Genomic DNA, 109,367 nt, shown 5'->3' with positions numbered 1-109,367 from the left:
AGGCAAGCACTCTACCACTGAGCTACAAACCCCAGCCCCCAAGTCTTTAAAGAGATTTGAGAATCCACGTTTATGTAAAATTTACCAATTTTATTCAAAAATCCTGTTTTAAAATATTGTTGTGGTATACTTCATTGTTGTTCTGAATTTTTCTCTGTCCCTATAATAGAATTGCACATCCACTCATTTGGGGCAGAGTACAGCTTCTTAGTCTACTAAGGGCTTGTCTATGTGTTGTGTTCCATGTCTTATCAGAGCTTTAAATGTTAACTGTTTTATGTACATACATGAATACACCACAGTGAATCTCACCATTATGTGCATCCACAAGACACCAATTTTTAAAAAATGTATCATAAACTAGCAGGAAAAAATCAGTAGAGTAGAAGGATGGGAACAGGGAGAAGGATTCTTTTTAAAAAAATATAATAAACTAGCAGAAAAAATGAGTAGAGTAGAAGGATGGGAACAGGGGGAGGGAGGAAGGAAGGGGAAAGGGAAGTACTGGGAACTAAATTATACTCCATGCTTTTATAATTATGTCAAAATGAATTCTATTGTCATGTATAACTAAATGGAAAAAATAGAAACTAAAAAAAAAAAAAGGAGAAGAAGAATCTCTACTCAAAAAAAAAAAAAAAAAAAAAAAAAAAACGTGCCTCTGGTAACCTCCAATCCCAAAATTAGAAATTTGTGGAGTATTCCTGAACACTGTTTGGACAGAAGAATCACCCCAGCTGGCCTGCAAACATATGAGCATGAAAACTAAATGTTTGTTATAAGCCACCAAGATTTCTGGGGTTTTATATCCCAGGACAACATGATTTGCTGGGCCAGAGTACTGAAGGACATCCTGTTTGTAGAGGGCACTAGAATAATGTTGGCTGTGCCAGCATTCCTTATCTCAGGATGCTGCATTCCCAACACATTCTTCACTTTTCCTTGGTAACTACAGGCAAAAAAAGTGGGAAGAACTGGATTGGTCAAAGGACAGTGGAGAACAGACTTGCATGAAGGGCATTCACAGTGAGTGCATTTTAATTTAATTTCCCTGTTCCTATTTTGTAATACTGAACAATTCAACCATCTCAGTAAAAAAAAAAAAAGTAAAAAGTAAATTAAAAATAAACTGGTTTTTGACTCAATAATAACTGTATTTTATGTCAAATATCTTTTTCAAAAAAATAGGAGACTCTTGCCCAGAGTTATTGCAGGCAGGTCATCCTAAGAAGGATGATTAATTATCACTAGAATAGCTTCAGTTTCTGGACACTATTCCATACATAAACCCTACAAAATTAGCACCCTTGAAGGAACTTTTGAAAATGCTCCTCTTCACCACGGTTAACTCTGTTGAGCATTCTGAGACAAACAGGAATAATCGCATTTAACAGCAAGTTGACAATAATTCAAAGCTGTTTGTCAAGGTATGGATCCAGCCTAGGTGTCCATCAACATGAGTGGAGTTATATTCAGCCATAAAAAGTGAAATTATGTCATTTGCAAAAAAAAGGGGGGGTAGAATTTAAGAGCATTATATTTAGTGAAATAAGCCAAAGTCAGAAAGTCAAGTGTTATGTGTTTTTTTTTTTTTCTTATATGTGGAAGCTAAAGAGAAAAAAAAAGCAAGTGGCGGGTGGGGGAATCTCATGAAATTAGAAGGAAGATCAGTAGAGTAGAGGAAGAGGAAGGTCGAGGGGGAGGGAAGAGGAAAGGAAAAGGGGAATTCCTGGGAAAATAAACTGATAAATTATGCTCATGTAGGAATGCATCACAATGAATTCCCATTTTGTATAATTATAAAGCAGCAATAAAAATTAATTTTAAAAAACTAAGTTGGATTCAATCCTAAACTCAGACAATTAAAAATGTTATGCATAAAGAAGTTTATTTCTCTCTCTAGAGGTTTTGTTTTATGTCCTGGTTGGTGCATAAATTCGAAAATTTGAATCTTCTATCATATTTTCAACCATTTGTCAGCAATGGTCAGGAATAAATCACTACCATCTCCATATTCCAGTCCACAGGAATGTGCTGGAAAGCAAAGATCAGGTTCCTTTCTTTCTGAAGATATGACCCAGAATCTGTACATAGAACTGCTACTCACATCCTACTGGCCAGAGGGTTGACTCCTTGGTGGTAAAGAAGACTTAGTGGAAAATATAGTTTTTATGGAAATGTTGCTACCCTGCTCACCCTCCAATTTCTATAGAAGGAGAGGCTATGTAATTAACATGAAGACCATTCACAGTCTCTGTAACATGCATATAAAGAGGAAACATTTTGACAAGTTTTTAAGCATCAATTCTGCTTTGGTCAGAGTATGTGTTTTCATAAGTAAATCTGTCTCTATGTATTCTTTTATAAAAATATTAATAAACTACTTTCCCTCCTTACTTCCACCAAATAGATATTTTAAAAAGATAAAGATAAATTTAAAACAGGACCATAATTTTAGTCTAACAGAAATGGCCAGAAGATTTAATCTAATCTAGTCTTTTTCTTTCTTACCAATAAATTGACATTGGGAAAATTTAACTTGAAGTAAAAAGGTGTAAATTTAACAAATTATACTCATCCAGGTGAACTGTACTTATTCATGGAGTGGTTCTGGGTTACCTATTTACTGAAGGACAGCCATAGTCAAAGGATTTTGCAAGCATAAGGAATTCAAATACATAGTAAAACATGCTTGGCCCCGATCTTCATGGCTTTAATCACACAATCACAAAACAGAAACATGGTTACAAATGCAAGCTAGTGCCCTGAAGTTATTATGCCCATTGCCTGAGAGCCACCAGGAGATGGGGACAGGAAGACACATAGCTATGAGAGAACACGAGCTTTCTCTTTTGTACTCAAAAACCCACTGCAGTTCTCTGTGTGTCTTTTGTGCTGTGAGGGGAGATGCCCAAAGTTCAAACCATCTGGAAAGGTAACACATTAACTTCTGGCCTCTTAGGAGTGAGGTATCAACAATAGTAATTAACTTTTATTTTCTACCAAGAAAATAAGTATGATATATGTAAAACAGAAAACAGTTCAGGGATGCATTTGTCCCAAATCATACTCTCTGCTTGTCCCATAGAAGTCTGATTGGGTTGCCAACATAAGAATCATCTTCATTAAAATCATCCCAATAGTCAGTACACTGTAGAAATTGATGAAGATGCTGGGAAAGTACCATCGTTGTTCCAGAATGCTGGCTCTAAATAAAAAGGAGCAAGTTTTCTGTTGCAGCAGCGTGAGGCACAAACTAAAGTAGTATCTCTGTATTATATATTAGCCAGGATTTTTTTTTCTAGATAACTAGTTCTAGCGTCTCTGGTTGTACAATAATATTTTTAAGTTTTGTTATGATTTTGTGTCTCATTCTTACAATGTCCTGTTCAATGGCACCTGCCTCCTGCACTGGTCAACCCTTTCTGCTCTGTTTTCTCTTCCAAGACTCCCATGGACTCCAGGGTGACATTAGGTCATCTCTCATCTTGGCCATTAAGCCACAGAAGTACCCTGCTCCAGCCATCCTCCTCAGTGTGCAACAAAATAACAAAATTTAAACACCCAATAATTTCATCTTCCAATATACATTGAGTACTTGCTGACTTCAATAAGAAAAGAGGGAAGGGAAGGAATTATTCCTCAAGTCAGGAAAATTTGGACAAGCTGTCAGCCCTGGGAGAGCTTTGGTCTGCTCAACAGTAAACGTAGTTTAAAATGACTGAGCTTTACCATGTGGGTTTTGATGAGAGGAAGTACATGAAAAAGTGTTGGAGAGGAGAACATACACTAAATAAGCCAAAAGCATGAGGATCAGGATTTGCCTGAATACAATGGATGGGGATGTTTAAAAGGCACCGAGAAACTTGCTGTCCTCATGGCTTCAGTGTTCCCCAAATCTCAACATCATCCAGCTCATCTTACCTAAAACTTACACTTACCATTGTTCCTTTAGATTGGGATGTATGTCCCCAAAGTCTCCATGAAAAACAGATCTAGTGTTAGTAACAACTAGACCTTGAAGGTCGACACAGAAAGTAGTTTGATTATTGATGGGATAGGACACAGCATGGGCAAATTTGGACTGAGCTGAGAAAAATCAAGTTGGGCTGAACTGCTGTGTGTTTGGTAGGACACAAGGACAGACATCAGATTAGTCCCAAAATGTGGTGAGCCGTTTCTGCGGACTGTGGTCGCCATTACAAGATGGCGCTGGCTCCGCTGTGGTCTGTAACAAACAACTCCTTATTTGGGAGAGTTGGCGCATGGTTTTTTAACACCCTATGAGAAAGCTCCACGTGGCAGCTTCGCATTGGGGCTTGAGATGCTTTATTAAGGCTGGGAGAGGCATCCGAGAGGAAGAAGAAGAAATATCAAGGACCTGAATAAACGGCTGAAAGAAGATTCCTGTTGTTGCGTCTTCCTTGCGGGCAAGGGGGTCGCGACAAGTGGTGCCGAAACCCGGGAACCAGAACTTTCAGACGTCAGGGGTGGTGCACCGGATAGTCCCAGGTAAGTGGGACCCGCGACCAAAGCGGGGATAGTCCCAGTAAGTGGGATCCGCGACCAAAGCGGGGTCAGCTCCTCTACAAAGAAAGAGAGAGCCTCATATTTTATTGCAGCTGCAATGTGTACTTTCACTTTTGTTTTCTGTGTTTCTTTTGTCGTTTGTGTCTTTTGTTTTCTGTGTTTCTTTTGTTGTTGTGTCATGGGTGCCGCATCTTCAAGTCCGCTTCTCCTGGCCCTAGATGGCCTGTTACGTTCCAAGGGCCTGGAAGTGAAGCATCGTACTTTACAGAGATTTTTACAGAAGATAGATATTGCTGCACCGTGGTTTGCATTTTCGGGCAGCCTTACCATACCTAGTTGGGATAAATTAGGCAAAGATCTTGACTTTGCTTCTGAGCAGGGCATATTAGAGGGCGGGGTGATACCCCTTTGGAGAATAGTCCGTAGTTGCCTCACAGAGGACAGATGTCATGACGCACTTACTAAAGGACAGGAAGTTCTAGAACAATTACATGAGGAGAAATCAGAGACGGCAGGAAGTGAGGTATCTCGGGAGGATGGAAGTGTGCGGAGCGTGAAACAGGGGAAGAGGCGATTGTATCCAGATCTCAGTGCGCTGCGCACACCTCCATGTGAAAGTGGGTCAGAGGAAGAGGAGAATGAGGAGGAGGAGCTTGGGAGGCTGTCTCGCCAGCTAGGGAGTTTAGCTGTAGGAGAAGGGAGCAAAGATAAGCAGGGGCTCAAGAAATGTGATCCTCCGGATCCACCGCCGTATGGTGGGGGTGTTTCGGGGAGAGCTTTCCATGCTCAAACATGGAAGGCTGTTCACGCTGAGATGGGTCTTGCTTATCCAGTTTTTCAGGACGATAATAGGGGAAGATTCCATGAGCCTTTAGATTTTAAAATTGTGAAGACCCTGGCGGAGTCTGTGCGCACTTATGGGGTGGATGCCGCCTTCACACTAACTCAGGTGGAGAGTCTGTCTAGATACTGTATGACTCCCTCTGATTGGGCTAGCCTTGTTCGGGCTTGTGTTTCCCCAGGTAAATATTTGGACTGGAGAACATTTGTGTTAGAGGGCTGCCTCTGCTCTCCTCTGTTCCTCAAGGCTGGCACATTATTGTTATTGACATTAAAGACTGTTTCTTTTCTATTCCTTTGCATCCTAAAGACTCGCAGCGTTTTGCCTTCACCCTTCCATCGTGTAACCACGAGGAACCAGATCAAAGGTTTGAGTGGGTAGTGTTGCCGCAGGGAATGGCTAATAGTCCCACGATGTGTCAGATGTATGTGGGGAAGACACTCGCACCTCTCAGACAAAAGTATTCCTCCATCAAGATCATTCATTATATGGATGATGTATTATTGGCTGCTAAATTAGAGCAGACAATTCATGAGGCCTATAAAGACCTAGTGAAGTTGTTAGCTCAATATGGACTGCATATTGCACCTGAAAAGGTTCAAACAGGGGATTCTATTAAGTATTTGGGAGCAACAATTGGGTGTGACAAATTACGACCACAAAAAATCACCATACGAACTCAGGATCTCCAAACTCTAAATGATTATCAAAAACTGCTGGGAGATATTAATTGGATACGAGGATATTTACATATTTCTAATGTTATGCTACAGCCTTTGTATGCTACTCTTAGGGGTGATCCAGATCTTACTTCCCCTCGTAGCCTCACTAAAGAGGCTAGAGCGGCCCTTATGACAGTAGAAGAAGCTATACAACATGCTACTTTATGCAGGCTCCAGAGTGATAAACCTTTCCAATTATGTGTGCTTGCCACTATGCGGCAGCCTACTGTTGAGCGTGCTCATCGCACCTTAAAGGAAACTTTACAAAAACAAAAGGGGGGAATAGGAGCTGAACATACTCCTAAAGAACGCCTGTCCTTAGCTCTCTTTACCATTAATTTTTTGAATTTGGATATTCACGGTCGCTCTGCGGCCGATAGACATGTGTCCCCTCAGCCCTCTGTGATTGGCTATGTTAAGTGGAAAGATGTTCTTACGGGCCAATGGAACGGCCCCGACCCCGTGCTGACATGGGCACGAGGATCTGTATGTGTTTTTTCCCAGGATCGCACGGAACCATTGTGGGTCCCTGAACGCCTGACAAGAAGAGTCTTGACGCCAGCTACTCAGCAACAAGAAATACCACAGCAACCCCGTGATGAGGATCTTCATTCTGCTGAGTGCTCTGGCTCTGGTGCTGGTGCCGATGACATGGACGACACCAATGCAGTGGTGGGCAGCGGCACGGGCTTGGCCAATGCCGATGCCGGTTCATGATTTAATGATTCCAGGAATGCCTCCCGTATCATTGGCGAATATTTGGCCGGAAATTGGTCCAGATAAAGCTATGATCATACAAGCTCTTGCAGCTTTAGAAAATGGCATCTCATCTCAAGTCTGGCTTGCGCAGATTAAACAGTAAATCTTTGACATGGTCGTTGCACCCCAAGTTTTATGAACATTGCACTGGGATCGACATGTCTTTCTTTGTTATTCTCTTAGTGTTGGAAAGCCCTTGCACTCTGCCGGCTTTACTGCCATTGCACGCAGATGGGTTTCCACACTAGTGCTTTTCTATTGCCTTAAGACCCGTGCCTTTCTTTTAGGGTGTTGCCAACTTGTTTGTCGTCGTATTTCTATACAGCCACAGTTCAGCCTCAGCCATCCCCCTTCGTCCACCATCATCACGATACAGGATGCGAGGCAAGGCACTGCACTTGAGTGATCCTTGGAGTGGACCTCAAGGAGAGCATGTCCTATTGCATGCGGGTTAGACGCGTCCACGCCCCGTCCCACGAAAAAAGGCGTCGGCTGATATGGCCTCAGATCTGGGGAAGGGCCCTCCTTGGGGCTGAGCCATACTATGCAGCCACTTCTGCACAGTGGGATAGGACCTCTACTCTCGCCTGTATTGTTTTTGGAAAACAAAAGGGGGAACTGTGGTGAGCCGTTTCTGCGGACTGTGGTCGCCATTACAAGATGGCGCTGGCTCCGCTGTGGTCTGTAACAACTCCTTATTTGGGAGAGTTGGCGCATGGTTTTTTAACACCCTATGAGAAAGCTCCACGTGGCAGCTTCGCATTGGGGCTTGAGATGCTTTATTAAGGCTGGGAGAGGCATCCGAGAGGAAGAAGAAGAAATATCAAGGACCTGAATAAACGGCTGAAAGAAGATTCCTGTTGTTGCGTCTTCCTTGCGGGCAAGGGGGTCGCGACACCAAAAGGGAATTTCACTTCAAGTACTATACAGAGAATTCTGCTTAACCACTTGACTCAAATCTAGACCACAAGGACCCAGCCTGATGGTGACAATGAATCAGCTCTCTCTCAATGTCCCTTTTATCACATCCTCTGTTAAGTTTTGTTTTCCTCCTTTGGGACATGTGAACAGAAACATGTTATAGGTGTGTAGGAGGGTTAGACATCAAAATAATGAAATGAGCAAAAGACAGTGTCTGAAATACAGTGTGCACCCAATAAGTGAGTTCCATGGAAGTTTATCATGTACAGTTTTGATTAGGGATGCAAAAGGAAGAGATGTCGCAGAGAGGATGACAGCATTTAATTCTGCCCCTGGTAGGATCTTTCCACTCTTCTTTGGGAACTCCAGAGCCTAGACATTTCATGTAGTTTCTGTAATCAAAGGCAAATACAAAACAGAAGCAAGGGATCCTAAGAATTTAGGGAGGGGGTGTCAAAAATCAAAAGGCAATGAAGCATTCAAGCATGGAAGAACACAGACCTTCAGGGCTGTGCTTGATGGAAGGACTCAGATAAAGCAGACTGCATGCTGCAGAAGATTCACTGACAACAAGTGAAAAGAGATAAAACAGGATGTCTCATCCAGGAATTGCTCCCAACCTCTCCATGAGTGAGAATTACTTAAGAAGGAAGAGTTAAAAGAAGCAAGATTAGGCAAGGCAGATGAGACTAGAAAGCATGCACCCAGCTCTGTTGATGGAGATCAAAGCTTCCATCAGATTTAATTTGCACTTCGGTGTACTGAGAGAAATCAAAGCTGTAGTCCTAAAACTATCCTTAATACTTAGTAAATTCTTGGGAGACACACAAAACAAATACTAGAGAGAAAGAAAATGTTCTGATTTTCAAAAGGGAGGAGGAAACTTAATGCTAAATAACATTAATTTGATACAACAGAAAATGGAGAATTGGTAAATATAAGTTTAGTAAACACTTGGAAAAGAAAGATGTGATGACAGAGAGTCTAAACCTCCCTCTGAACCGCACCCCCCCACACACAAGCATCCTTTATTGACACAGTTCTTACACTCATCAGGAGTACCATAAACAGCATGATTTTACTTCAATGAGCACTTGACAAAAACTCTCACAACACAGAAGTTGAGAGAATTATGATAGATATGAACAGGAAGGAAATTTTGTAGAATAATTGTATATCAATTCTCAAATAGGTGGTTCATCAATGTCACCTTGAAGGAATAATCTAGGGTTCAACTTTAGATTTCAGTTCCTGCTTGATTTTCCTTGCTTCTGTCTGTCCCGTCTCAAGGGCTCATTTCCCAAACTCTCCCTATATGTACCCTCAAACCAGCCAAACTTTCCCAAGCTAATCTTGATGGAACAGAACATACATCAAAAAAAAAAAATGTTAATTGCTGGAGTTCAGTACTCTAGCCACAATTCCTTGATGGGGCAGGGAGGGGGGATTATTTTACTGACTCGCCTATCCACCAGGGTCTTCAAAGCCAATTAGAATGAGGATCTAATGAGCCAGACTGGATTACAGTGGCCCAGGTGTGAGCCTCCGCAACCCTGCGTTGATCCATTGGTTGTCATCCCGCCCCTTTCCTTCTAGTAGCTAGTTTGCCCTCTGGGCTGGTGTTGAGGGAGGCTCACCATTTCCCACTGGGTTGCTCTGGGACTGGCTCTGCTCCTTACACACTGGCTCCTCCTCCCAATTGACAGGGCTTTTATTTCCAATGTCCTCCATAGGTGTGACTTGTCCCCATATCTGTCTGTCATTTGAAATACAGGATCTTCTTTTGTAAATGTAAGCTTACCTTCTTGGTTCCCTTAAAGATGTTTATTCTCCTACTCAATAAACACAACTCTGGATTCCTGATATTCTCTCTCTACTGGTTGACCCAGTGTTACCAATTCCTAAATATTCCTATCACAGGGAACACTCTCTAAGTTATAAACTTTTTAAATTATTCAAAACAGTTTATTTTCAATTTATTTATTTGACAAATATTTATTGAGTACCTACTACATGCCTAAAATTTATCTAGAAAATAAACATTGAGAAAAAAAAGTAAATTTACTTTATTCAGTGAAGAAATGGGTGTGTGTGTGTGTGTGTGTGTGTGTGTGTGTATCAGTTGAGCTTTTTATAAAACTAGGAGGAATAATCAATAAGAAGACGAATGTCAAAATGCAATAGATTAAGCCAAAACAAATAAGACTAAATATAACAGAGCAATATATTTTTTCTATTTTTTAGTTATTTTTATGGGCCAGTAAATAGTTTTTCATCAATTAATTAAGGTATAAAATTGTATTGTATATTTATATAAAATATACAAAATTATATTATTTATATATATACATGTATATATACATATATATACATATATGTGTGTGTGTGTGAAATAAGCAACATATCCGTCACCTTACATCCTTAAACCATTTTTTGTAGTGAAACCTTAAGAGCCATATCTGAGCAATTTTCAAACATGTAATTCATCATTACTAACTCTATTCACCATGTTTACATTAGGTCTCCAGAACTCATTCACCTAATAAAAACTTTGTACCCTTTCATTAGCATCCCTCCCACACCAACCATCATAACCACCATTTTAAAATATATTTTTTATCCTAATTAACTAATTATACATATTTATGAGGTACTTGTGACATTTTAATACATACATGCAATGTGTAATGCTCAAATAAGTGTAATTAATATTTACATCTCTTTTTCATTTCTTTCTTTGCAGCTTTCAAGCTTCTGTCTTCTAGTTCTTCACATATATATATATTACTGACTCTCCTATCCACCAGGGTGTGTGTGTGTGTGTGTGTGTATATATATATATATATATAATAGGTTTCCATAAACTATAGTCACCCCACTTAATAGACCTGTAACTAGTATGGTGATTGAATCAGAAATAAAAAACCTTCTAGCAAAGAAAATCTGACAGGCTGGCTTGGTGCCTCTACCCACAGGAGCCTGCGTGATGCCTGGGTGTGTAGTGTCCATTCTGAAGCCTGGGTCTGCTGTAGCAGGCCTGTCTCCTATCCATGGAACCTGGGTCCACAGAGGCTGTTCTGTACCTTGGGTCCATAGGGGACAGCCTGAAGTGGGTGGGCCTGGTACCTGCAGCCCCTGGTGCTGACCTGGCATTGGAGCAGACCTAAAGACTGGGTCCACAAATACTGGCTCAGACCTTGGGGCCCCAGATGCCAGTGGAGCACTCAGTTTCACTTTATGCTTTGGTCCACAGCAGTCTTAAGGAGTCAAATTACTCTTCTTTCCCTCAGCAGAAGCTATCTTTCTCTGCACTGTGCTGCCAGGGCTTGGGAAAAGGCTTACGTAGGCAATGTGTAACTTTCCTTTCTGTGCCCTTAGTTTTTCTTAGTTCTAAATTATACCCACATGCTGTTATCTCTCATCTGAATTTCTTAGCTATTATTATTTTTCTGCATGGATAGTTTTTATTTTTATTTTAAAAATGTTTTTTATTAGTGCATTATAGTTATATATAACATTGGAGTTCCTTTTAACATCATCACACATACATGGGTATCATTTACTCCACATCAGACCCCAGTGTTTCCTCTTTCCATCTTCTCCTCCTTTCTCCTCTTCTATTGGTCTTCCTTCTCCTCTGACAGGGGATTGATAACAGAACATACAAAGAACTCAAAAACTTAATACCAAAATACAAGAGAAGCCCAATCAATTAATGGGCAAAAGAACAGAAACTTCTCAAAATAAGAAATACAATTGACCAATAAATATATGAAACAAATTTCAACATCCCTAGCACTCAAGGTAATGCAAATCAAAACTAAGTTGAGATTTCATCTCACTCCAGTGAGAATGGCAATCACCAAGAATATATACAACAACAAATGCTGGCAAGGATGTGGATGAAAAGATATACATTGTTGGTGGGACTACAAATTAGTACAACCACTCTGGAAAGCAGTATGGCGATTCCTCAAAAAACTAGGGATGGAGCGACCACATGACCCAGCTATCCCACTCCTTGGTATTTATCCAAGAGAAGTAAAATCAGCATACCACAGTGATACATGCACATAATTTTTTTTTTAAATTTGACAATGAATTTTTATTTTTTTTATTTGGGGGGGGGGCTACAAGAAGGTGATTTTTGTTGGTTGTTCAAAACATTACATAGTTCTTGACATATCATATTTCACACTTTGATTCAAGTGGGTTATGAACTCCCATTTTTACCCCGTATACAGATTGCAGCATCACATCAGTTACACTTCCACTGATTTACATATTGCCATACTAGTGTCTGTTGTATTCGGCTGCCTTTCCTATTCTCTACTATCCCCCCTTCCCTCCCCTCCCATCTTCTCTCTCTACCCCATCTACTGTAATTCATTTCTCCCCCTTGTTTTTTTTCCCTTTGCCCTCACTTCCTCTTGTATGTAATTTTGTATAACCATGAGGGTCTCCTTCCATTTCCATGCAATTTCCCTTCTCTTTCCTTTTCCCTCCCACCTCTCACCCCTGTTTAATGTTAATCTTCTTCTCATGCCTTGGATATGGGGGCGATCTGGCTGAGACATCTGTCACCACATCGATCGCCAGGGTTGATTCGGCTGATCTGGCTGGCTAGGCGGGTGTCCCCTTCCTCCCTCACCGCTCCACGTGCGTCCCTCCCGAAACTGCGTGCTCGGTCGAAGAGGATGACCTTCCCCCATAGAGGAGGACCTTTCTTCCGTCAAGGGTATACAAGTAGCTGCGCTCCCCTGCTAGAACCTCCAAACAAGCTCTCAAGGCACATAATTGTTTATAGCAGCATAGTTCACAATAACCAAGTTTTGGAAAAAGCCCAGGAGCCCATCAACAGATGAATGAATAATGTGGTACACATATACAATGAGGTTCTGCTTAGCCATAAAGAAGAATGACGTTATGGCATTTGCTAATAAATGGATGGAACTGGTGAACATCATACAAAGTGAAATAAGTCAGACTCAGTAAATCAAGGGTCAAATGTTTTTCTTTCATGTGTGGAAGGTAGAGTAAAATAGGGAAAAAATGAATGAAATTGACCAAATCAGGCTACATACATATATAAATATACTATAGTGGATTCCTGTTTTATGTAGATCTATAAAGCACCAATTTTTTAAAAAAACTATAGATAATTTTTCAAGTTGATGTTTCTGCAAGGGGATGAGCACCAGGTTCTGTTCTACCATATTGCTGACCTCACATAGCTACTTTTTAAAAAAAAAATTTAAATTAAACTCTTCTTCATTTAATATAAATTGAAGAAGATCTGACATGCTTGTAGTTCATATAAAAAAGATCTGTTAGTTAATGTGAGCATTGAAATCGGAAAGCCATATTACGGAAGGAATTATTAAGAGATCATCTGGAGACTTTTGCCTAGAAAATATAAAATGTTTGAATTGTAGAATGATTCTGGAAATCTTTGCAAATATCTTATGTACTGCCAAATGGAAGAGAAAATGGAATGTTCCTAGTACAAAGGACAGAATTATGGCCAAAGACAGGAATTCTAAAACCAAAAAAAAAAAAAAAAAATGGCTCCTAAAGTTGGACTTTTCAGTTCTTTTAGTTTTGTCAAAATGGACTAGTCTTCCTGTGTAAAAGTGGTGAAGTCCCTGTCCTGGAAGGGAGTCAGCAGAAGCTAAGTCACCACCTGCTAAGAACAGGAGCTTGCGGGGGGGGGGGAGTCTACAATAGCAAAGAGGCCACTTTGTCCCTCAATCTAATACCCTTCCCCAATATTAAAATTTAGTCATCTCTGTATACCTTAGTCCTCATGTCAATGAAAGATATTTGCCACTCATTAGAAAGATATTTAGACAAACCTGATGGCTTCCCCACAGTGGAGAAAGCAGTACCCAACAGCAGTCAGCACAAATTGAGATGAAACAGCCCTTGTGGGGATTGCTAACTCAGTAGATGAAGTAAAACTGTCTAAATTTGAGAGCACATATGGTATTCATTTAATAAATTTTGAAAGTGACATTTCTTCACAGGCAAGGAAAATATTTTTAAGTGCCAACTTCAAAACCACAAATCTGTCTAAACACTATTACTTATGATACTTTGCCTATTTATAATGAAAGTGTGGTGCACATATATTTTTTAAAGGAATTTCCCCTTAGAATGCATTACTAAGATAGTTTATAGCTAAATTATGCAGTGTTGATGTCTTTAACCTTATTTTCTATTCTTTCCTTTTTTTTACTTGCTTAATTTATTCCACCAAAATGTACAAATCTGATCCAAATAGCACAAGGAGATTATTTCAATTTTATTGACTGATTAAGAGATAGGAGAACTACTCCACTTTTTAGATAAAAATCAAATTAATAAAATCTGAATTAATATCTATATGTTAAATGATCTTTAAGAGACATATCAACTAATTCTAATGAACAGGCCATAACTGGGTGTTATTCAATTATAATGATGCTAGGAAATTGAGCTGAGACTGGGTATTTGATGATATTAAGAAAGTCTTGATAATTATTGAAGTATAATAATAATATTATGATTGCTTGCTTTTTTACAATCTTTTTTTTTTACCTCTAAAACATACTTATCTACTAAAAATTCAAACTTTAAAAATATAGGCATTTTTAAGCATCTTTCCCAAAGTATATCAATTCTTAGGACTAGTTATTTTTTTTCTTTTCTTGAATTTCTTTTTAATTTTTTTAAATATTTTTTTCTAATTAGTTATACAATAGAGCGCTTGTCTAACACAGGCAGGACCCAGGTTCAATCCTCAGCACCACATAAAAATAAAAGCATTGTGTTGTGTCCATCTACACCTAAAAAATAAATATTAAAAAAAGAAGTGTTTCTGGATTAAAAAAAAATCCCAAATGGAAATGCAAATCAATACAAAGGAATGAAGATCACCAGAAGTGACAAAGATATTAGTAAATACAAAACATTTTTATTTTCTTAACATAGTCAATAGATGATTAAATAAAGGAAAGACAAAAATATATTTGGAGGCTAGTATGTGCAGAAATACAAAGTGTATGACAATAACACACTGACCAAAAAGGTAAAATAAAGGTATACTATCGTAATGTTTCATACCATAGATAGATAGATAGATAGATATCATATTATTTGATGGAAGACTGTGATATATTTAAAGAATATGTTCTAAATGCTAAAGCAACAATTTACAAACACCTTTAGCGAATAATCAAACAAATGAGATGAAAATGGAATGATACAACAAATTTTTAAAGGTGGAAAGAAAAAAAGCAAATGAAAGGGCTGGGGGTGTGGCTCAGTAGAAGAGCAATGGATTCAATCCTCATCCACATTAAAAAAAATACAAAAATAATAAAGATATTTTTTTAAAAACCATATGAGACAAATATAAAACAAATAGTACAAAGTATGTGAGGTTGATTGTAACCCAAACCTACAATAATTATCACATAAATGTAAACAATTTCAACATCTCCACCAAATGAGCTAGATCATTGGATTGGATGTTATATCTATGAGAAATATACTACAAGGCAAAGATATAAATAGGAAAAAATATAAGAAAATAGTTATATTTCACTAATCTAATCAAAACAGAGTTGACATGTCATGTTCATGGCAGACAAAGTAAAATTCAGAGCAAATAGTGTTACTAATAATACATGGTAATTTCATAACAAGAGGTCAATGTATCTAAAGGATATGATGATCTTAAATGTTTATGTATCCACTAACAAAATTTGAAAACATATTAAGTAAAAAATAATAGAAATATAAGGAGACATATATAAATCCATAACTACAAAGATTCCAATACTCTCTTTCAATACTTTCTCTCAATAATTGATAGAAAAGTATTAAAGAAATAGTAGGAAAGCATACATAAAATCAGTAAGGATGTGAAAACATTATCAGACAATTTGACTAAATTGGTACTTCTAGAATATAACATTCAGCAATAGCAGCATACACAGTCTTTGGTTAAGATAGACTATGATCTGCACTGTAAAATAAGCACTGATACATTAAAATAATTATGAATAGAGAAAGCATGTTTTCTGATCACAATGTAATTACATTAGAAATAACAGAAAGATACCCAGGAGATTTCCAAATATTTGAAAATTTAGTAATATCCTTCAACCAACCCATAAGTCAAAGAAAAAAATCAAAAAGAAAATTAATATTTGAAACTAAGTAAAAATAAAATATAATTTATCCAGTTTTGTCAGATGTAGCTAAAGCACTGTGTAGATAGAAATTTATTATATAAGAAAAAGTCTAAAACTGGTGACTTTATCTCCCACCTTAAGAAATCAGGAAAAAGAACAAACTCAACCCAAATATCCAGAAGAAAAGAAAGTAAAAATAAAGATCAGAGAAAATATTGGTGAAAGAGAAAACAGAAAAATAGTCAATGAAACTAAAACTGTTTTTTTTAGATCAGTTAAAATGAATAAACTCTAACCAAACTGATCTAGAATTAAAGGCAGCAAAATGTATTGATACCATGAGGTAAAAATCACTACAGACTCAACAGACATTTTAAAATACTAACATTATAAACAACTTTATGTAAATAAAGTCAACAACTCTGATGAAATGAATATTTTCCCTGAAAAAAACAAAATGGAAAATCTCATGCAAATGGGATACTCTAAATAGTACTATATATGTTAAAGTAATTGCATTTCTTTAAAAATCTGTCTCTGTGCCTCTTTCTCTCTCTCTCTCTCTCTCTCTCTCTCTCTCTCTCTCTCTCTCTCTCTCTCTCTTCTCTCTCTCTCTCTCTCTCTCTCTCATACACACACACATACACACACATGTTCAGGCTCTCTGGTGAATTCTATTAAACATTTAAGAAAGAACTTGTACCAATTGTAAATAATCTCTTTCAGAAAATTGAGGGGCTTAGTCTAGGAATCCAAATTGGTTTAATGCTCAAAAGCCAATCAATATAACTCACAATGTTACAGACTAATAAGAGAAGTAACAAAATATTCTCAATAGTTGCTCAAAAAAAAATTACTTGAGAAAGCCAACATCCATTTCTAAGGAAAACTCTTAAAAAACTAGGAATGTAAAGAGAACTTTCTTACCATAATAAAGACCACCTATGAAAACCATACAGCTGATATCCTAACTAGAGACAAAAGACTGAACGCTTTCCCCCACCAGATCTGGAACAAAGTACTATGGATGGCTTTTACAAGGGTCCCCAAAGGCTCATAAATTGAAGTCTTAGTCCCCAGCATGTGTTGCTACTCAGAGGTATGGAAACCTTTAGGAAGTATAGGGTTAGTGGGAAGAAGTTAGGTCATAGGGGTGTGCCCTTGAAGGGGTCCGGGATCCTGGACCCTTTTCTCTCTTTGCTCCACAGACATCCCGGTGAACAGGCCTCATCCACCAGGTACTCCTGCTATGATATGCTATGCTACCACAAGCCCAATGCAATAGAACCAAGCAACCATGAGCTGAAACCTTTGAAACCATGAGCCAAATAAACCTTTTCCTTTATTAAGTAATCTCGGGCTTTTTGTCACAGTTACAGAAAGCTAACTAATACAAAGTACGAATTTTTTCCTCTTGGTATTTCTATTTAACATTGTACTAGAATTCTGACTAATGCAATAAATGGAAAAAAAGAAAAACAAGGATCCAGCAGGGAAAGAAGTAAAAATATGTTTGTTTGTTCTTAAAACTGTCAACTAAATGAGTTTATCAAGGCTGCAGGACATAAAATCAATATTTTAAAATCAGTTTATAGTACACCCATAGGATAGCAATGAACAATTGCAATTGAGATTTTAAAAATATTTTTGAAGCTGGGCATAGTGTTGCGTGTCTGTGATCCCAGTGGCTGGGAAGCTGAGGCAGGAGGATCGCGAGTTCAAAGCCAGCCTCAGCCAAAACAAGGCACAGCCAAAGCAAACCACTCAGTGTCTCTAATAAAACACAAAATAGGGCTGGGGATGTGGCTTAGTGGTTGAGTGCCTTTGAGTTCAATCCCCAGTACCCAAAAAAATTTAAAAAAAATTGTAATAATACTAAAATTCTAAATGATTTCAGGATAAATTTGACAAAACCTATGTAAAGCCTGTATATTAAAATCTACCGAACATTGCTGAGAAAAGCTAAAGGAAAACTAGATAAATATACTACTCTACATTCAAGATACCTTGCTTGTAGATTGGAAGATTCAATATTATTAAGATGTTAATTCTTTCCAAACTAATCCAGAAATTTAATGCAATTTCAATCAAAATCTCAGTATGCTTTTCTTTTCTTTGTTTCCTATCCTATTTGGTAGAAAATGGCCAAATGATTCTAAATTTGGTGTAGAAATGCAAAGACCATAGAAAAAATAGAACAACTTTGAAAAAGTTCAAAGTTATAGGAGTTACACTAAGTTTATTTCAAGATTTTTAAAGCTATTGAGGCAATTGGGTATTGGTTTAAAGACAGAAATAGATCAATGAAAAAGAAAAGTCCAGAAATCGGCCCAAGATATACACAATTGATTTTTTTGTGGAGTTGTATAGACAACTCAATGAAGAAGAGAACATTTTTTTTTCAGCAAACAGTTTTGAAACAACCAGATATTCACATGAGAAAGAGAAAAAAAAAAACTCTCTTAATTAGAATAAGATGTACTCCATGTTTGTTTAAATATGTCAAAATATACTATACTGTCATGTATAACTAAAAAGAACAAATAAAAAAAGAATCTCAATCCATACCTTATTCATATTAAAATAAATAAACATAACATGCATATAAATGTAAATCCTAAAATTATAAAACCTGTAGAGGAAAACAGCAAAAAAAAATCCATGATCTTTGGGGAATCAAAGGTTTCTTAGAAGGGACACTAAAAATACCATCCATAGAAGAAAGAATAAATCAGAATTCATAAAAATCTAAGATTATCTACTCTTCAGGTGACATATAAGAGAATAAAAAGACAAGCCAAAAACGGAGAACAAATATTTGTAAAACCATATTTGTTAAGGAATTTATATACAGAATACATAAGAACTTTTAAAATACAAGAAAATTAACCCAATAAAAATGGGCAATGATTTGAATGAGTGTTTCACACAAGAAAAGTAAACAGGTGAAAAAAAAATACCAACATCACTGGTCACTAGGGAAGGATAAATTAAAGCCACCTTGAGATATCACTTCAGAGCCACATAAATGACAAAAACTAACCATACTGAAAGTATCACAGATTGACAAAATCTGGAACAACTGAAATTCTCATGCATTTTCAGTGGGAATCTAAAATGTAACCACCACTTTTAGAAACACTTTGTCAGTTTCTGAAAAATTAAACAAATGTTCACAGTATGACGTAGCCAATCCAGTCATTGGTACTTACTCAAGAGAAAGGAAAACATATGAACACAGAAAGATTTGTACCCAAATGTTCACAGCAGCTTCATGAGTAACAGCACAAAGCTGTAAACAATCTAAACGTTTACCAACAGCTAAACAGACAAAAGAAATCATACCATATTCATATATTAGAAGATCCAGTGATAAAAGTAATGAACTGTCATTACATATGAATAAAACCCCAAATAATTATGCTGACCATATGAAACCAAAAGGGTACATTCCTTGTTGATAAATTTACATAAAATTCTAGAAATTGTGGTTGCCTAGGGACAAAGACACAGGTGTATGGAGAGGAACAGGAGGTTTGGATTACAAATGAGCACAGGATAATTTCGGAGTGATGGGTATGTTTATTATCTTAATTATGGTGGTAGTTTCATGGGTGCGGGCTTAGGCACCCTTCAGCAGATGAATGGATAAAGAAAATGTGGTACGTATTCACAATGGAGCATTACTCAGCCACAAAGAACAACTTCATGGTATTTGCCAATAAATGGATTGAATTAGAGACTATCATGCTAAGTTGAAATAAGCCAGTCCCAAAAAGTTAAAAGTCAAATATTTTCTCTGATATGTAGAAGCTAATCCACAATAAGGGGGAGGGATTTAAAAAAAGAATAAAAGAAAGATTAGTGGAGTATACAAAGGGAAATGAAGGGAAGGGAGGAGAGATGGGATAGGGAAAGACAGTGAAATGAATCTTAACTTTCCTATGTACATATATGAATATGCCAGTGAATCTCACTATCATGTATATCTTCAAGATGATAATTAAAAAAAAAATAATAATAGCAGAAAGATCAGTAGAGGAAAGGGAAAGTGGAGATACTAGGGACTATTAGAACAAATTATATTCTATGCTTATATAATGTCAAAATGAATCCTATTGTCATGCATAAATAAAAAGAACCAATAAAAATGCTTATCAAATTAAAATATGTATAATTTATTGCATGCTTATTGCAATAAACATACACCCCCTTTTTTATAAAAAATAATTGCAGTGTATGTGTATTTTGAGCAAAATACTCCCAAGAGAACTCCCATAACCTTTTCAGACCACATGTCATTTTATTAATTTGTGATAATTCTCCCCACTAACATGATGCTTTTGGTCTGCTATGTGTGATTACAAATGCTGGCAACAGCAAAGGATTCTCACAAAGTTATTTGCCCTTATACTTGACAATCACTAGAGAATTGAGTGAGGTTTGTGAAGAGAATGGTTCTCTTTGTTAAGATATTTCAGGAAGCCCCCTTGTTTAGAGTTAATTTTGTTTTCAGTCACATACTTTAGTTGCAAACAGCAAAGGAACCAATCAGAATATTTGTTTTTGAAGGACTAGTACAATGTTAAGAAGCAATGAGGGACAACCAATAAAAAAAAGAAGGAAAAAAAAAAGAAGCAGTGAGGAATTAAAGACCATTATTTTACAAAATACAACACAAAAGAGAAATGCCTAAGAAGTAGTTGATAATTGAATAATTTGCAATCAATTAGCTTGATTAAATCATGAATATGATTATTTCACAATTCTGGAAGAACACTTTCTCTTAACATCAGAAACAATAAGCTTAAGACTTTAATAAGCAGAATATTGTTGGATTGATATGGTCTCAGTCTGTTTTTCAGTTGCTAAGAGTATGAAAGCAAGAAAAGCAGCAGCAAAATAGCAGGTAACAATAATAACTTAATGCTGATCTGATGAAATTGCATCTTTTCTTTGCATTATTAATTTTATCTATACAATTATCCATTTTATTGATGATGCAACTGAGGCGTAGGTGGATTAAGCCACTCCTTGTAAATGTCTCTAATATTTATTAATGGGTGCATCTACTTTCCTGCCTTAGTAAGCACAGCATGCTGAAATGGGCCCCAGCTTTATCTTCTTGAGCTTTTGTCTTCATCTTTGTGCACCACAGAAGCAAACAAAAAGTTATAGATAACAATGTGAGTTCCAGCCCAGAAAGTTAAATTGTGTTTCACAATCCTGGATCCACATTATGGTTTTGAGATTTGCCTTGTAAATTTATTACTTAAAATTTTATCTGACAGTTCACTATCACTTCTTAGTTAAAATGTCTTGGACACTTTCACTTAATAAGTTGTTTTTATAAAACTCACTAATCATGTTTAGGGATCTCAAAGTCTCCAAGTGCAACATGAGAATATCCCTATTTTTTATGACTTCTTTACAGGACATTGACACAACAAAAAAAAATAGTATTTGTCATCCTATAAAAGTAATAAAAAGCAACAAAGACAGGTTTGTTTCTTTTCAAATAAATGACAAGTTTTTTTTCTTTTTCTAAATACAGAAAAATCACTGAAAGGCAATGAAACTGTTCTTAAAAATATTCTACTCATGACTTTTTTTTCTAAAATTTATTTATTTGGGCAATTATAAAACCCAATCATTCATTATGAAAAGTTGAGATAAACAAAAGTATCCAAATAATTTAGTTGCCATTAAAGATAGGCTCCTCAGTCAAAAACTGGTGTTTCACTTCTCACCAACATAACCCTGGAGGGGAGCATGGCAAAAGGTGAATGACAGTTAAAACCCTGTTGTAAAAGCTCTGGCCAAGGTCAAATGATCCCTACAAAGCAGAAATCCAACACCCAGAAGGCCAAGTTGCTAGACAAGGTCTTCTAAGGTAAAGGGCCCCCAAATTACAAAGATGGACTGGATTCTTCTCCTTTAACCTGTAGACCACAAAGTTAGATATGCCTACTATGAAAGGCTCTGAGAAATAATCTGCTTCTAACATGCTTCTTCATCTGCATGAATTATCTATTGCTTGAGAATGAAAACATCAAATAAATCATCCACAAGTTCCAGAATGAATAAATACTTAAGGTCTTTCTGGACATGTAAGAGGGAGGCTCCTTTAAAACCAGGTTGTTGATGTTAAAATGCTCAAATGACATACAGAAAAGTAACTACTATTTGCATATGTTTCAGATTAGTAATTCATGGTTAATAGCTCTTGAGGATTTTAAATAAAGAAATATGAATGGAAGCTCAATCACTGGTATGGACTTTGAGCTGTATGTACCACCCTTACCTCACTGTCCACAGAGATGACTGCCTTGCCTCAGTCCCTAGGGAGTTCTGCAGTCTCCTCTCCCTGTATGGTTGGCTGCTGCTGCTACTAATGCAGCAAGAAAGATATGGGGAAGAGTATAACTTCCCTTTACCAAATTTGTAATGCAAAACTTCATTTACAACATAATTGCTTTGGAATTAGAAACAACATTATTAATGGTTTGAAATTACTAAGAAGTGAAAATAAAGTTGCTTAACACAGGAAGTGGTCCTTTGGCCAGCTAACTCAATACCCTCATTTTTTGCAACCTGGTTGATTTTTTTCCCCAGAGTAATAAATACAACTACTGTAAGGCAGAACCTAGATAAGATTCAAGTTTATGAAATTCAGGTCTCCTGCTGTTTCTTCTCTTTCTTTTTATTTTATACATTAATCCTGCTCTGAGTGGAAGAAAATTATTTTGAACATACATTTTGTCGCAAAAACCGAATACTGTATATTTGCAATAAAAACAATCAAACACTCTAAATATTGGAAAATTTAAATAGAAAAAAAATCAAGAAAATTGTATTATTTACTCAGCATGAGTAAATCTTCTATTTAGGAAAGGAGGCAGCTGAGTTTCTCTGAGTGCTCTGAAGAGGACTCATTTCTGTTTCCGAGGACCAACTCCAATGCCACCCTGTGCTTGGTGGACAGAAGTCACAATTCCTTTGTGCTCTGTGTTTGCGCCTCTGTTAACACTCTCAACCTTGGCTTACTGTTCAGTTTGTTGTGTTGATGGACTGGCGGATTCACTGACTATGATATGCTCAAAAGTCTCTACCATGGGGCTTCTTGCCTAACAAGTCATCAAATAACTGGGTTGAATTCAACTAAACTGTATGATACTGGAAATTTTTTTTTAATTTTTTTAAGATGTTGATGGACCTTTATTTTTTTTCATTTATTTATATGCAGTGCTGAGAATTGAACCCCAGTGCCTCACACATGCTAGGCAAGCACTCTACCACTGAGCCCCAACCCCAGCCCTTAGACATTATTCTGATATTGTTTGTTTTTGTTTACTATCAGTTCAAAGATAAAGAAGGAGAAAAATTAAAAACAAAAACAACAGGACAGAAAAGAGAGACCTAGTTACAGAAAAGCAGAGGAGAAGACAAGAGAGAGAGGAAAGAGAAGAGGTAGGAAAGGATAAAAAAAAAAAATAAAAGAAACACAGGGAAATTGAGGTATATTTGCCTCTATATAAAACTGTTGTGTAATATTCCTTGTCCTTTCATATGCCAAAACACAAGTGATTGTGTTTAACCTCTTGAAACTGACGAAAAGTAAAGCACCAGCTAATTTGACTTTTTAAATTGTTTTATAATAACTAACACCTCATTTGAAGAATAAAAGAATTGATGTCAAAAGTTTAAATTAATTGTGTTCTACAATTAAAAGCTTTTACATTAAAACCACAAAATATAAATTTCTATGATTTCCATGTTTATATGCGTATATTCTCTCCTAGCTTTATATTTTACTTCAATTGCTTTTTGTTGTTGTTGTTGTTTCACGTTCTTGTCTGCTAACACTTCATTTGGGAACCTAGTGCTCCTTGGATTAAGTGGAAACATTTGACAAATTGCACAGAAAGGAAAGAGTTATCACATGTCTGAGGAGACGCTGAGGTTCCTCAGCAGGCTGAATTTGGTCTTCTTCAAAATAAAATATCTGGAAACAATACTGAATTAGTTAGCATGTTCCATCCAATTAGATTTGAGAATCACTGCTTAGCAAGCTTCCACAGGCTTGAAGAAATCAAACCTGCATTGTGTAAGCGGGGTGTAAAGAGAAGAAGAGGGAATGATGGAAAGACACAACAAACAGACCTCCTAAAATGAAATAAAATGAAAGCAAATGAGCTGTTTTGAGGATTTGGTTGTTGTTGTTGTTGTTTTAATCTATCTGAATTTGCTTTATCTTTAGTTAAAGGATGTGTTTTTATTGTCCTGATGAAAACATTACAAAGTTAATATAAATCAATCATCCCCTGACTTTACCAATTTTTAAAAAATCAAGAAAACCTTTATGTAAGGGATGCAGAAAATCATATTTTGAATTCACAAAAAATAAAAAAGAAGAAAATGTTTATAACAATGACCTAAACAGCTAATTTCTCAACTTTGTTACATATTGTTCTTTATGATTTTAAAAGCACATCATTTCTAATGTTATCTTTCCTTATGAGGCAAAAGGCTGCCACTAATCACCCCACTACCTCTCTGACTCACCAGTTCTCAGCCCCTTCTTCCACTGTGAATTAGTCAGGAGAAGCAGCTGCTATTCTTGTCAACCACCAAGAACACTCTCAGTTAACTGTTAAGTTTTCACTCATCCATTCATGGATGACTGGGCCAGGATCTTGGCCAGTGCTTCTCAGACTTCAGTGAACCTTAGAATCACCAAGGGTACTCATTAAAAATACAGAACCCTGACCCTTCATTCTAACTTACCAGGTCTGAGGTGGGGCCTGAAAATCGACATTTTAAGTAAGGACACCAGGTGAATCCTATGACAAGGCACTTGTGGACCACAGTTTGAGAAAAGTGATACTTTCAAAGCAAAGAAAGTTTTCAATCACTGGCCTGGTGAAGACCTAACTATCTGCCTATGAGTTGTGATTGAGTTGTGAGCCAAAACTTGACCTTTGAATCTGAAGTAAGGTACGTTAATGAAGGGAAGATAGAGAAGAAACCGCTAAGAATTATCATGAGCCCTGTCCTCATCCCTTTTGCAACGGCCCTATGGATTGTTAGTACCTCTTTCCCATTCTCTCTCTCATATGCCATATTAACACACAGGCTGCACATTTACCAGAGATTGTGATCCTATAGATTTAGAGTTAAGGGGCATTAGGACCAGATTTAAGTCAATGCTAGTCAAGTTCAAAGTCTGATAGCCAAAAGGTCTGAATTAAAAATGAATTGAAGCCAAACAGAGATAATGGAGTCAGAGAAAAAGCCTGATCAAGACAGGAAAAAGCATTGGGAAGAAGGCTTGGCTTTGCCACAGTGTCAGTTGGACATTCCATTCAACTGCCCCTGACAGGCATTCCGGTCCATTGGGCATGCCCAGTTTGTGTGACTGACTTTCACCAAACAGAATAATCAGCAGCCTCATCTCAAGGCTTTACCAACATCAGGCCAGTAAAGTGACTACTGAAAACCATTCCCAAATTTGTGCTCAATGGACCCAAGTTTGGGGAGAGGAACTCCTCTGGTCTATAACAATGGTTTGAATCCTAGTCTCTAATTTCTTCCTTCTCAAATACTCTGGTCTCCACCAAATGGACAATATTCGGTGAGATGCGGCCATTTTGTTGGTCAGCAGGAGCTCAAAAGCAAGACAATGTCATAGTTGTAGAGTACAGCATCAGCTTCCTCAACAGCAAACCCATCGCTGGAAGCTCCCAGATCACTGTGCCAGTCAAGTGGAGAAGGGACTTTCATTTAGGGAACCTTATGTGAACCTTAGATGAGAAACTTGCTGACCTGCTTCTTTGATTTTTCAGCCTTACTATTTCTGATACTTAGGTGCTGTCTCTTAGAAACCCTAAAATAGCCAAGACATAACTCACGGCATGGAGGAATCCTCAGGTAAGCACCATCAGGTCCCAGAGAGTTGGGGCTCTGCTGTGTACTGTGTGTCTTGTGCACATGTTGAGTCTAGCAGAGGGTGTGTCATTATGGGATTTTATGAAATGTTTTGCCAAAGTAAGATTATTTCCCGCTACTCTCCCTTTATATAAAAATTTTTTAAAATGCTAATTGTGAAGGACCAATGATAGACTGGAAACTTGAGACATAACTGTTTTACCTGTTGTAAAACTTTCTATGCTCTAAGGACATAGCTCAGTTGGAAGAGTGCTTCCCCTGGGTTCAATCCCCAGCACCACAAAAAAAAAAAAAAAAAAAAAAATAGCCCACTTGAGAAGAGTGGCTACATATCAAAGAAAGGCAGTCTCTTGTTTAATTTTAAATGTTAGAAGAATCCTGTAGAATTGTTTTCCTCCAATTTATAAGTATGGATGTCTTTCTGCTTTGCCAAAAATGCTGTATTAATAGGCTGTGTTGTTTGATTTGGAGATTCAAAAGAAATCTCCATCCCCAAAATCATTCCTCCTACCAAACCCACCATGTGGCCTGAAATTGCTCAATTCTTTTGATTCCAAATTTTTATTATTATACTTTTCTAGAGTGATATATATATATATTATATATATATATAATATATATATATATATTAATATATATATATATATATATATTCCTGCAAAGTGCAAATCAAAACACTTAGGTCTTTATCAGAGAAATCAAGGTCTCAGCAACATGGCACAAAAAAAAAAAAGGACCTGGCAGGCACAAGAGAGTAGAGAGATATTGAGAAGAGAGTATAGGGGGTAGGAGGAGATGGACAGGAGAGGTGTTGAAAGAGTGTGAAATGAAGAGCTCAAGTCATGAGAAGTGGATTCAACTCATTGAATCTTACAGCTGAGCTTGGCTAGAGAACATGTGTAGGATGATGGCCACTTGACTACAGGGATAAATAGGAATCTATCATTTTTTATGCCCCCCTCTCCATTGAATTCAGGTTTCAAAACTATTACTGCTCTGATAATTTCAAATGTATCAGGAATGTGAAATATGAATACGATATAATTTCTATCAAGGAAGAGAGAAAGAATGGGTGGAGACAGAACAAATTAATTTTCTGTGGCTACTGCAAAGTAACTAACAGAGAGCATCTTGATACATATTTTAATTCTTTTTTTCTGTGCATTTTAGAGATTTTTGGTGATATTAATCTCACTCTTGGGATGCTGAACAAGGAGGATAATATTAGTAAGGTAGGACAAATAGGGAATAAAATCTTTCACCATTTTTAGTACCATTGTTGCAACATTTCATATATATTCTTTTTTGCCTCAACTGCCTTATTTTTTTTCTGGCTTCTGACGTGGTGTTAGATTTTTCAAAAATGCAGTTGCAATAACAGAAGTCATTATAACGCTGAAACAATTATAGTTAGCATTTTAAGAACCAGGGCACTTAGCAATCATTTAGCATTTCAAGAATATATCCACTTCTAGAAACTAGCAAATGATGCCCTTGTTCATAACCTTATATAGGTAGGTGTGGAATGTGGTGGATGTCAAATTTGCAATCGTGTGGGTTAAAGACTCCTCCTTCATAATTTTAGGGTTCCTAGGAAAATCCACAAAGAGCTCCTATACTCATCTCTAATGAAATTTCACAACTGGAAAATTTTCCTGAGAATTGAAGGCTATTCAGACTTCAACAACCAAAATAACAATACTACCCTTCAATGGACACTTATATAGAAAGTAAAGGGCTAGATGTTTTCAACACAATGGTGCATTATATAATAATTACTTCTCACAACAACTTCTTAAATATTGCTACTTCCATTTGACAACTAAGAAAAATAAGACAGAGAAGTTACATGACTTTCCCAGAAAAGAACAAAACACAAGCCCATCTCACTCCATCAAAATGCTCCTAATAACTAGTCAGTGTTGCTCCCTGGAAAAGGCAATACCTATACCTTTATCTCTTAATTCAGCAGTTCTAACCCCTGACTGTGTATTAGAATCCCTTAGAAAATTTTATAAAAATACGGATTGCCAAACCTCATCACAGGGATTCTGATTTGACCAATCTGTGAAGATCCTAGACATTTAAAGCTCACAGAAACTTATGCTAGCATATAGGTATGGTTGAAAATCATTATATTAATCTCTTAGTAGGAATTAATTTTCCCATAAAGCACTATTTCTCAAATATTTGGGAGCATGTGGGAAATGGTCTCTGGACCCCTTAAGTACTGAGGAAGAAATTCCAGAGAAGGCATCAGAGAATAACAAATGCTTACAATTTATTTTTATATTGTGTCAAGTTAAGGAATTGATTCAGCCAGCATGACAAACAGGTCACAGTGCCAGCTAAGAGTCAGGTTCCAAGGGCAGCGATACCATCTAATACTAACCACACTTATGCTTTCTGTCACTCAATTTTCTCATTCATAAAAAGGTCTATTAGTGGCATCTAACACAGAGGCTCACTGTGAACAGTCCAAAGAGATGCTCCAGATAAAGGGCCTGGCCCAGTTCCAGGAACACAGTGAGGGCCCCCACAGTGGAGACCTTTCCAAGAGAACAGGCCTGCAGAAAGCAGAACACATTCATGGAGCAAATGATGAGACAGTCTCTGAAAGTACTTAAAGGAAGAAAGCAAAGCCAAAGCAGAGCGTATTCTTAGTCTTCTAAGGCTCAGCCCTTAAAAATAGTGCAAAGGGACCTGTTTCACACCTCAGATATGGGTGCAGCAGCTGGAGGTGTGCAATTGATACTGTTGGAGATGTGAGCACACCAGCCTCTCCTTCATGTAGCCACCTGAGAGATTTAGAGGCACTCACACACAAGCATCTGGCCAAGCCATGTAATTTCTAAGGCTACAGCTTCGTCCAAAAAGGATTCACCCTTCTCTTAGCAAAGGCATGAATAAAACAAGAACTTATAACTTTCCCTTTTTTCACTTTATACATTTTTATTTGCTTTAATTCGTTATATATAATAGTAGAATGCATTTATGCACTTTGATATATCATAAATAAAGGGGTATAATTTCTCATTTTTTTGATTGTACATGTTATAGAATCACATCGGTCATGCAGTCATATGTGTAAATAAGGTAATAATGTCTGTTTCATTCTACTATCCTTCCTCTCCCCATCTCCCCTCCCCTCCCTTCACTCCCCTCTACCTAAAGTAACTCTCCCTTTTGATCCAGTTTCATGGCATAAAAACCTCTTTGGGAAATACAGTGTGCTTCCTTATACACTCCCTGTAATTAAGAGTAGTAATTAGGGTGTCAGGCATTTCCATCACCCTGGGACCTCTACAACAGTGACTTTCAAAAGACTCTAATATATCAAGCAACCTGTCCCTGCCTTCAGTTAGATCTTGCCATAGGGATGTAACAAGTTCAAATCAATTTTAGAATTAGTTTTGTTCTACCTGTAAACTTTTGACCCCTAAAGATTCATGTCATGTTTGGGAAGCCCAAATTAAGATATTTAAAATCCACTGTGTAGTAAAAATATATTGCCTACTTTAATTGTGTTATTTATTTGAACTTCATCCAATTCCTTTATTTTTACAATCCAAATACTCCTTATATATTCACAGGAAGACATTTACAGTCATCTCACGTCTATTATTCAGAATTCAGACATCTTGGATGATGCAATTGTCCAACGGTTGATTTATTACACTTCTAAGGACATGAGAGATGACCATGTAAGTTTGGTTCTTATTGGTGAAATCAGCATAGGGCTAGCAACAGGGTCTTCAAGTCACCCAAGAGCATCTGTGTGGATGGCAGAATCTTTTTCTACATCTCTGCTCGAACCACAAATGACTTTTCCTTCTTTTACATGGATACTTGAATACAGTTCCCATGCCCATTATTCATCCTTTCACAGTTGAGGAAACAGAGGGAAATCTGAGAAAGACTTTAGAGATAACATCATCCAGACTCCATTTAGATAGGGAATTTTATGCTGACATGTTTTTTTAAAAGTAACACAACTATCTGTTGACTAAATAAGAAACTAGAAATCAGTTTTCTTGGTCCCCTTATGATTTTTTATCTCTTTATGTGCCTCCTTGTCTGGGACTGTATGATCTTTTCTTGATTTCAACCCATTAATTCATTATACTCCACATCGTGAGCTCCTTGATGCTTTTAAGAGAACATTTTTTAGTATCTTGTCTTGATCTTTTTATTTTCCTCAGCCGGAGGATTGACCAAATTTACCTAGTTCACCATCAACAAAAGCAGAATGTTTCCAATATCAAAGACAATTAGGTCAGAAGATAATGAAACCAACCCTCTCAACTCCTAGCCCATTCCTTTCACCATTACTTTTGAACACAATAATTCTTATTATTTAAGTATAAAACATAAATCCTATGTTCACAGTACATGATCAATTAGCAAGAAAACATCTACTGACCTCAGGTTTACAAGAACCCTATTAAAACCATTTTTTAAAAAATACATTAAAGTTACATCTTCTTTCCCAGCAAGTAACATCTATCTGAGAGTCTTTTACGATAGATTTGTAATTAATAGCCTGTTCTCCCTCTATACCAGATCTAGGGAAAATCACAATATTATGTAGGCTATTTTTCTCTGCAGACTTTGATCTTCCTCTAGCTGTTATTATTTTTCTTTTCCTTCTCAGAATCTCAGAGAAATCAGAATGCTAGCTGGTGAGGTTTTGGTGTCTCTAGCTGCACATGATTTCAACTCTGTGATGTATGAAGTCCAGAGTAACTTCAGGATTCTAGAGCTCCCAGACGAATTCGTTGTGCTCTCCCTGGCTGAACTGGCAACCAGATATGGTATAAAGAGAATATTTGATACACTTTAACTAGGAAACAACCACCTCTGAACAATTGTCTAAAACCCAGTAGTTTCAGAAAATGGCAGAAAGGAGAGCATCTCTGCCTACTATAGAGAATTGACAGGGACATAAGTGTGGCTATTTATGAATGTTTGTGAGCCTGCCCACCAGCCATTAGTCCAGAATGCAGTGAATTTGATCTGACTCCCATCCTCAACTTTCCCTTCACTTGGCTTTGCTTTTGCAGAAGTATATTTGCCAAAAGGCATATTCTGAAAACTGATGAACACTTGTAAAGATTCCTACCATTAGTTTTTACACTACTTAGTTTAACAGATATTATTGAGCAACCCATTAAATTTGCTGGGCTTTGGGAATACAGGGAAGGTTGGGTGGGAGATATTGATATTAATAAAACAATTATCCAAATAAACAATAGCCACTGGACAACAGGTACATGTAGTTGTATATGCAGTACCTTCTTTTGGGGTACTAACTAAGCCTGGCATTCACAGGGGGAAGGAGGGGATGAAGGAGAAAATCTCCTTCCTGAACCTCACCTGCCTCCTCCTTGCAGCTTTGACATGCTTGTTGCTGATGCAAGAAGTCACAGAGCCCCCATGTGAGAAAATGAGTCATGCCTTTCTTCTCTCACCTCCTTCACTGCAGTGTCCCAAAGTATTCCCTTCATGATGATGACCTTGCTCACCATGCAGACTATGCTCAGGCTGGCCCAGGATGAAAGTATGAAGCAAACTTTCTGTATCGGTGGGTATACCTGTGATTTCCTTTTTGTTTCAGATGAACTACAACCAGTCTTTACCAACTGAACACAAGTCTTATTTTCCCTTCTACTCTTTTGTCTTTTCTAATACTAATGGGTGCCATTTATTGAGTGCCTCCCATTGTGGAAGGCCCTTCTGCAGCCAGTTCTCTCAGTCCTCACGACAATTCTGCAACATCATCAATGGTATCATCGTCCCATTGTGCAGATGAGAACTTTAAGATCATGAAAATTAATCAGTTTTCCTAAGGCATACTCAGTGACATGTACAGGTGGCATTCAACCTGAGTCTTCATGACCACCCAGACTCATTCGTATACTGTTCTGTACAGCCTCCTCTTCTCCTAGCATCCTTCTTCAATCACATTTCCTCTACAATGATCATGAGTGCTCACCAGCTCTTGGCAGAAATTTCGACCATACACTCTTATAGTGCCCTGTATATTTATTGGTATATATATATATATATATTTTGGTATATGTATTTTTTATTTTATATACATATAAAATGACTTCATCTGCAGACTAGAATTGATGGGTTATCTAGAATGCATATTCACCTTTGATATATAGTGCCAAAGAGTTTTCCAAAGTGTTTATACCAATTCAACTCTCACCAGTAGTAAGTAAGAATACCAGCTACACCTCAGACCAATCAATCTTTGGCGTTGACTATATTATATAATATCAGTTCTGTATGGTGTGTTGTCATGTCTCATACTATTTCAATTTGTATTTTACTAACTTGACTGAACACTTTTTATATGTTTATTTTGTGCAGTTGTCAGATTGCATATAAACTATAATATGTTTGTTAAACATCATAGTTCTTCCCTTTCTTATATTTTTCTCTGTGGTTATATTTTTATTCTGTTTAACTTGCACTTATACTTTCTTAAGTTGGCTGCAAAATGGTCCCTTGAGTTGAAGTGGATTCCCTTTTTTTTCTATCTGTTGTCTTGAATTCTGGACTTGTATTATAAATCCCCATTTGGAATACAGAAGTTCTTTGACTTATGATGGGGTTATGTCCTGATAAACTAAAATGGAAAGTACAAGTTGAAAATGCACTGACTATGCCTATTCTATGTGGATTTTTTAAAAAATGCAGCCCTTGAGAAGTTCAGCAAGGCCATTTACAAGTATGTCAACCACTGGAAAGACTTCCCCTATCCCAGATTGGATGCCAACCGACTGTCTGACAAAATCTTCATGCTTTTCCGGTACATAATGGAAAAATGGGCCCCCATGGCCTCCCATGCACAAGTGAGTGGAGCCTCTGAGGGGGCCAAGATGGATTTCCCTCTTGGTTGATTTCAATCTAGGTTTAAGTTGTATCCTATTTAGGTTGCTCTGTGGTAAAATATAAAAAGTCAAATACTTGGCTACCTTCTCTAGTTCTGTTTCTTTTCTAAACTTTAACCTATTAAGATATTTTTTTTAACATCATAGTGTAGTTGAATCATTATCAAGCATAGAACTTTTTGAAACTCCTCTTTCTTTGTAACATGGGAATTGAGCTCTGGTTTGTTTTTTGTTTGTTTGTTTGTTTGTTTTTTTGGACACTATTGCACTATTGGGATTTTTTTTAGGTTTATCAGATCTTTCATTGTTTCCATCTGTTTCAAATCACCATTTAGTCATTCTTTCATCTAGTATTTATTGAATCCCCATGGCATGCCAGTTAATATTCCAGTGAGGATATATCAAGGATTAAACAGACCCAAACAAATGCTCTTGTGAAACTGATATTTTAAAGTATAAAGAGAAGAAATGAGTAAAATAGAGAGAATGTGAGCTGTCTCACATCTTATATATCATAACTCACATTTGAGCTGAGTTACTAACTGGGAAAACAACAGGCTGCAGAAATATCCAGTGTCTATGAACATCATGATTAAATAAAATAATATCTAAACAATGTATCAGGCTGTGTCAAAATACCAGAATGCCCTATAGAGAATAGATTACAAAGTGCATTCACATATATAATCCCATCTTTTATCTTGCTAAATTGTTATAATTTTTTAAGTAAGCTAAATTATATTGAATTTAGGTCCCTCTATTGTTATATTATTAAAAAGTTTGATACTGAGCTACATTTTGAGTTCAGTTTCTTTTCTATGCTTTAAGTTATAAGAGCATTTACTTTTTTTAACAACCTGCATTGGTTAAGTCAGTAGCAGACATGAAACTTTTCAAATATTCTGTAGAAACCTTTTCTTGAAGGCATCTGCAAAACAGGGTCCATTTGATGGCCATTCCCTTTGCTTCCCATAGGAAGAGCCAGGCAAATAAAGAAGAGGGTACACAAAGTGATAAGGGAACACAGGGGGAAGACACTTGTCTCCCCTGGTGAAGCATAGCATTGGAACTGAGCCTTGCAGCCCACGAGGTTAACCACCACAGGGAATGTACATTCCCCCAAGAGGGAATGGAGCCCTTCAAAGGAAAGGCTGCAGATGGGGAAAGATGCCTACTTCGGTGAGAACAGAAAGGGAGCTGGAGGGAAGACAGGAGATCCAAGGCAGAAAGAAATGAAACCAGAAAGGTGGTCCAGCCACATTGTGAAAAGACTGACATGTTACACAGGAACGGGGACTTTTTTCAAGAAATGAGAAACATTTAAGTTTTTTAAATCAAGGATTAGAATATTAGGGGTAAAAATCATTGTAATGTCAGTGTTGAAGACAGATTCAGAATAGGGATGAATTAAGGCAAGGTCATACATGGTAAAAGGATCAGTTAATGTAGTGTCTGTGGTCTTGATGAATGAAGTCAGACTCTGAAGAAGACACCTAGTGTGTTTCCTAGATTTCTGGGGTCAGTGGTCTTGGTGCCATGAATTTAGATAAGGGAAATGGGAGGAAGAACAAATCTGGGACAGTAAAACATGGATTAATGTAGACATTCCAACTTGAATGTCTCTGGTTCATTGAAGTGGAGATATTAGTAAGTTAGGGGATATTCAGGTTGGAATTAAAAAGGAAAAACAAAAACTGGTTGCATAGATATTAGTGTCATTGTTTCAGATAGAGCTATACGAGGAAAGTATGGAGAGTGGAAAGTGCCAAAAAATAGACTTCTAGGGGAAAGCAAAGGAAGGACAGGAATTTGAGGATTGTACTGGAGGAGTAGGAGAACAAAGTAAGTTGAAATCTTAGAAACAAAGAAAGAAAAAAATTTTAAGAAGAATAAAGATCTACAGAGCCCATCATTAGAGTGCTCAATCAAGAAAAGTCTTGAAAAGTACCTGTTGCATAGAAATGCTTGGTAGAAGAGCCACCACCTACCTGATGCAATCTTTTGTATACAGGATTGAACCCAGGGGAACTTAACCACTGAGCCACATACCCAGCTCATATTTATTTATTTATAGATGGGATCTCATTAAGTTACTTAGGGTCTCATTGTTGCTGAGGATGGCTCTAAACTTGCAATCGTCTTGCCTCAGCCTTCCAATTGCTGGAATTACAGTCATGCACCACCATGCCCAGCTTGATCCTGTCTTGAATAGAATAAATGGTCATTGATTTGAGCTGGTCTGCTTTGCAATAAAATTCAGCCAAAACAAAAAAAAATCATCATATAGAAAAAGTAGACTATAGAACTATATAGTTAGTTAAGAATTGTATATAACAAATTAAAATTTTAAAAAATAAATTTTAAAAAAAGAAGCTAAACAGCTTAAGGGAAGCGGAGAAAATAAAAAAATAAATAGAAGTGAAAGATTAAAAAACAAAAAAGAATGCTGTTTCACAATGAAAACTCTGAGAAAGAAATCAGGAAGTCAATATCATTCAGAATGCCTCAAAAACATAAAGTACGTACCTAGGAGTAAACCTAACCAAAGAAGTGAAAAATTTCTACAGTGGAAATGGTAAAATACTGAAGAAAGAAATCAAAGTAGGTCTTAGAAGATGGAAAGATCTCCCATTTTATAGATTAGCAGAAATATCATTGCTACAGTGGCCATACTACCAAAGTAATCTACAGATTCAATGAAACACTCATTAAAATATCAATAACATTATTCACAAAACTAAAAAAAAATTCTGAAGTTTATTTGGAACCATAACATCCCAAATAGCCAAAGCAATCCTTAGCAAAAAAAAAAAAAAAAAAAGAAGAAGAAGAATGCTGAAAGCATCACAATTCCTGGATTTCAAAATATACTGCAGAACCATAGTAACAAAAACAGCATGGAATTGGCATAAAAATAGGCACAGCCAATGGAATAAAATGGACAATCCAGAAATAAACTCTCACATATACAGCAATATGATTCTTGACAAAGATGTCCAAACCTTGTGTTGGAAAAAAGATAGCCTCTTCAACAAGTGATGTTGGGGAAAGTGAAAATCCATCCTTAGTAGGTTGAAACTAGATCCCCATTTCTCATCCTGTACAAAAATTAATGAAAATGGATCAAAAACCTAACATAAGATCTGAAACTGCAAGGCCATTAGAGGAAAGCATAGGAAAAAACACCTTAAGATACAAGCACAGGCAACAACTTCCTGACTTGAACTCAAGAAATAGTTCAGGAAATAAAGGCAAGAATTGACAAATACAATTACATCAAATTTAAAAGGTTCTGCACAACAAAGGAAACAATCAACAAAGTGAAGAGACAGACTACAGAGTAGGAGAGAACCTTCATTTGTTATTTATCTGACGGAGAGTTAATATCCAGAATACACAAAGGACAAAAAACATCAAAAGAACTCTAATCCAGTTTAAAAGCAGTCTGAACAGACACTTCTCAAAAGAAGTACAAATAGACAATAATAATATGGGGGGAAATGCTTAACATCTTTAGCCATCAGGGAAATGCAAATCAAAACTATAATGACAGCAATCTGTATACGGGGTAAAAATGGGAGTTCATAACCCACTTGAATCAATCTGTGAAATATGGTATATTAAGAACTATGTAATGTTTTGAACAACCAACAATAAAATAATTTAAAAAAAACTATACTGAGAGTCCACCTCACCGCAGTCAGCAAGGCTATTATCGAAAGAAAAAAAAAATGCTGGAAATAATATGGAGAAAAAGGAATCCTTAGACAAAGTATATAACCACTATGGGAAAAAAAGGTACAGAGGTTTCTCACAAAAACTAAAACTAGAACTACCATACAATTCAGCTATACCACTCCAGGGTATACACCCCCCAAAATGAAACCAGCACACTAAAGAGATACCTGCATACCTATCTTTATTGTGGCACTATTTACAATATTAACATTTCATACTCAGCCTAGGTGCTCATCAAAGGTGAATGAATTTTTTTAAAATATAGTAGACATTTATGATAGAATGTTGTTCAGTCCTAAAGAATGAAATCATTTCATTTGCAGGAAAATGGATGGAACTGGAGGTCATCATGCTAAATGAAATAAACCAGACACAGAAAGACAAGTAGCATGTTTTCAGTATATGTGGAAAATTAAAAGAAGAAGAAAGAAGAAAGAAGAAAGGAGAAGAAGAAGAAGAAAAGAAAGAAAGAAAGAAAATATGACCTGAAAGTAGAAGAGGAACTATCAAGGACTGGAGAGGATGGGGAGGGAAGAGGGAGTAGTGGGGAAGTGGGATATGATTAAATGCCATATGTGTATGTATGGAAATGTCACAGTGAAATCCACTGATTTGTACAATTAATAGGAGTTAACATTTATAATAAAAATTTTAAAAAATGGTGTAAGGAATTTTAATTAAAATATATAAAAAGGAAAGAATAGGTAAAAATTTTTTAAAAACATATTAAACCAGACAAAGACACATCAAGGAAAGAAAACTTCAGACCAATATCCTTAATGAACATAGATGCAAAAATTCCTAATAAAATCCTGGCAAATCCCATGCAAAAACACATTTAAAAGATAGGGAAATCAACTGGTTTCATCCCACGGATGCAGGGTTGGTTCATACAGCAATCAATTAATGGAATTCATCACATGAATAGGCTTCAAGAAAAGAATCATGTGTTATCTCAATAGGTGTAGAAAGAGCGTGTGACAAAATACAGCATCCATTCATGTTTAAAACACTAGAAAAAAATAGGGATAGAAGAAATAACCCAAGTCCAACATCATTCTAACCAGAGACAAAATGAAAGCATTCTCACTAAAAAGAGGAACAAGACAGGGATGCCCTCTTTCACTATTTCTATTCAACTTAGTCTTGAAACTCTAGCCAGAGCAATTAGACAGATAAAAGAAATTAAAGGAGTGTGAATAGGAAAAGAAGAACTCCAACTATCATTATTTGCCAACAACATAATCCTATATTTATAAAATACAAAAATATTACACTCAAAACTTCTGGAACTAATAAATGAATTTAGCAAAGTAACAGGATATAAAATCAACACCCAGATATCAAATGCATTACTATACATCAGTGATGAATCCACTGAACGAGAAATTAGGAAAACTATCCCATTCACAATAGCCTCAAAAAAAACAAAATATTGGGGAATCTATCAAAAGGAGTAAAGGACCTCTGCAATGAAAACAACAGAACACTAAAGAAAGAAATTCAGGAAGACCTTAGAATATGGAAAGACCTCCCATGTTCTTGGATAGGCAGAAAGAATCAATACTATCAAAATGATGATATACTGAAAGCACTATACAGATTCAATGCAATCCCCCTAAAAATTCCAATGACGTTCTTTATAGATATAGAAAAAGTGGTCATGAAATTCATCTGAAAAAATAAGAGGCCAATAAGGGTCAAAGCAATCCTGAGGGAGCAAAGTGAAGCAGAAGGTATCACAATACCAGACTTCAAATTATACTACAGAACAATAACAACAACAGCCTGATACTGACACCAAAACAGACAAGAAGATCAATGGAACAGAATGCAAGGCACAGAGACAAACCCACAAAAACAGTTACTTCATACTAGACAAAGGTACCAAAAACATATATTGGAGAAACAATAGCCTCCTCAACAAATGGTGCTGCAAAAACTGGAAATCCATATGAGGCAGAATGAAATTTTAACCCCTATCTCTCACCTTGCATGAAACTCAACTCAAAGTGGATCAAAGACCTAGAAATTACACCAGAAACCCTGCAAATACTGCAAAAAAAAATGTAGGGCCAACTCTTCACTATGTTGGATTAGGAAATGACTTTCTCAATGACTCCTAAATCACAAGGAATAAAGTTAATAATCAATAAACTGGAATTCATCAAACTAAAAAGCTTCTTCACAGTAAAGAAACCAATCAAGAATGTGAAAAGAGGGCCTACAGAATGGGAGAAAATCTTTGTCATCTGCACCTCAGATAGGACATTAATTTCCAGGATATATAAAGAGCTCAAAAAAAAAACCAAAAAAGAAAAAAATAAATAAATGGGCTAAGGAATGGAACAGACACTTCACAGAAGAAGAAATACAAATGGTCAACAAATATATGAAAAAAATGTTCAACACACATAGCAATTAGAAAAATGCAAATTAAAACTACACTGAGATTTCATCACACTCCATTCAGAATGGGCATTATTAAGAAAACAAATAACAATAAACGTTGACAAGGATGTTGGGGGAAATGTACACTAAAAAAATTTTTGGTGAGACTGCAAATTGGTGCAACTACTCTGGAAAGCAGTATGGCAATTCCTCAAAAAACTAGAAGTGGAAACACCATTTGATCCAGGTATTCTAATTCTTAGTACATATCCAAAGGATTTAAAATCAGCATACGACAGTGGCATAGCTACATTAATGTTGATAACAACTCAATTCATATTTGCTAAGCTATGGAACCAACCTAGGTACCCTTAAACAGGTGAATGAATAAAGAAAATGTGGTATTTATATGCAATGGAATATCACTCATCATCCATAAATGAGAATGAAATTTTGGCATTTGCCAGTAAATAGATGGGACTGGAGACTATCATGCAAAGTCAAATAAGCCAACACCAAAAAAACCAAAGGTTGAACATTCTCTCTAATATTGGATGCTAACTCATAACAAAGGAGGCAGGGAAGGGGAATTAAAGAAGTTAATTGGATTAGATAAAGGGAAATGAAGGGAAGGGACAGGGGGATAGAAAAGGAAAGTGGAACAAATCCATAATAATTTTCCTATGTACATATATGAATATAACATTGAATTCCACCATCGTGTGCATTCTCAAGAATAGGGTCCTAATTAGAATAAGATTATTCCATGTGTGCATAGTTTTATCAAAATGAATTCTACTGTCATGCATAACTAAAAAGAAACAAAAATTTTTAAAAATTTTTTAAAATAATATATGCCAAACCATGTCATATATAGCTATTGTGGCTACTGTTTTCTTTTTCCAAATATTTGTGATATCTAAATTTTTATAATCAAAATTTATTACATTTATAGGTTGTACTGTGGAAGTTGTTCATTTTCATAGTCAAATGGAGAGGAAAGCATAGTGGAGAAGTGAATGGGAGGTGGGAAGTGAAGATAGCACATGTATCGAACTTCTTCAAAAAGTTTTATTCCAAGACAGGGAGAGAGAGGGGGAACTGGGTAGAGCTAACAGTAGTGGGTCAAGGTGATGTGCAGTCACTAAATATTTCTTAAAAGAAGGAAATTTTCAATTCATTAATATATCAAAGAAAGTGACTTAGAGATTCAACAAATAGGAAGAAGGGCAAGTATTACAATGAGTATCAATGTAGATACAGATGCAAATATAAATACTGCTCTGCCTCATGCAGTGGCCTTCACCAGAGCATTTTTTAAAAGATTTTTACAGAACCTCTTCTTGCCTGAAAGCATCAAGTAAAAATTACTGGGATCCCCTAAAGCTCCTTATACCCAGTAAGTATATAAATACTATAATCATGTATTAGAAATGGTATATTTTGCTCTTTCTACAGATTTTGGCCATAGTAAAGGTCCATGGCCCCACTGTGAGCCTGCTGCTACACCGAGAAGACTTCTGTGAATTTGCCCTAAACCAGGTACACTGGCTCCTGAACCAGTATAAAGACCAAGAGATTGATTTCCACATCACTCAGGTAAGAGCCACACCTTAAAGGAACTGAATCAGAATCAATCTACAACCCTTCTGAGGACATTGAGTCTCAAAGGACCGATGGAACTTAAAGACCTGTTTGGCAGCTGAACTTAAATATTTGGTAAATGGGAGGTGGAGATAGGTTGTCTTAGCTAGTGATGGTAACTCCACGAAGGGACTGAAAATTTTCATTCCAAATACTGAGGCACTGAACAAGGTGAAGGGAGCCTGAATCACTGAAGAAAACCTGTAACTGTGGGAAGGTTATGGGGTTGTTCTCCTCACAAATTTTACCTATTTGCATTCCATGTCCTGGGTCTCTGCATCTCTGGTGGATTCCGCCTAACCTGTATACTCTTCCATTTTAGAGTATAAAAGAGATACTGGCTGCAGCAGTCATGTATGACATTGTCTTTCCCAGAAACTTGAGAAAATCCATCTTTATCAATTTACTTCACCAGGTAAGATGACCATGCTGTCAACTCTGTTTGGTTTTAACTGGTTTTCTCTTTTTCACTTCTATCACCTGATTTTTTCTTTCCTCCCCATTCAGTTCTGCAGAATTCCAGAGCCTTCTGCAAAGGAAAATGAAATTGAAGCTTCAAACTGTTTCCTCATTCTAGGTAGGATCCTGCATCCTGATGGGCATTAAAAAAAATGTCCCCAGGTGACCAAAACAACAATGGTAAGAGGGTGTGCAAATCGTCACTTTAGTTATCACCACATATAACACACACAAAATGTTTCTTCAGCTCACAGTATTCTGTGCCTTCCCCTCTCCCATAAGCTTCCAGGAGGGATGGTATAGGTAAGGTGGCAGGGTTCTGGGAATAGAGAATTTTCAGCTCTCAGTCCATAGAAGTCCCTGGGAAACTAGGAAGAGTTGCTAACCCTAAGAATAGAAAATTGGCTATTTTTTTCTTGGTATTTCAGATGATGAGAAACTGTCAAGTCCAAAGTCACCCCTTTTCACCTTTGGCCATCTTATTGTGTTCAAGCCTCTTTAGCCCTCAATCTTTCTCTCTTTTTTTTTTTTTTAAGAGAGAGGAGAGGGGGAGAGAGAGAGAGAGAGAAAGAGAGAATTTATTTATTTTTTATTTTAGTTCTCGGCGGACACAACATCTTTGTTGGTATGTGGTGCTGAGGTTCAAACCCGGGCCGCACGCATGCCAGGCGAGCGCGCTACCGCTTGAGCCACATCCCCAGCCCCCCTCAATCTTTCTCTACCTCCTCATTCTCCTTTTTCTTCTTGCCCTTATGGCACCGTCATAGCCCCTTCATCACCTGGTTGGAATGATTGCCACAGAAGAAATCAAGTCCCCAGGTCAGGATGCAAAACTCTGCACCAGCTCAGCTCCTGGGGATGAAGCACAGCATCCGTCTAAAGCCTCCCACATCTCCATTCTCCATCCAAAATGTCACCACACTGACTTCATTGTATACCTTTCTATTATGTTCTACTTTTCTTGTGACAAACCCCTCTGTCTCTATACATTCCTCCTCGGCCTAATTAGCTAATTTATTTCCTCTCTGACAATTTCTGAAACAAACTGCTCTCCTCCAGCCAGGCATTTCCTCAACTTTGCCTGCTTCAATGCCTGCAGTCCTCTAGCTTCACATCTGGCAAAACATCACTCCCGTCTGCCTCCATTTCCATTACCTCCATCTGGCCAAAACTGTGTCTCTTCTCCTCTTCTTCTAAGGACACCAGTCATGCTGAACCAGGACCCACTCTAAGGACCCTCTATTAACATGATTATATCTGCAAAGATCTTAATTTCCAAATAAGGCCATGTTCACAGGTATTAACATAAGTGAACCCACTAGATATAGAAAGTTCTTAGCAACCAAACTGCTTAAGTAATTCTGAAATACGAAGCATGGACATCATATAATCAAATTACAAACTGAAGAGTGACTTTGACAATCCTTCTTCCCATGCAGAAGCATTTACCTGAGATGAAAATGAGTTCTTATGACCCCAGTATTTCTTAAACCTGCAGCCCATTCCAATGCAGCAGACCTGATGGAATTTTTTGATGAACAAATAAGAAGTAACAATGAAGTTATTCGAATAGGAGTCTTGACTTTGTTAAAATCAATCATCAGTGCTGAGGGTAAGCATTAGGGACAATACAGAGTGGTTTATTTCATACCAAGAAGCAAACTAATGCCTATGCATCCCATTAATTCTATCCTAAGTTATCTGTAAAACATCATATGCACATTAAACTCTGCCTTCTCAGTCTTAAACTGTCCATTACTTTTAAACAGACATTTTCAGTTGCCTCTCTTCTTTCATGATACTTTGGATACATTCTGTTGAAATAGATGAGTAGATTTTTCAAATCAAATTTCAAATTTAGAAGATCCAGCAAGTAGATTAAGGAAATCAATTACAGACAGCAGGTAGGCAGGAGGAATGTACAATTCCCTACATGTTAGTACATTTAAAATAGAGAGTAATTTAATGAATTACCACATTTCATTAATTCCAAAAAGCATTCAGTATTTTCATAATATTGAATGAATCTTTCATTTTAAAACATCTTTAGTTAACCACTATTTTTTTCTTTTTTTGGTGCAATATAAAATAACAGTGCATCATAAAATTGATGATACCTGTGATTCAATAAAATGAGAATTCATTTTTGCACAACATAATATAGATTTTTTTAAAAAATTACAGTTAGAACTATACTAAAGAATCAGCATATCAGAAAACATAATGTAGTCTTACAAAATTCAGAGCCGATCCACCAGGAATGACATATTGAATCCCTGATGGAAGCGAACACTTCAAACAAGATGAAACAAATGTCGTAGGAAGTAAAGAAAGACACAGACTCTTTAAAGAGTTAGGAAAGAAAAGGGTAGGAAATAATTTAATAACATGTTAAAGACAAAAGACAATCATGTACCATAAATCTAGTAGATTTTCATCAACCGTAAAAACACTGTACTCCTACTGGATCTGACCTCACAATCTTTCTTTTTCTTCCAGAACCCAGGTTGAGGGATCATATCATTTCAGTTGAAAGAACAGTCAAAGTTGTCATGGGTGACCCCAATACAAAAGTAAGAGAATTAATAGAAACTTTTACTTTGTTATTGGTAGTTATAGGAGTAGATGAAATAACACTAATTTTTTAAGAACCAACTGTGAGACTGCTTTAAGAAGAGATCAATGATCAATTTCATTTTTAAAATAACTCAATCCCAAAAAGATAAACTCCATGAAGGTAAAACCCTAAGAGGCCTTTCAATGGACTCTCACCCAGAGCAGCACTATGTCAATGCTCTTCAGATGTTTAAAAATAAATGTTAATTATAAAGATAATGTGTTTCCTCCTCCCTCCCCCCAAAAAACCCTGAATCTTGTTCTTAGCTTATATATCCTATTTTCCATCCAGAGAGCACTGAGAACAAGTCTTGCACACCATAGATTGCTCAATATTTCCTGATTATTTGACTATAGTAGTAAAGTCAGAAAATAGAGAACTTGTGCTGGGAGAAATCAAGAAAATTAGCAGTTATTGTAGTCTTTGTATGAAACCTACACCTTGAGAACAAACTCTTTGCAGAAGGGGAGAAAGAAGAGGAGAAAAACCTTCTAAAAGGCTTTGGACTTCAATGGATATTTTGTTATTTAAAATAACAAAAACTTTGCAATACATAATAATGGAGTAAAATATGAGCATGCAAAAATATATATCACTCCATTATGTATACATATACATTTATTTATATATTTATATGTGTGTGTATGTGTGTGTGTGTGTGTGTGTGCGTGTTCCAGTAATGAACCAAGCCAAGAGAAGAACTATGAAAGTAGTTTGGAATAGAATAAAAAAGTATGGATACATTCAAAGGCCAGTTCCCTAGGCAAATAAAAAAAGAAGATGGATCTTTTTTGCTTTACTATGTAGAGTAATTCTGTGTCTTCATACTTTGACCATCAAGCAGCCCTGCTTTTCTGTTAAAAATTAGTTTTTACTTCCCACCCTGCAATAAATGGCCCATTCACTCAAGGATTGGGTCTTCAGGTTTCTGTCCTCCAGGGAAGCAATCAAATAAATGAATTTAAACCAAATATTGCTAAAAAATATTATAATGCAAATTTATAATCTCTCCCTCTAATTCTGAAGGCTAGATATATTTCAGAATTCAAAATTTTTTAGATTATAGAAAGACATTATTGTAATAGCAACCCAAAATCTAAATCAATGGGTATTTCTGCAATACAATGTACACATATCCACACTACACATAAGACTACAAACAGCTTTAAAAGAGATTAATATGGATTTTGCCACTAAATGATTTTTTAAAAAAAAATTCCAGTTTTCAGGGTTCTTTGGATTTTAGAATTGTGAATAAACAATTGAGGGCCTGTAATTCAATCTACAATACTCTTCATTGAGTATATTTAAAGTGAGGCAGTGTTTCAGCCCCAAGTTTCCAACATTTTACAATAAAGGATATGTCTTTGGGATCTGGGGAAAAATATTTAGGTTGAAGAGAGCATTTCCAGTGACTCTGTAGACTGTTTCCTACTCCATTTATTTATTGTAAATATAGCTCATTTTATATTCTCTTTTGAAAAGGTTCCCACCTTTGAATGACTCACAATGGTTATAAGATAAGGTACATCTCCATTCTTCTAAATATACTAAAGTATTGCTATTGCCTTGTTCCTACTCTAGGTGAGGAAATCCACCCTTCTTCTCATCCAAACCATGTGTGATAAATGCTATATTGAAGCTCGGGAAGGATGGCCCTTGATTGATTATGTCTTCTCCCAGTTTGCAAAGTCTAACAAGAAACTGGTATGAGGGGTCTTCAGTTTTGAGTGTCACGCTGAAGCCTGGGATTTAAAAAAAAAAAAATTACTGGGCTCTATTAAATAACTGATTTCAAAGTTATATTTCATTGTGATTTTTCGGTAATTTTTACCGGCCTCTGGATTCTCAGCTCCCTTTCACTCCTGTCAACAAGTAAAAGGGAGGTTAAATCACAGCTTCCTCTGAGGAGACAACCAGCATCTTTAATTTTGAGAATGGGGTTGGTGTGGAGAGGCACAGAGAGAGTGGATTGTTTTTAAGAAAACAAGAGACACTGATACTAAATGCACTAATGTTCTAGTCCATTTGGTCAGCTAATGCAAAAATGACATAGACTGTGTGGCTTGTGAACCTTTATTCCTCACAGTTCTGCATGATGAAAAATCCAAGATTCAATGTCTGGTGAGGGCTTGCTTCTTCACAGACGGTGCCTTATCCCTAAGTCCACACATAGGATAGCCACCTAGCCCACCAAGACTCCTTTCACATGACCATCAGTTTCAAACACAAAGCCTCTGCCCTCATGACCTAATCAGCTTCCAAGTGCCACTCCTCCTAATACCATCACCATGAGCATTAATATTTCAACACATGAATTTTGGGGAAACGCAACCATTCAGACCATAACAACAGGGCTCAACTTTCTGTAGATGAAAATTGTGTGTAAGTCAAGGCAAAGTGGTATACACCTGTTATCCCAGTGTCTCTGGAAACTGAGGCAGGAGAATCACAAGTTCAAAGCCAGCCTCAGCAACTTAACATGGCCCTAAGCAACTTAGCAAGACCCTGCCTCAAAATAAAAAAAATTAAAAAAGGCTGGGAATGTGGCTCAGTGGTTAAGTGCTCCTGAGTTCAATCCCTGGTACAAAAAAAAATGAGATATATCAGCAATTTTAGGAAGAAATCACAACTGAAATTGCAATCTACTCCACCAGGAAGCAGTGCTTTAAAAATTTTTGCCCCAGAGAAAATGAAAAAGAACTGACTGGGGGTGGGGATATCCCCTGCTCAAAGATCCTCACAATTTTTACTTTTCTATTTTATCCAGGGGTGTATTTTCCAACCCATTCCTCCAAGGGGCCCTTTCAAATAGGGATTAGATGTTGGAGACAATATCACCAGGATCCAGAGCTCCTTGAGTGACAACATCCCCATTCCAGAAACTGAAAACACATCTACATAAGGTTACAAGGACCAACTTTAGGGCTTATTGTCACCTGTTTCATCTTTATTAAAGGAAAAAACAGTGAAATCTAATTCCCATGAGGAAGAAATTGGGGAGAAATCTGTTCAAGAAACAAGTCTCAAGGTCCTTAAAAACCTGGATCCACTCGTCTTTGGAATGCCCCAGGTAAGTGTTCCTTCGTCAACAGCTACAGTTACTTCAACCACCTGCCCAAAGCTCTGCCCTCCTAGGATGAAAGGGGTTTGTGTCATCAGCTTTTTGATGCTTTGATAGAGGATGTACATTGTTATGTTCAGCACATAGAGTTTCCTAAAAAATCAGAAGTTGAATAAATCAATTTAATAATTAAGGTAACTAATAATAGCTACATATATCTGAATAGTACAGCACAGTTTTATAAGTGCATATATATTCTCTTCTCCCCAAACCTACCTAGAAATAGTATTGAGTAGTGAATGGGAGCTATGATGCAATAGACACTAAACTTTCCTGATTCATCTGGGAAGATGGTAAGTCACCCATGCTGAAACCTTACCAAATACCTAATTAATCTGCACCTAGGGGGAGGAGTCTTGGAATCAACATTTTCCTTAAGCAAAATAGCCTGAGAAAGGATTTTCATGGCCAGAAGTACATAGCCCATCCAAGGAGACAATTAACAGACCACCCGATTTAAGTGGATCATAGGCTTCATGTATGTTGGTGCGTGATTTGAGTTATCTGGGACATTCATTTAAAATGCAGATCCTGGCCACATGCCAGATGTGCTGAATCAGTATATCTGAACATGGGGCCCATGAGTCTGCAATCAAATCCATTCCAATATTTCTAATGCATCCTAAGATTGAAACTTTTGACTCCACAAATAAAGGCTGTCCCAGACTCTAAAGGTCCTGGAAAGCCAAACTCCTACCTTGTGTTTTGTTTAACAAACCAATGAAAATTTTAATCAAAAGCCTAAGCACTGCAAATAATAGTTGTAGGAAACTAATGGACCAAGATACAGGTAGTCTAAGCAAAGAGACTTTGTAACAGACCAGCCACAACTCACAGCATTGTAACTGTAGGAATTGGAACTGCAGCAGCATTGTAACAGAAGGAATGAAACACAGAAGGGCAGGAAAGATTTTACAATGAAAATGACAACTTGGTGATAAAATACAGATGATGTTTTGAACAATAAAGTAAAAATAAAAATAAAAATACAGATGACAAGGAAGAAAGAAGAGTCCAAGTTGACACCAAGGTCTCCATTAGACAAGAGAGATTTCCTGGGTAGGGGAATGGGGCATGAAGCACAGTATTTATACAAACTATAGCAATTCAGGACCTTCAGAGCAGAAAGATGAGAGCCTGAAACACTAAGAATATCCTATCCTCTCCCAGGGGTTCTTAATTGAAGCAGCCTGGGGAAATATGTGGGGCATTTTCAGTTGTCACACTGATGACAGGAACTTGGTGAAGGGGACCCTGGGACATTAGACTTCCTGTGGTACCTGCAACCATCCCTGACAATGAGTAATTGTCCTGCCCCAAATTCCAGGAAGAACCATTGAGCAACACTTACTACAACTAGCACCTGAAAATAAAAGGGATTTTACCTAACTTATTTCATTTTGACCTGTCCTGAACCACAAGATTTTAACCAATGAAAGTTTCTGAGTCAGAAAGAAACCTCAGTGAGGCTTAGGAAGAAGTCATAGAAAAGAATAAGTGACCCTTTCATCTTGCCCCGTGTGTTCCACAGGTACTATGGCCAAGAATCCTGACTTTTGTGGTGCCTGAAGAATACACAGGAACCCTGGACTACCTGTTCAACATCATCCGAATTCTGATCATGGCAGAAGAGAGGAAGAAGAATAATATGAAGGAGTCATCGGCACTCGTCGTCTCTACAGGAGCTGGTTTGTACATTCAGAAACAAAGCCAAGTTTTGCTATTAGGAGAGACTCATTTCCAGAAAGTCTTCTGTGCTCTGATCTTCCACCCAACCCCAGTCTGAATTTCTCTGGCCCCTACAGTGATGATTGAAAATTGCTTTCTCTTTCTAGTGAACCTTCCTTCACCACAGCAGCTACTGGCCAGACTTCTGGTGAGTGAGTTAAAAAGACGAATTTCAGTTGCTGTGGATAATTCAGTTCAAAATACAATGCTAATAAAAATTGCGTAAACATTGGGCATGGTGGTACATACCTATAATTTCAGCTATTCATGAAGTTGAGGCAGGAAGATGGATCACAAGCTCAAAGCCAGCCTTGGCAAACATAGTGAGACCCTTTCTCAACAACAAATTACATACATACTCAAAAAAAAAAAAAAACCACTAACATGATCTCAGTAACAAAATTTCTACTATACTAAAGACATGTGGTATATGCAACTACTGGCAAGATTGTTTCCTCACTTTGAAATATTTCTCAAACTTTATGACTTTATAATACTCACAGACTGAATCTCATCCAGAAGTACCATCAAACAAATCCCACACCATTTGTATGGACTTCCCTTCGATCTTTTTGGCCACATATGTATCATTTACTCAAGCATGTTTCCATATGCATTCATTTATTTAATAAATAGATAGATCTGAGTATTGATTATTTCCATTTATCTTTTCTTCTCCCTTTTTATTTATTTATTGTGTGTGTGTGTGTGTGTGTGTGTGTGTGTGTGTGTGTGGCTTCCATATATTTTTTCACCTTTATTATCATCAGGGGGAAAAAATGGGAGGATTGTCTAAATATTATCTTTGCTGTAGAATAAGTAAGGACTGTGATGATTTGTTAAGTGATTATCCAATTTAGGAATCAAGGGAATCTGGAACCAAAAAAAAGGAAAAGGTAGGTGAACCTTTTAAATACCTCTAAAATTGATGAATACTTATCTCTTTCATCCTTCAGGTAATATCTGTGCTTGCCAGTCTAGGTTCAATACGTGGAGCTGGTGCAATAGGACTTTTGAAGATACTGCCTGAGATAATTCACCCCAAATTGGTAGACTTATGGAAAACACTAGTACCTGAGCTCCTGAAGCCTCTGGAAGGTACTTGGATAGAGTCTTTACTAAGGAGATGGGAACACAAAAAAAAATGGTGCACCATTTCTCTGTGTGAAGCTGTTGTTGCTCATTTTAGGCTACAACTCTGAGCTTAGCATGCAAGTTAGACAACAATCTATGTATTTTTCCTTAATTCCTTGTGTTTTATTTCTCTACCAATGCTCATACTGTGAGAGGACCTGGTGGGGCACACGATTTGCAGGAAGGCTTACTTTTGCCCTGACCTTTTTCTTATATCTAGACAAATCCTGTTTTGATATTCTTCTAAAAAGTCATTATCCATTCACATTCGAGTATCAAAATATGGTGATTTCAGTAATTACTGCTGAAATTAGAAAAAAAAAACCTAGATTTGTTTAAGGGATTAAATATGCACTCTTCACCTAACAAGTACTTTAAAGTTGCAAAAAATGTAAATTTCATCACAGAGCAGGAAGAAAGCCTGAAATGGAGTTCCAGCATCAACTGGGGGACTGATGGGGGAGAATTTGAGACAAGTTTGTTTGCAGTTATTGCTTCAATTTTTATTTCTAGGAAACAATGCTAGAGTGCTGTGGGAACTTATGCTGCTTCAGGTAAGGGTGGCTTCTAGGTGAATTGTTAAAGATGAATGAGGAAATAAACTCTAGCTACCCCTCTTTTTACATCATTCTTTTTAGTTATACATGACAGTAGAATCCATTTTTACGTAATTGTGAAAACATGGAATATGTCTTGTTCCAGTTCAGCCCTCCGCCCCATACCTCCCCTTTTCCTTCCCTCTCCCATCTTCTGTTACCTTTCCTCTACTAATCTTTCTGCCATTTAACCATAGCATTTTTTAAATTAATTTCTTGTGGATGTACCTGATGCTTAGATCCACTGTGGTATATTATATATTAACATAGGATAAAGTTACATCTACCCCTTTTAACAACTAGATTAACAACAAAAGAAATTTTCTTTCTCTGTTAGGAAGCCTTCATAGCAGTTCATTGTCTTCCTCCTATCTTCAGTATAGGTCTAGTCTTCTTTTTCCAAAGCTGTATGCCTGTGCCTTCTTCCCCTCATCTTCTAAGTCTGTTTAATTTCTTTCCTTTAAGGAACCCATTGGATGCTCTCCTATTAAAAAATAATGCATATAAGCATTTTCACTGGCTTTGACATTGTGTCTTTTTCTAACCTTGAAGTGGAAAAATACAGGAGAAATCATATATTTTAGAAATTGCATGGATTTTGTCCTCCAAAAAGACAAAAACAAAAATAAAAAAATGTCTTTTTATGTGTTGTTGAATGAAATACCAAGGGTTCAGAGGACCGATTGTAACCCTGGCTCAAACAATTGGTGAATCCAGAAGTATTTACTTTACCACTGGGGAAGTTGGCAGAGATGTGCCTGTACATTTAATTGGTTATTAAGTGCATTTAATTTCTTATTCTAAAGATCTCCCTCATGGATTTTTTTTTATTTTTTTATATATAATAAGCCAAACTCACATTGACAAAATGAAGTTTTTCCAAATCTATCAAAATTTGAAAAACGTTAGCTTCAACTTAAATTTCACATTGGGTTAGTTTCTACTTTGAGTCATTCAGAAGTTTTTGTTGAAGGGAAAAATAAGGAAGGCACTAACGTAGAGTTATTTCCATATTTTTGTGTATTTTGTTCTTAAAGAGAATTCAGAACATATCAGAAAATGCTTTTTAAATAAAGAGGAAAAGTTCTCAAGTCACCAGTTATTTTATAGGAAAAGGTCCCATTTAATACACCTTTATTCTTTTAAAAGATAAGGCAACAAAAAAGTACCAACAAAGCACATAAAACCATCACACTCATCTCTCACTTCCACTTCCTACAACAGCTGCTCAAAGAATCTTTATGGAAAATCAATGACACCGCCTGGACCATCCAGTTGAGTCGGGATTTCAACCAGCAAATGGACAGTTACAGCAACACCTCCATTGAGAAGGTTGGTGTTTCAGCTGAGGGACCTAAGTAGGTACCTTATGATCCAAAATGCTTCTCAAGCTCCATCTTGTTTTTACTGCAATCAAAATGAGGGAGGAATGATTAGAAAAAGCAGTTCCCTCCTTTTAAGGCCATTTACCTCTCTTCACCTCAATTTTGGCTGAAATGTGCTCACAGGGTAACACCTATCTGCAAGAAAGACTGGGACAAGATAGATATGTGCCTAAGAGTTCAGGGTACTCTTCTAGAAGGGAAAAAAAGAGTGGCAGTCTCTCCCACATTGGTGGCTTCATGTCAGTTTATGTACTGGTTTCCATTATGCCAGTCTTGTGGGGTTTGCTGCCCAAAATGAGCCACTACATTAACAAAAGCTTAGAGGTAAGAAAATGCTCAAAAGACAGTTTTTCCATCCCTATGTCTCCAAATGACCTCTATGTAACCCTCCACCTTGTAGCCTTCCATTCTGTTTTTTTAAAAAAATATTGATGCATTATAATTATGCATAATAGTGGGATTCATTATAATATATTTATACATGCACATAATATCATTTGATCAATTTTATTCCCCATTACTTCCCCCCTCTCTCTTCTCTTGCCTCTCCCTTCTTTTCCTTTACTGTTAACCCTTCATTATCATAAGATCTATTTTTTCTTTATAGCGTTCACATGTGAGAGAAAACATTTGACCCTTGACTTTCTCAGTCTGGCTTATTTCACTTAGCAAAATGTTCTCCAGTTGCAATCATTTTCCTGCCAATGACATAATGTCCTTCTTCTTTATTGGCATCCTTCCATTTTAAGTGCAGATCATATCCAGTGTCTGCTTCTTGCTCCTCATGTAGCCCATGAGAAACTGTTTTATTTCTCTGGATCCTCAGCATACTCATCTTTAAAATAGGAACAGCCCTATGAGGGTTGTAGTGTCATGAGGATTCAGTAGGTAACATATAGAAAGTTCCTGGTGAAGTGCCTGGAACAGGTAAGGGTGTGCTTAATATAAAAGCTGATCATGGTCATTATTATGTTAAATCAGTCATAATTTTATTTTCCTGAAAAAAAACATTTCTTAAAATTCTTCAGTTCCAATAATAAGTATTTTTCCTACAAATTATTCATTATTAAACTTCAACTCTCCTATGTGATTTTTGAAATTCCCCTCACTGATCAACTCTCTAATTTGGTACGGAGTATTGATTCTCCAAATTGGTCTACCAAGCCTGCAGACACATTAAAAAGATTTTGTAAGCAATGTTCCATCTTCTTGTTACAGATTTGCCCTGTGCACCTAAGGTCATACATTCATCCAGTAGTTTCCAGACTTACAAGATTACTCCAGAATAATGGTGGAGTACAGGTGGGCAGAGCAATTTTTGCAATGAGATGTCTAGATAGCCTTCAGCCCTATGCTGAACAAGAGTAAAGTAAGAGTGTACCAGTTAGCTTTTGCTGCATAAGAAGCTACTCTTAGTGGCTTAAAACAACAGCTACCTATTCAGTTCATAATTTTGCAGTTGAAAACTTTGAGATGGTCTACGCAAGGCTCAACTGGCCGGTCTTCTAATCTTAATTAGGCTCAAGGAGGTTGCCTGGAGGTGCTGGTCTCAGTTAGGACAGTTGATTCTGTTCCTGTGGTCTCATTGTCCAGCAGGACAGGTGAGGCTGGCCTTCATGGGAGTGACAACAGAAACTTTGCAGAGTCTCTTTGAGATATAGGTTCAGGAGTGTCACAGTCATTTTTGTCACATTCTGTTGGTAACAAACAAGATTCACACAAGGATCAGGAAAACAAAATCCTTTCATGAGCGGTTGCAACACCCATAGTAAGAAGACATGGCATGGATAGAGGCAGAGCAGAAACATTGTAGCTGTTTTTGAAGTCTACCACCTTTTCTTCCAATGCTGGGTTCCTGATATTTTTAGACTCATCTCTAAATTCCAGTGTGGGAATATATTATACATTTGGCCAAAACCAGCAGAGAAGCAACTTTTCTCTTCATCATGTCAGTGTTTTTCCGTAGCACAAGACTTTCCCAGGTTTTTTCCAGTCCTTCCCCCAAGATGAAGTTAAATAGACCCTAAAAACTTTGTCCCTAGTTGGGCGCAATGGCACACACCTGTAATTCCAGTGACTTGGGAAACTGAGAAAGGAGGATCACAAGTTTGAGGCCAGCCTCAGCAACTTAGCAAGGCCCTGTCTCAAAATAAAGGAAAGAAAATGAAATAAAAATGGCTGGGGGTGTAGTTCAGTGGTAAAGCACCCCTGGGTTAAATCCTCAGTATAAAAAAACAAAAAAAAAAACAAAAAAGTTTGTCCTTGTCTGATGTTTACTTCTGTGTTGTACACAGTTTTCCTCATTCTAATTCTATTATCACAGGAGAGCCTTTTTCCTGGATAACCAGGAACGAAGTGGGTGGTACCTAAACAGATTCTCATCTGGTAGTTGAGAGTGCAGCAACAGTTTCACCTGTTTTTAATAGCTATGCCCCCTCTTGTCCCAGGTCAGACTGGTCTACACAGTTTCTACTGAACACATTAATTTCCCTCCACCTGTTTCTACCAAACTTTCTCCCTGTTCTATAGATTCCCCTCTGATTAATGATGACCATGATAGCTATAATCCTGCAAGTCTTGCAAAGTCCTTGAAGTATACCAGCAACTGGCCAGTTTTCTCCCCTGCACTTGATAAGATGGAGATTCTACACAAAGAGATGCTCATTTAATGTGATATAGTCATAAGTTATTTGAAACTTAGAAAACAAATCAAAGCCAACTTTGAAATAACCCTTTTTTCATTGTACATGTTTATCCAATGAGCATATGTGAAGTGCTCTATTATTACCAGGAATTGTACATTGGAAATAATGCATAAGACACTTGGTTGCCAAGAACCCAAATTTGAGCACAGAACTAAAGAAGAATATTTTTAAAATTCTAATAGAGAGTGAAAGGCATTATAATGGTGGTGCCCAAGGTGTAGAGTAATCAGAAGAGCATCAGTGGAAGACAGACCTGGGGCAAAGAAACACCTTCAAGAAGAGATAGCACCTGAGGTGCATGGCTGTTAAGCAGTGGTTAAGTCACCCCAATTTCTTTCCTTTGGATGACAATTTCCATTCCTTCCATTTTTCATCAACCTGGCCTTCTAACCTTTACACTCCTGTTGTTCTCCTTTTGTTTTTCAGAAATTTCTTTGGAAAGCCTTGGGGACCACCTTAGCATCCTGCCAAGATACGGACTTTGTAAGCTCACAGATTAAGGACTTTTTGATTGCTCCCAGCCAACTGGGGGACCAAAGACAGGTGGGACCCCTTGCTTTTGCTTTTGATTTCTTCTTTTGGTGATGACTGCTAATCCTATCTAGAAAACCTGGAACAGCTCTGGTGATATGTCTTAACCAGAACTATCCAGGAATACTTCAAATAATCCAACAGAATTTTCTTTTTGAAAAATGAAGTTTCCCAGTGTAACTATTAATACTTCATTTTTTTAGCCACGTTTGTAGAAATATTGAAAACTGAGCTTCAGACATCCTTACTGAACAAGAGCATCTTTGATATATTTTGATGTTGGCTTCATAATTTAGAGCACAATTTGACAGTAAGCTTATGACCATTGGTTTTCAATCTAGAGAGAATGTGAGTGTAACCCAGAGAGCTTTTACTCAGTACTTTTACTTACTCCCTACCTAGTTTTGGCTAAGGAACATATGTACCTGTGGAGAAGGAGAGGATTGTATGAAAAACAAGCAAACAAAAAACTCCCCAGGCTAACAGAGACCACTAGTATAAAATCTTGTCATGTGTTGTGTGATATCTCCTCTCAGCAATTATGAGATATCTGGGGTCCTTTCTCCCACATTCATTAGGAGAAACCACTATACTTTAATGAACTTTTGAGACTGCCTCCTTATTACCATTATTTCTTTTTTTCCTTATCGTTTATTGCTCTGGCACAATTTCTAACACCTTTCCCCCCATCTCAGGTGCCCTTTTTAGCTCTGCTTTCACTGTAGAAAACAAAGTGTTCTTTTAGATGTAAGCATGCAATAAGGCTCTCATTTAAGGTCAGAGCATTGCACAAACTTTTCGAGACACACTGTGGCATCCATTTGAGTTTCTCAGATACACTGTTCACTTAATTTCAAGTTCCTTCTTGAGTCTCCCTCGCTCAAGTTGCTTAGGAAATGACATTGGGTGAATAAAGTGTTAACAAGTGAGTTTCTCAATCTCACTAAGCCCAACTGACCTTTTTAAAAAAATAAAATCACCACATTTTTCTTCCCTTTTTTTTACACTTTTATTAGTTCATTATAGTTTTACATAATAGTTGGGTCCGTCTTGACATAATTATAAAGGCATGAAATTTAACTTGCTCCGAGATTTCAGTCCCCAGTGCCTCCTCCTTTGCTCCCCACTTCTCTACCCCATTCCCCTTCCTCCACTCAATTGGTCTTCTGTTTATTTATCTATTGATTTTTATTGGTATTTTATAGATAAACATTAAGGTGGAATTCACTGTGGTATATGTATGCATGCACATAGCATAATTTTGTCAAATCGTTCTGCGTTTCCTCTGCTTTTCTGTTTCTCTTCCCTCCCCCTCAGTCTCCTTCTTCTACTCCACTGATCTTCCCTCTATTCTTATAATGTCTAATATCCACTCCCAATGCTTTCTTACTTTATTTTGCTCTAGCTTCTGCATATAAGAGAAAATGTTCAACCCTTAATTTCCTGAGTCTGGCTTGTTTCACATAGCATATGAGTTTCTCCATTTTCATCTATTTACTGGCAAATGCCATAATTTCATTCTTCTTTATGGGCTGAGTTAAACTCCTTTGTATATAGACCACATTTTCTTAATTCATTCATCTGTCGAAGGGCACCTAGTCTGGTTCCATAAATTGGTGACTGTGAATTGTGCTGCTATAAACACTGATGTGGCTGTGTCACTATAATATCATGATTTTAGTTCTTTTGGGTAAATTCCAAGGAGGGACAGAACTAGGTCATATGGTGGTTCTATTCCATGTGTCTTGAGGAATCTCCATACTGCTTTCCAGAGTGATGCTACTAATTTGCAGTCCCACCAACAATGTATAAATGTACTTTTTCTTCCACATCCTTGTCAGCATTTATTATTATTTGTATTCTTGATTATTGACATCTTGAATGCAGTTAGAGGAAGTCTCAATGTATTTTTTATTTGCATTTCCCTGATTGTTGGGGAAGTTGAACTTTTTTTATATATTTGTTGGTCATTTGTGTTTCTTCTTTTGAAAAGCATCATCTGTTCAGTTCTTTTGCCCACTTATTGAGTTACATTTTTTTCCATGCAGAGGTTTTTGAGTTCTTTATATATTCTGGATATTAATTCTGTCACAGGAGTAGCTGGCAAAGATTTTCTCTCATTCTGTAAATTCTCTCTTCATGTTCTTAATCTTCTCTTACTGTGAAGAAGTTTTCCATTTGATATCATCCCAGGGCTAGCTCTAGCTCAGCGGTTCCTTCGACAGAAAACTTAAAATCATCCCATTTGTTTATTCTTGGTTTAATTTCATGAGCTTTAAGGACGGGTCTTGTTGAAGAAGTCAGTGGCTGCACCAATATGTTGGAGTGTTGAACCTGTGTTTTCTTCTAGCACCCAACTGTCTTTTAATCTCCTAAGCATGACCCTGTCTATAACATAATGGCAGAGCTCTAATTCCGGCATGGGAATAAATAATTCAAATCTTGGCTGTGCAACGTACTCTCTGTATGACTCAAGTTCCTCCGATATAAGTTGGAAACAGAACCTACCTCAAAGTTCATATTCAGGTACGGTGCTTTAGTGAGAAGTTGTGAGTGAAGGGAAATTTTGAGATTGGAATTGCCTCTTGAAGGAACTGGGGAGAAAAACTTGACTGAGAAGTTGGGGTATTCTGTGTTAATGTGGGGGATCAGATGGGGTTGAAACCAGAAAATTCCACCAGCTTTCTCAGAGCTATTGTTTGTATTCCAGTCACACCAGCAGACTAGGTGCTGGGGAAACAGGAGAGTCGGTTAATTCAGGGCTTGGGTTTTGCCAAAAATAAGAATATCACAGAATCTTAAAAGTTGGGGAAAGAGACAAGAAATTAGGAAGATGAGTTGGAAAAGGAAAAAAAACACTGAGTATTCAAATTATTTCTGTATGCTGACAACATGATCATATATTTAGAAAATCAAAAAACTCCACCAAAAGATCGAGCTCATAAATGAATTCAGCAGTAGCAGGACACAAGATCAATACCCATAATTAATCACATTCCTATATTCCAATGATGAATCTGCCAAAAACATAAATTAAGAAAACTATTGCACTCAGGATAGCCCAAAAAAATAAAAATAAAAAACTTCAGAATCAATCTAACAAAAGAGGTGAAGGACCTCCACAACAAAAACAAGAGAACATTAAAGAAAGAAATGAAGAAGAACTTGGAAGATGGAAAGACCTCCCATGTTCTTGGATAGGCAGAGTTAATTCTATCAAAGTGGCCATACTACCAAAAGCACTATTCAGATTCAGTGAAATTCCCATCAAAACTCTAATGACATTCTTCTCAGAACTAGAAAATGCAATTCTGAAATTCATTTGGAAAAAGACTCAGGAATATCCCAAAGCAATTTTTATCAAGGAGAGTAAAGCAGGAGGCATCACAATACCAGACCTCAAAGTATACTAAAGAGCTATAGTAACAAAAAGAACATGGTACTGGCACAAAAACAGGCATGAAAACCAATGGAATAGAACAGAAGAGACACAAACCCATAGTTTGCCATCACTTCATAGTTATTTCATACTAGACAAAGGTGCCAATGATATATAAAATATAGCCTTTTTAAACAAGGAAAACTGAAAATCCATATGTAGTAGAATGAAATTTAACCCCTATATCTTGCCTTTGATCCAACTCAAAGTAGATCAAAGACCTAGGAATTGGGGTGGAAATCCTGCAACTGCTATAAGAAAATATAGACTTAACACTCCAACATGTCAGCACAGGAAATGACTTCCTCAACAAGACTCCTAAAGCACAAGAAATAAAATCAGAAATCAATAGGAGGGGTTACATCAAATTCAAAGTTTATTCACAGCAAAGGAAATAATCAAGACCATGAAGAGAGAGCCTATAGAACGGGGAAAATCTTTGCCACCTGCTCCTCAGATAATATCTAGAATATAAAAAGAACTCAAAAAGCTTAACACACACACACAAAAAAAAATTTAAACCAGTCCATAAGTAAGCAGAAGAACTAAATTGACATTTCTCAAAAGAGGAAATACAAAGGATCAACAAATATATGAGAAAATGTTCAATATATCTAGCAACCAGGACAATGCAAATTAAAACTACACTGAGATTTCATCTCACTTCAGAATGGCAATTATCAAAAATAAACAATAAATATTGGTGAGGATGTTGGGGAAAAGATATACTCAGAAATATTTTGTGGGACTACAAATTAGTATCACCACTCTGGAAAGCTGTATGAAGATTCCTCAAGAAAATAAAAATGGAACACCATTTAACCTAGTTATCCCACTCCTTGGAATATACCCAAAGGACTTAAAATCAACATATTATGGTAATGCAGCCACATCAATGTTTATAGCAGCTCAATTCTCAATAGCTAAGTTATGGAACCAACCTAGGTGCCCTTCAACAGATGAATGAAGAAAGAAAATGTGAAATAAATAGATAGATAGATAGATAGATAGATATAGATAGATAGATATAACAGAATATTACTCAGTCATAAAGAAGAATGGCATTATGTTACTTGCTGGTAAATAGATGAAATTGGAGACTGTCATGTTAAGTGAAATAAGCCAGTCCCAAAAAATCAAAGGTCAAATGTTTTCTCTTATATGCAGAAGACTATCCAGAATATGGGGGGGGGTGCAGTCATAAAAAATAGAAGATGGGTAGAGTAGATGAAAGGGATTGAAGGGGTGGGATAAGGAAAGAACATTGGAATGAATCTGACCTAACTTTCCTATGTACATATACAAATATACAACAGTGAATGTCACCATCATGTACATCTACAAGACACTAATTTTAAAATTTTTTTAATATTTATTCTTAAGTTTTAGGTGAACACAATATCTTTATTTTACATTTATGTGGTGCTGAGGATCAAACCCAGTGCCTCGTGCATGCTGGGCAAGCACTCTACCACTGAGCCACAACCCCAGCCCACTAATTAATACTCATACTCAGTGGTAGAGTATGCATGAGGCACTGGGTTCAATCCCCCCCAGCACACATTTTTTAAAAAAATAAATAAACAAAATTATAAAAAAAACTATTCATAAAAAAATCCTCTGCTATCCATGAACATTCATACATGTGGATGTAACCAAAATAAAAGTGATCATATATCAAGACAATGGGGGAAAATGGTCAATATCCACCATTCATATGTTACCTGATTAAGCACTCATAAATATTATATAATACAAATATCATTGCTTCAATTTTTTCCAAAGATTATATTGTTATTTTTCAAAAATTTAAATAGGTTTATTCTTTTTTATTATAAAAATAATGCATCCTAGTATACCATATTTTAACAATATAGAAAGATATATTAAGTAAAACCTACCTCTTGAATATAGCCACTGTTAATATTTTGGTGGTATCTTTCATGAGTTTGTGTATGTCTTACACATGAGATTCTATGAAAGTGGGATCATCTCATACAACACTTTTTATAGCTTCTAAAAACTAATACAGAGTGGATGTTTTTTAGTCAGTTAAAAAATGCATTACTGCAATTTAAAGATACAAAAATATTATGAGCAGGGTAGTCAACTTTCACAAAGTCACACCATCTCATAAGGAAGACCAGGAATATTAATCTGAGCTTCTTTAACTTAAAACTCATATTCCATCTATTATAGCACATTATTGTTAATAAAAAGGCAAATAATCTGTTTTACTTATATATTTTCTATGTTTAAAAAAAATGAGCATTGTGGGATGAGAGTACAAATAAGATCAGAGAGAGGTTTATATCTTAGACTATGACCAAGGGACAAAGGGTAGTCAGTCCCCAGGACTTCAAAGGGTTCCCAGCACCTCCTGCTGGGAGCTGTGTGGCCTGGTGTCTGAAGCCAAGAACAGCTATTTGAGCCCTTGTTGGCAACAGTCTAACCTATGGATTCTCATTGTAAGTCAAGTGGGGTTAAGTAACCAAATGAAATATAACAGCATTCATGAACACGTTGCAGTAGGATGAGACCACAGGATTCATGCACTATGGTGAAATCCGCCTTGGCCTGGAGACATGGGGAGAGGGGAATACAACCATAGAGTGCCATACAGGAGCTCACAGCTCTCCAGAAATTCACTGTTCAAGATGTAAGAACATTTCAGCCACAAAGTGATCCTTTAAAAATGTCCGTCAACATAGTTAGTAAAAATGTATTGCGTATTTCAAAATATCTAAAAAATAGATTTTAAATCAGCCTGATTTTATCATTCCACAAAGTATATATGTATCAAAATGTATTATACCCAGTATGAATATATGCACTAATTATTTTTAACTTTAAAAACCTTAAATTTAAAAAAAAGAATAAATACATTTTAAAAAATCAGTCAGCTCAAACCTCTATTGGCTTTCCATCTAAAGTTACAACTCCAAAATCTTGAAATCATTGAGAGTCACCTAAAAAGACCTCCTAGAACAAAATCCCATCTGCCCTATCTTACACAGATTTCCTCCATGATTGTTCACTCTGCCCTCTTCAGTGGTCCTCGGGACCTTTGCACTTACATTCTGTTTGAATCTCTCCTTCTCAGGTAGTTCAGTAACTCATCCTCTTACTTATTCCAGGGTTTTGCTTGATGCCACCCTGTTCAGGAGCACCTCTCCAACTACCCTATTTACATTGCAAACATCCCCCAACCCTCACTAGCCATTTTCCAGCTTTTCTTATCTCTGTAGCACTTTCCACCACCTGACAGCTCCCTGAATCTATGTGTTTGCTCACTTCCTCTTTGCGTCTCCGTCCTTCCTCTCAGGTCTGCATCCGCGGGGACAGAGTTTGGTGCATTCTGTTCACCGCTGTATCCCCCAAAACCGGAAACGTGTCTGCCACGTGATGGGCGGGTACTCAACACATACCTGTTGAATGAATGCCTCATTAACCTCAAAATCTCACGCCTTTTCTGATTTCAGGGAATAACATCTATTTTAGGATACTGTGCCGAGAACCACTTGGACATTGTTTTAAAAGTTCTTAAAACATTCCAGGAGCAGGAAAAGTTTTTCATGAATCGATGTAAGGTAAATACACTATTCATGGCTGAAGCTTTTGGTCACTAACAAGGGAAAACAATACTGGTTTCCTCAATGAATATCCTTTTTCCATATTATCCCATCTCCTATCCCCAGGTCCTTATTCTACACCCAAATTACGTAAGCCCAGGCCCTGCTGGACGGTCAGCTAAGGAACACGTCTGCTCCACTTTCCTGTCGCTCGTGCTTGCTGGGAAGGTCCTGCATTTGTCCTGCTACCAGCTCCCCAGGCCTCCAGCACAACTCCCATTATGTGTGCTCTGCTTCCCCTGAAGGGAAAAAGCCTCGCTCAGTCACCTCTACCACCCCGCTCAGTCACCTCTACCACCCCGAGAGTCCCATGGTAGTCCTGCCTGTTTACATTTGTACAAGCAAGACTACATCAGTTTTAGACTCACTTTAATCATCTCAGTCCAGTTTCTTAGCCCTGAAAGTGATCCACAGGATTAGAAAAAAAAAATGAGAGAAAAAGAAACTCTTTAGGTCCTTTTTTTTTTTTTTTTAATCAAATGTCTCCATTTTCTGGTCTGCAGTATATTTTTTCTGGGAAAAAGAAACTGACCAAAACTGATGTCATTGTGATCTACGGAGCTGTGGCCCTCCATGCTCCCAAGGAGCAGCTTCTCACCAGGTTGAATCAAGACTTCCTGGCCCAAATCCTGTTTCTCTATGGCCAGTGTTCTCAGGTAACACTCATCACAGCTCCTAAATCTTACAGCTCTTGGAAATGTTCAAGTTCAAAGAATAGAAGCCCCCCCCCCCCCGCCAAAAAAAAAAAAAGTTAGATCAGGCATGTTTGGGAGGCAAAAATACATGCAAACAGAAAGATTTATTATGAAGAAGGGTCGGGTGATGTTGGCTTCCCAAGGCCTTGTTCAGTATATGTCCTACCCCTCCAGTGATGTCTGCCCAGATCAGCTACATCCATGTTGAGCTCAGTCTTGTTTAAACTTAAAATAATTACTCCTTTACCACTTTAGGGCAGCTGGTTTATAACTTTCCTATAATAGTTCTCAGAAGTGTGACCCAATGGTAGTTGTTTAATCTCTTATATGATAATATTTAGAAATTACTCAAAATAGTGTATCATGAACTCATGAACAGTTAAGTGCCGCAGGTGTATTCTTTTTCTTTGGTTTGGTTTGGTTGGTACCAGAGGTTGAACCCAGGGGCTCTGAACCGCTGAGCCATATCCCCAGCCCACCCACCCACACATCCACACATGTATTCTTCTTCTTTTTTTTTTTTTTTTTTTTTTTTTTGTATTGGGAATTGAACCCAGGGGCACTTATCCACTGAGCCATATCCCAAACCCTTTTTACTTTTTTTATTTAGAGACAGGATCTCACTAAGTTACTTTGGGTCTCACTAAGTTGCTGGGGTTGGCTTTGAATTCACAATCCTCTTGCCTCAGCTTTCTGAGCCACCAAGATTACAGGAGTGCACCACCACACCCATCCACATATGTATTCTTTTTTTTTTTTTTTTTTAGAGAGAGAGAGAGAGAGAATTTTTAATATTTATTTTTTAGTTCTCGGCGGACACAACATCTTTGTTGGTATGTGGTGCTGAGGATCGAACCTGGGCCGCACGCATGCCAGGCGAGCGCGCTACCGCTTGAGCCACATCCCCAGCCCCACATATGTATTCTTAAGTGAATAAATTATGTTATTCACCAAGCTACCAGGTTCATCTCATGTTGTACTGTCTTCCCCCTCCACATTCATCCCAGCCACAGTGACCCTTCTTGATGTCTTTCAAACATGACAAGGATGTTCGCCTCAGAGCCACTGAACTGAATTGGAATTCATCTGATCATTTCTGCCCCTGCCCCCTACAAAACACTGTCTTTGTTTCTTTAATAAACTGCTTTTTGCACATTGTCAATTCAAAACTCTTTTGCTGACAAATATCAGGTTGGCTACCTAACAATCCCCTAGGGATGAAGTTTTAAATATAGACTTCCAGAATAGTTTTCCAGGGAGGCTAATCAAATAGATCCCAGAAGCATCTAGAAATCTATAGGCTTACAAGGCTTATGAGAGGCTGTGATCTAGAGGCAGGTGTGGGGAGCTCTCATTGATCAGGTGCACATCCACCTCCCTCCTTAGGTTGCCAGCACCTTGATGTCAGGGTCTGTACCTCATCCCCCTTCATCCCCTCCTCTGTGTTTTCATGAACCACGTTTGATTCATATGCACTCTTGATTTTTCCTCACAAGTTTATCTGATAAGAGTAGACTTGTGGGGAGCTCATAAAACATGGATAGCAGCAGAAGTCCATGGAAGCATGTGGAGCAGTGGTCCCCACACTTCAATTGCATGAGAATTGTATGGCGAGCCTGGAGATAGGATGCCTAAGCCAGTCTTTAGGGATGGATCAACACACTCCTCCAGAGCGGATTCTGATGCCCCAAAAACTAATAAGCAATGATGAGATACATAATAAAAGATGTTTTATGTTACATTAATTATTAACTTATTAACCAATCATTGAGAAAACTTATTACAAAAGTGGAGATAAAGGTGACTATATATTTATAGAGCACAAGAAATTCTGCTATCATGCAACATAATGCACAGATAACAGGAAAAACTGGGATTTGGGGAAAGTGGAATTGAGGAACAATATTCAAAATCTGTAAATAGAGACACATTTCCCCACATTTTTTGGTGCATTATAGTTGTACATACTGATGGGATCTGTTGTTACATATTCATACATGCACACAAATAGAACAATATAATTTGGCCAATGTCACCCCCCAGCATTGCCCACTCCCTCCCAATCTCTCACTTCTTGGTTCCTTTCTTCTACTGATCTCCCTTTGATTTTTAGGAGATCCACCCCCAACTTTGTTTTCCTTTTTCCTCTCTAGCTTCCACATATGAGAGAAAATATAAGATCCTTAATCTTCTGAGTCTGGCTTATTTTATTTAACATGATGATATCCAGTTCCATCCATTTTCATGCAAATGTCATAATTTCATTTTTATCTATTGCTGAATAAAACTCCCTTGTGCATAGACACCACATTTTCTTTATCTATCCATCCATTGATGGACATCTAGGCTGGTTCCATAGTTTGGCTATTGTGAATTGTGCTGCTATAAACATGGTTGTGCATGTATCACTGTAGTAAGATGACTTTAATTCTTCAGGGTAAAACCCAAGAAGTGGTATAGCTGGGTCATATGGTGGTGCCATGCCTAGTCTTTTAGGGAGCTAGAGCCACATTTTAAGATAGGACAGATACCCACTTAAAATTTGTTTTTAATTAGAATACAAAAAAAATGACACTTTATCTTGAAACACCTGAAGCCAGTTGCAAATATTGACTTATGAAACAACGGAGGCCTATCTGAAGTGCAATGAGGTTGCCACACCAGATTTGGATGGGGGAGACTCTTTGCACACAGCAAACTGAGGTAGCTGGTAGGGGTCCACACTGTGGGCACCTTTGTGCTTTGGGTGTTCTCGCAGGGCTCAGTTCAGCTGTGCAACTGCACACAAGCAAACACAAAATTGGCATGTGCTAAAAGTATCTGTCAATCTTGTTGGAACATTTTTTTTTTCAATAGAAACCTGCAGTAAGTCTGAGTATACTCTTTGTTCTAGATTTAGCTGCCCTGTGACTTCTCGTCTTCTAACTCTTCACTGAACTTTCCTCCAAAAGGTTTTACCCTTTGTCCTGACCACATTCAGTTAGGGCCTCTTTAAACTGATTGTGAAGCCTGAACACCAAAGGTTGGAGTCTTTGTCTTGCCTCTTTTAGCTTACTCTTGACTAGCCTGCCCATGTGCAAGGTCTCACTTCATAAATGTGAGGGAAGTGAACAGCCCCCCACACCTGCCTTGGAAAGACTCTACTTGCTGCTGTCTCTCAGGATGGTGGGTAGCTCCTTTTGGGTTGGGGGTGTCTCTGACCACTGTTTACTGATTATCTGCTTTTGCTTTTAATTTATCAGGTTCTGGGCATGACTGTGATGAATAAGGTATGAGATGCTTGATAGATCAATCAATCACACTCCCTTGAAGTATACCAAGCATAGATGTCCTCTAGATTTAATTCCAGTGGAAAGGATCCTGATGTGTAACTGATTCATTCAGTTCTTGAGCCAGGATCCATAAGCTTAATCCAGAACTGGATAAGGTGTTGTATTCTGGTTTGAGGTTGTTTGCAAGTTGATTTGTAAACTTGAACAGTGTTTTCCAAACTTTGGATTGTGACCCAGCAGTCAAATTAATAGTTCATAACAGCAAAAAAAAAAAAAATTAATGGAATAAAATAAAAGATAAAGCAGAATTTCTTGCATATAGCAATAGCAAGTATCATTCAACTTTTCAGTTATATATTACTTATGTTTTACACAAGTTCTAGGTAGAATGGTAAACACTTTTCTACCATGGTTTATGATCAAAAAAAAATCTGAAAACCACTGCTTTAGAGAAACTTCAATCTATGGCAAATAATAAAGAAAAGATATTGGCCTTTCTTTTTTTCTTTTTTTTTTTTTTTTTGAGTTGTAGATGGACAAAATACCTTTATTTCATTTATTTATTTTTATGTGGTACTGAGGATTGAACCAAGTGCCTCGCATGCTAGGCAAGTGCTCTACCACTGAGCCCCAGCCCCAGCCTTTGCTTAACTTCCCTGCAACTTAGATCCCAGGCTGGGATAGAGATGTCAAAGGGAACAAAGATTCCTGCCTGGGCACTTATTTCAACCCTGAGGCACATGTTCACAGATGCAGCTGTAGTACCTAAGACCTCAGCTTACACTGTCTTTTTTTTTTTTTTTTTTTTTGCTTTAGGACATAGATCTGCAAATGAGTTTCACCAGAAGCATCACTGAGATAGGCATTGCTGTCCAAGATGCTGAGGATAAGCAGTTCCAGTTCTCCTACAAAGAGATGCTGATCGGTTACATGCTGGTGAGAGTGTGAAAAAGGAAGGAGGAAGCCCCCAAGTGTTCCATTTAAAAATGGGTGAAACTCACCAGTGCCATGTAACAGGTTTTTGCTCTTTCTGCTCCAGAGCACCAAGGGCCCAATGAGGATGGCACTGTGTCTGGGAACTCCCCCTGATCCTTTCTGAAACATTTCACTTCCTTGTTTGTGTTTCAGGACTTCATCAGGGATGAGCCCCTGGACTCCTTAGCTAGCCCCATTCGTTGGAAAGCCTTAATTGCCATCAGGTACCTAAGGTAGAGAATGTTTTGTTATTCTCATGGAAAAAGGATTTCTTTCTCCCCACTACTCCTGATCCTGCACACCCTCCCCCAAATGAACATAATTCCTTAAGGGGGCTTTAAAACAGAAGCTTTTTCTCTTTCCAAAGCATTACCAAACCGGCAGAGAGATTGATCATTTGATGAATGACAAGGACAAAGAGTTACTCAGAGGAATCGGATTTATTGTTATATGAGAATGAAATCTCTGTGTAAAAGGAAATTTCTCTTCCTACATCTTTGTCTGCAGACAAATTTTAATCTTCCCATTAAAATCTCGTGAAAGTCCTCATCACATTCTAGTTGGTTAACAGCAATAAACCTGAAGAAGAAATAATTTTAATCAAGTCTTTAAAGACATATTTCCCACTGTAGTAAGATAAATTCAAAGTCATTGTTAAAATTAGGAAGCTATAGAAAAAACTAATTAATAGTAAAGATAGCTTATAGCCCCCTACTCTCAACATTTTGACATGCTTCCTTCAAATCTTTGTTTCTAGTCTTCCATTTTTATTACATAATTGAGATGCTACTCTACCTGTGGTTTTTTATCTTGCTTTTTCTCACTTCATGTTATGTAGTCCCATTTTGTTATTCATTCTTCACAAATAACATTTTTTATTTTAACATATACAACATAAAATATATCATCTAAGTCATCCTTAGGGGAACAGTTCCATAATGTTAGGTACACTCACAGTGTTGTGCTCTTAACCTCAAGAGCTTCTTAAGAACTGAAACTCTATATCCATTGAACAATAGCTCCTCATTTTCTCCTCCCCTCAGTCACTGGAAACCACTAGTATTCTGTCTCTGGGAATCTGTGTACTCTAGCACCTCATACAAGTGAAATCATACAGTATTTGTCAAGTGACTGGCTTATTTCATTTAGCACAATATCTTCAAGATTCATCCAGGCTATAGTACACATCAGAATTTTATTTATTTTTTAATGCTGAGATATATATAGATATAGATGTGAGATATAGATATATATCTGACATATCTTTATCCATTCATCTTTTGATAAGTACTTGGGTTGCTTCTATATTTTACCTACAGTGAATAATGCTGTTATGAATATGGGTGTGCACATATCTCTTCAAGATGCTATTTTCATTTCTTTTGGGCATATGCCCAGGAGTGGAATTGCTAGATCGCATGGTAATTCTATTTTTTATTTTTGGCAGAACCACCATAGTGATTTCCATGGCAGTGGCATTATTTTATATTCCCACCAACAGGGTTTAAGAGTTCAAATTTTTCCACATCTTCATCAACACTTGATATTTTCTGGTGTCTTTAATAGTTGCCATCTATGAATGGATAAAGAAATGTGGTACATATACACAGTGGAATATTACTCAGCCATAAAGAAAAATGAAATTATGGCATTTGCCAGTAAATGAATGGAACTGGAGAATATCATGCAAATTGAAATAAGCCAATCCCAAATGTTCTCTCTGATTCATGAATACTAACCCAAAACAAGGGAAGCTGGGGAGGGAAATAATAGAAATCTATTTGATTAAATAAAGGAAAGGGAAGGGGGATGGGGAATAGAAAAGACAGTAAAATTAATCAGTCATAACTTGTATTTTATACACAACCAGGGCAACTCCACAACTGTACAACCACAAGAGTGAGATTCTAAGTAAATAATTTATACTCTATATATGCATATTCTGCCAAAATATATTCTATTGTCATGTAGAATTAAAAAGAACAAATTTAAAAAATTATAGTTGTCATCCTAATGGGTATGAAGTAGTACTTCATTGTGAACTGCTACATTTCCCTACTGATTTGTGATACTGAGTATCATTTCATGGACTTTTTGGCCATTTGTATATCTTCTTTAGAGAAATGTCTATCCATTTCCTTTACTCATTTTTAAAATCAAATTGTTTTGTTACTGTGGAGTTACTGGAGTTCTTTATAGATTCTAGAAATTAACCCCTTATAAGATAAACAGTTTGCAAATGTTTTCTCCCATTACATAGGTCATATTTTCACTCTGTGTGTCCTTTGGTGCCAGAACTTTTTGCATTTGATGTAGTCTAAAAAGCATCTACACCACAATAAAGCAATCAACAGCATATAAAGGCAACTGTGGAATGGGAAAAAATATTTGCAAACCATATATCTGAGAAGGATTTAATTTCCAAAATTCAAAAGGAACTCACACAACTTAATAGCAAGAAAACATAACCCAGCGTAAAAAGATGCATTAAAAAAATCTTAACAGACGTTTCTCCAAAGAAGAAATAAAAATGTCCAAGAGTTATATGTAAACATGCTCAGTATCACTAATCATCAGGGAAATGCTATTCAAAACCTCTAAATCACCTCACACCCACTAGGATAGTTATTAAGAGGATAAGAGATAATAGTGTGGATAAGGATGTGGAGAAAAGGGAACCCTTGTACATTGTTGGTGAAAGTCTATATTAGTATAGCTATGAGGGAAAACAGTATGGAAGTCTCTCAAGAAGTTAAAAACAGAATTAGCAATATCTCTTCTGAATATATCCCCAAAGGAAATGAAATCCCCACCTTGTAAAGACATACAACTCCTATGTTCATTGCAGCATCATTCATTACAGCTATAATACAAAGACAACCAAAGTGGCCATTGACAGGTGAATGGGTAAAACAAACTGTGGGGAGTATATGCAATAGAATATTATTTATCTTTTAAAATGAGGATATTTTGCCACTTGTCACAACATGCATAAGTCTGGAGGACATTGTGCTTAGTAAAATAACCAGATATAGAAAGAAAAATAATTCAGAGTCTCACTTAAATGTGGAATATAAAGAAAAAAGTCAAATATCCAAATATAGAGAATAAAACAATGATTAACAGGGGCAGGTGAAGTGGAAAGAAATGGGAAGACGTAGGTCAAAAAGTACAAAGTAGCAAACATGTAGGATGAATAAGTCCAAGGATGCAATGTACAGCATTAGCAAATACACTAATAAGCATGCTATTTTGTACTAAGGGTTTTTGCTTGTAAGATTATAACTGCACTTTCCACAGGGCAGGAAGGGGTAATGTATGCAATGATAGATGTGTCAATGTGTTTCTCTCCAGTAACCGTTTTAATTTAGATCTCATAACACCATGTTGTATTCCTTAAATATATGCAATAGAATATAAATATTGCAATAAAGAGAAAAATATTATCTTTTCCCCTATTGAATGGTCTTGGTATCCTTGTCAAAAATCATTTAACCATATATATGAGGGTTTATTTTTGGACTCTGTATTCTATTCTATTGATCTATATTTTTATCTTTTTGCCAGTACCATACTATTTGGATTACTGTGGCTTTATAATAAGTTTTGAAATCTGTAAGTGTAAGAATTCCAATTTCAGTCCTTTTCAAGACTATGTTGTCTATGTAGGTTCCCTTAAGATTCCATATTAATTTTAGAATGGATTTTTCTATTGCTGAAAAAAATGTTCTTGGTATTTGGATAGTAATTACAATTAAATATGTATGTTTAATCTTAACAATACTAAGATCTAATTCTAACTCTCTTTGTTAAATATTCTAGTTCATGAACACAAGATATTTTTTTTCACTTATTGTGTCTTCTTTAATTTCTTAGAAAAATGTGTTGTGGTTTTCCTTGGTTTAGTCTATTCCTGAGTAGCTTATTCTTTTTCATGCTCTTATAAATGGAATTACTAATTTTCTTTTTGTATCATTAATCATCAGTGTATAGAAATGAACTGTTTTTTATCTTGATTTTTGTATACTACAACTTTGAGAACTCATGTATTCTAATCTTTAGGATTTTCTACATATAAGATTCTGGTATCCATGAACAAAGAACATTTTATTTCTTCCTTTCCAATTTGGATGCCTTTTACTTCTTTTTCGTGACGGCTCTGCAGAACATCCAGTATTATGTCAAATAGAAGTGGAAAAATAACATCTTTGTCTTGGTCCTGATCTTACAGGGAAATTCTTTCGTCTTTCATCACTGAGTGTGATATTGACTACAGACATTTGATATGTGGCATTTATTATGGTGAAGTAACAAACATCATTTTGTTTTGTTTTAGGGGATACCAGTGATTGAACTCAGAGACATTCACCCACTCTGCCACATCCCCAGCCCTATTTTGCATTTTATTTAGAGACAGGGTCTCACTGAGATGTTTAGTGCCTTGCTTTTGCTAAGGCTGGCTTTGAACTTGCGATCCTCCTGCCTCAGCCTCCCAAGCCACTGGGATTAAAGGTGCATGCCACCACGCCCAGCAACAAACATCATTTTAATGGCTGCCTAATAGTTTGTTGTATAACTATGCCTCATCTTACTCAATTTTCTATTCCTATTATATTTAATTGCTTCTTATTTTAAAAACTTTTATATTTTGATAAATACCTTTGTGTAAAAACTGTGATCAGAACATCTAAGTATAATAGTTGATGATTTTTTTCCTCAATAAATAATAAATATCACTGAGTGGCATCCATGTCAATCAGTTATTGAGTAAGAATCTTTAAAAAACAATGAAAAAGAAAATATGGCTCTGCCCTAAAGGAGTTTTTGCCTACTGGGGAGAATAGATGCAAAAATCATCCACATAATTTTCCAAAATGTAAAAAGAGGCAAGATAAGGGTAAGCCCAAAATACATCTTAACAAAGATGAGGAAGATTTGTAGAAATTTCAAACAAGTAAATCTTGAAGATGAATTAAGAATAAACTAGGCTCTAGAGCAGTGTAGTCAAGTGGAAATATAATGCAAGTTACTATATGACATTTAAAATTACGTAGTAAAAATTTTTAAAAGGCAACAAGTTAAAAAAAATTAAAAAGAAAATAACAAGTTAATTTTAATAATATATATTTTCATTTAATCCAATATATTAGTATATTATAGTTATATGTATATAATTTATATTACATAATATATTTGGTATCTATAAGTATAATGAATACACTAGATTAAATATTTTTAAAAATCTCCATTACCCTTCATTCTAAATCTTCAAAATCCAGTGTGCTTCACACTGATACCACAGGTTAATTCTGACTAGTCACTACTCAGGCGTCCAATGACCATAGGTGACTCGTAGCTACCCTCACTTAGAGCAGCTGCAGAACCTGAAAACTAATCTCCAATGCAAAAAGCAAATCAGTGGTTGTCTGGGCCCAAGGTCAGGAAAAGATGTACTGCAAAGGGGCACAAAAAAAACCTGAGAGACAACAGAAATGTTCTATAAAAATTGTGGTGGTTTTTTATGGGTAATCTCTGTAAATTTATTAAATTGTATACCTTAAATGGATGCAGATTTCTCACATTACCTCAGGGATGATTTTTTTTTAAAAAACACAGTTAGTCCATAAAGAAGAAAAGAATCTAAATGGAGTTTCCCGGTTAGTACTGACTCTCACTGCTCTCTGAAAGAACTTTTTCACACAGCCCTGACAGCATCATCATTTTTTATTTCTTCGCTAACTTGGTAACTGGCAAGTGGTATCTTCTTGCTTAATTTACATTTATTCAATAACAAATACGTTTTAATGTTTGTTGTACATTTTTCACATTTTCCCAAGTTGTGTCAGGTTTTGTGTTTTATCCTTACGATGTCTACAGTAAACAGAAAGAAGGAAAGTGGGTTCCAGTTCCTTTGTTCACTTTTGCACGATTGCAGTCTGATGCTATGAAATCAGTCTCTCCCTGTTCCCATCACCACTTCCTTCAGCATCCCAAGATCTCAGACAATGTGGCCCATTTGATTGACAGGTCTTGAGAACTCCCCTGGGTAGGTTCCACTGGTCATAAGATCCATTCCTCCACATGGTTCTCATTTCAGTAAACTGAAACCTCAGCTCTCAATAAACGACCACCTTAATATTCTTGAGGAGAATATCCGGAAGCTGCTTCCCCTACCGCCTCTAGAAAAGCTCAGAAACGAGGGCGAGACGGACACGGACAAGGAGCACATCAACGTATGTGGCAGTGAGGACTGAGTAGAACGAACATCTCACTTAGGACTTCGCTTTCTCCCCGAAGCCTGAGACTCACACGCTCACATTTGATTTCAGTTTCTCTACGAACGATCCATGGATGCTCTGGGAAAACTTCTGAAGTCCATGATATGGGATAATGTGGATGCAGAAAACTGCCAAGAAATGTTCAATGTGAGTAGGACCACCACTCACACTGATGTCCCTCCTCCCTGATCTGTCCCCGAGGGTGCCACCAAGCTACCTCATCTTCACAGGAAAGTGCTGCCTGACCCACCTTCCCCACAAGGGAGGGTCAGCCTTCTTAAGAAATTTTTATGGGGATATGGGAGCCTTGTTATGGAAGAGGAAGAAGGACAGGGACAGCGAGGGAGAGGGAGAGAAGGAGGTCCAATGAATATGAAGAAAACTAAGGAAAGGACATTTATTCTTTGACCAACAGCTTCTCCGAATGTGGCTTGTTTCACAGAAAGAGTGGGAAAGAGAAAGAGCCTTCCAGATCATGGCAAAAGTGCTGACAAATGATATTGAGGCAAGTAATCCCCTAGAAACAAACAGATTTCATTGCTTGCCAATCACAGGGATTTCTGAGGCCTCTTGAATCCAAAGCTCCTACCTGATGGTTTTGGAGTCCCAAAATGGAAGGCTTTCCAGAGGACCACGGAGATGGCCTCCTGAGTCCAGAGAGAGGGAAACACCCTAGAGGTAGGCTGACCAGCTGTCTCTTCCTGGGCTTGCTCGGCTCCTCCTCTCCATGTGCCTCCTAGGAAAAGGTTTATGCTTCGATTTGATTCTAAAGATCTGCAGAGAGAAGATAAGGGACTTGGGAGTCAATGTGGGAATGCCCAGGGTTATCATCAGCCTCCCCATCACACGGGGCGCTTCCTTTGTCCTGCAGGCACCAGAGAACTTCAAAATCGGTTCGCTTCTGGGGCTCCTGGCTCCTCACTCCTGTGACACCCTGCCCACCATCCGCCAGGCAGCCACGAGTTCCATGATTGGCCTGTTCTGTGTAAAAGGTGAGGGAAAGGTGGGAAACCTAGAGATGGGGAGATGATGATAACCTTTCATTCTCAGTTTTCCTCTTTGTGTACCTATGTCTCCCTCCTGCTGAGATTGAAACAAGTCATATTTTCCCTCTGGTTTTTATTTGTTTGGATTTTTTTGTTATGTGTTTTGCTTTGGGAGGGGTCGTTTGTTTGTCTTACTTCTTATTTTTTAAGATAACACTGGAGCATTACAAAGATCTAAAGTAGGCACAATGTTTTGGAAGTCTCCTATTTAAATTACTGAGCTGTTAGGCATATTAGCAATGCTTTCTCTAACATAATTCTTTTCAGGAGAAACTTGCACTATTATGATGGTGCTAAGTTACTTTCAGAATTCTCTGAGAATTCTTTGGAGGCTTGTGAGCTTACAGATCCACATTTCCTCTTGCTCTGCAACTATATGAGAGTAACTGTCAATATCAGAAAATACAAGGAATTGAAAAACTTCTGTCTCAGGCTGAAACCAGTAACCAGGGTCCTCTATTGAAGGCTAAATCAGCAGATGTTTCACCAGGGACAACTCTGCATGGTGTGTGTCCAGTTCATGTAGACCAGTTGTCCCTGGGAACACTTGGTCCAGGTTTAATGCCACCTCATTCCCATGTTCACTGGTTGTTTTTGGATTAAAAATAAATAGTATGTTTTAAAAAACTTACTGAGTGCTTTTCCATGTGTTAAGTACTGTTCTGATGCTGGTGACATGGAGATGTTACAATTCCAAGAGTCACCTAAGAAAAATGTATAGGGGTTGTTGGGGAGGGGGATTGCTCAGTGGCAGAGCACTTGCTTAGCATGAGCAAGGCCCTGAGTTCAATCTCCAGCACCACAAAAGAAACTGTGTTAAAGCCAAATGGTGGGATTTAGTTGGGGGTAGGTGAATAAGGTTGGCAGTCAGTTCAAAAGAAAAATAAAAAATCTATTTGTCAGAGTTGGAGTAGATCTGAAAATCCCTTAGGATATGGGGAGATAATTTGTTAGGGATGTATGATTTTGCCACACCAAAAAAAAAATAAGAAAGTGCTAAGGCACCATTCCAGTAAGAGAAGAACTATGCCAGGAAAGGAACTCAAAGGAAGAAAAGAATTTTAAGTCTGTTATTTTTCTACCTGTTCTTTAACATCCTGAAACACAAAACTCCAGTCCTCAAAGTGTTTGTTGCTAAGAATTCCATACTTATTAATTAACCTAACTCTTTTTCCTTGGTTGACCCAATTAGCAAGGCAGAGGGAGAGAAGGGACATGTGCTATTAAATACCTACCAAGTAACTATTGTGATGCTAAATTAAATACCTGTGAATACTCATGGATGGTACATCAGTTCTAAGATAAGGGAAGTTTACCAGTCACTTGGACCATTGAAAGTGTAGCTGGGCCTTGAGCTCAGGTGTGTCTGACTCTTGTGTTCTATTGGGCGAGGCTGCCCTCCACAGGGTGGTTCCAGTGTCAGTCTCCACAATTAATATGCATTCAAATCCAACCAGAGAATCATTATTGTTTAGGTCTCCACTTGTAAATTAATATCAACAATCACTTAGGCAGTTACTGATATAAATTTCTTATTATAATTGTTACCTTTTATTTTCCCCCAAGGTAGCTCACTGAAGAATGGAACACCAGAAAAAATAGCAATATAGCAGAAGTGTTAGAGCCTAAACATTTGCTTCAAACAGAACAGGGTTTAAATTCTGACTCTGCAGTTGTTACTCACTGTGTGACCTTGGGCAAATGACTTCAAATCTGCAAAATATAGGGACAAGAACAAAGGAGTTTACCTCAGATGACCTTTCTGAGTGATAAATCATTGCATGCAGAGTAAATAACATGGTGCTTACATGTAGAAACTACTCAGGATATGTTTGCCCTTAAGTTCACCATCTCATCAGACGACCTAATGTGTGTCTAAGGAATCCAGCAGTGAGTTAGTATCACATCACCAGCTCATTCAACTTTTGTAAGGTCTTTGAACTCATGAATTTTCCCCTTTGTTCCCTTTAGGTATTCAAATGGAAGTGGAAAGACTGCAGGATTTGCAGCAAGGACTGGAATGTGAGGACCTGCAGGTCCAGATAAAGATTTCTGCTAAAATAGCTAAGGTAACAAATATGGGAGATTGGCCAAAGCATACAAAGATGATCCTGAGTTAATTTCCAAATGTGTAAGCAATGAACTGCACATCGTGAAGGAAGCAGGAGTTTAGACTTTCGAGCTAAATGAAAGACCTGTTGTCCTGTCATTTATTGACTTTGGGTACGTGTGCCTACTTAACAGCTGCTACTGGTTGTGTCACGGTGTGAGAAATTTCATAAACTAAGGAGACTTTCCCAGTGTGGGATACAGTGGTGGGGAGTGGAAGGAGCAAGGGCTTTGTTTAGGAGTCAGTTGAATGCACTCTATGCACTGCTTGATGTTAAAAGTTTATTTTTGCTGGGTGTAGTGGTACACGCCTATAATCCCAGTGGCTCAGGAGGCTGAGGCAGGAGGATCTCAAGTTCAAGGCCAGCCTCAGCAACATAGCAAGCCCTTGAGCAACTCAGTGAGACCCTGGATGTAAATAAAATATTTTTAAAAAGGGCTGGGGATGTGGCTCAGTGGTTAAGTGCCTCTGGGTTTGATCCCTGGTACCAAAAAAAAAAAAAAAGCGGGGGGCGGGGGCTGTGGTGTGGTGTGTGCGGGGGGGGGGGGGGGGGGCGGTTACTCTTCTTCAAACTAACAAACAAGTAAAAAGAAAGAAAGAAGATAGCTTACTTCACAGTTATAGTGAGGATTTGCCAATCAGTTCAGTCATTCATTCAATCATGCACTCATCCACCTACTATCTCCTAAGCACCTTGCATATGCCAGGCTGTATTCTAGGTTCTAAAGGTAGAAGACAACAAAATTCCTGCCTTCATCAAGATTGCATCCCAGTAACGGAAGTCTGAAAAATAAATGTAATGTCAGGTCATGACAACTAAGAAAAATAAAGGCAAGTGAAGAAATAGGGAATAGAGGAGAAATGAACCTTTAGAGAAATCCATTCTGAAGGAGAGCACCACAGAGATGCCTAGGAAATAGCCCTTTGTGAAAGACACAGCTAGGGGCACAGCAAGTACAAAGGCTCTGAGGTGGAGAAAGAAGTAAGCAGTGAACCTCAGAGTTAGCTAAGGGCTTGTTGAGGAAATTTCAGGGCCCTATTAAGGATAATGGTTTGTACCCCTGTTGAAATCAAAAGCCAATCGATGACTTTGAGCAGTACATACATTTGTGCCTGGTGTGGAATATGCAGGCTTCACAGATTTATATGTGCATCTCAGAAATTTTTTCCACAGATGACAATCAAGTATCCAATAAAATCTGTATCTTATATAATATACTTAGAGAGGGAAGTGAAATAGCCCAAGGATAGGATGCATTTTCCTGATTTGCAATGGCCTCTATGGCCTAATAGTGATTCTAAGAAAAGATCATATTTTTATTTCCCAAAGGGTCACATTGGCTGCTTTGGGGGAACTAGAATCTAGCATCTGAAGAACTTCACTAAGAACAAAATTAGTGAAGTCTGTCTGGAGGAGATGACAAGGGTCCAGGTGTTTGATGAGGTAGCTTGAATCAAGGTGGCCGCAGAAGAAATAATGAGAAACTGAAAAGAAGAGGGGAGAGAAGTTAGGAGGCTTCATAGGATAGAAGCAGTAGGGTAGTCCTTTGAGCTTGGAACCATGATCACCCAGGAAATGGCTGTCATTCATGGGAAGGAGCTCATTTGGTCTCAATGGACCATCACCAGACCATGCATGGGGGCTGTCCACTGTGGCTAGGTGAGCTCTCATGTCTGCAAAGCATTACCACCTGACTTGGTTAACAGCCCAGAAATGTTCCTGGAACTCATTGGCACTGCCAGCTTTTGTCTGCCTGCCCAATCTCTTTTCATCAACACAAGTACACAAGTGTCACACTCATATTCACATATTGCTATCAACTATTCCATGTAGTTCTTGTCTCTAGAGACCAAAATTACCAAGTTTTATTTTCTTGAACTTTTATTGACTGTTCTTTTTTTTCTTTTTTTATAGTTTGCAGTACTTTTTTATTATTTTTTTATGTTTCATATAGTTTTCTATTTTTTATTGGTTGTTCAAAACATTACAAAGCTCTTGACATATCATATTTCATACGTTTGATTCAGGTGGGTTATGAAGTCCCATTTTTTACCCCCGTATAGAGATTGCAGAATCACATCGGTTACACATCCACGTTTTTACATAGTGCCATACTAGTGACTGTTGTATTTTGCTGCCTTTCCTATCCTCTACTTATCCCCCTCCCCTCCCCTCCCATCTTCTCTCTCTACCCCATCTACTGTAATTCATTTCTCCCCCTTGTTTTTTTTTTTCCCTTTCCTCTCACTTCCTCTTATATGTAATTTTGTATAACCCTGAGGGTCTCCTTCCATTTCCATGCAATTTCCCTTCTCTCTCCCTTTCCCTCCCACCTCTCGTCCCTGTTTAATGTTAATCATTTTCTCATGCTCTTCCTCCCTGCTCTGTTCTTAGTTGCTCTCCTTATTGACTGTTCTTACTATTGAAGCATAGAAAACCAAAAAAAAAAAAAAAAAAACCAGGGTCCAAAATAATCCATATTCCATAAGGATACTTTCAGCTACCTGAGTACTCAACGTTGTACTTACTATATGTAGGTAGGTTCTACCAAATTCTCAAGGCTTAGTTATTCTTGAACAGACTCAAGACATGTTTACATGATACATGAAATGTATGTGAAAGTGCTTTACAATATAAAAATTGCTGAACAAATATGCATTATTTTTCCCTCATGCAGTATTGCTATCACTTTAGGTTTGGAGAGGAAATTGCCTTAGCAAGCTTGAAATCCAATAAATATGAAATGATAAAAAGGCAAGCCCAGAGAAAATTTGCTTAGAGATAAAAGGTCATGCCAATAACTTATTTGAGTATTTTCTCTAGTTTCAATGGCCTCAGTCATGTGCTGTTTGGAAATCCCAGTGGTTGCTAACATCCTTAAATAAATAACATGCTGTAAGTGTCCATACATAAAATGAGGTGTTTGGTGACATGAGTCTTTCTGGGTACATTCTCAGATTGCCTGCAAATTCATTCCAAGTGAAGAAATCCTGATGTTCTTGGAGGAGACCCTCGATGGTCTGGAAAGCCTGGATCCCTCGTGTACAAAGGCCTGCGGCATATGGATGATCACCACCCTCAGGGAGCACGGAGCCACGCTGGAAGATCAGGTGAACTGACCACCGACTGTACAACTGAGCAGAACTCTGCTACTCTTGAAATGCCAAACAGGCCACATCTCCTCAGACTGTCCTGGGTGGGCAGCAGGCAAGATTATGTGCACAGCCTCAGAAGGCCTCAGCACAAAGCCAAGTTGTGTGTTAACAGGACTCCTGTTGAGTCCTGCCTCGGTTGCTTCTCTGGTCTTTGATCATAAAAACTTTCGAAACTGCCCCATTTTAACCAGAGGTTGTGCCTCTGAATCAGCGCCATTCAGATTGCGGAAAACGAGGTTGTTGGATCTGCTAGAATAACAACAGTCAAGTAGATACCCTTGAACTTCTCATTCCACTGCTACTCCTCCCACTTTCCATTTGTACACCATGGGGTGCACTATCTGGTAAGCAGGGCTGCCCGTGGGTTAGAGAAAAGCCCTCAATCTTTCCTCCCAACTGAAGAGTTAAGAGAAGGAACAGAATTTAAATTCAAGAAGCTTGATTAAGAGCTACAAATAGAGATTCTTCTGCCCTCTCTCCTGATGTCAGACACAGAATACAAATTACTCAAAGATTAACGTGTAAGAAAGAAACTTTTAACTAAATGAACACATCTCAAGGAAAAGGGGAGAAAGAAGTCCTTGCCCACCCCCGTATGCCAGAGTGAATTACTCTAGATTTTAAAATTTTTCGAAAGCATGGCTTTTGTGCATTAGAAATTACCCCTGTGCCAATTACTTTCCAATAAGTCACTTTTAAAAAAGTGTTTAGTTAGTACTTGGCACCATGGCACACACTAGTAAACCCAGCAACTCAGGGGGCTGAGGCAGGAGGATTGCAAGTTTAAGGCCAGCCTCAGACACTCGGTGAGACCCTGTCTCAAAATAAAAAATAAAAAGGCCTGAGAATGTGGATCAGTGGTTGAGAGCCCCTAGGTTCCATCCCCAGTATCAACTTCTCCAAACATGGGGCTTTTCTACCATGCTAGTAGACAGGAGAGACTAGAAGTTGATAAATAGGAAATGTCTGTGTGTTTGTACTTAGCTTAAGGAATTGTTCAAAGAATATTTAAAGGCTTCCAACAGGGAATTAAATCCTCTTCAAGTATCACAACTTCAGTGATACTGAAGTGATAATTATATCTAAGGGATATTTATGATTAAGGAATAAGGAGAAAGTGTGATGTTTAAAATAAATTTTTAATTTAAAATGTGTATACAAAATAAGAGAGAGAAATTTTTAAGAGAAGAAAAGTTATTTGACCTAGACACATGCCCTTGTCCATATCAAAAAATCCAAATGTATGATATCTTTCCCTATTGTCTTCAGATTAACATCAGAATTCAGTGAAGTGGCCGTCAGTGCCCTCTGAGATCTGCCTGGCTGTATCTCTTCTATCAGGGCATCTGCCCTTCATGCCCCATCATCCTCTCAGTTCTCTGAACTGCATCATTGTCTTTTTTCCAGAAATTCTTGTTGGCATTTTCTCATGTTCATGCTTTCCTGCTGTTTTTGTTATGGACTTTCTTTTTTAGAGCAGTTTTAGTTTCAGTAGAAAAACTGGGCAGAGGGCTGCCATAGTCCCCTCCTTTTTCCACACATCCTCAGTCTCCCCCACTATCAACAGCCACCTCCAGAGTAGTACATTTGTTGTCCTCCCTGAACCTACATTGGCTCATCAATATCACTCAAAGCCCATAGAGTTTGTGACTCTAAGGTTTCAGGAACTGCATTCTACGTTGTGCCCATCCCAGGGATTTTGACACGTGTATAATGACATGTACCTACCATGATAATATCCACAGAATAATTTTCCTGCCCTTAAAATCCTCTGTGCTTTGTCCGTCTTCATGTTTTCTTATTTTACATCCCTGTTTTTTCTGACCGGATGCCCTCCCTCACCATCTCCACCTTGCCCTTTGAAATTACTACAGTTCCTTTAAGACGCAGACCAAAGTCTCTTCCAGCATGACTCAGTTGCTTTTCAATTTCCTTATCATTTCTATGCACCGTTTGTATACCATCTGCCTTGTGTCACCTGGAGAACATTCCTTTGGGGAGCCCACTGATAGCCTTTATTAGATCACTGGCTCATTTTGCAGGAGGCTGCATCTTTTTCATCTTTGGTATATCACCCACAGTGCCCAACACAGTACCTGGCATAATACTCTCTTTCACTGACTGCTGCCTAAATTGAACTAAGAATAAACTCCCAATTCACCAGTAATTTTCTTGAGTAATAAGCCATGCATAGAATCAATTCTTGTTTTAAACATTATTTATAATTCATCAACCACCCAACCACAATGTGCTGAGGTACCTTCCCTGGGCCATTGAATGTAGAGTGAAAAAAAGGTGACATAATGTTTTATTTGGCTTCCTTATAGCTACTGGAGATCCTGGGCATAATTTACCACCACATGCCAATCCTCAGACAAAAGGAGGAAAGTTTTCAATTTATACTAGAAGCCATCTCCCAGATAGCCAGCTTTCACATGGATGCCGTTGTTGTCAACCTTTTACAGAAGCCTCTGCCCTTCGACAGGTAGATTCTCATTGAACTGGTACTTTCTCCCAGGAAAAGCTACCCTGCAAGGCCTTGGGGAAGGATTTACTGTTTGAGAGAAAGATAGCAAAGATTGAAAACAAAGGTTGGACAATTTAAAAATTGGTATTTGAATCACAAGTAATGTTTTTTTCAAGTGTTTTTTTATTGAATGGTACTGAGATTTAAAATACACACACTCACGCGTGCGCGCACACACACACACACACGCACACACTGTAACTCATGAAAATCAAATGGAGGGGGGGGCAGAAGGCGGGGAAAGAGGAATGAGTGCTGAGGAGTGACATTGGCCAAATTATATTGTTATCATGTGTACATGTATGGATATGTAATAATAAATCCCATCATTATGTACAACTATAATGCACCAATAAAAATGTGGAAAGAATTATAATTTCAAAATATATCATAGAAATAAGTGATATTAAAAGGTGAATATTCTCTCCTTTCTTGTTGGCTAGGATGCACCTATGTGAGAGGTTACCATCTTAATGGACATTAACAATCCTTGGTAATCCAAGGCCAGAATGATAGATTGTTAAATAAAATATCTTTAGTATCCCTTGACATGCAGCTTCTTAATCTGTCCTTGAAATTGTAATTAAGAATAATGTGGTTGGAGAGAGTCAGATGGAAAAGCTCACAAGGAGTTGCGTCTTATCTTTCAACCTCCTACCTTAACACCCTAGGGACACAAAGACATTGTGGAAGGCCTTAGCTGAAAACCCAGCCTCCACTGGCAAAGTCATTCGAGTCTTAATAGAGAAACTGGAGATGGGATTAGAAGATGATGTCGCTGGGAAAGAAGTGATTTCTGTGAGTCCAACATTGCATCACCTGCCTGGGACCATTCCCTACTCCATGATCTGTTCCCACCAGGAACCTGGTTCTGTGGCTTTAGTCGTACTTCTCATAGGCTAACTTTAAACTCTACCCTAGTTCGTATTAGACAAATACGGCAGTCATTTTGTCTGTGGCTGATCATTTGGGGAAGCACAGTTCTCACCTGCCCCAGAGCAAATCTATGCATCTATATTTCCAAATTAGTCCTCAAGAAAACCAAAGCACCTTTTGGTTTTTGAAAAACTCCAATGATGATAGACATGATGTTCTCAAGGCAGTCCCAAGAGAGAAACATTTACAGATAAATAAGCCCCCCTTTCCTCTGTTTTATCCTGAGGATTGTCAACTTGGAAAACAATCATTGGGGGAGAAAACAAACTTGAAGATCAGCCCCCAGAGAAAAGATGGTCTTGCAGAAGAGAATGCCATCTGACTGACTTGCTTTGTCCCCTCAGGTGGCCTGTGCTATATATGAAGTGATCTCAGTGGGAACCCCTGTCACCGGCTTGTACCCAGAGCTGTTCACTCTCCTCCTGAAACTGGTCAGCTGCACGCTCGGCCAGAAGATGCCCACTTCTTTCATGAGCCACAGGAGGCGCGTGATGCAGCCTGGGGAACGGCAGCAGATGCCAGACCCCTGCAGGTAAATGGCCTGGCAGGGAGAATGTTTCAGGGCTGTCTTCCACAGGCAGAGTCCTAAAGAGGGGCTATGAAAGCCAGGCTCTGCACCTGTCGGCAGGGCATCCAATATTGTTAAGAAATGAGGTCCTACTGTCCTGAGGCTATGATAGCAGGCCCTGCAGTTCCTTTTCCCTGACCTAGTACCCACTGTGGCTGCCCAAAATGGGCACATGGGGAATAATGGCTATGCCTTCTTTCCTAAAGGGCCCACTCTGCTCATTTGGTTTCCTTTATCAAGATCTTTCCAGGAAAGCTGGAATTCTGTGATATTAAGACCAGTAGGGAAAGAAGGAAAACACAAATAAATGCCATGTTTCATCAAATCTAGACTTCAGCAACTGAAAAAAACAACATTATTTTGTGTACCATTGAGAAAGGAGAAAAAAATATCAACTAAGCCATAAGTCAATGCTTTCTTACATACATTTTTTTCTTCTTATATACACTTATTTTCCTCCAAATTTATTGTGTTTTTCTATAATGAGATTAAAAAAAAAAGTCTTCATTTCCCTTTTCCCAAGTGTTGTGATTCAAAAAGACAGGTCTTAACTGTACACTAATCTTCATCTCTTCAATGTCATGTATGCTGACTTAGTTTCATATGTAAATATTTATTATTAGTTTAGCTTTCCTCAGGGATTTATACATTGATATGTACACTGATAGACACAAGCTTTCTTTGTCCTCATCTTACCACTTGACAATACAACTTTAAATGTGTCACATATAAATGCTTCCTTGGTCAAGGTCATTTGCAAGGGCAAGTCGGTTTCTGAAGAAATCTTGTTTGGTGGATAAAGGATCCCCCCAAGGGATTCTTATTATTAGTTTTTCCTTATATTGGGATCCACTGGACTTCTTTTTAAAGAGCTTGCAGAAGGAGGTACAAAATCCCCCTTTCTGGTCTTTTGATCTCTGAAAGATATTTGTTCACGTTCTCTTTCTTCCTTCGGACAGAATCGGATGGCGTCTTCCAAATGCATCTCTTCCAGATAGGTCTGTTTTTTGCTTTGGGGGATTTCTGTTGGGGGAAGGTCTGAGGAGCACCACAGGAGACTGTGGTGCCAACAGCCCGGCCATGCAGCTGCCACTTATATTTTTAAATTTTTGTTTTACACTTATCAAAAGAGCTCTTCGAATGGAAGTTCAGTAGATTAGACAAAGGGGAACAAAGGAAGGCAGAGGGGACATGAATAGGAAAGAGAGTGGAATGAATCTTAACTTTCCGATATACATATATAAATATACCACAGTGAATCTCCACGTTATGTACAACCACAAGACTGGGATCCTAACTAGAATAAGATGTACTGTCGTGTATAACTAAAAAGAAAAAAAATGCAAACAAACAAAAAAAAAAACAAAAACAAAAACCAATTGTTTGGTAAATCAACTTTTATCTAAATGATAATTTGACCATTTGTGTCACATATATCATGAATATCAAAATATAATTCATAAACTAAAAAATGAGTTCATCAAGGATTACTAGGCATGAGATTTTCAACCTATATAACATCACTGTTTCCTTTGCCTTTTGCATAAGTTTTCATTCCAATGTCAAATCATAGTGCAACTTTTGTAAAGGTGTTTTAAAAGGCATGTAGACTCAATTCATGCAGTTACAATAACACGTGCAACTTGACTAAAATGAAAACAATATCAAGAGCTACACCTGAATCCAACCACATACATGTGAATGCACAAACCATAGTTACCACGTCACAACCACTGTCTAGCCGACAGTAACTGTGTACCATACCATCCATCCTGTGCAAGATGCATCCTGATCTCACAGAGGCTACTTTAGAATCAGTGAAATAGGGTATTTTTCACCTTCCATTCTCAGGATTTTTTGTTTTCATTTTTTCTTGTAGAAGGTTGACAAGATTTGGTGGCAATATTTACTAGCCCATATCATCTGGACGTCTCCTTTGATCCCAAGAATAAAGTATGAGAGCAGAGCTGCCTGTTTTTCTCTTGCACAACATCCATAAATCCAGGGTTGTCAGAGCATTATGTGGAGCGGGAAGAGTGGCTTTGGGATTTCACAATTTCCTGTTTGGGACTGACTTACTTTTGTGATGCCTACTGTCTCCTTTAGGCTCTCAACTACAACTCTGAAATGTTTACAAGCACAAGCCATGAAAGAAGGCCTTGCAAAAGAATCTGACGAGGGGGACAATTTGTGGACCCTCCTTTGCAGTCTTGATAGCCATCACATAGGCGTATGTGCACTGGCCAGGTAATGTACATTGTCTAGAACCAGATGCAAAAGAGAAAACCAAAAGAAAAGAATAGAGGTGCAATACAGGCAACTTCACTGAGAACAACTGGCTCACATAGAATGTATGATCAAAGAAGAACACAGGAAAGAAAGAGCAAGAGATGGTAGGATCAGCCCCAAACTCCTCACTCCCCTCAAGAAAAGGGGAGAAAATTCAAGTGAACAACTTCAGACAAATGACATTTAAACTGGATAGTTGAATGGGCTATTTTAAAATTTAAGGCTTGGTGATCTTTCATCAGGTATTCTTTTTTTAGATAATTTGCCTGAGGAACAAGTAGGCTAAGATTTCCTCCATTGTTTAGAGAAAAATAAAAAAGATTCTTCTAAAATTTGCATTTCCCAGGAGCATGCTGGTGTGGCAGCGTGGAGTCATCCTGGACATCATGGAGCAACTCTTCCCATCCCTTACCTCCTCCTCAGAGAACTACCGAATAACCGGCACAGCTTTCTTCTCTGAGGCAAGAGAGAGCACCCATCAAAGCATGCTCAGTGGTCTCTTGGGGCACTTCTTTCAGGGTCTAGTGCTCAGCAAGAGCTGAAACCATAGAATGGGGACCTTCAAGGGGAACTCCAGTAGCAGAGGAAATAGCTCCTGCCAGAGATACCTAAGCAGGGAGCAAAAGAGGAAGAACACTCCCTCAAACACACCCTGCCCTCTGTCTTCAGAAATAAACCTTCCAGGGCAAAGAAGGGAGGGAACTAAACCTGGGAGGGAGAAAACAAAAAGTAACCAACAATCATAACATTACTGACTCTTCCAACTCTGGCAGGAAGACTGTTCCCAACACTCCAACGAAAAAACATCATCAGTAATCCCTGTTTTCCCTGCCCCGTTTTCCCACTGAGACTGGGAAAATCCTCTTATTCGGGTATCCTGGTTCTCATGACCACATAACCTTGGCCTGTGGGCTGTCATAGCTGGAGCTTATCCTCTACAAAACCGGCTAGCTCACCCAAAAGCTTTCTTCTCTACTACACAGCAGTGAGGCCCTTTCTTTGTAGTTAGGATGCATCTGGCACCCTCTTGAAAGGGAGGTCAGACCCTAACTAAAGGGGAGGAGTGTGTTGATTTCAGCTCATGAAGGAGCCAAGCCTTTGGAAGCTGGGGAATCTACGAGATGTGCTGATCTTGATGGATCAGAGTGCCTGGGATTCCAATGCCACTCTGAGGCAAATGGCCATCCGAGGGCTCGGTAACACAGCATGTGGGGCTCCTTATAAGGTAAGAGGTGTTCACGGGGAAAATACATCACTTAAGTAGTTTTTAAATAATTATTTACTAACCCACACCTGGTAGTTGCTTAGAAATTAATCAAAAATCCCAATATATTACTGAAGTGTAGTGGCTCTTGGGTTCAAGTACGTGTGACCCTAACAGAATTTCAGTCTCCTTGCCTGGGAACTCCTACAGTCTTCCAGATACACATAGAGGAATTTTTGAGATTAAGAGACTTTATTTCAAAATAGGTGAAGAAGCATAAGCAGATAATGTTAGAATCTATCATCAGAGGCCTGTATCACCTGGCTCGCACTGAAGTTGTCTGTGAAAGCTTGAAGGCTCTCAAAAAGGTCCTGGAGATACTTACAGACAGAGACGTGAGCTTCTATTTCAAGGAAATAGTGCTGCAAACAAGAACCTTCTTTGAAGATGTAAGTGAGCTTGCTCAGGAATCTTCCTTCCCCAGGAGTGAGTAAGCAGAAAAAGCATTCACATACTGCTTGTAGAAGATGGCAGTGTTCTACCAATATTCCTTGGTCAGCCCAGAGGTCACCTGCCAACAATTCTCATATAGTACGATGACTTGCTTAGTCTCTGTCCCCCTGAGGGTGCTCCCTGGCCTGGGAATCGTGACTGATGTAAGCAGGGTGAGCTAGAATTGTTGGGGAAAGAAAGCCCTGGAGAGGACCCTCAAATAACGGGAAACAGCAAACTAGATTCCCAGCTTCTTTAAAAGGAAGGATCAGCTGGAGCCCCACTTGCTCCTGTAATTTATGCACTCACCAAGACTCCCCTTCTTTGCTCTCCTTCCTTCCCTATTTCATCCCCACTCCCCAGGCTTGCTTCCAGTCCTCACCTCCCAAAGAAATTACTTGAGCCTAAATGCTCACTTCAAGGTTGGCTTTGTGGGGAACTCCGTGCAAAACTAGGCCTTGAATAAAGATGATGTTGCTCTGACACTGTCTTTTCCACTTCCAAAATGCAAAGTCTCATTTTATTCAGGAGTCAGTGAGCTACAGCCCACAGACCAATCCCAGGCCACAGCCTGCTTTTGTCAATGAAGTTTTACGGGAACACAGCCACACTGATTCCATGTGGTCTGTGGCTGCCTTCACCCTCCACCAGCAGAGTTGATTAGCTGTTATTACAAAGAGCACATGGCCCACAAATGATTACTCGTTTGGCTTTTTGAGAGAAAGTTTGCCAACTCCCAATGTAGTTCACAGCCTTAACTTCCAAAAGGATGAATCAGCAATCCCACACAGGGAAGGTCCATTTTTTACACCTTCCAGAAAACTACAGTTTATTATTTATTTTTGGTTTATTCACACCATCAATGGAAAAATCATACATATTCATAACAAATTAGATCAATTATTTTGTGATCTATACCTGCTTCACCTTGCTCTGTTGTCTGACGGCAAGCTGCTGGTTGCCTCCTGCAGTGCATTTTCATTAACATTAAGACTTTATTAAATTACTTATTTACCTTCCAGTCTCCAGGTTGAAAAGTCTTCGTTTCCTTCATTATTTATCATAAACCTAATTTTTCTGCTCATTAAATATTTTATAAGCCTGTGTCGGAGTCAGATCTCCAAATGAGGCCTGAGAAGTATTGAATACCATTTGAAGAAAAATTACCTCTCAAGTCCAACCTTTTCCTATTTATTTGCTTCAATTTTTTAAAAAAAATCTTTCTCTTTCTTCCTCTCTGGCAATTTATTAACCATGCATCTGTAGATTCTAATCTTCCATATATGCCCACAGTCAATCATTCTCAAGTTGTTTTTTTTTTTTTTATTTTTGCAATTTCCCCGATTTATATGCTAGTCTAAACCTAATCTTCGAAAGGAGCTTTCTGGTTTTTTTTGTTGTTGTTGTTCCCAGCCAGTTTCTATAATTTACCAATATCACGTTCAATTGTCAAATTGTCCTCAAAAGTGCTTTAGTGTCTTCTCTAAAAATAGCTATCATTCTTTTTTTCATTCCACAAATTACTGAATGCAACCTTTAACAAAGGACTGAAGTTACCCCTGGGGGGCCCACATGTTGGGTTTCCTGGGGTTGCTGTTGAACTAATAATACTTTTCTTGAATCTGGGCCTACAGTAAATCCCAAGTCTACCTAACATCTTGTGGTTCCTATAAAGTTTCTCAGTGCTACTGCAGGAGAAAAAAAAAATCTAAATTTTAGCTGGTTGTTAGATTCCATCTTTCTCATTCCTAATAGCCATCAATACCATCATATTTGCATAAAAGTAAAGTTTGACAAAACTTAGGTCTTAGTTATGACATACAATTTATTCTCCAGTAGTGTTCTTTCAGTATATTTAGCGCTGTACTTTTCTACAGATTAAGCCTACAACTCTGTAATCCCTTAGTGCGGTCTCTCTTTCTAAGTATATAAATACTTCCTGGTAATTCTCAAAACATGACGATGCTTCAGTGCAATGGTAGAACCAAACTCGTGGTTTCCTCCCCATGCTTTGGTCCCTTCCTGCTATCATTTCCCACATGTCATCCTGAGTCATCACTTTACTCTCTGTGAATCCATTTTTTTTTAACAGAAAAGCAAACACGTTGAATTTGACAGATAGTTCCTACTATCTCTCCTGACACCCTAAAATGTTTTTGCCAATTCTTTCTTCTGCTTTCTCATCATCCTATCTTTATTGATGTTACAAAATTCCAAAGTTGGTTTTGGGGGTTTTGTTTTTGTTTTTTTTTTTTTCCTTTTTTTAAATAAATGACTCTTTACCTTTTGGTACTCTGTTTTGATTTTCTCCATTTTTCTACAAAGAGATGTTTTAAAAATACACTTTGGCCTTATTCCTAATATATTTTAAAATGTTTCTATTTTCATGTCCATTGCACAGGTGTGCTTTTTTAGTTATTCTGATCTTTCCCTAATGAGTCATTTTTATTTTTTTGGATGATCTACATCATCTTCCTTTTCATGTTTATTGTTTAGATATTATTTAGATAAATAATTTTATGCTACTCAGGCCTACTTTTCCCTTTTATCCCTCTGTGTTCTTGAGTATTTTAAAGGAGGTTTCTAGGCCTGGGGGCAGTGTAGGGGTTGTCCAGAAAACTCATCTCACTTTATTTTCTTTCATTGCTGTAACATATGAAATAGTAGGAGGCTTCCCTGCTCCATAATCTTACCCTTTGTTTTTTTTTGAAATCATTTCCTACCCTCCTGGACAACAAAGCAGTCAAGGTTCATAACTTCACAAACTCAAAGAGTAGGTCCAGGCACTTGTTTGTTTAACTGAGACCCAAGGCCCAAATTACTGAGTATTTGGCACCTTGAAGGGGAGTACTGGACCTGGGAAAATTTAGATTAGAGTTCCCATATCCCTAGGATAATGTTATGTACTTGAGATAACTGATGTAAACTGCATAAGCAGGAATCCTCTCGGACCTCTGCAGACAGCACTCCTGTTTAATCGTTCCTGTCGTCACACTTTCTCCCACTACCTACTCAAAGACAAAAATCGAGTCTCTAGTTCCATAGCATCACCTAAACTCCAGGCCCTTAGTTTTTTAAACTCTTGCATTACAAGGAGAGAAAGAGGAGAATACACAGGGGTGGTGGCAATAGTGTGCCTAGTGCCTAAGTTCCAGCCTTCCTTTGCTGAAGTGGAACAGGTCGGGGAGGTTACCAAAGAGGTCCAGGAGGGACTGGCCTGTGAGAAGGTAACATTTGTTACCACAGGAGCAAGATGATGTGAGACTGACTTCCGTCTTGTTATTTGAGGATCTGGCATCCCTAACAGGAAGAAGGTGGAAGATTTTTTTTGCTGAAGAAATAAAAAAGAGCATGATTTCATTCCTTCTCCACCTCTGGGACCCCAATCCCAAGATTGGAGCTGTAAGTGTCCCTCCACAGACACCCAGACCTCCCCTCTCCCCAGGGCTGAGAAGCACCAGTAAGCCTGGTCTAGTGGGACTAGAAGCCATATCTGAAGTCACCCTACCCCCACAAAGGTGAACCTGAAAACTGCTTCTCCAATTCTGGGTACATTCTTACAACATGTTCCCAAGTTTCCTCCTCCATCCTTGAAACTGGGAAAATACCAGGGAGACTGTACACCCTCCAAACCACACTGACTTACACTGTTCCTTTCCAAACACTAGTCAGCACTTCTTCCCTGTAAGAAGAGGGCTCTGGCCTTATGGACTGTGACACAGAACACTGTTTTCCAGGCTTGCCGTAATGTCTTGGTCATCTGCATCCCCTTCCTGGGCCTTCAGGAGCTCTATGGGGTATTAGACCATCTCCTTGATCAGGATCTGCTAAGGGCCAGGGATTTCTATAGACAATTCTGTGTGAAACTGGTGAGTGTACAGTAAATGCTTCCTTGAAAATGGCAGAACAAGAGTCTAGACAAGTCCCAGAGGGGGAACCTAAAACAACAGCAAGGAATCTCTGGCCAGCGCCACCACTGTTCTGAAAGGATCACAGTGTTTCTTGATATCCCCCCAACATTCCCCCCAGCTCAAGTCCTGAGTAGGATCTGTTCTAGGTTCACGAGACTCACGTCCGTTGATTAGTTCCTTCATCCCCAGTGCCTTCTGATAAAATTGAGATCAAAGTACCCACAAGACAATCTTCAATCCATTAACAAATCAATGACTAGCTGTGGGCATGTCCACTGGCCTTTAGGGTTCCCTTCTGAGGGCCTGCAAGATGCAGAATGTAATAAATTGTCCTTTTCCAGTTGCTCTTTTTGTAATACACATCTCATCTAGGCAAAGAAAAACCAAGAAATTCTGTGGATCCTTCACACACACTCATTCACCTTCTTCAGCAGCAACTGGGAGATGATCAGAAGTGCAGCCATCAAGCTCACAGGTGAGCTCACATCCACGTTGCCCTCTCAGATGTGTCTATTCTCCCTATCCAGTTTTCTCTTGGACTAAGTATTAAGCTACCCCAGCATAAACACTGTTATTACTGGTATGACAATTTTTAGCAAGGCTGAGAATAAAGTCATTTTATGTCTTGCAACAACTTCCTTCAAAGGAATTTGCTTTCTGTTGCAAATGAAAACCTATCACCTCTTCTGGTTTGCCAATCCTGAGCTCTCCTCCCATCAGACTCTTCTCCCTCCTGAGCCCTCCATGTTCCTTTCATTCTACGCATTGCTCTTGCTTTTCCCAAGTCTTTGTTCCAAGCCTGCCACCTCTGCCTAAATACTTTCTTTCACTTCATTCCTTAACATGAACCATACTCCAGATTCTAAACGCAATTCAAACTGAGAGGTTGGGCAGAAAGCATGATATAAGAGGAAAACATGCCGACATTGATAACGGGAACCAGTACGCGTCTGTGAGTCACCTCTTGGTCAACTCTATAGAGGGGAAATAATTGAATCCTGGAAGATCTTTCTATTATAAAAATTCCCAAGTTTTATCTTGAAGCCTGTTCTGACTAACCAGCCTACAGGGGACCAGCCCACTGGCTTAGCCACCTTACACCTTACAAGTTCTTGAATACAGGAACCATATCTTAAACAAGTTTGAAACCCATTACCTGCCCCCACTCCCCACCCAGGGCCAATACTTTCCCAATACTCTCTGGATGAGTGACCACTTCCAGACATAGTTCTCAGAACTCAATAGAGATTCCACTCACATCATCCTAAGGGACTCACAGAAAGTTATGTAATTTGCTCATTCATTAACTAGACCATTTACCTTCTGGCCAGGTGTGGAGTCTGACATGATCTACTATTCCCTTTTGATGAAACCAGTAACTCTTTCTCCTGTTGACTTTAGATGCCATTGTTCTCAACTTGACCAGCCAATATGTGGCGTTATTAGAGAGAGAACAACTGATCACACGTGAGTGCCATTCTAGTTTCCACTTAGCATTTTGTTTACATTCTGAGGGAAAGAGAAACTTTTATTTCTCCAAGTTCCATGTAAACTTAGAAAAAGAAAACTTTAGTGCCCAATCATTGTCTCTGAGGTTCTCTAAACACTGGAATTTCCATGGTGCATAAAATAATCTCCAGCTCCACCCCTTTGCAGACAACATTCCCAGCAGACTGTGACAGCTGGAGGTTGTGTCTACCCCTACCGATCGAAAGGTCAGGGTTGTCTGTGTGCTTGGCCTGGAACCCAGGGCCTTGCTCATGCTAAGCATACATCTACCACTGAACTACACCCTCTCCCCTATTTCAGTGTTAAAATAGTTCCTCAACTTGTAGCTCCAAATTCTGCCTTTTAGAGTGAAACATGAGTGTGAGAAACAGTTGCTCACGGGCCTGACCCTCTGGTAACCTTCCAGTGCTGTGTAAAGCGGACCTTGCTTTGAGTTGCTTTTCCTGCTGGGCTCTGACTCTCCCCTTAATTAAGCTTGCTCTTCTTTCCATTTCAGGTCTCCAAGAACTTCGGCAAGACCACTGTATCAGTGTTCAGAGAGCAGCTGAAGCTGCTTTGCAGACCCTCCTGAGAAGGTGTAAAGAGACAAGCATCCCTTTGTAAACCACCCAGAAATAAACTGCTAGGCTTTTTCTAAAACTGATTCCTGTCGTAATTCCATGACTTCAAAAACTTGGAGCATCTTGAGGGAAGACATGGTACCTGAGAAGGAGATCTTGAAATGGTGATGTATTCCACACTCTCCAGAATCTCCCTGCTGGCTTTCACTAGTAAAAGTAAGTCCCATAAGATCTCTTCAGGGATAAACTGTGATTTGACTGTTGACAGCCATATGACTTTTCACAGGTCAGCTCTCTATCTTGGGAAGTTTAAACACCAGCAGGCATCAAAAAGTGACAGAACTTGACAGAGTCACACTATCAGTAAAAAGAGGGCTACTCTTATTTTTCCACACACAAACCTTTCCCTTCATATCTCTGTCAGCTTTGATTTACTACCCACACTCTTCTCTTTCTAAAATACACTCTTATGATGAGCTTTAACCTGTCTATTGTCTCCCAGGTTGTAATTTATGCATCAAGACTATGCCAAATACTTTTCTTCAAAAGACCTTTCTGACATTCTATTAAATCTCATGGTTTCCTTTCCATTTTTAATCTAGAGCTCAATAATCTCTTTCTCTCTTCTCTTCTCTCTCTCTCTCTCTCTCTCTCTCTCTCTCTCTCTCTCTCTCTCTCTCTCCCCAATCTCTCTGTGTGTGTATGTATGTGTGTGTGTATACGCACATATTGCACATATGTATGTGTGTGTGTCAATATTCTTCATAGTATCTGCATTTTAATCCTTTATCCTTTTCTATAATACTAAGTGAAAGTCTACACATATGAAATTAGGTACCTAAAAGAAGTTTCTAATACAGAACCCCATATTCATTTAACACCACCATAATAATCATTTATTAACAACATTATTAATATATTCCTATATAACATCCTTGCAAATTCTTCTTACTTATATTCTAGTCTCTTCATCCCTAAACTATTTGGCAAAACATTTTTTGATCCTATAAAACCCCAAGATCAAAGGAGTCTTTGGGGTTAAAGTATTGAACTAAGGGTCCCTTTATTCTTTCATTTAGCAAACATATATTGGGTCACTGGGTTTGTAGCTCAGTGGTAGAGCATTCACCTCTCATGTGTGAGGCAAAGGATTTGATTCTCAGCACCATATATAAATTAATTAATTAAATAAAAGTCCATAGACAACTAAAAAAATATTTATTGGGTATATAAAATTTTATAAGGCATTGTTATAGCCACTGGGACCATAAAAGTGAAGAAAAAATAGAAAAACTATACCCTCATGAAGATTATACTCTACAAAATCAGTGTATATTTTCTAGAGATGGTCCCCAAGATGAATCTGGCCCCTTATGTAATCCCCTCCCACAATGAATAGGATTGATCTTTGCCACCAACCCAATATTTTAGAAATGATGGAATGTGAATTCCAAGACAAGTCATAAATGATATTGTGTTTTCTTAAATCATTCACTCTGCAGGAAGCCAACTGACTTGTCAAGAGAACACTCAAGCAGACCAACAGAAAGTTCCATGTGGCAGAGAATTAATCTTCCTATGAAGAAGCAGGACAAATTGTGAGACATGAAAATGAGCTGCCTCCAGAATGGATCTGTGATCCCCAGTTGAAGTCCTCAGATGATCGAGACCCCAGCTTGTTCCTTGACCTGCAACCTAAGATTGTAAGATAAAATAGAGAATACCCAGCTAAATCCAAATTTCAATTAACATGGAATGTTTTTCCCTATAAAAGTAGGTTCCCTACATACTACACTAAAACATTATTTGTTATTTATCTGAATCTTTTATTTAGGTGAACATTTTATCTTTTTCATGCTAACTCTGGCAAACCTAGTGCAATCTAAGGAGAGTTCTACACCAGAATCATTAAGTTAAGCAACTCCCAAACTCCAGAACCACAAAACTCTCTGAGAAAATAAATCATTGGTGTTTTCCAGGAAAACAAATAACCCAATAAATAATTGGGCCAAGGAACTGAAGAGACACTTCTCAAAAGAAGAAATACAACTGGCCAATAAATACATGAAAAAATACAAATCAAAACTACACTGAGATTTCATCTCACTCCAGTCAGAATGGCCATTATCAAGAAAACAAGTAACAATAAATGTTGGTGATGATGTGGGGAAAGGTACACTCATAGATTGTTGGTGAGATTGCAAATTGGTGCAACTACTCTGGAAAGTAAGTATGGGGATCCCTCAGAAAACTTGGAATGGAACTACCATTTGACCCAGTTATCCCATTCCTCCATCTATATCCAAAATACTTAAAATCAGCATACTACAGTGACACAGTCACACAATGTATAGCAGCACATTTCACAATAGCTAAGCTATGGAGTGAATGTTTGGTGTATTTCAACACATGAATGGATAAAGAAAATGGGTTTATATATAATATGGAGTGTTAGTCATTAAGAAGAATGTCTTTATGACATTTGACAGTAAATGAATAGATCTGGAGACTATCATGCTAAGTGAAATAAGCCAATCCCAAAAAACCAAAGGTTGAATGTTTGCACTGATATGTGAAATGTAATCCACAGTAAGGAAGAGGGGGAAGGAAAGAATAGAAGTTCAGTAGATTAGACAAAGGAGAATGAAGGGAAGAGAGGGGGGATGAGAAAAGGAAAGAGAGTAGAATGAATGTGACCTAATTTTCCTGTATACATATATGAATACATCACACTGAATCTCACCATTGTGTAGTTCCTCCACAAGAATGGGGTCCTAATTAGAATAAGATATAATCCATCTTGTATAACTATATCAAAATGGATTCTACTGTCATGCGTAACTAAAAAAAAAAAAAAAAAAGTAAAACTTTGGTGTTTTAAAACAATTATTAATATAATAATTAATTTATTTCCTGAAACAAATAAATAGTTTTGTTATAATTATTTTATCAGTTTTTTAATTTATTGATTGATTGATTTTACAGTAAATGCATTTTGACAAATTGTACACAAACAGAGCAGAACGTCTCATTCCTCTGGCTGTCCATGGTGCAGAGTCAATCCAGTAGTGTAGTCATACATGGATATAGGGTAATAATGTCTGTCTCTTTCTATCTTCCTTCCCATCCCCACAGCCCCACCCCTCCCTTCACTCCCCTCTACACAAACCAAAGTTCCTTTATTCTTCCCTACCCTCCACCCTGCCCTACTATGGATCAGCATCTGCTTATCAGAGAAAACATTGGGCTTTTGGGTTTGGGGGATTGACTTATTTTACTTAGCATGATAGTCTTTAGTTCCATCCATTTACCTGCAAATGCCATAATTGCATTCTTCTTTGAGGCTGAGTAATATTCCATGGTGTATATGTACCACATTTTCTTTATCCATTCATCTGTTGAAGGGCTTCTAGGTTGGTTCCAGGGTTTAGCTATTATGAATTGAGCTGGGCTGTAAACATTGATGTGTTAAAGCCTCTAAGTTTTGAAGTGATTCTCTATGCACCAATAGATAACTATTACACAGAGGGGCCATGATCCTGCCAGAATTGTATGCAATTTCTGAGTGATGGCTTTCATCAAATTCCTAATGGAATCAGAAACTATTCCCAAGCATAAAATATATGAAACAGAGCAAAGCAAAGGATCTGAGTTTAATCGACTTCTTTGGGCAGATCATTATAAGTCAAATGACTTTCAAAATAGCACTAACCAATAAAACTTTCTGAATGATGGAAATCATTTTTCTTCCTATATTAACATATGGTAGTCACTAGCCACATGAAGCAACTGAGCACTTGAAATGTAACTAATATATCTGAGGAATTAAATCTTTAATTTTATTTAGTCTTCGTTAACCTAAATTAAATGGCCATTTATGACTAGCAATTATGTCACTGCACAGGAAAGCGTAAGAAAGTAGCACAAAACATTAGGAGAACTTGGCTTGAGTGACTTCAGAATTAAGGTAGCTCTCAAGTATAAATTCATTGACAAAAATTTCAATACCTTTTTACACACATATACCACCACTGCCCACCCATCTTTGCACCCAATAAAAATCCTTTTTTTTGTTTAGATTGACTGATGGAAACTAGGTAGAATGGTCACATGAAATAATATTGCCACTAAACCTTTAATGATCTAAACCTAATGCTGGAGGGACTCATACTGGCAGGAATTTCTAGGACGTTTTTATACATCCTGGCTCCACCATTTACTAGCTGTAGGACTTGAGAAAGCCACCTAACCTCTTATTTTTTTAATTTCCACATCTTCAAAATTAAGATAATTTTCTACCTCAAGGTGCTATTTGGGGGATTAAGTGAGTAGCATGTCATAGTCCATTCAGGATGCTATAACAAAACATCCTGAATTGGGATACAAAACAGCAGAATTTATTGCTCACAGTTCTGGGGTCTGGAAAGTCCACGGTCAAGATGCCAGAAGATTCAGCATCTGGTAAGAGCCCTTTCTTTATATGTGGTGAATTGTTGTGCATCCTCACATGGTGAGAGGGGCAAACCAGATCCTTCTGGCTTCTTTTACCAAGGCACTAATCCTGCTCAAGAAGGTAGGGTCTTAATGATCAACACACCTCCCAAAGGCCCTACCTCTTAATACTCCTACCTTGGGAGTTAGGTTTCAACAGCACATGCATTTGAAGGGAACATAAACATTCAGACCACAGCACATGTTAGGTGTTTAGAAGCCTGACACTGAGTCATTATTCAAGTAAAGTCAACTATATAATATAAATATTATTAATACTAACACATTTATCATTAGAGTCACAAATATTTACATCAACTCAGGGGTTGGTACTTCAAACCAGCTCTCTACCCTACCCCTGTGGGGCAGGGCCATATTCCTGAGTCTATGAATATTGCTGCTTTTCCTGAAGAGGATGCAAATGAGGTGGCCCCTCTAACCCAGAAGCATTCAACTCAGCTTCTTGTCTTCTGCTCTGGTGGCTTCAGAGTCTCTGTTAGACACCACCCAAGTGTTCTTACTCACTCTTACAATATAGAGCTGAACTAGAGTCAGGCTTTGTGATAGGAGAAATTTAGGTCTCCTTTTCCTCCCCAACAACTATTTATATTTCTCGCGCAACTACTCTTTCCTTGAGAAGTTGCCACTGGTCCTCCATGGTACCTCCCCTCCCAGTCAGCCCTCTGTAGTTCATTCCAAGAGTTTAAACACAGGCATGTTACCCAAGTGAGGAAGAATCCCTGTGGGTCCCAGCAAATAGACTTACAGAAGAAAAGCTTGTTCGTGTTCTTCTGAAGAAATTACAGATTCCTTTTAGTTTCACTCCTGTGCTTTCCTCACAATTATCTGCAAACATTATCATTTTTCCACCCATGTTTATTATGGGACAGAGATTCTGTAATGTTCATAGACTGCCTAATGGGCTAGCAGTGCTTTGAAAGGCTACAAATCATGTTATTTTGCAACTCAGTACTCTGCCCTTTCACCCAACAGTGAGGGCCAGTGTTCTGCTGGTAAATTAGGGACGTTTAGCTTGGCTGACCCTGCTGTGAAGGCAGTTTTGCCAGGAAAGAGAACCAGATTACAGATGGGAAGAAATAAACAAGGTTCCAGTGAAAGAGGCCAGAGGAATTGCTTAACCAGAACTGTCCGTGTACTGCCATAGTTTCAAAGGATAAAATACAGAAACAGCCGTTTCTTCTAGAATCCTCACCAGGCTCTGAAATTATAGCAAAGATTTTCTAATAGTGATTTTTCACTATTTGATTTAGTCTCCAACCCCACCATGATCCTTCAAATCACCTGAGTAGAGAATTAGAGAATGCCTGGTCATCAATCAGACATAGTAGGAGATTGGGAGCTGGTCAGGAGCCCCTGAAAGACAGCAACTTTCTGACAAATAATTTTATATATTTGCAGCTTGGGAATTATCATTTCATGGACTTTATAGTTTATATTTCTTGCAGGTATTCCTGGTACTGAGATAGTAGAAAACATGACAGAAACAAGGTGAGCATGAGGAAGGGACCATGGAATTCATTACAAAAATGTGAGGGGACAATCTATTTGTCATTACATGCATATAAAATCACCAAGTCATGACCTAAAAAAATGGCATTTGTTCCTGCTTCTACTATCAAACTTCATTTATCCAACAAAACACTCTTACTTATTTGTATTCCTTCTGGACAAACTGTCCTGGATTTTATTTATTGAATCATGTGGTTTATCCTGGAGGCAAGATAAATTTGAAGAATATAATTTTCCAAATATATGTGACTCATACTTCTTTTTCAGTTTGAGAGCCACTATAAAACACAAGATAAGAAATCCTCTTTCTATCAGGAGGAGAGAGAAGGAGACACAAAGAGAAGATCCTGGGAAATGAACTTGATCAAATCATGTTGTGTGCATGTATGAATATGTCACAATGAATCCCACCATTGTATGTAGTTATAATGCACCCAAAAAAAATCACAAAAAAGAAAGCCCTTCTTCAACATTACCTACTATTTCCTCCAACTATTCTCAGAGGCAAGTCCTGAAGATCAAATTGACTATTGCCCTAACCTCATTCTTAACTGCAAAGTGTTCAGGCTCTGTCTTAGAGACGAGAGCCTGGGGAACAGCTTTGCCTGCAGGACAAGTCAACCAGAACTTTCTGAATTTTACAGAAATAGGGGAGTTGTAAATGATCTTTTTCCCTACTCCCAGTAGAATCATAAGGAAACCATCATTTCACATTCAACCTAAGAAGCTCTATTCAGGAATATGCCATATACCTTTAGTTGGGGCAGATAGGCCCCATGGGGAGGGCTGGTGGAACCGCTGATTTCTAGTCTGTTTCATTATATGGAGGATAAAATGAAGTCCCATCTGAAGACAGCAGGAAAGTTTTATTAAGAAGTAAAGCTGGGCTGGGGTTGTGGCTCAGTGGTAGAGCGCTCACCTAGCACGTGCGAGGCCCTGGGTTTGATTCTTAGCACCACATAAAAATAAATAAAATAAAGATATTGTGTCTAGTTACAACTAAAAAATAAATTTGAAAAAAAAATAAGCAAGGCTGACTCGTGGGACATGCAAAATAAAACCACAATGAGATATCACCTCACTCCACTAAGAATGGCTATTGCCACAAAGATGAATAACAAGTGGTGGCAAGGATGTGAAGGAAAGAACCCTTACACGGTGTTGTTGGAAAGGTCAACTAGTACAGCCATTAAGGAGGTTCCTCAAAAATTAAAAATAGACCTACTATATGATTCAGCAATTCCACTAATAGGTATATTTCCAAAGGAAATAGAATCAGTATGTCAAAAAGATATCTGTTCTCCACGTTTACTGTAGCACTGTTCCCAATAGTCATGAAATGGAAACCACCTAAGTGTCCATCAACAGATAACTGGATTAAGGAAATGTGGCACATACTCATAATTGAATACTATTCAGCCAAAAATGAGAATGAAATCCTATTACTTGCAGCAACATGGATGAAACTGGATATCATTATGTTAAGTGAAAGAAGGCAGACACAAAGATAAGTATGCATGATCTCATATGTGGAAACTAAAAATGTTGATCTCATTGAAACAGAATAAAATGGTGGTTATCAAAGGCTAGAGAAATTAGGGGATAAGGAGGGGTGAGGGAAGGTTGATCCATGGGTATCGATATTGCTCAGTAGGGTGACTATCGATAACAGAGATAATATGCATTCCAAAAAGTTAGAATAAAAGATTTTGAAAGTTTTCACCAAAAAGAAGTTATAAATGATTGAGGAGATAAATATGTTTAACATAATGTGTTAATCATCTCTTTTTTTAAATATATTTCAAATACAAGACCTCATATATTTTAGTTGTAGATGGACACTTTATTTTATTTGTTTACTTTTATGTGGTGCTGGGGATTGACCCCAGAGCTTCACACATGCTAGGCAAGCGTTCTACTATTGAGCCAGGTGGTAGGCATTGACAAGGGATATTGCCTGGCAGATTTAAAGGGGTAAATAAAAATAGTCTGAAGTTTTACGTCTAGATAACTAGAAGATTGACAGTGTTGGAGCTAACCCTACTCCAGATGAAGATTAGCATAGAGTTTTAACTCTTGTGCCCAACCACAGGGAATTGTCACTAATCCTGCTTATTTTATTTTTTTTTCTTTTTTAAACAAAATATATATGTTATACAAAAGTTAGATTATAAGTATGTACAAATAATAAATTAATAATTGAAATTATTTCAACTGCTGCCTATATACTGGTAACTCCTCAAATTCTACTCCTACCCAGATCACTCCTCAATCCCAGGTCTACCTTCCCACCTTCCTGTCTCAGGGTACAACAATTTAGTGACTTCCAAACCCTGAACTTATCATATCCTGATCTGTATTTAGTAGCTCAGTCGTATCATCTCTACACTCAGTTTTCCAATCAAGAGCCCAAGAGTAGGCCACCATCCCTCTTTTCTCATCCCATCAAGTGCATTCAGATCACTGATTTCTTCCTCTTCAACCCTTCATATGCTCTCTCTTTATTTGGGGAGTTTGCTTGTCACTTGCAAGGATGACTGCAGAATCGTCCTCTTTGTACTCAATGTACCTTTGCTTCCAGTGTTGTTTCCTCTAAATCATTCCTCCAATCATCACCCAGTTGATCTCTTGTCTTTTAAAACAAAATTCTAAAGGTGATATCACCTCCAGTGGGTTTCTACTCATCCAAGATAAAATGCTAACTTCTGCCTGATGTACCCTCTCCACTGAATCCATCCCCACCTTTATTTCTCACCATTCCCACAGCTGACACTGAGACTGCACTCCAGAGCACTGAACTACCTAGCATTCTCCAAATGACTGGTATGTCTCTTATTGCTATGAGCAGAAAGAGTTCAGGCAGAGCTGACAGTTTAAAAAAAGACAAGACACAAAAGTAAATCAATCCCTTGATGACCTAATGCAGAAGGAAGAGAAAATATATCTTACACAGTGAAGTTGTTAATACACCTCTTCCAGAGCTTTAATTCATATTAAGAACATACTTGAGATAACAATACCTAGGTAAAATTAAGCCCCTTCCTCTCAAAGTCAGGGATTATTCCAAAAGCTGCAAAGACATAGAAAAAATAAACACCTTTGGTGATGTTGTATTCTACACCTGGGAAATACACCTCCAGGTAGTTCATGTTTGAAATTAGATAAGAAGTCTCCTGTAAGTGCTTTTAAGAAACATCTGCTTTTGGCCATGTTGAAATAATAAGGACTAGATTGACATCCCCACCATAAACTGCTAAAAACATAAAATCAATGGTTTTCAGATATTTGAAAATAATCAGTGAAGGATTACAGCCCTTAAAGAGAAATAAATTAGGTGAGACTTAGTCTTCCCCAGCATATGGCCTGGTAGCAATTTCCAGGCCCCCAAATAGGTAGGTGGAACTCAGAGTCAATTGGTTTCACTGAATTGAAAAACTAAAAATGCCTGAGGGAAAGGAACGTCACAGAGAGAAAGTGAGAGTTCTAGAGATCATCAGAGTAGGACTGTTGTTGACATGTGCTGAATACGGGGCTGTGTATGAGTGAGGGAAAGAAGCACCAGAAACCAGTACACCTAGCAATTACTGGAGCTCATTCCCTCAATTCCTGGAGTAACTTAACTGTGCATTACAGCAAATTTTAGTAGAACTCTCTAAAGAAATACAACAAAACCCACACTCAAACAATTTAAAAATCATTATGCTTAACATCAAATTAAAAATTACAAAAAATAAAAATACTATTAGCAAAAGAAATTTTGTTACTAATTGAAATGTACCCAGAATGACAAAGATACTAGAATTAACAGAAAAGGACCTTAAAACAGTTATTATAAATGAACTTCACATGTTCAAGACAATGAGTAAGATGGATGATATAAGAATGACTCAAGAGGCTCTAGAAGTCTTCTGGTGGAGGTTTTTTTTTGGGGGGGGGGCCTTCTAAATATAGAATCATGTCATCAACATATAGAGATAATTTGTCCCCTTCCTTTCCTATCTGTGTCTCTTCTTGGAGGGAGAGAGGTACCAGGGATTGAACTCAGGGGCACTCTATCATTGAGCCACATCTCAGCCCTATTTCGTATTTTATTTAGAAATAAGGTCTCACTCAGTTGCTAAGCACCTCACAGTGGCTGAGGATGGCTTTGAACTTACACTCCTCCTGTCCCAGCCTCCCAAGCTGCTGGGATTACAGGCATATGTCACCATGCCCAGCTCCATCTGTTTCTCTTTGATTTCCTTCTCTTGCCTGATTGCTCTAGGTAGAGTTTCAAGGACTATGTTGAATAAGAGTGGTGAGAGTGGACAACCTTATCTTATTCCTGATTTTGGAGTAAATGCTTTCAGTTTTCCTCTAATCAGTATGATGTTGACCTTAGGTTTGTGACATATAGCTGATTAACAAATTTAGAAAACTGTAGGATACGAAATCAGCATACATAAATCAATTGCTTTCCTATACTCCAACAATGAATCTGCTGAAAAAGAAATCAGGAAAACTATCCCATGCAAATAACCTCAATAAAATAAAATACTTGGGAATAAATCTAAACCAGGAGGTGAAAGACCTCTACAATAAAAATTATAAAACAGTAAAGAAAGAAATAAAAGATCTTAGAATATGAAAAGACCGCCCATGTTCTTGGATAGGTGGAATGAATATTGTCAAAATGGCCACACTACCAAAAGTGTTATACAGATTTAATGCAATCCCCATCAAAATTCCAATGACATTCTTTTTTTTTTTCCAATGACATTCTTCATAGAAGTAGCGGAAAAGTTTTAAAATTAATTTGATTCATTTGGAAGATTATGAGACCCCAAAGAACCAAAATAATACTGAGCAAGAAGAGCAATGCTAGAGGCATCACAATAGCTGACCTCAAATTATACTATAGAGCTATAGTAACAGAGTAGCTTGGCATTGGCACCAAAACACACATAAGGACCAATAGACGCAGAGACAAGCCTACATAGATACAGTCAACAAAATTTCCAAAAATATGGAGAAATCTAGCCTTTTAAGCAATTAGATATCCATATGAAGAATCAAATTTGATTGCTATCTCTCATCCTGCACAAAAGTCAACTTGAAGTGAACCAAAACCTGAGGAATTAGAACAGAAACTCTGCAACTGCTAGAAGTAAATGTAGGTCAACACCCCACCCCATTGGCACAGGCACTGACTTCCTTAACAAGAATCCTAAAGCCTAAGAAATAAAACCAAGAATCAACAAGTAGTACAGCATCAAATTAAAAATCTTTGCACAACAAAGGAAAAAAGTGTAGAGAGACTGTAAAAAAGGAGATCTTTGCCAGCTACTCCCATGACAGGAGATTAATATCCAGAATATATAAAGAACTCAAAAAGCTTAACATCAAAAAAACAAATAATCTCAAAGAAAGAAATTCAAAAGGCCAACAAATATTTGAAAAAAAGTTCAACATCTCTAACAGTCAGGAAAATATAAATCAAAACTACACTGAGATTTTCTCTCACTCCAGCCAGAATTACAACTATCAAGAATACAAATAATAATAAATGTTGGTGGAAGTTGGGGATAAAGGTACAATCAAATATTGTTGGTGGAACTGTAAATTAGTACAACCACTCTGGAAGGCAGTATGAAGAATCCTCAACAACCTAGGAATGGAACCACCATCTGACCCAACTATCCCACTCCTTGATATATGTGCAAAAAATTAAAATCAGAATACTATAGTGATACAGTCACATCAATTTTTAGAGCAGTTCAATTCACAATAGCCAAGCTATGGAACCAGCCTATGTACCTGTCAATGGATAAATCGATAAAGAAAATGTGGTATATATACACAATACTTACTCAGTTATAAAGAAAAAAGAAATTATGGCATTTACTGGTAAATGATTAGGACTAGAGACCATTATACTAAGGGAAACAAGCCATAATCAGAAAGTCAAGGGTCAAATGTTTTCTCTCATATGTGGAAGCTAAACCAAAATAATGGAGAGAAGTGTTGGTAGTGGGTAAATCCCATGAAAGTAGAACTCAGTGGAATAGAGGAAGGGAATTGAGGGGGAGAGAGAAGTACATAGAAAGAGAGGAACAATAGAATGAAATTGACCAAACTAGCCTATGTACATATATGAATATAACACAATGGGAAGAGGGAAGGAAGGAGGGAGGGGAAAGGGAAAGTACTGAGAACTGAATAGGAGTAAATTATACTCCCTGCTTATGTCAAAATGAATCCCAACAGTAGGTGTAACTGTATTGTACTAATAGAAAGACCCAAGTGGAACTCCTTAGTGATGAAATAAAATTATGAAATCTAAAATAAAAAATATACTCAATGGAATTGACTGCAGAAGGGCTAGAGATGTAGCTCAGTGGGATAGCAGCAGACTGTGAGAGGCCCTGGGTTCAATTCATAGGGCTGAAAAATGTTGTAATTAAGTGAAGAAGAAAACATCAGTGAAACTGATGAATAGAGATGTTTTTAAAATATACCAAAAAAATGAAAGGGAAAAAAATAAATGACCAATGGGATAATATTGAGAGACCTAAATACATAAAATTCAAGCTGCAAAAAAAGGATAGAAATATACGGATGGAAAAAATATATGTCATGAAAAATGTACATATCCATGAAATTCTACCTTCTAAGATTTAAGAAAAAGAAACTAAGAAACATGCAACAAAACACATGATAACCACTTAAAAACAAGCAATAAAGAAAAAATATTAAAAGTAGCCAGAGGAATAAATTCATTTCATACAATGGGACAAAAATAAGAATTAAAGAATACTTCTCAGAAATTATGGAAGCTAAAAGACACAAATGACATTTCTAAAGTACTTGAAGAAAAAATGTCACTAAACATCTTTCAAAATGAAGTTTTTCAGACAAGCAGAGATATAATTCATGTTTAGAAAATTTGTAATACAATAATGCCAAAGAAATTCCTTCAAGTAAAATAAAAGTGATATATACAGAAATTTTGATCTGCACCAAAAAATTAAAAGGACTAGAAATGGTAAATATGTGGATAAATATAAAAGCCTTTGTCTTGTTTATCTAAAAGAAAAGTCTAAAAACAGTAATGTGGATTTTTTAAAAAATATAAAGTTACATCTATGACAACAATAGTGCAGAGGATGAAAGAGAAAACAGAAGTCTATTATTAAAATTTCTTAACAAATTAAAATGATTCAATTTTGTTTGAAGATCAACATTCTGATTAGAAATGTATAATATAAACTTTAGAGCAAACACTAACAAGATGTAGCTATCAAAGTTAAAATAATGATATAACTTTTTAAACAAAAACCTAATCCAGAAAAAAAGATAAAAGGTACAAAAACAAATGGAATAGAAAACTAATAGCAACGTGGTAGATTTAGACCCAACCATGTCAATTATTATATTAAACAGTTTCTAATTTTAAAAAAAAAAGAGATTGTCAGATTGGAGTTTTTCAAAGACCAATAATATGTCATTAGAAAGAAATCACTTTATCTATGAGAATGTAGATTAATGATAAAGAAATGAAAAAAAAGATATACACTAGGTGATGGTTAATTTTATGTCTCAAGTTGACTGGGCTATGGGATGCCCAGGTACCTGTTTAACATAATTTTGTAGTGTGTATGTGAAGGTGTTTGTGAAAGAGATTACCACCCGGGTTGGTGAACTGAATAAAGCACATTGTCCTCCCCAATGTGAATAGAATCTTCCAGCCTCTCAAGGACCTGAATAAAACAAAAGACAACGAATAGCAATATTTTCTCTCTTTCTGCCCAACTCTGAGACATTGGTCTTCAACTGCCCATGCACTGGAACTTTTGCCATCAGCACTCCTTGAGTCTCAGGCTTCAGAACCAGACTAGAGCTCCTGACCTTCTTGGGACTCCAGCTTGCAGATGGCACATTTAGAAATTCTCAGCCTCCATAATTGTGTGAGACAATTCTTTATTATCTCATCATATGTTTATGTAAATAATATATATAATATATACATAATAAATAAATGTTATCTAAATGAATTTATAGTATGAAAATATATATTGCATATAAATATTTTATGTGAAATACATAATGTAAAAATACTGATGTTATACAATGTACAGTAAAAAATTTATACAATAAATATTTATAGTATTTATAAACTGTGACAGGATATCATATATACCCTCTAAGATAGCCTATGTCTATATCTATATATCCTATTGGTTTTTTTCCCTAGAAACCCCTAATAAAGATTTGTGTAGTGAGAGTGGTTCTAGAGGAGCAGAATTTTAAGAATGAGTGTGACCTTTTTCTGAATTTTCTGGAATTGACTCTAATCCAGTTACACTAAAGGAGAAACACTCAAAGTCCATGACCTGAAGTGGTAATAAAGATACACAAAATATCTGCATCAAATATTCCTAATAGACACCTTGTAAGAAGCCAGGAGTTATATGACTGGGCTCATGATACTTCTTTTTTTATGCCTTTATTTAATTAAGTTATTTATTTTCATGTAGTGCTGAGGATGGAATCCAGTGCCTCTCACGTGCTAGGTGAGCGCTCTACCACTGAGCTAAATCCCCAGCCCAGTTTATGATACTTTTGAACATTTTTAGAAAGCTAGCAAATGTAGTGATATTGGACACTGTTGCTAGACAAAATGATAAAAGAATAGGCTCAGGGATTAGAGTGCGAAAGAATAGGACCCTGTGTTGAGATTGGGGGAAGACCCTGATGAAGTTGGGAACATTGCCTAAATTCTGATGAACTTTTTTGCCAATATGAAGGGGTGTTCCCTATCCCCATAGAAGTAGTGTCCCCACTCCTAGTAGCATTTGTCTATACACCTATGACTGAGGGGACTCTTTCTGCAATACCTGAAAAAGCTAACAGACAGTTGTCATGCAAGACAATGTTGATTCCCTCAGGACCCACCTCCATCCCTCTTTGCTCCCAGACATGACTAGACCCACATCCTGACGCACTTCTTACAGGTGAAGTTCAAGTTATGACCTGTGGAGAGGTACGTTACACTCCAAAGGAACTACTTGAGTGTTTTAATTTACACATACTGTTATCTGGGGACATATGTAGGAATGGATGTTGTGTGCATGGAATTGGAATAATGGTAAAACATAAAGTTGAATCAGGCCAGATTTGTTGATATGAACTCACTAAGCAGGGATTCTGCATTTGATATTACATCTTAGGGAGTTAGAAAGAGCTGTAATACTTTGGTTGGTTGTTTGACTAAAACACAGACTAAAATAAGGTAGCCCACAGTGAGTGAATTGTAAATACCAGACTGCTTTGGTATAATGTATAGGAAGGGGTCCAAAATCTTAGTAAGACTGGAATGTTAGAGTGAATTTATCATATAAGATCTATTCACTCTAGCTCAGAGGGTCCCGAAGACACATCTTTCACCAATATTGAAAGAAATAAATTCACAAGGAGAGGCCCCAGTACGCTTGATGAGTTTCATAATCACTTTTCTATATATTACAGAAATGAGAATTGTAACTGTCATGAGTGTTTCCTCTTTATTTTGTTGTTAATACATGTCTGTGTATGTGTCTGTGTGTGTAGCAAATATCTTTATTTTTTCCTTTCTTGTGCAATATAAGATGTATTGACTTTATGTCATCATGTTTAAGTGCTGTTGATTTTATATTATATTAAGGAGAGGGACAAAGGATTTTACTCAAGGATTTTACCTTCTCTCCCAGAGAAGAGGTTAGTGTGTTTGCAGTTGTACACAGAACATTTGTATCAGGTTAGGCTGAATAATGACCTTGTCATTGTCTATTAAGTATGGTTCATAGAGATGCATGTGAGTGCCAAGTTGACAAGGAGTGACAACCAGCTTGACATTACCAACATGTATGGA

The 109,367-nt window shown here is 37.7% G+C and overlaps 1 protein-coding gene across 1 annotated transcript; it reads left to right on the top strand.

The window, feature by feature from the left end:
- Window positions 1-25,867: 25,867 nt before the first annotated feature.
- MROH2B (maestro heat like repeat family member 2B) lies at window positions 25,868-93,500 on the top strand (the record flags this gene model as incomplete). The annotated part of the gene is made up of 42 exons (XM_081310152.1): window positions 25,868-25,883; window positions 27,072-27,133; window positions 29,495-29,605; window positions 30,556-30,715; window positions 31,387-31,485; window positions 32,613-32,767; window positions 40,394-40,534; window positions 40,902-40,994; window positions 41,087-41,156; window positions 42,537-42,650; window positions 43,538-43,611; window positions 45,240-45,362; window positions 46,615-46,728; window positions 48,311-48,467; window positions 48,615-48,655; window positions 49,464-49,605; window positions 50,155-50,195; window positions 51,462-51,569; window positions 54,754-54,870; window positions 61,780-61,887; window positions 62,433-62,585; window positions 65,867-65,893; window positions 66,713-66,832; window positions 67,025-67,104; window positions 72,969-73,104; window positions 73,201-73,296; window positions 73,565-73,654; window positions 74,021-74,141; window positions 76,167-76,264; window positions 79,264-79,416; window positions 81,789-81,946; window positions 82,660-82,786; window positions 83,269-83,456; window positions 85,599-85,739; window positions 86,128-86,242; window positions 86,860-87,006; window positions 87,252-87,434; window positions 90,724-90,879; window positions 91,215-91,346; window positions 91,761-91,863; window positions 92,790-92,855; window positions 93,394-93,500. 42 exons carry the CDS (start codon window positions 25,868-25,870, stop codon window positions 93,498-93,500), a joined length of 4,743 nt encoding a protein of 1,580 aa, XP_081166278.1.
- Window positions 93,501-109,367: the final 15,867 nt, after the last annotated feature.

This window comes from Spermophilus citellus (assembly GCF_964194105.1).
Source record: "Spermophilus citellus genome assembly, chromosome: 1".
NCBI lineage: Eukaryota > Metazoa > Chordata > Mammalia > Rodentia > Sciuridae > Spermophilus > Spermophilus citellus.
Note: the sequence above shows the minus strand (reverse complement) of the source record. Positions and strands in the feature narration are given on the sequence as shown.